This window comes from Gadus chalcogrammus, chromosome 3 (assembly GCF_026213295.1).
Source record: "Gadus chalcogrammus isolate NIFS_2021 chromosome 3, NIFS_Gcha_1.0, whole genome shotgun sequence".
In the NCBI taxonomy this organism is placed as follows: Eukaryota; Metazoa; Chordata; class Actinopteri; order Gadiformes; family Gadidae; genus Gadus; species Gadus chalcogrammus.
Window position 1 is genome coordinate 9,583,992 of NC_079414.1, and position 138,122 is coordinate 9,722,113.

Below are 138,122 nucleotides of genomic sequence, written 5' to 3' on the forward strand. Positions count from 1 at the left end.
TCTGAGTGAGACAGGGAGCCAGTGCAGTGATTTCAGGATGGGGGTGATGTGGTCATGCTTGCGCACCCTCATCAGGACCCTGGCAGCACTGTTTTGAATGTATTGGAGCCTCTGGATGCTCTTGCCAGGGATCCCAATGAGGAGTGCATTGCAGTAGTCCAACCTGGAGGAGACAAAGGCATGGACGAGCTTCTCTGCATCAGCCAGGGTGAGTGATTGGCGGAGTTTGGCGATGTTCCTGAGGTGGTATAAAGCTGTCTTACAGAGGTGTTTGATGTGGGTGTCAAAATTAAGTTGTGGGTCCATTTTAACACCGAGGTTGGTGACGGATGTGGAAAGGGGGATGTTTTTGCCAGAGAAGGTGATATTGGTGATGGTGGGGGAGCGGAGCTGATGTGGCGTGCCAACAAGGATGGCTTCCGTTTTATGGCTGTTAAGTTGTAGGAAGTTGAGCTTCATCCACGCCTCTATCTCCTCCAGGCAGGTGGTCAGTGTGGATGTTGGCAGAGGGGCAGAAGAAGTGGGGGTTGTCCTGATGTAGAGCTGTGTATCATCAGCATAGCAGTGGTAAGACAAGCCATGCCTGCTAATGACACTACCCAGGGGGAGCATGTACAGTGAGAACAGTGTGGGGCCCAACACCGAGCCCTGCGGGACACCGCAGGTGACGTTATTGGTGTGTGATTTTGCTTTGCCCAGGGCGACGTGCTCAGTTCTGTCAGTGAGGTACGAGGTGAACCAGTTCTTTACATTTTAGAAAAGCCTATGGCTAAACTGCTATTTTAAATGATTATTTTTTCTCTGTTATTTTTCTTTTTAATCTAGTCTTTTATGTTGTATTTATCTTTGAATGTGCATTGTAGCACTTTGGGGTCATTGAGTTGATGTAAAGTGCGTTATAAATACAATTTATTATTATCATTATTATTATTATTATAACATTACAGATATAGCTTTATTTTAACATTACATTTTTTATCATTATAAAAATGAACAAATAAAATTGTAAATGCTTTAAACGTTAAATAAATTCAACCCAACTTGTGGGTGCGTCCAAGCAAGGGCAAACACAAACACATTGCGCTCTCAAGAGAGACGGGGGCGGATTTAATTCGATTGACTGCTCATTTGGGCCAATGAAGAGCCGGCTCTGGTTAAATTGCTGCACCAATCAATCTTCGGCAAGGGGCGTGTACCTGGTCCAAAATTTTCCGCGGCGCTCGCCATGGGCCGAGACGGAATATCCTGGCCTGAACCGGTTTCAACCGGTCCTGGTCTTGAGCATGAACGGAGAGGAAGACTCACACACTGGCACACACACACATTAAAACACACACACACCACTGCTTGAATACACTTAATACGAGGAGAAGCACAACAAATAAAACAAGTCGAGAGTATATTTTTGGATGTGGTGTATCCGTAAAAGCTATCGCTGTTAGCTTCACTTAAACTGCTAGCCACGGGAAGCGGAGCAATCAATGACTAGTGCGTTAGCGTGCTAATAGCTAACCGTTAGCAGCTCGGAACGGAGATATCATTGACTTGTGCGATAGCGTGCTAACTCGCTAACAGCTAACTGTTAGCCACGGATAACGGAGGAATCAATGACTGGTGCGTTAGCTTGCTAACTTGCTAGCAGCTAACTGAGCGGATTATCATAGATTTTGGAGGTGAATTGGTTTCAGTTTCTTTTGCTATTTTGAATATATTGAGTGCGACCCAGTGTAGAGCATCGGACGTGTGGAACTCTGAAAACGTTACAAGGTGTACCTGAGTGTGAGCTGATGTTTTGTTAGCCCGAGGAGCTAAGCAACTAGCCGATTTGAAGAGTAGTGTGGGCTTGAAGAAACGTGGACCATGAGATAAGCAAAGATCTCACACTCTCCACTGAAAATTTAACTCGCTGGTTGAATATACACTTTACTTGTGTAAGAGAACGGCTCTCTTGGATCAAACAGGCTTCATACTCAACGTGCAAGACACATTGGGTAAGTTTAAAACATGCTATTCAACTGTGTGTGGGTTCTGACTTAAATGCATGATTGATGTGGACGTAAAAGTATACGAGTAACGATATGGTGTGTGTGCCTCGTTTCACACGTTTTGGTAAATTATATTGAGAATGCTTGCATCGGTCGGATGGGCTGCAGAAGAGACCTGCTACATACAGCCTGTGTATGAGGGAGGGGTGATCTGGTTTCACCACGGAGGGCCGCTGTTTCCTCCATAAGCCACTCGCCAATCCGCTCACCATGTGGTTTCACATTTATAGTGCGCCAACCCTGTACTTACCAGCCAGGCTGCGACCACACGCACTTTTCTGGGCCTATTCCACAGTATTATGTGTGTCGAGGATAATCCCCACGGTCTAGTCGCAACATTTGCTCACCTTTTTGGAAGTATCCTAGCGGTTTAGCTGAACATGGAATCACAGGAAGGACTGTCAGCATCTTGTCGCTGTTACAGGCGGTGAAATATCCCGGGCGTTTTGCAGTAAAGCATCGTCTTCGGGAGGAATAACGAGATTGGCCGTATTTCAAATGACTTTTTGTAAACATCGTTTTAAGATGAAATCCTACGTGTTGCAAAGCCATCAGAATAGCGAAATATTTCCCCAAATACATTCACTCTTAAGGCCTATATGTGCTCTTTTATACAGTTGCGAAAGGAATTGACCAACCTGTTTACTGAACGTTTCTATAGTATTCGTTGTATCTGAATGCATTTTTCCTTTGACCCAAATATATTGATTTGAACCGGTTAGATTAACTCATTAAATTGTCGTAGTAAACGTTATTCCTGCATACTTCAAATAAATGACGGCGTGTTGTAGCATGACAGCATTGGCTCAACTGAGGTCGCATATCGTTTTAGGTTTCGGTTCACTTTGTATGCTGCTGTCTTTACAAAGGCATTCTTTGAACACACTGGCATCTACCAAACAAATTCCTTCTTTTCAAATGTTTATCTGGACCAAGCAGGTGACCAGGCACCTGTGTGTTAAAGTGTACAGGATGGTCTCTCCCTCAGTCATACTAGTTTATTCCACAGTGTTTTTAAACGCAGCTATACCACAGGTAAACAGTTGTTTTATCGAGCTACAAGCAAGCAAGCCATTTCAAATGTATCCGCTTCAGGGGCCAAAAACTATTTTAGTGTAGATGGATGGCCAAAACAGAAAAATAAAACATTGTTTAGTTAATGTGTCCATGGCCTCAGAAGTAAGGTTACATGTGTGGGTTTAAACGTGATATGCCCCCTCTCTCCCTCCGCTGTACCCGCTGCAGCTCCATGCCAGCAGAAATGACCATGTTGGCGGATCATGCAGCCAGACAGCTGCTGGATTTCTCTCAGAAGCTGGATATCAACCTGTTGGACAATGTTGTCAACTCCATGTACTACGACATCGGATCCCAAGTAAGGAGCGCTTCCATAAGGTCTCCCTACATGATCACCACACACAAAGACCAGGATGCAAGATGGAGTGGCATCCTAGAGCTCCCTAACCCCAACCTGCTTCTTTATGACATGTATCTGAATTCATTGCTAGTTACTTGGGATAAAAGTATACGACTCATCAGTAAGACCAACATTCCCCTTATAACAACTTTCCTTACCATGATCCTGTCTCTTGGTTATATTCTAAAAGTGTCCAGCAACTCATACAGGCATGACTGCAGTCTGTGTTTTGTGAAAATAATGTGTATTATTTTTGCAGCAACGGATGGCTCAGGAGGTGTTGACGAATCTTAAGGATCATCCGGACGCTTGGACCAGGGTGGACACCATCTTGGAGTTCTCCCAGAACATGAAGACCAAGGTACACACCCTATTGATCTCAGTAAACGCACCATGTGCCACAATCTTTTATTATGAAATATATTTAATCTTGATGAGCTAAGTATAAACGCATATTTTTTAACTTTGGCGTTAAATTAACTGCTTTTCCTGGCACAATGTTTCAAAAACAACGTTGAATATTCCTTCTAAAAAAACATAGGTTCGAACTATATTAAAATATTAGAGCTGTCAAGCGATTAAAATATTTAATCGTGATTAATCGCATTAATGCCATAGTTAACTCAGGATTAATCGCAAATTATTTTTCTATGCTAAATATCCCTTGATTTTTTTTGTCCCATAATTCTTCTCATTTTAATTCTCTTATCAACATGGTGAAGTGCATCGGCTTGCCTTGTGCAAATGATTTTTTTATTGATAACAACATTGGCATATACTGATCAAAACAGGACGATACAAAAAAAGAGCCTAGAGTGCAATTAAACGACTGCTTTGAACAAATGTCATTTGAACATAGCAGTCAGGCTACTGCTTCTTTGTTTTGAGCCAAAGAAAAAAAAAAAAAAGTTTTTTTTTTTTTTTTAAATACAATAATTGCATTAATCGCGCGATAAATTTTTTAACGCCGTTACATTTGGTTTGCGTTAACGCCGTTAATAACGTGTTTAACCGAAAGCTCTATAAAATATCTATTTTTGCGGATTTGTAGGGATGGGCATGATTAACCGCCGATCGACTAATTGATCATTAAGAATTTCGTCTGACGTAAATTTGTCATCAATAAAAATAAAGCAAATAAATTTACCAAAAAACCACTACAATTACCATCCGTAGTGTTTTTCAGCAGAGAAATAGTCTGCCAAAGACGTTGAATTTGCTTAGCACCCGGACACGCTGGGGTTGATGAATTACCGGACTACTTCCGGAGCGATAGGAAAGACAAAAAAAAGACTGAATCAGGCAAAAGAAATACACTTTCCTTCACAACGGTCCAGTTCGGTGTGCTTAAAAGTACCATCGGACCAATTGAGAACTGCTGCAACTGCTGATACCATCTCTCTTAGTTAAAAAGTAGCAGCACCCACCCCAAACCAATCGGAATAAGTGTATACATGTCGATTATAGTGGATTACACCACCTCTTCTATTCCGCATGGAATTCTATTCCGATTTACATGGACAATTCTGATCCGATTAGATTTATAATCGGAATAGATCGATTCCTATCATGCAATCCGAATGTACTGTATATATGGCATTTACAAAAGTGGTAAGCGTACGTCCGTAGGTCTCGTGCATTCTTGTGTATTCCGATTGAGGCGTATATATCTTAATTTTCTATTCTGATTGAGCTGTTTTTCCACTTCTAATCGGACCAAGTGTCCATGTAAACACAGGAGAATTAACAATCAATTTTCATTGCATTTTGAATATAGCATATAAATAGTTAATTTTAATATAAAAATATTAATGATTAATCAAAAATTGATCGTTAATTCTCCCGACGATCGACTTAGACAATTTAATCGACTGCTCCTCCCTAGCGCATTGTCCATAAGGGGTAAACCAAATCAACGAGAGACATAACTACTTGTATAGGTAGATTTCAACATTAACTTTAAATTATGTACATATATATATTACAAAATAAACAAAATATCCGCTACCTTAAATCTAAAGAGTGAGAACTGAGATCGACTGAGATCCATAAAAAATCTATCAAATATTTATAGGCTATAAATTGTCACATTGTGTAGTGTAATTCTTTTTGATAAAATAATTGATTTCCTGACAGAGAGGTCCAAGATGGGTCCAAACGAGCAATATGTTTGCTTATGAGGTTCTGGTCGTTGAAAAGCTGGCCTGAATGGGATTGTAAGGGTGCACTCACACTAGGCCATCTGCATGGACCATAATAAAGTCTGCCACCAGTCAGAGGTTTAACAACAATGGACAACAACACAGAGAACACACCAACAGCTGAACCGCTTGACACGATGTTTACCGTTTAATGGGAAAGAAGGCTCGTCGCCTTCATTATGTCTGTGACCTTCGCATGGACTATACGTCATCCAGCTCAGGTTGCGTAGCCGTGCGTGTGCGCGTGTCGGCTCATTAGCATCTGTACCGTAGCGGCCCGTACCGTAGCAGCACACCTCTCCCAAGTGGCCAAATTGGCCTGGCCAGACTGGCCACACTCACACTGGCAGATTTGAGCATGGTTAGGTGTGAAAACGGCCACGGCCAGATGGCCTAGTGTGAGTGCACCCTAAGGTCACAAAGGTGCAGAGAAGTCAACTAAGTGAACAGGGGAACTTAAGTAACCTGACCTTCCACTGCTGTAGCTGCACAGACGGACAGGTGGGCGTCCTAGGTCAGCTGCTAGGCCAATATCTCTTGATTAGCAGATTACTTCCTTAAGGCTGTAATTTGCATTATGAATGATACATTTTTGTGTTAGGGCACTCGAAGTTTTCTATTAAAGATTTAAAATATGCTATAAAGGTAAAGGCCCAGCTAGGTTTTCTCTAGCTATGGAGATGATCAACAGGCCTAATGTACTACACAAGCATTCCTCTCCCCTTCCTTCTCTGGAACAGGGATTGCAAGCTTGTATTTTCAGTGAAGGAGAGAGGGATTTGATGCAGAAATATTTTGTTGACGGAAGTTGTGATGGTTATTTGATTTTGTTTGTAGTGACGGCTGGTCAATGTGTATAAATTGTATTTCTCTATGTCCGTCTCATTCCCTAACCTTATTTTAATGTTTTTCTTTAGTACTACGCCCTGCAGATCCTAGAAACGGTAATCAAAACTCGTTGGAAGATTCTCCCAAGAAATCAGTGTGACGGTAAGAATATAACTAAATAAGCTTTTAATTGAATATATATATGTTAAAACTTGCGTTCTCTTATGCACACTTTTCTAAATTTCGCAGGAATCAAGAAGTACGTTGTGGGTTTGATAATCAAGACCTCTTCTGATCCTGTTAACGTAGAGGTACAGTGGCCATCGCTCTCAACCTTATTTTTCTCTGGTTTTATTCTGCATTGCATGTAGTCAAACCTAGTGAAATTTAAACGTTTAAATATTGCTTGTTTTTGTGTTTTCAGAAGGAGGGTGTGTACATCGCAAAACTCAACATGATCCTTGTTCAGGTAAACGCATCCCACAACCTCAAGTTTTATTGATACCGTAGGAAGTTTTCCAATAAGATAGTAATGACAATAATTCATTGAACTTAGATGCAACATTCAGGGTAAGACGCAGACTACCATCACTTGACACGGAAGAGATACAACAAGGATAACGTTATTAATCCTGTGAGGGAAAGAAAACATTAGATAAATAGTTGTAATAACAGGGTCAATCATGTGTAATTAGAAGTACTGTAATAATAGCTAATAAATTGTGTGGAGTGTTGCTCTACTGTAGCTGAAGTATTGGATCAAGGTCCATTAGGCGGTGATGCTCAGCCGTAGCCCTCTGCCCCCCCAGATCCTGAAGCAGGAGTGGCCCAAGCACTGGCCCAACTTCATCAGTGACATTGTGGGGGCAAGCCGAACCAGTGAGAGCCTCTGTCAGAACAACATGACCATCCTCAAGCTGCTCAGTGAGGAGGTGTTCGACTTCTCCAGTGGACAGATGACTCAGGTCAAGGCCAAACACCTCAAGGACAGGTAACAGCCCTAGTAGCCCTACACTGGACTAGCACTACACTGACTCCACACTGAACTAGTACTACACTGACTCCACACTGGACTAGCGCTGCACTGACTCCAATCTGGATTAGTGCTAAACTGACTCCACACTGGACTAGTACTACACTGACTCCACACTGCACTAGTGCTACACTGACTCCACACTGGACTAGTACTACACTGACTCCACACTGCACTAGTGCTACACTGACTCCACACTGGACTAGTGCTACACTGACTCCACACTGCACTAGTGCTACACTGACTCCACACTGGACTAGTGCTACACTGACTCCACACTGGACTAGCGCTACACTGACTCCACACTGAACTAGCGCTGCACTGACTCCACACTGGACTAGCGCTACACTGACTCCACACTGGACTAGCGCTGCACTGACTCCACACTGGACTAGCGCTACACTGACTCCACACTGGACTAGCGCTACACTGACTCCACACTGAACTAGCGCTGCACTGACTCCACACTGGACTAGCGCTGCACTGACTCCAATAGCGCTGCACTGACTCCACATTGGGCTAGCGCTGCACTGACTCCACGTTGGACTAGTGCTACACTGACTCCACACTTAACCAGTGCCGCTCCATTTCTTATGCATCCAATGATTCTTGTCCCTTAAACAAGGTTCAGAAACATACTACTTTGAATTGGAAGCATTATCATAAATGTATCTATATTCTTTGAAATGAACATTCCCCATCCCTACACTCGACAATAGACCAGTAACTACTAGACTTACTAGTACTCTATTTTAACTCAGCTATCTCAGTCCTAACCAGGAATCTCTTGTTCTTCTTCCAGCATGTGCAACGAGTTCTCCCAAATATTCCAGCTGTGCCAGTTCGTCATGGTGAGTAGAATCAGATTAACTGAGCTGGACAGCTCCCAGCGTCTGCACCCGGACCTTAACGTGTACCTCGTGTACTGTTGGGAGTGTTCCCAGAATGCACCTCTTGACCCTTTTGTGTCCCTGTTCTGTTTTAGGAGAATTCCCAGAATGCACCTCTGGTCCACGCCACTCTGGAGACATTGCTGCGCTTCCTGAACTGGATCCCGCTGGGCTACATCTTTGAGACCAAGCTCATCAGTACTCTGGTTTACAAGGTATAGGATCTAGATCGTAAATGCGTCTCCTGTAAATATTGATTGTGGATGTGGCTCTACACACCAACTAACCATGGCCAATATGTCAGGTTGTAGTGACCCATGTTCGATTCTGACCTGCAGTCCACTGCCTCGTCCCCTCTATTCATCAACCCACTCCCCTATTTATCCTCACTCACCTGTCCATCAAAGCACCAGCACCATAATCAAGTAGATGAGGAAAATATTGACTGTTAAAAATCTGTAGGAAAATCTACAAATAAGATGAGACGGTCTCGCAAAAATGTTCTTGAATTGCAGCTGTAAACATCATAGTAGCTGTGTAACATTGTGCGGGGATCTCCATGTCTTCATACCTGGGTTGATGTTGCTTCATCACACCTTTTGATTTAGGCCCCGTCCACACGAAGCCGAAACAGGCGAAACCGTTACGGTTTCGATCTATCCGGTTTCGCAGTATCTCCGTAAAGACGGAGTCAAGCGAAACCGGGTAGATCTGTAGAAACGCTGTAGTACACATTCCAGGCCCATAAGGGGCGCTGCTTCTGCTACAGAAATCCTTTCTGTTGTGAGTACTGAGACTCCGCAGGCTTAACAGTCATTGGCTAGAGGGTCGAGGGGATTAGGGGATTGGGCGATGACGTCATGGTTTACGGTTTCAGTCGGTTTCAGGCGTCCACACGAATCCAAAACGTAACCGGGTAGATTTGAAACCACCTCCGAGGGTGGTTTCAGAAGTTTGCGGTTTCGGTCAGCGGATTCGCCGGCTTCGTGTGGACGGAAGGCCGAACCGTACAAGACCTTTGCGATTTCGCCACGAAATCGGCTTCATGTGGACGGGGCCTCAGTCAAGGCTTCAGAGTCTTCCTCGGGTTGCCACTAAACTCTTTACCTGTTCACCAGTTCCTGGACGTGCCCATGTTCCGCAACGTCACCCTCAAGTGTCTGACGGAGATTGCGGGCGTCAGCGTCAACCAGTATGAGGAACAGTTTGTCAACCTGTTCACCCTCAACATGTGCCAGCTCAAACAGGTAAACGCAAACTCCTGTGGGAGCTCTATAAGTTGATCGATGGGTGGGTGGCCGAGCTCCATCGGCCGGCAGCCAGTAAGACGTCTCTAAACGGTCTCCACGTCACCCATGTTCAGATGCTGCCCCTCAACACCAACATCCGCCTGGCCTACTCCAACGGGAAGGATGACGAGCAGAACTTCATCCAGAACCTCAGCCTGTTCCTCTGTACCTTCCTTAAAGAGCACGGCCAGCTGGTGGAGAGGAAGCCCAACCTGAGGGAGACGCTCATGGAGGTGAGGTCTTTGGCTGTTGGGGGCTGTATGAAGCCCATCCAATCATTTATTAAGCCCAAATGTAATGATTGGATTGCCTAATCAGTCTGTCTAACAGCTAGGGCTGTCAACAAATATGTATATCTACATTTTTTCAAGCTGTTCATTTACTGCATGAGGGACAAAACAAGTAGAAAAAAGCAAAATATTTTTATTCTGATTACAATATAACATTTTTATTAAACTAATAGTTATATCTTTCCATCCCTGGATCCCCAGTGGGTTCTAAATGCATATTTTCCTCTGCAGGGCATAGTAAACAAAGATCATCACTGACAGTCAGTGACTGGGAATGATGCTGAACCAGTTGTCAGTTTTGTCCTTTCTCTTTTTACGCGAGTATAGTAGCACTGCAATCTATCCCCAAGGGTAAAGCGTATCTGTTGTCACATTGCAATGCAAATCCCTAGGTTTGATTATTATTTGATGTTAATGAAAAGAAAATAGTTGTTTCACAGCATAGCTGTGTCCGTTCAACCGAGTATGCGCTGTCTCTCGGAGTGAGACCAAATTAATATATTTATATTATTCTATAACCCAATGTTTATAGCCATGCTGCCTACCCAGCAGGCAACCTGTTCGGGGCAATCATTGCGCTTAAGCTAGAAATGTTTAGGAGTAGTGCTTTTGGAGGGAGGCCTGAAGGCGGGGTGGGATTTTTCTGTTGGATACTTTCAAAACCTAGCTGACTCGGGCTGTTTTTTAATTACTGCCATACCAAAGTAATTTAAAAGTTTGGATTCCCGGTCGGAGACAAAGATGGGGTCACAGGCCAAAAGAGTTTGATCAGTTAGTTAATGGTTTTGGTTCCCGTGTCTCCAAGGCCCTGCACTACATGCTGCTGGTGTCCGAGGTGGAGGAGACGGAGATCTTCAAGATCTGTCTGGAGTACTGGAACCACCTGGCAGCTGAGCTGTACCGCGAGAGCCCCTTCTCCACCTCCACCTCCCCGCTGCTGTCCGATGTCCCGCCGCGGCGACACCTCTACCTACCCGTCCTGTCCAAGGTGTGACCACGGGGTGTGGCCCCACAGGGTTGGGGATTTCATTCCTCACCAGGGCCATCCAATGCTAAGAATCGATGCATACACATTATTGCCATATATTGCTTCGGTATTTTGTCCTTAGAGTAACAACACAAATGAGAATAACACAATACCATACTCTCACTTTAATAGCAAGGAAATACAAATAATGTCTTAAGTATTATGTATACTGTACATGCCTCCACAATGCCTAGATTAAAGAGTGATCTTTGAGTGTACTCTGGTTAATCTTCTACACTGGTATCGTGTACGCAGGTTCGGCTGCTGATGGTGAGCCGCATGGCCAAGCCTGAGGAGGTGCTGGTGGTGGAGAACGACCAGGGGGAGGTGGTGCGGGAGTTCATGAAGGACACGGACTCCATCAACCTCTACAAGAACATGAGGGAGACGCTGGGTGAGCCCACGACAAATTCACTTCCTTACTCCGCCCATGTACCGATAGGTGCGCGGCAGTGTCGATTATGACCAGAAGGATCTGGTTCTCATCAGGACACCCTCGAGACATGTTGAATCATCTGTGCTAACTGTTTTCACTTTTGGGTTTCCAATGATGATAATAAAAAAACAAATATATATATATATATATATATATATATATATATATAGAATACGGCATGGACGAATGTGGGAACATAAATAGTAGTTTAAATGTAAGCCCTGAACCTTAAATGTAAGCCCTGAAGGACCAGGAGAAACTCAAGGGAACCCTCTTTCCAAGTTGGGGGTGCACTGGGGTCCCGATGGGCAGAGACGTAGAGGCAATGCGTCTGTCTCTCATGCCGTCTACCTGTCTCGTCCACCACAGTGTACCTGACTCACCTGGACTACGCAGACACGGAGCGTATCATGACGGAAAAGCTCCACAACCAAGTGAACGGCACAGAGTGGTCCTGGAGGAACCTGAACACGCTCTGCTGGGCCATCGGCTCCATCAGCGGCGCCATGCACGAGGAGGACGAGAAGAGGTTCCTGGTCACCGTCATCAAGGTGAGCACCTCTTGGTTCTACTACTCGCCCCAATCCCGATGTTTTTGGTTTGGGGTCGATTTGCCGTCCTGCCGCCGCGCCAAAGATGCGTTAGCAGTAGGGGTGTGATGAGATCTCGTGCCACGAGATCTCGCGAAATTAAACTCGACGATATTACCCGTCGCGTTAAAAATCTGTCTCGCGAGATTTGTGAGCTTTCCAAACTTCTATTTGTCGCCTGTGGGGGCAGTAATGCGCCTTTGCTACATCTAGTCTGCCAGAACCTAAAGAAGGAAAAGAAGAAGAGGAGGAGAAGGAGGGGAAGCAGGGGAAGCATCGATAGCAGCCATAAGCTGTGTTCGAAATCGTTCCCTATCACGGTTATAGTGTACTATATAGGGTGCTCGCCATTTTGTAGTGGTGTTCGAATTCTCAGTGGTTAATTTCATGCACTAAATAGTGCACTTAAAATCCCCAAAATTTGAGTGTACATACGATGTACCCTACATGTTACTCCCGTATACCACAATGCAATGCGGTCGTGTTTTTCCGGGGGAGAAGAAGAAGCTGAATAACCGCGAAAACAAATGCATTTAATGATGGAGTCTCCGGCTTGCGTTTAGAAATGTCTACAATTTATTTGGGATTTAACATAGAATAATTTAACATTCAAAATTTATTAAAAAAAACTTGAACAAGGAAATGTAACATTCAACATCAATAAAACCTCCAGCCCGGTTTGTTTAGATGATGTGGGCGCATCACGTCACACAAAGACCCGGCGTATTTACTGACGCAAATGACGTTTAGAAATGTTCAGCGTAGTGTCCGAATTCTCGTTTGTTCGTTCCCTATATAGTGCACTATATCATGAACACTATATAGGGAATAGTGAGTGAGTGTATAGGGAACGATTTCGAACACGGCTAAAGACAGCCAGAATGACATCGGAAAATACCCGTATTACCGTCGAAGGTTGGTTTATAATGGTTGAACCGGTGATGAATAACCAAACGATAATAACCGTGTGTCCCATTCTCCAGGACCTGCTGGGGCTGTGTGAGCAGAAGCGGGGGAAGGACAACAAGGCCATCATAGCCTCCAACATCATGTACATCGTGGGCCAGTACCCCCGCTTCCTCCGGGCCCACTGGAAGTTCCTCAAGACCGTTGTCAACAAGCTCTTTGAGTTCATGCACGGTGAGCCCGATGACCCGGGGCGGGGGCCACAAATGACTAGGCGGATAGGTTCTGTCGTACCCCACCGGACCTGAAGGAATCTTTGAGCTGCTCCTTAATGACTTGAAATAATTGCAGTGCAAATGGCTTTAGATGATGAAAGGGAGTAAATGAGTACGTTCTGTGACCACCCTGATCATTAATGAGAAAGGTTGTTCTTCCAAGAGCTGTGCTCTTTGCTTCGTGTTCATCAAGGGAACATTTTAGCTTGTGGAGAGTTGATCTCTTGAAGACACTATTTGAGTAGACTTTGGAAAAATGGCCGGGCAGCCAGATCCAAAGTTTTGCCATGTAAATCAGGCTCAGTTTTGCTTACCTTCATGGAATGTACAAAAACAATGATGATGAGCAGTGAATCAATTGTATATAATGGGACAATTGTTATTGTAGTTTTGCCCAAACAGTAGAGGTGGGGTCTGTACAGTACTTAATGGCTGAATCTATTCCTGAGATGAGGCTTTCTACAAAGTGCATGGCCTTTGGGTACAAAATACTTAAGTGTTTTTGGTTCTTTCGGCCCACAGAGACCCACGACGGTGTGCAGGACATGGCGTGCGACACATTCATCAAGATCGCACAGAAGTGCCGGCGCCACTTTGTGCAGGTGCAGGTGGGCGAGGTGATGCCCTTCATAGACGAAATCCTGAGCAACATCAACACCATCATCTGTGACCTGCAGCCCCAGCAGGTAACAAGGACACAAGAACACTTTTTCGCTCTCACACACACGCTCAGGTTATACCTGTAATAAGGTGGCAACAGGTATATCGGTCACATCTGTAGGCAGGAAGTAACACACCTGTTGCATCTGTCGGAAGGAAGTAACACACCTGTTGCATCTGTAGGCAGGACGTAACACAGCTGATGCATCTGTAGTAAGGAAATAAATACGAACTGTGCCGTCTAACTCCTGTGTCCTCCCTGCACTCAGGTCCATACGTTCTACGAGGCGGTGGGCTATATGATCGGAGCACAGACGGACCAGGCGGTGCAGGAGCATCTGATAGAGAAGTACATGATGCTGCCCAACCAGGTGTGGGACAGCATCATCCAGCAAGCCACCAAGGTAAGCCTCTCCATCTGACAGGAAGGAACTGATGGAGAACCGCACAACCATAATGGGACAGTCAACTCGCATTTAAATCATAGATTGGACTTCATGTTTCCAGGGACTATTGACGGTCAACATTTTAAGCCTGTACATGATTGGCTGGATTTTGCTCTCTGTGTAGAACGTGGACATCCTGAAGGATGCAGAGACGGTCAGACAGCTGGGCAGCATCCTGAAGACCAACGTGAGGGCCTGCAAGGCGGTGGGACACCCCTTCGTAGTGCAGCTGGGCCGCATCTACCTGGACATGCTCAACGTCTACAAGTGTCTGAGTGAAAACATCTCCTCCGCCATTCAGAGCAACGGTCAGTTCTGCTGTCTATCTCTGTAGTACTGTCTCTGCTCTTATTAATAGGAATGGCTGTCTCTCTGCTCTTATTAATAGGAATGGCTGTCTCTCTGCTCTTATTAATAGGAATGGCTGTCTCTGCCATTATTATAAGGACTGTCTCCTTGCTCTTGTAAGTAGGGCTGTCTCTCTGCTCTTATTAGTAGGACTGTCTCTGCTCTTATTAGTAGGACTGTCTCTGCTCTTATTAGTAGGACTGTCTCTGCTCTTATTAGTAGGACTGTCTCTGCTCTTATTAGTAGGACTGTCTCTGCTCTTATTAGTAGGACTGTCTCTGCTCTTATTAGTAGGACTGTCTCTGCTCTTATTAGTAGGACTGTCTCTGCTCTTATTAGTAGGACTCTGTCTCTGCTCTTATTAGTAGGACTCTGTCTGTCTCAGCTTGTTTGTTTGACTGTCTGTCTCTCTGTCTGTAATATAAGCAGTAGAATTGAGCGTTTGGTGTGTGGTCCTACAGGGGAGATGGTCACCAAGCAGCCCCTGATCAGGAGCATGCGGACGGTGAAGAGGGAGACCCTTAAGCTCATCTCGGGCTGGGTCAGCCGCTCCAACGACCCCCAGATGGTGAGGACGGGACACTCCATCAGAAGTCTTGTTCAATACAGTCCCTTGTGTTGTGGAGTCATCGTCCACTCTAACGTTTGATTCTCTTTTACGCACACTCATAAATGTCATTGGCAAACAACACGTACAACGCTTTCAGTGTAAGAGCAAGGAGGGCCCCCAGTATACACCATTACTGCAAGAGGCCTTGGCCAGTGGGAAGCAGTTGAAAGAAAAAGTCTGCAACACTGCTTATGCTCCCTGTGTGGTTATTTATCTAACACAAATGATAATTGAATAATTTATTAAATTTATGTTGCACTTCTCTTGGTGTGTGTGTATGTGTGTGTGTGTGTGTTCTACCTACCGCTGGATTATCGTTCTTTATTTGAATGTGCTTAATTCTTTCTCTCTCTCCTATCCTCCTCTCTCGCCCTCTCTCAGGTGGGAGATAACTTTGTACCCCCCCTACTGGAGGCGGTGCTCATCGACTACCAGCGCAACGTTCCGGCGGCCCGCGACCCCGAGGTTCTGAGCACCATGGCAACCATTGTCAACAAGTTGGGGGCGCACATCACCACGGAGATCCCCAAGATCTTTGATGCCGTCTTTGAGTGCACGCTCAACATGATCAACAAGGTTGGCATGGATACAGCACGCATGCACGTCACACTTCTACACATGACGCAAGTGCACTTCATGTTGTTGTAGCGTGCATGATGGTCCAGTGGTTACAGGGTCTGACTCCCAGCAGAAAGGGGCTGGGGTCGATGACTACAGTAAGTCTGTGGTGCATTGCAGCAGCCTAACAAGTCATCCTTGAGCCAGTTAACCTACTAAGCCCTACACACTCCTTGATGACTTATATCTGAATTCACTGCCGATCTGTTAGTAGAAGTCTCCTAAATGATTCAATCAATGGTAGAATATAAAGGCAATCGGGGTGTGCTGGGGAAATGAAATGAGGTTAATAATGGCTTGTCTAAAACGCTATAGAAATGCACGTTTCATGGTTTATCCCATCTTACCACATTATGGTTTAGCATCTTGTAAATAACCTGATCTCTGTTCCTCCAGGACTTTGAGGAGTACCCAGAACACAGGACCCACTTCTTCTACCTGCTCCAGGCAGTCAACTCCCAGTGTTTCCCTGCCTTCTTGTCCATCCCCCCGGCCCAATTCAAGCTGGTCCTGGACTCCATCATCTGGGCCTTCAAGCACACCATGAGGAATGTAGCGGACACAGGTATGATCCTCTCGCCTCTTCCTCTGATCGTCTCTTGTCCTCTCTCCCAGCTTCTTTACTCCACTTCCCCTCAATCTCCTTGCTCCTCCTCTCTCTTTCCCTCTATTCTCTACCTGGCACAAAATTAATAAAAGCATACATTGTTTCACTTGCGAGGCGGATGTGAAACTACACAAGTGTTTCAAAATAGTAAACCTCAGAATAGTGTTGGATGGTTTGTGGATGGAGTGTCCTCCTCACTGTCTTTTGGTGTGTGGAAGCGTTCTCCATACGTGTGTGTGTGTGTGTGAGAGTCCTCCTCACTGTGTTGTGAGGGATAGACCTCCTCACTGTGTATTCTGTTGGAGACTCCTCCTCACTGTGTATTCTGTTGGAGACTCCTCCTGACTCGGTGTTGTGGGTGTGTGCGTACTCCTCACTGCGTTGTCCGTGGGAGTGTCCTCCTGACTGTGTTGTGGTTTCTCCAGGTCTCCAGATCCTCTACACACTGCTTCAGAACGTGGCCCAGGAGGAGGCGGCGGCGCAGAGCTTCTACCAGACGTACTTCTGTGACATCCTGCAGCACATCTTCTCCGTGGTCACGGACACCTCCCACACCGCAGGTACCCTTCACATCACTCCAGCTCCTTCAAACAGCTTCAATATAAAGCAGGTCGCACACCAGACACGGAGCGCTGCGTACTACCAGGACAATGCATGGAGGAAGATGGGTTTTGTTCTGTCTTTAACTAAAGTGGTGGTAGCGACTGATGCCAACTGCTGAAGTGCTGTAAGTTATAGCGCGGCTGTATTGTGGTGCCAGTGCTAGAATTCTTTTTAAACGCGGCCCACTTGAAGTTTCAATGAAGACACAATGCTTTGGCACTGGCGGGGAAAGGATCCTATCCAATGAAAAAAAATTATAAGTCATTTACAGTATTATTGGGAAATGCAGGAAATCCTTCATGCTTCATTTCCAAAATATCTACAAATATTTATAATATCATAACTTGGGTTACCGTGTAGTGCACCGACATATAATTACCTTCAGGGGGTCCTAAAAGGTAATTGACGGATGTTCAAAAGAAAGGCCTGTGTGTTTCTTCATTAGTTAATCTACAGCATGTTGATTTGCATATATATATATATATATATATATATATATATATATATATATATATATATATATATATATATATATATATATATATATATATATATATATATATATTTTAGGGATGGGCACGAGTAGTAAATTCCAAACTCGAGTGATCGAAGGAATTCCTCGAGGATCAATCGAGTACTCGTTTAATTGAATCTATTTTTAGAATGCAACGCGTCTGCAGCAGGAATAGGCCTGGTGATGAACGGCAATATTACCAACCAAACATGTAATGCTTATTCTCCATCAAAACACATTTTCCTTACAAAAATAAATATGCGTCTCACAATTTAAATCACGTCGAACCAAGGCCTGTAACAGTTTAAAAAAAACAAAAACGAAACAAGTAGCCTAACCATTGCAAATAATTTAAAGCTGCAAATAAAACGGCAGCAAATGGACTATAGAAATACTCAGCGTTGTGATCTTCTCTACACGGCCGGGATTAAAGCTGCGTCTTGTGGCGGTAAAAATAGCCGACACACTAGGTTGCTGCGGGTCTGCTTTCCCGAACTCACCGTTGTGTTTCAGGAGCATATGTTGCCGCTTAGTAATAATAATAATAAATGAAATTTATAGTACTTTCTGGTAGCTCAATTTCGCTAGGCATATTATACATTTCACCTTATAATAATAATAATAATACATTTAATTTAGAGGCGCCTTTCAAGACACCCACGGTCACTTTACAGAGCATATAGTCATCATTCAAAACTATGTAAAACAGACTAGGAATAAAAGGAAAACAGAGGTTAAACATGAAGAATAATAATAATAATAATAATTAATAACACTCAAAGACGCCTAAAGTGAATGGGGGACCCGATTCTGGCGTGCCTGCACACGGCACGGAACGCGCCACACAGAAATGGATACATTTCATTTGCTTTGTGCCCACGGAATGCGTTAGTGGTGCCGACAGAAAATTGATACATTTGCTTCAGAAAACTTAGTTTGTGTATGTATATGCAAAACCGATTTCATTTGTAACGAGGAGTACTCGAGTAATCGATTCCTCACGCCCATCCCTAATAAATATATATATACATATATTAGAGCTGTCAGTTAAACGCGTTATTAACGGCGTTAACGCAAACCAATTTTAACGGCGTTAATTTTTTTAACGCGCGATTAATGCAAATTATTATTTAAAAAAAAAAACTTTTTTTTTTTTTTTTGGGCTCAAAACAAAGAAGCCGTGGCCTGACTGCTATGTTCAAGGCGTATCTTTGTATGTTCATTGTTTAATTGCATTATAGGCTTTTTTTTTGTACCGTCCTGTTTTGATCAGTATATGCCAATGTTGTTATCAATAAAAAAACATTTGCACAAGGCAAGCCGATGCACTTCTCCATGTTGATAAGAGCATTAAAATGAGAAAAATTAATGGGACAAAGAAATCAAGGGATATTTAGCATAGAAAAATAATTTGCGATTAATCGTGAGTTAACTATGACATGAATGCGATTAATAACGATTAAATATTTTAATCGCTTGACGGCTCTAATATATATATAATATATATTATTTAATTTTTTTCTTTAAAAAAATGTTGAAACGCCATATTTTGAGAACGCCTTCCATCATGATTGTGTCTGCATAGCGCTTCTAGCTCTTCTACCCCTCTCTGACGAGTCCTCTCTGCTGCCATCTGCAGGTCTGACCATGCACGCCTCCATCCTGGCCTACATGTTTAACCTTGTGGAGGAGGGGAAGATCAGCGCTCCTCTCAGCCCCGCCAACCCCACCAACCAGGTGTACGTCCAGGAGTACGTAGCAAACCTGCTGAAGACCGCCTTCCCACACCTACAGGAGTAAGTACTTGGCTCAGACTAACTGAACCCTGTTGTTGAGGACCACTGATCTGCTTCTCTAGGCCCCATTTGTCCTGGGGTCAAGTGACATTTTATGGTATAAGGACGTGTAGTTGAATGTCTGTACGTGTTATGTTATCAGGTCCTGTAGTGGAGTGTATGTGTTGCGTGTGACTGTATAGGGTTAAGTGACTGATTTAAGTTTCTTCTGTTTTCTCCGTGTAGTGCCCAGGTGAAGGTGTTTGTCACGGGCTTGTTTAGCCTGAACCAAGACATCCCTGCCTTCAAGGAGCACCTCAGAGACTTCCTGGTGCAGATCAAGGTGAGGGATGATGTGTGGTTGCTCCTCTTCTGGAAGACGTGTATCTGGTGGCTCCTCTTATGGCTGACGTGTGTATGTGTCTGGTTGACCCTCTTGTGGCTGACCTGTGTGTATTTGGACCTGCAGGAGTTTGCGGGCGAGGACACCACTGACCTGTTCCTGGAGGAGCGGGAGACGTCTCTGCGCCAGGCCCAGGAGGAGAAGCACAAGATCCAGATGTCTGTGCCGGGCATTCTCAACCCCCACGAGCTGCCTGAGGAGATGTGTGACTGAGCGCTCCTTCTCTCCAACACATGAAGGAGGAGGAGAGAGGTGGACGAGACATTGGGGTGGAGGGAGATGCAGGACTCTGCTCTCCTCCATAGCTAGTATTTCATTGAGATTTAGTTTGTTTTGTTGTTGGAACAAAGGTGATTGGATACCCGGGTGTGAGCTTGCGTGTGTGATTGAAGACGGGGAGCAGTTGCGCCCCCAAGCACTTGGTTGTTGGTCGACCAAACCCTTGCCATGATGTACCGGACTGTACCGAGAGACGCCAGAAGCCCTACTGCTACGCGCTCAGGTCCCATTTTATATACGAAGACTGCGTGTTTTGGTTTTGGTTTCATTTTTTTGTTCCCAATTCAAGCGATTGGTTTTGTTTATACGATTTGTTGACGTACGTGAAGTGGAACGAATAAAGATTATTTTGATCTCTTGTATTCACATCCCATCCGCCCTTCCCCCTACACAGTGCATAGTTCCTTTTTATTTTGTCAATATGTAATATATATATCTGTGGATCCAGTCCTGAGGCATTGAGGGCAGGCTGCGCTGCCCCCTGGTGGTCCCCTGTGCACTCGCTTGTGGATGTAATGCTGAGCGGTACGGATGACATCTTACTGCCTTTTTTTATTTTATTTTTTGTGCGTGTTGGTTATTCTTTTTTTCATCCTTTTGTGGGGGTTGAGATGGAGCTGGCAACCTGAACGCTCAGTCTGGACAGAAAGTGCGAAGGAAGGTTTTGTGCATACCATTCTGTTTGTAAAACTATCTTAGTACTATGGGAACATAAAGTTGGCTATTTTTACAAAACTTGTCTGCTTGTGTGCTGCTTTTGAATCAAGTTCTTGTTTGAAGTGTGTCACCGATCATGCTGGCAAAATGTTGCTTTACAAATACATTGGGCAATGCATAGAACACATTCCTCTCGAAAGGTCTCTTAAGAAGCTGACCTATGTTTCCATTATCAGCACAATAATTCCCACGTCTGCATTTTAATTGCTTGAGGGGGAAAATGTGTTTATGTTGGTATCTTGATTAGATTTTCTTAGGTTCAGGGGTTTATTCAAAATAAATTCTCGAATAAGTACATAGGGGATCTACTCCAGTCATCTATGAGCAAAGAGGTGTGGCAAATTATGGCATGTATGTCGTAATGTCTGTTCAACAGGTTTTTCTGTTATAAAGATCCATGATTACATAATGTAAACACAAAGGTAGACAAAGGAAATGTAAACCAAAACATTTAATCGAATTTTACAAGTTGGGTATTGATTCGTAGATAAGAATCGCTATTTTTTAAGTGAATCTACTTTTCTTATTGTGTGGCTACAACCCTGGATCAAACATTAAATTCAGTGTCAAACTATGTTCTTAACAATAGATGACAATGCCTCGTATTATTGCGTTCAATTTCAAAAACAAGCCTATTTTTAAACCTTCAGTATACAAGCATTAAGTGTGGTGACTTAACTAGAAATACAGCTAAACAATACGATCTGCAAGTAATAAGTTATAGAACAGGAAGGAATAAAGAGAGACGCTGCCCCGTGACTCCTGTGCAAGAAATTAACAATACATTTTTTGGTGTGTTGATATTCGAACATTATATAATTTCATGTGAAATGCTGATAATGATTTCACAAAAGTTTAGGGTATTTCACGTTTTACAATATTTATATGTTTTCTTTTAAACACTAGATTGTCTGTGCATTTTTTTAAATTAATTTCTATAGTTCTTATTTCCTTGCCTATTTAAATTGAACGTGCAACAACAAAATGCAATTCTTATATTTCATTATTGTATTGCCTTACTCATATTTCCGTGTTCAAAATTTTATTTTAATTTTTTTTGTTCATCTCGATATCGAGCCGAATCAATTTTTCTGTATCAGAATCTGAACCAAAATCAGAATCAGAATTTAACTGAAAAAAAAACCTCATGGACCTACCACCGCGATACTAGCGGAAAAAGCCGAACGCTTCGGAGGAGACGGCGGTAAGTGCCGAGCGAAAGTCCCTTTTCCAACATGGTGGCCGTGTCTACCCTCCACTAAACGCTCAGATTGGAGACAACAAACTCGACTCTATCTTCCAGTGTCGCTCAAATTTGGGATGTAAATCAATCCCGGTTTTTAACGTAACTCATACCCTTTGCCGACAGTTCTCCCTGGGTTTTTGGTTCATGCAACAGAGTTAACCTTAAACAATAATTATTTCCACTGGGCCCCAAAACAACCAGCTGCCAACCAATTGTGACAGTCAACAATTTCCAGAGCCATGGTGTGACCAGGTGATCTGCCCTTCTTCATGAACAATGTGTGAAAACTGCGCCGAGTTGGTGGAGGTGTTAAATGAAAGTAAGTTAAATTTTTTTTGCACCGAAAGGTAATGCTAAGCTAAGTCCAAAACGTTAGCATTGCTGCCTTCTATTTAGTGAAGCTTGTTAGCATGGTAGCGGCTGGCTGTCTAGCAACATCATTTTCTACGTATATGTATACCCATTTTAAGTCTACGGTACCACGGCTGGGCTATAGACAGTCCTTTTCCATGTGGTTGTAGTGCTTATCTTTTCATGTCATTGTACCGGATTTCAAACAGTAAGCTAAATGTATGGCTGGATGTGTGTTGGGCCTGTCATCTTCAATAACCACTTCAAGCAAGCTCCTAGGTGGCTTTAAGCTTTTCTTTTAGCATGTTTATATTCCAGACACATAGAAGCCAGATAGGAGCTTATGCGTGTCAAACAGATCGTGGCTATTGTAAGGTTTAGGGTAAGAAGTTGAATCTTGCACCACAGTCCACGACTCTGTTTGGTGTCTTGGTCAGGACCACTGCCAGCCATTGTGTTGAGGATGCTCGCACATAATATCCCTAAAACCTGAAAGTCTTCCAACACTATCCATGAAAACGTATCGCTGTGCGATGCTCTAGGTGTAGGATCAACCACGGCAGTGTTTCCTTTTCTGTCTTGTGTACCCCTCACATCAATTCGGCTCCAGTACCCCTTCATCGACCCCAAACCACCAATGTTTTCCATTGAACTTCGCAATTATGCTATTACAATTTAGCATCATTGTTAATATTGCAGACGCCTCTAAACTAATATTATACTGTTTTATTTTAGAATAATTCTTTATTATTGTACTGGGCTCTGCTTTGAAATGGAAGACGCTGAGGTTTGCTTTTCTTTTTCTGATTGTAACTTTGTTGATGAGCAATAATTATCAACAAAATCGACTTCTTTGTTAGTACTTCCGGGGGTTCCCCTGTTTGAGTGGTCTACAGCATCCTATTGTTAGTGGTTTGGCAAATGTTTGTTCAAGATGGGGGGGACAGCTTAATGACCTTTGCAACCAGGCTGATATGTTGGTGTTTAGTGTTGGTGCTCTCGGATAGATGGTTGTTAATCGATGAACCAAGTTGGCCCTTAAACTGCTACTTGTCAATGGGCTTCAACTTCAGGGTAAAGCTAGAAGGCTCAATTGGAATGCAATACTAGATCAATATTGGAGGAGCAGAGCTGTCGGTGGTTCATGCTGGTTAACAAGGCTTTGTTTGTTGTCTGTATTTTTTACAAGCTATTGCACATTAGTTCCACATATCACTGTCGCTCAAGGTGTTTTGCTTGAATGACAGTAAGTAAATGCTAAGTAATAAGGTTTTTCTTTGCCTTACTCATAGGGACACACAAAAAGAAAAAGATTGATTGTTCCACATCCCTGTTGATAATACTGTATAACAGCTGATTGTCTCACATAATTGCTAGACATTCTCTTTTTGTACTTTCCCTGCTGAACATAGGCCTAGTACACATGTGTCAAATCTTCTATACTATACAAAACCTTGTGTGTGTTTATTGGGGTGGTTGTGTGTGTGGTTTATTGGGGGGCTGTCAGCTGTGTCTCGCGTTTGAGACTGGCAGGCCCATGTGCTGTGATTTCTCTGCATAACCTCTGACCTTTAAGCATGTTTCTTCGTCTGAGAGTTTCTAAACGAGGGAATGAGACCATAGTGGAAACACCAGTTTTAAATTAATGCAACCTCAGTTGTCAGCTTATATGGCGTTAAATAATACGTGTGATCATTGCTGGGAGCTGACCTAATATAATGTGAGGGTTATGTTATTGTCTACGGTTTAGTAGTTAGGGGGTTTCTTTACCAGTTGAAAGGTTCTGCGTTTGCTTCCCAACGTCGACAGCCTGCCTTTTGAGTTCCTTGTGCCAGATAGCCAAACACTACCTACTTTTAATGACATGTATCTGAAGTCACTGGCGGACACTTTGGCGTAAAACTTCTAGATTGCTAAAAAGTAAATAGAATTGAAGACTTATTGCAGTTGTTTTAAGTGGGGGTTCACTTTTCATCTGCAAACCTCTGCACCTCTCCTACTGTATAAATACTATTCATTTATCAAAGGTTTTTTGTTCTATAGTCAGCCGTCTGTGTTGGCACGGCAAAGAACTGAGACATTTACTATCCAAAACCATATGGATAGATTTGACTACTGTGTCTTAAAAATAGATGCATAATTTCATAATACATTGTGTATAATGTTGCATAGGCCATTGTAATGGAAAGTTTTCTAGAGTAATAAGAATCAATGGCAGAGAATCTATTGCTATGCATATTATAGTTATTGTGCAGGCATCTGTAACAATGACGGTCATTAAGAAGCAGACTGACTAGAGCAATAAAGGATGCCTACAGGCAGACTGCTAACCTTTCAGTAAGGAGTCTTAACACCCTCAACATCGCCCTGATTCGTGATCCCTGCTTCAGAAGAGCTCTGCATTATATCAGTTCCATCAGAGGCCCTTTTCACGTATGAACTCTGAGTCGCCGGCTCCCACAGGTAGCACACAGCAGGAGATTCTCCGTGTCGGGGGCGTCCTCACATACTGAAAGTTCGGTTTAGTGTAGTTGAGGGCGGGCACCTGGGGAAAGTGTGCAGGAGGCAGACCATGAAGAAAAAAGTTCAATGTTGACGCCACATTGAAGATGGCGGACTAGACTATGACATTGTTTCTGATTATATCAATACTACATGTATTTTAGACTCATCCGAAATGGCCTGTTCTTCCGGTGTCACACCCGTCGCATAATAGAAATGTCATAAACACTTGCTTTTCTTCTAAGTATTTAATGTCTCCTACCGTACCGTAATATGTAGAACAGCACCTAGTCGCTGTGAATTCTCTGGACAATGACCTGCTCTCTTTGTGCATGTGCTCAATCAGACATTACCTAGACTTTGTGCTAGGGAGCTGGCAGGAAAAATTCTGTCTACGGTCCGGACCAACGGAATGGGCTATATACGGTCTCACAAGAGTCTATGTGAGTTCAGGTTTGCAGTGCATGTGAGAGAAATGGATTACTGTCTGTCTGCCCTGCATCTTATCGTCTCTTTCTGCCCATCCTTTCTGGCTTTGTTTGATGACACAAAAGGTCAGGATTGAAACTGTCTCTCTTTCTCCCTTGGTCTCTCTTCCTTGGACCTTCTCTATGCCTCTCTCTGTCTCTGTCTCTGTCTCTCTCTGTGTGTCCTTCTCTCATTGTAGGTGAAATGGTATTTAGTCCTTAGGGATTTCATTGGCTCTAATAAGGTGAAAAAACACACAGTAGCGCAAAGCCTGTCAGCCTGTCCTTTGTCCAGGTGGAAACATTTACTTTCGTATTGGTTGGACATTTTGTCGGGCGTAACCAATGAGCTGCAGAGGCAGTTAAGGTTATTCGATTTGGATGTCAAATTCACTCATACCTAGCCCTGCTGTCCTGGCTCCACAAAGGTGGATCAAACTCCCCACATCAGGACAGCTGATACCCTACCCATTTTACACCGCAGACTGAAGGCTCATCTGTTCAGACAGCATCGTGGCTCATAAAAACCCAATAACAATCTTTCGCTATGTCTCGACTCTCTCCTCTATAATGTAGCACTCAACGCTCTTTGCTTATTTGATTCATTGTATGTCCTCTCATTATTCTCTGGTTGAATATTCATGGTTGAATGCACTCATTGTATTACTTTTGTCCCTTTGGACAAATTGCAGCTAAATAAAAGTAACGGAGCGAATATTTCTTTCATGCTTGTGAAGGACATTGGCCAGGGGTGAACAAACGATAAGAGGATAAAAGACGAATGGTCATGGTCAAGGGGAACAGAAGGCCTCACTGCTTGTGCGTGTCCTTCCCCCACAGTATCGGATGCAGACGGCAGCGAGGGAGGCTTCCAGCTGAAGAAGGAACATGCCTTACGAGTCCTGGGATACATCAGCTCCTGGACCCAGAGGTGAGTGTCCCTGCTTCACACCGAGCCCTGCCCTACTGCCCCTTACCCACCATGCTCACACCTAGCCCTGCCCTACTGCCACTTACCCACCCTGCTCACACCTAGCCCTGCCCTACTGCCACTTACCCACCCTGCTCACACCTAGCCCTGCCCTACTGCCCCTTACCCACCCTGCTCACACCTAGCCCTGCCCTCCTGCCCCTTACCCACCCTAATCCCACCTAGCCCTGCCCTACTGCCCCTTACCCACCCTGCTCACACCTAGCCCTGCCCTCCTGCCCCTTACCCACCCTGCTCACACCGAGCCCTGCCCTACTGCCACTTACCCACCCTGCTCACACCTAGCCCTGCCCTCCTGCCACTTACCCACCCTGCTCACACCTAGCCCTGCCCTACTGCCACTTACCCACCCTGCTCACACCTAGCCCTGCCCTACTGCCACTTACCCACCCTGCTCACACCTAGCCCTGCCCTAATGCCACTTACCCACCCTGCTCACACCTAGCCCTGCCCTCCTGCCCCTTACCCACCCTGCTCACACCTAGCCCTGCCCTACTGCCCTTTACCCTACCCTAATCCCACCTAGCCCTGCCCTACTGCCCCTTACCCTACCCTAATCCCACCTAGCCCTGCCCTACTGCCCCTTACCCTACCCTAATCCCACCTAGCCCTGCCCTACTGCCCCTTACCCTACCCTAATCCCACCTAGCCCTGCCCTACTGCCCCTTACCCTACCCGTATCACACCTAGCCCTGCCCTACTAACCCTTGCCTGCTAGCCCTGCCCTACTGCAGCTAACTGCCTGTGATGTAATTACACCTCTGTTGTAGAGACCCTGAGGCCAACGTAGAGGCCAACGCGACTACCCGTCACAGAAGTGCACTTCAACTAGGGCTGCTCGATTATGGGAAAAATCATAATCACGATTATTTTGGTCAATATTGATATCACGATTATTTTTGAGTTTGAAAACATGCATTTATTGACACAATCAATTATGACATAGAAACACGTGTAAGTATCCAAAATAAAACCTTTTTCGTGTGTAAGTGTACTGTCTGCCACAACATTCTGAATCTAACATTTGATTTTTATAAAACATTTCATGAATACAATATATTCAGCCAAATGCACTGACGAATGACTCGACTGAAATAATACATTCCCTATTTAATGTCTAGAGAACAACGGTCCCAGCATTTCTCCATAGCAAAGTTAAAAGTCACAAAGCCATAACAAACACATGGCTAATAAAAATCATATTGTTGTTAAACAGAAATACATATACAAGATGTACTTGGCAGTTCTGCCTTAAAGAACTCTTAGTTAAAGTCTGCTATAGGAGCTTGTTATCGTTCATCAAACAGTAACGTCACTGAAACTTTAATATTCCACACGGTAGGTCTACTCCAACATGTCTGTCAACAGTCGATGCTGCTGATTGGCGGTTCACTGGCATGTCCCGCCTCCTGCCAACGGCATACTTCCTGATGCATAACGCCTGTTAGATTGTACTCCCTCTCGCCGCGTTGAATGCTCTCGCATGCGCGTCTCTTTCATAAACTTTCATAAACTCTCTAGGCCTACTGTAAAACGGAAAATGTCAAATTAATCGTTTCAACTCGATTATACGAGTTTGGAGATCGTTTGACCCCAAAATCGATGTCGCGATCGAAATTCGATTAATTGCACAGCCCTAACTTCAACCCTTTTAAGAAGGGCTGCAACTAACGATTATTGCCATCGTCGTTTACCAAAGTGATGTCTTAAATGTGCTATCTCAAATAAACTGCAGCAAACGTTTAATAGATGAGATGATTTTCCTGCTGGTCGACTCATATTGCAGCCCTTCTTTTTGGAGGAACAGAGATGTCTGTAGCGTGTTTCTCTGTGCTTTGAGGCAGACGATGCTAACGAGGCCCACGTTCCAGAACGTACATGAGGTTTTCTCTCTGTCTGAGTCCGGGCTGTTTCTGATCTGCTGCTTCATCCAGCAGAGGAATGTTCCTGGCCTGGCCCAGGAGCCTTGGGCATTGACCTTCATAGCGATTAACTTCTCATGCTAAACGGCACCCGCTCAGTGATTTAGTAAGCAGTGTGGAGCTGCTTGTAGCTGGGTATACAGAGGGCTGGGAGATGGTAACCCTGTTCCTCCTTCATTTTTGATATCTGATATATTTGTGTAAACTGCAGCCTTGCAGAGTTTCACCATCCCTTGATGGTACCGACGGCACTTGCTAATGTGTTATTTAGTCCTAGTGGTGTCTACTATAGACCAACAAACTGTTTGTCGTTATTTGTAAATCGAGATTCACCGGCCTCGCAGGCTATGGGAAACTTCAAAGGTGGCACAAAACTATTGGAAAATGGCAACAATGGCATGCAGCAAGACGGTGGCCAAGTGCTATTTATTATTTTTACAAGGTACACCCGAACTTTCAGATAAATTCATTCAATGCGTAATTAATTGCGAGGGACATTGTTGGTATTTCTGGATACGGTCACAAATGCATTTACACAGAACATGAACATTATGGTTGTTCTGAACAAAAAGAGCTCCTCATGACTAGCCCACCGTCTACCTCTCCCAACTTCTCCCCCTTCCCCAGGCAATGTCTGTGCTGCTTCAAGGAGTACAAGCACCTGGAGGTGTTCAACCAGCTGGTGTACGCCCTCATCAACCTGGTGGTCTCCCAGATCAGCGGCCTGAGGGAGCTGCTCTGCTCCCTACACGGACGCACGCACACCGGCGTGGGGGCGGGGTCTCCCGGCTGGGGAGGCGGAGCCTCGGCCGGTTGTGGGGGGGGAGGCGGCACGGCCCTGCTCCCACGGCCTTCCTCGCCGGGGGAGGATGAGCCCGTCAACGTGGAGCGGGACTCTGCCGAGGAGGACGCTGCCGACGCCCCCGACCTGAACCAGAACCCGGGGGCGGGGGCGGGCCAGCAGGCGGGCCAGGCTCCAGCTGTAGCGTCTGACCTGGGGGGCCTCGAAGGTGGTGGTGGTGGTGGTGGTCATGGGTCGGGAGCTGGTGGGGAGTCTGGGTCAGTGGCGGGGGAAAGCGCCAGCGGGGCCACAGACGACAATGAACCCCTAACCTCGTGGAGCACCGAGGAGAAGGAGAAGCTTCTGATGTGCACGGCCAAGATCTTCCAGATCCAGTTCCCCCTGTACACGGCCTACAAGCACAACACGCACCCTACTATAGAGGTACAGCCTACACACCCTACTATAGAGGTACAGCCTACAAGCACAACACACACCCTACTATAGAGGTACAGCCTACACACCCTACTATAGAGGTACAGCCTACAAGCACAACACACACCCTACTATAGAGGTACAGCCTACACACCCTACTATAGAGGTACAGCCTACAAGCACAACACACACCCTACTATAGAGGTAAAGCCTACAGGCCCTACTATAGTGGTACAGCATACAAGCACAACACATACCCTACTATAGAGGTACAGCCTACAGGCCCTACTATAGCGGTACAGCCTACAAGCACAACACGCACCCTACTATAAAGGTACAGCCTACAAGCCCTACTATAGAGGTACAGCATACAAGCACAAGACACACCCTACTATAAAGGTACAGCATACAGGCCCTACTATAGCGGTACACGACCTACAATCACAACATGCACCCAACTATAGAGGTACAGCCTGCACACAGCCTACAAATACATCACATGTTATTGTTGAAGTAGCTGTTGGTATACAGTATCATACATTTTAAACATGTTCTTGCCTCACCTGTGTTTGTCTCTCTAGGACATATCTGCACACGAAAGTAACATCCTGGGCTCCTTCTGCGACATGAACGTAAGCACCTGCTCTTTCAGAGACCCTGATCATGTGACTGGTTGTTAGGCTGTCCTAGGGTTTACCCAAGTTGGGACACCTGACCAGTTTTTCTAGATAAGTGTTAAATGGGAAGCCCCATGGATGATGTCTAAACATAAACGTGTGTGATTGTTCTAGCAAGAAAGCTTGTACAAAAAAAAAAAAAATGGTCAGCTGAAAAATGGCCACCACCACCCCCCCAACACAGACTACCACCACCCCCCCAACACAGACTACCACCACCCCCCCAACACAGACTACCACCACCCCCCCCAACACAGACTACCACCACCCCCCCAACACAGACTACCACCACCCCCCCAACACAGACTACCACCACCCCCCCAACACAGACTACCACCACCCCCCCAACACAGACTACCACCACCCCCCCAACACAGACTACCACCACCCCCCCAACACAGACTACCACCACCCCCCCAACACAGACTACCACCACCCCCCCAACACAGACTACCACCACCCCCCCAACACAGACTACCACCACCCCCCCAACACAGGCCACCACCCCCCCAACACAGGCCACCACCCCCCCCAACACAGACTACCACCCCCCCAACACAGACTACCACCCCCCCCAACACAGACCACCACCCCCCCACAGACTACCACCACCCCCCCACAGACCACCACCACCCCCCCCAACACAGACCACCACCCCCCCACAGACTACCACCACCCCCCCACAGACCACCACCACCCCCCCACAGACCACCACCACCCCCCAACACAGACTACCACCCCCCCACAGACCACCACAGGCCACCACCCCCCCACAGACTACCACCACCCCCCCAACACAGAATACCACCCCCCCACAGCAGTGAGCCCTCCTTCAGCCCTCTGCTCTGGTGTTCCAGGACGTGGAGGTGCCGCTCCACCTGCTGCGCTATGTGTGTCTGTTCTGCGGGAAGCACGGGCTGTCCCTGATGAAGGAGTGCTTTGAGCTGGGCGCCCCCGACAGCCTCCCCTTCCCCATTGCCCACGCCTTCATCACCATCGTGTCCAACGTGAGTCCCCTGGGAACACGCGCCGCGTCCCGGCCGTGTTTACTCTTGTGCCCTCCCATACTTTAATTTGGCTTGATGAAGCTGATAAAATATATATAATATGATCATGTGTTATTACAAAATGATACACTGATATTTTTCATGTACTTTTATCTCTGTTCATTTACTTTTAACTGTTTTTTTCTAAATGGTTGTGTTTTAGTTTTTGGTTAAGCGGTAAATGTACTGGACTTGTGCTTTTCAGACCGGTTGCCACTGAAATTGCTTTAGAATAATTATCATAATTACCCTTTCATATACACATCATACACCAACAGTGTTTCAATCCATCAATTCAATGGACAAACCAATTTATTGATTAGACCTTTATGGACTAATCAAATTGGTGTGCCTCATAGGCTTACGATTTAGTCACGCGATGTGTTGGCCAATGACACCGGGAGTCTCCAAACATCTCCTTGTCCTTCTAGTTCCTGCTTGAGCGGTCATACAAACGCTCCTAATCCCTCAGTACTCTTGTTTCAAACTGCTTCATCTTGAAATAAACAGAGAAGCGTGCAATGGTCCTTTTAAAAAAATAAATAAAAATACCCAAAGCTCGGGCTGTTGGCAAACCAGCCATTTTGACTGTGCAAACACACCATTGCGTTTGTGTGAACACACCATTGTATTTGCGTGCACACCATTGTGTTTGTGCGAACACACAGTTGTGTCCATTTTCGAATTTCGTTTTAGATGCATGAATTTTGTACGACACATTTAGCTTTTTAGCCTACTTGTCATTATTCTATTTGACATTTCTTCTTTGAATCGTTTGTCTTCAATTGTCTTTTGTTGATTGTCCTTTTAAGTTTTGGAGTGTGGTTCTTGCCTGTATAAACCTCAACGAATACCCCTTGTGTTTGAAGTGTGCTGTATAAAAATTATAGCACCAGCCTCCTGAACAAAATTCATGAGGGATAATAACAGACCAGACTGCATCCAAAGGTGTCCATTTGTGAAATAGCTGACTGCCGGTGTGTTCTGGATTGTCTGTATTGAGGTGTCGTTTGTTATATTGTTGTTTTCTGCTTCAGATCCGAATATGGCTGCACATCCCTGCAGTCATGCAGCACATCATGCCCTTCCGCGCATACGTCATACGGTGAGGCCCTGGAGCTGATCTGCATTTAAACACTGTCTTTCTGGTGGTCTGTCTACATATCATGTCTGTTTGTCCATAGGTCATATGTCTTGTTGTATGATGTGTCTGTCTGTCTGTATATCTATATCTCCGTCATGCTCTCTGCTTTTTGGCGATGATGATGGATATACATGAGAATCGAGGATGATGCAGTACTCTCATTACTGAGTGAAAAGGGACACAAAAATACACCACTCCTTGATAACAAGTTCTTGTTGACTTCAAATTTGGTTAGAGTTATGGCTTCCATTTTCTTCCGACACTTTTCTCTCCTGTGAGCATGGGCTTCTTTTGCTCACACCCACACACCCCAAGGCTGTAGCGATGTTAAGCACTGCGCTTCCCATTTGAAATCGAAGAAACTGGCGTGTAATGCAATGGATTCAAATTATAATTGTAGTTTCCTTCATTACTTTTGCTCTAGCTTTCTTTATTCAACCCTCCCAAATTGTTTTTCTCAGAATAGCGTCACATTGTCATCCATAAACATTTGTAGTTGAATGAAGTAGGTAAATGGTCGTCATGGTTCCACCAGTCACTGGACTCGCTGGCCTTAACCACAACCAACGCCAGCTGTTTCCCTTCTCATTATTCTGTCTTCAACAAGACATGAGTCTGCAGCCGAACAATCTCACTCTCTCTCTGTCAGACTGAGAGGCAGGGAATGCTCGCTGTCGGCTTCCGCCTTCATAGCCTGTTGCTAGGAAGAGCTGCCCTCGCCATGGCAACAGTCGCCAGGGCCCCAGCCAGCCTCTCCTCACATGACCTTGTAGGAGCCAGACGGATAACAGGCTTCAGTGGAGACAGACACAGATGTGGTGACAGAGAATCAGACTGGAAGGCAGATAGGCAGGTGGATGGACAGACAGACAGACAGACAGACAGACAGACAGACGGTGACAGGCAGACAGTCAAACTGACACACACACACACACACACACACACACACACACACACACACACACACACACACACACACACACACACACACACACACACACACACACACACACACACACACACACACACACACACACACACACACACACATCTCTCTGTTTGATGCCCCTCGCTGCATCTTTCCTGACTTGCTGCTTTCATTACGAAATGGCATGTTGATAACCTGTAGTTGCTTTTTTCGTTTTAAGTTTTTGTTTTTGAAACTGGTTACCATGGTCAGAAACTGTTCTTAACTAAATTCCTCTGTAGCCTTGCTAAAAATGCAACTTCATAATATTTATCCATTATGTTCTGGGCTTCTCATCTGCATGGTTGTTAATATATAGATAGATACATTTACTAGTCAATGAGAGAAACAAAAAAAATTCGCCCATCTCTTTATGTGATTGGGCGAGGCTTTGTCAGAACTCTCAAATAATAGAGCTATGGAAATCCCTCCCTCTGGGCTGTTCAATGCTCTGGGTGGACAACTAGCAGCCCACCATTTTTTTTTTTTGAAATTTAAACTAACCCAAAACTGCTCCCTCAATCTCCGGCATTGAGAAGTCCCAGAATCCATCAGGGAACATATGCCCTGATTGGTCAGAGCAGGGAGCAGTCGAAACTCTAAATGGTCTCCTACAGAGGAAGGTATAGGCCACTAGGAACATATTCTCACAGAGCACTCCACTGACATAGTGAAATGCTTTCTTACCAATTACACTCTTCTACACTTCAATAGTAGCCGATTAGGAAGTATGAAATGTGACCAGGGTGTTAATGTCCTAGGTCTCTACCTGCACTAACCACCAGACCGACCAATCACAGCGGGGCTAACCGTTCGTCTATTCTCTCTCTCCCCAGCTACCTGTGCAAGCTGTCGGACCAGGAGCTGCGCCAGAGCGCGGCCAGAAACATGGCGGACCTGATGTGGAGCACGGTGAAGGAGCCCCTGGACAGCGCCCTGTGCTTCGACAAGGAGAGCCTGGACCTGGCCTTCAAGTACTTCATGTCCCCCACCCTCACCATGCGGCTGGCCGGCCTCAGCCAGGTCACGGTCAGTCCCAGCCTCCTCGCGCCAGCCTCTCTCGGTGTCCCACGAGCCGATCCAAGTTTGATTCTTGAGGTCATGATTGCATTCACAACCGATTCTCGCTTGAAAAATAATCCACTACAGTCTGATTTGTGCCAAAAATGGCGATACGGCAAATTATGACATGGAAGAGTAATGTGTGTATTTGTTATGCAGTTTTTAAATTTGAGGAAAGTTGTGTCAACTTATTGCTATTGGAAAGTTGTGTCAACTTATTAATGTGAACATGCAAAAAAAAAAAGAAAGTGGTTTGAATGTTGTGAGGCATTTCAGAATCATGGAAGATAAGAATCGCTATTCATGCGTGAAATCACCCCTATTTCACCCACAGAGGAGCGAGAATCATTTACATTCAGTGCTGTAGCACAGAGTTCATACCAACCAATAGCAACAGTCGCCAGTATGTGTCTCAACACTAGCTATGAAGGTGTTCCTCGTTTATCACAGACGCGAGTGCACACATGCACATGCACGCTTCTCCTCATTGTGTTTACGTGCAGTGTTTGTCTTTCCTCAGAACCAGCTCCACACCTTCAACGACGTCTGCAACAACGAGTCGTTGGTTTCCGACACGGAAACGTGAGTCCACACTGCACCCGAGACAAAAAGTACTTTAGCAAGAGAATACTTTACTTACAGTACTAAGTACCCACATCAAGGATTAAAGATGTTAAGTATTTTAACAATAGAATACTTAAGTACCCACAGCAAGGATTAAAGATGTAAAGTACTTCAGATATCAAGGGTTTCAGATTGAGCTCCCTCTGCACTTCCTATCCGAGTACTGATGAAACTAGCTGGCGGTTGTGTGTGTTTTCTGATGGTTCTGATGTATTCTTCATTCCAGGTCCATAGCGAAGGAGCTGGCTGACTGGCTCATCAACAACAACGTGGTGGAGCACATATTCGGACCCAACCTGCACATAGAGGTCAGATATTCAACTGTGTCATCCTTTTTTATTTAACATTGACCATTGTTTACATCAATCCCATTCACACGTTTTGTTTGGGTTCCAGATTATCAAGCAGTGCCAGGTCATCCTGAACTTCCTGGCTGCAGAGGGCAGGCTCAGTACGCAGCATGTCGACTGCATCTGGGCCGCAGCGCAGGTTGGTTGGTTATATGTAGTGCTGCATGTAGCACGTTAGCTATATACACACATTCACATGTAGCGCTAGCACGTTAGCTGTGGAAACACATTCACATGTAGCGCTGGCACGTAAGTTATAGACTTGCATTCAAATGTAGCGCTAGCACGTTTGCTCAACACATTCAAATCATTTTCTTGTCCTGTGTTTCTCCAGTTAAAGCACTGCAGCCGCTACATCCACGACCTGTTCCCCTCGCTCATCAAGAACCTGGACCCCGTCCCTCTCAGACACGTCCTCAATCTGGTGTCTGGACTGCACCCCAGCACCCACACCGAGCAGGTACGCACACATACATGCACACAGGTACACACGCACGCACATCCATGCTAATCATAATGATTGTGTGTGTCCAGACCCGGTACCTAGCCTCCATGCTAATCATAATGATTGTGTGTGTGTGTGAATCCAGCCCCTTTAGCTTGTCTCCATGTTCATGATAATAATGAGTGTGTTTGCGTGTGTGTGTCCCCGTCCAGACCTTGTACCTAGCCTCCATGCTAATCAAGGCCCTGTGGAACAACGCCCTAGCAGCTAAGGCCCAGCTCTCCAAGCAGAGCTCCTTTGCCTCCCTCCTCAACACCAACCTACCCATGGGCAACAAGAAAGGTCTGTTCCTCCCGCTCGCTCACTCTGGAGTTAGCACATCTCACTAAGTGAGTTTATTTTGATACAGTCGTTGAAGGGAAGGTGTTGAACCCAAGGTGTCTATTGTTTCTAAAACCTTGACAACTGTCGGGACTGCCCAGATTCCAATGTATAAAACTGGAAGAAATTCTTCTTTCACTTTACTGTCCTGTCCCAATAAGCGAAACCAATGCTTTGGCCTCTAGAAACAATGCACTGATTGCACCACATACCCCCCTCCTCCGCTGTTTTGCTGAGTCACTGGATAAGGATCACAGGTTCCGTTGCCTCAGTACATGATGGAGACTAAATGTGTGTATGTGTGCGTGTTGGTGTAGGGTCCCCGGCAGCCAGTCCTGACAGCAGTGACACACAGCAGAGTGGAGGTAGCGACATGGAAATGGACGACCAGATGATGAGCGGCAGCAAGAGGGGCCAGCAGAGACTCTCCGATACAGAGGTACAGACACACTCTGATGCAGAGGTACACACACTCTGATGCAGGGATACACACCCACTCTGATGCAGAAGTACACACCCACTCTGATGCAGAGGTACACACACACTCTGATGCAGAGGTACACACACACTCTGATGCAGAGGTACACACACACTCTGATGCAGTGGTACACACACACTCTGATGCAGGGATACATGCACATTCTGATGCAGAGGTACACACACACTCTGATGCAGGGATACACAAACACACTCTGATGCAGGGATACACACACACACAACATATTCTGAAACAGAGGTACACACACGCATACAGGTACAATATTATTTCCTTACGCTATGTTGCTCTTTTTAAATTCTTCGACGTGATGGGACTCAAGACTTGAATAAATTATTAATATAATAATATATATCGACCTATCTATAATACAGGAGTCTATGCAGGGCAGCTCGGACGAGACGGCCAACAGTGTGGAGGAGGGCAGCAGCAGTGGCCGCAGCGAGGCATCCACCAATCAGGGCGGAGCATCCAGCAACGCCAGCCAATCGGCGGGCAGCCCCGGCAGCGAGATGCACTCTGAGGACATGGCCGACAGCGAGGCCCTCAAGGAGGAGGAGGAGGAGGAAGAGGACGACGAGGACGATGAAGATGACGAAGACGACGAGGACGAAGAGGAGGGTGGGGGGGAGGGGCGGAGTCGTGCAGGGGCGGGGCCGGTGGCGGGGGAGGGTCCCCGGCCGTCCCGGGAAGCACCGGAGGCGAGGAAGAGGAAGGCCGGCGAGGCGTTGGGGGAAGGGCCGGGCCAGGGGGCAGGGACCAGCGGGGTGGCAGGGGGCGGGCCCAAACCCAAGGTGCTGCCGTTCAGCCCAGAGACGGCGGCGGCCATGGCGGCAGTGGCCTCGACGTCGTTGGAGAGCCGCATGAGGATGCTGGAGGCTTGCTCGGCCTCGTCGTCGGGGCGGCTGGAGGGGCCCGAGAGGGAAGCACTCCCCCACCAGCAGCCCCAGCAGCAGCCGGACCTGGGGCCCTCGCAGGGGGTCCAGGGGCCTCCCGAGGGCCCATGCCTGCCGCGACCCGGGGACTTCCTGGGGGACGCCATGGGAAGCGATCTCTTCAACTGCCGACGCTTCATGGGCCCTCCGCACCACCACCACCACCACCATCACCACCACCCCGATGAAGGGTGAGGAGCCTGTGTACAATAGACTCATGTGATAAATGTGTGACAGACTTTGTTTTGACGTGTTTGACTTGTGATGGAATAGACGTACAATAGACTGCGATAGACAGCGTGAGGGTGAGTTGTGTTCTTTACTAACGGCCCCGCCCTGCAGTCACCTGGTGGAGGACATGCTGAGTGCAGACGACGTGAGCTGCAGCAGCTCCCAGATCAGCGCAAAGTCGGAGAAGAATATGGCCGACTTTGACGGCGAGGAGTCGGGCTGTGAAGAGGAGCTGGTCCAGATCAACTCTCACGCCGAGCTCAGCTCCCACCTGCAGCAGCACCTCCCAAACCTGGCCTCCATCTACCACGAGCACCTTGTGCAAGGTGTGTCGCCGCGGCAACCGCGTCACCCTCTCTCCATTCGTTCATCAGTTGTCCTGTTTAGAGTGCTGTGGTCAAGCGCTAAGGTTCCGTTCGATTCCATTATTTATAAACTATTCATCAACTATTTTACCAGGGGTTGTGCTTTTTCTGAAGATATGATCACGTTTTTCTCAGTTTTAAATGTACACATGGGAAGCGTGTGTGTGTGTGTGTGTGTGTGTTGGTGTGGCTGACCCTGCTCCCCTGCGCCCACCTGCAGGCCCGGCCATACACAAGCACCAGTACTCCTCTGGCCACGCGGTCACAGACATCAACCTGGACAACGTGTGTAAGAAGGGGAACACCTTGCTGTGGGACCTCGTTCAGGATGAGGACGCGGTACGGCAGAATCACTCGGCTATATACTTTCGGATGACTCTAAACCCCCTCCTCTCCTACTACTGACAGAATAACTTTAATTTAATTTTTTTCTTTTTAAACTTTATACTACCCTTAACAGAATGACTTTAAACTCTCCTCTCCCACTCCCCTTAACAGAATGACTTTAAACTTCTCTCCCTTTACCCTTAACAGAATGACTTTAAACTCTCCTCCCTTACTACCCTTAACAGAATGACTTTAAACTCTCCTTCCTGCTCCCTTAACAGGCTAGTCTTGTCTCATTAAGAGTATTCTCGTTAATGGACTTTAGTTTTGTACAGTATCTTCTGGTCAATGCGTTATATTGGCCATTGTGGCCAAATCTTCTGTGAACACATTATCTATATTTAGCCAAAGCGCTTGAATTTGTTTTGATTTGTACAGCTCATTCAACATCTTCTCTTTCCCCCTAATGGTCTCCATGTCTCTCTCAGATCCACCTGTCTGAGGGCCTGATCAGTGAGGCAGAGAAGCTGCTCTGTTCCCTGGTCTGCTGGTTTACCGACCGGCAGATCCGCATGCGCTTCATCGAGGGTTGCCTTGACAACCTGGCACACCACAGGTAAGAGGGATATCACACCTGAATCTCGTTGCCTGACCTCTCTCTTCTCTTTATTATTATGCATTATCCATGTATGGCCATGTATATGAATGGATGGATATATAATGTTAACATATGGTCACGTTTATATTTCATTAAATATGATATTATTTGTTCCCTTCTCCTCAGGTCTGTGGTTGTCTCTTTACGACTGCTACCAAAACTTTTCGGCACTTTTCAACAGTTTGGCTCCAGCTATGACACCCACTGGATCACTATGTAGGTGGCACCCCCTTAGGCTGTCAACGGCCTTGAGTGTGTGTGTGTGTGTGTTTGTGTGCGCTTATGTGTGTTTGTATGGGTGTACCTGTCCAGGTAAAAATGTATAGCGTGTGTCTATCTGTCCAGGTAAAATGTGTATGTGGGTGCCTGTACCTTTCCCGGTAATGATGTCTATGCGGGTGTCTATCGGTCCAGGTAACGATGTGTATGCAGGTGTCGGTACCTGTCCGGTTAACGATGTGTGTGTACCTGGCTAATAAAGACGTAAATGTATGTGTGTACCTGTCAAGTTAAAGATGTGGTGTTTATTGTTTTCGGCTTAGGTGGGCGGAGAAGGAATTGCACATGATGAAGTTGTTCTTCGACAACCTGCTGCACTACATCCAGGAGATCCGCGAGCACAGACACAAGTTTGCACTGTGAGTTGAAGTGTGATGAAAGTAACTCCTACCATTATCTCTGATGTGCGTAGATCTTGATGGCATGTATCTCTTGTTTCTGCAGATACAGTCACAGTGCGGAGGTGCAGGTCCGTTTGCAGTTCCTCACCTGTGTCTTTTCCACCCTGGGATCTCCAGATCACTTCAGTAAGACCACTGCCTCCACCTGCACCTCCTGCACTCAAGTCATGAACCACACGCTTCTTTCCATCCCAATGTGCCTTTCAAAGTAAAAGCCCACCTGGAACAGTTTTGGAGAAGCCACACTTACTATTTTCCTTTCCCATGGCTAGTCATTTAGCAGACAACCTAATCCAAAGCAACTAGGGGAATTCAGATACATGTCATTAAGGAGCAGGTAGGAGTTAAGGGACATCTAGCTCAGACATTCTGGTTCGAACCAAGGACCTTTCAGCTGGGAGTTAAACACCCTTACCATCACACCAAGACCTTTTGAGTTGGTATCCCCTTATTAGATTGTGCATGTTAGCGAACTCTCCTTAAGCCCACCAGTCTGCAGATACCAAGCTGCTGCTCTGAGCTGTTGTCTCTATCCTCTCTCTAAACGTATCAACGTTCTCGAAACCAAAAGCTTAAACAAAAGCCTGTTCATCAAGTCTCTGGCTGTTTGTGATTTTGATTCCCAGAACCTAGTCTCGTCGCCAGGTCAGATTTCAGATTCAGTAGCTGACCCATGTAACATGACCCCTCCCCTCCGAACAAGTGTGTGTGTGTGTGTGTGTGTGTGTGTGTGCGCTCGTTTGTTTATTCTACGGATGACTGCTGGGCTGTATCTAACAACAAAAGGCCATCCCCTGTAACTTTACCCCACCAAAGTGGCTGAGAAGCTGCACCGTTGATGGTCAGCTGAACAGGTTACATCCGGATCGACAGGGAGAGTCCCATGACCAACAGTAGAACAATACTGGAACATTCAAAACAAAAGCTTTTTGTATGGAGTTAGATAACTACCATACAGTGTGCTTAAAGGGTCAGGGTTAGACCCCTTTTGTAGCAGGATAACTTCTGCTTCCACTACGGTGGAACAGTGTTATTAGCGGGAAGCAGAAGACTTCTGGTACTTTTAGAGGATTTCTCCCGTTTAACAACTCGACGCTTTGTCAGCCACTCAAACGATACTTTGAATCTCAACGTGAGAAACAAAGGTCAGATCCGTCAATAAATGCCCCAGTGTAGGTGTGTGTTAATGTTCCCTCCTCGGGAGGTCGGGGGTCACCGGGCGTTAGTGCTGACGGTGCTGTGTGGCGTCCCTCAGGGCTGAGCCTGGAGCAGGTGGACATCCTGTGGCATTGTCTGGTGGAGGACGCCGAGTGCTATGACGACGCGCTGCACTGGTTCCTCAATCAGGTCCGCAGCAAGGACCAGCACGCCATGGGCATGGAGACCTACAAGCACCTCTTCCTGGAGAAGGTGAGGAACACTCACACATACATTGAGTTACCATGGAGACCTACAAGCATCTCTTCCTGGAGAAGGCGAGGAACACACACACACACACACACACACACACACACACACACACACACACACACACACACACACACACACACACACACACACACATTGAGTTACCATGGAGACTTACAAGCACCTGTTCTTGGAGAAGATGAGAAGCGCACACAGGAAGTGATGGCGTTAATGTGCTGTTGGCGTGTTTCCAGATGCCCCAGCTGAAGCCAGAAACCATCAGCATGACAGGACTCAACCTGTTCCAGCACCTTTGCAACCTGGCCCGCCTGGCCACCAGCGCGCTGGACACCAGCGCCAGCTGTGAGGTACGCCCGCACACACTACATGGCAGACACATAGACGTCACATACATGGACAGAAGAACGGACTCATGCAGACTCAAGCTGAAATGCATTCGCAGGAATAAACGCACGCTCACACACCGGCACATGCAATGTCATAAAAGCGCACACAAGAGTACACACGCATGTATATGTGTATCAGAAGTGGTCATCACCCTGGTTCTGTGTCTCCAGCTGTGTGGGATGGACCAGCTGTGGGGCATCGCTCTCAGGGCCCAGTCGGCTGACATCAGCCGAGCCGCCATCCAGTATATCAACTCCTACTACATCAACGGTCAGTCCCCTGCCCTCCATCCTGCTCCAACCCCTCACCTCCATCCTGCTCCAACCCCTCCCCTCCATCCTGCTCAGTCCCCTCACCCTCTGAGACTCGGTCCCCTCACCCTCTGAGACTCGGTCCCCTCACCCTCTGAGACTCAGTCCCCTCTGAGACTCAGTCCCCTCACCCTCTGAGACTCAGTCCCCTCACCCTCTGAGACTCAGTCCCCTCACCCTCTCAGACGCAGTCCCCTCACCTTCTCAGACTCAGTCCCCTCACCCTCTCAGACTCAGTCCCCTCTGAGACTCAGTCCCCTCTGAGACTCAGTCCCCTCACCCTCTCAGACTCAGTCCCCTCTGAGACTCAGTCCCCTCACCCTCTCAGACTCAGTCCCCTCTGAGACTCTGTCCCCTCACCCTCTGAGACTCAGTCCCCTCTGAGACTCAGTCCCGTCACCCTCTGAGACTCAGTCCCCTCTGAGACTCAGTCCCCTCACCCTCTGAGACTCAGTCCCCTCACCCTCTGAGACTCAGTCCCCTCTGAGACTCAGTCCCCTCACCCTCTGAGACTCGGTCCCCTCTGAGACTCAGTCCCCTCACCCTCTGACGCCCCGTGCCCACTACCTCCGTCAGTTGTCCGTTGCCCATTGACTTTGAATGGGGACGGTCGCGCAATGCATTGTGGATCCGTCCGTTGACTTGGAGCGTTTGCCACCGTCAGAAAGTTGAAAAATTTTCAACTTTTTCGGCAGCGACGGTTCCGTCATCCAATCAGATCGCGTATGCAAATTTAAGCACTGTGACGCGACTCGGGCTCTGACGATACTGGAAAGGGGGAAAGCGGGTCTTCTTGCCTCGCAACAAGCAGGAAGAAGCGGGAAGAACCCGGCGAAGCGATTTGATTGGCTGACGGTTGCCTCTGCAAAGACTACTCCCCCATCCGTCAGCCACGCCTTCCCACGTCCGTTGACTGACGGTGCAGTGGGCACGAGGCGTGAGACTCAGTCCCCTCACCCTCTGAGACTCAGTCCGCTCAGCCTGCCTAAGTCTTAGTGCTTACTGCTTGTAAACCTCCTCTCCGTTTTATCATAATGCCTATCATTTTAAACCTCTGACATATTTGGTGTGTGTGCTTGTGCGTGTGTGTCCCACCCAGCTGGTAAGACAGGTCTGGAGAAGGAACAGGAGTTCATTAGGAAGTGCATGGAGAGTCTGCTGAAGGCATCAGCTAACCTGGAGCACCACGCCCACCCCAGCCTAACCAGCATCGAGAGGGGGCTGCTCATGCTCAAAACACACCTGGAGGCCTTCCGACGCAGGTAAACACACTTTTTACCTGCGTCGGTTATAGACACCACGGTGCTGGAGTGTTGTTTTTATAACATGTTTATCATGGTGCTGGAGCGTGGTGTTTATAACGTGTTTATCAAGGGGCTGGAGCCTGTTGTTTATAACATGTTTATCAAGGTGCTGGAGCCTTTTGTTTATAACATGTTTATCATGGCGCTAACATTACTGAGGTCGGCCCTGGGTTGCGTTAGGTTTGCATACCATCTGCGCCAGTGGCAGATCGAGGGGACGGGGATCACCAGCCACCTCAAGGCCCTCAGCGACAAACAGTCTCTGCCTCTCAGGATCGTCTGCCAGCCAGCAGGTCTGCCCGACAAGGTAGGATCACACACAGGTACAGACCAGGTGGGATCACACACAGGTACAGACCAGGTGGGATCACACGCGGGTACAGACCAGGTGGGATCACACACAGGTACACACCAGATGGGATCACACACAGGTACTGACCAGGTGGGATCACACACAGGTACACACCAGATGGGATCACACACAGGTACTGACCAGGTCGGATCACACACAGGTAGAGACAAGGTAGGACACACACACAGGTACAGTCAGACAGGCAGACAGAAGAAAGAACTGGCAGAGAATCGGAAGCTAAATATACATGTACACTATTAAAAACAAGTGGTGTGTGTGTTTGTGTTTGTGTGTGCTCTCCAGATGACCATCGAGATGTACCCTAGTGACCAGGTGGCCGACCTGCGGGCCGAGGTGACCCACTGGTACGAGAACCTGCAGAAGGAGCAGCTGAGCCAGCAGGCCCAGCTGCAGGAGTTTGGCCAGAGCAGCCGCCAGTCTGCAGACTTCCCAGGTCACCTGCCGCCTTAAAAACACAATATACTAACCTTTACCTCTGAGCCTGGCTCAAACTGGGGGCGCTAGTTTGTGGGGGCCTGTGAATGGGTTTCTCCATGGAGGATAGCTGTGGCTTAACCCTGTGCTTTTGTTCTGCAGGTGGCCTGATGGGTCCCGTCCGAATGATCTCCTCTGGACACGAGCTGACCACTGACTATGACGAGAAGACGCTCCACGAGCTGGGCTTCAAAGACATGCAGGTGAGGGTCCACGTCCTTCCATTTCCATTTGGGGAATTTGGCAGGTTTAAGCGACTTCTGATGGGTTCATTTGTCCGAAGAAAGTGAAACAAGAATATTTCGCTGTCAATACAGTATGGATGTTCATAGAACAAGGGCCAAGCACTGGAAGAAGAGCAGCAATATAGTGCTGCCAAGTGACATTCAAAAACGCAATGGCACATGTTTTGCATGTATTTTTTCAGTATATTTGACACTTGGATCAAAATATGATTGGACTTATTTATACCTCATAGGCCTCCCCACCAGGGGTCACAAGGCCAAAAGTGTGTAATGACAATAACTTTCTGTGTGACATGTTTAATGCAGATAGTGATATCTTTTTACCCTGGCCATCCTGCGACAGGTTTGGTCCAACTCGTGCGTCGCGACCCACCGTCTGAGAACCACTTCACCACATTTACGTTGCGACTCATCCCCTCTTCCTCCATGCCTCTGACCCCCCCCCCCCCCCCCCCCCCCTCCAGATGGTGTTTGTGTCCCTGGGGGCCCCGCGGAGGGAGAGGAAAGGCGAGGGGGTGCAGCTGCCTGCCTCCTGCCTGCCCCCTCCCCAGAAGGAGCACATCCCCATGCTGCTGCTCCTGCAGGAGCCCCACCTCACCACCCTGTTCGACCTGCTGGAGATGCTGGCCTGCTTCAAGCCCCCCAGCCCCAATGCAGACGGGGGGCCTGACAGCGCCGACGTGAGTCTGGTTTGGCTGGTGTGTGTGTGAGTGTGTGTGTGTGTGTGTTTGCGTGTCCGTGCGCGCGCCAACCCTCGGTCTGTCGTGTTATTACATATTTTTTACTATTCTGGTGAGGACTTGGATAGTAGATTGTGAGGACTAACTGTGTGTGTGTTTACTTGTGCAGAGCCTGCTGTGTGAAGAGCTCCACCTCCACGCGGAGAACCTGTCCCGCCGGGTGTGGGAGCTGCTGATGCTGCTGCCCACCTGCCCCAACATGCTGCTGGCCTTCCAGAACATCTCAGACGACACGGTTAGCCTCCTGCCGCTCCTCATTCTACCCATACCTCTTCCTCCTTCATGTCTCCCTCCCTCCCCACTCCTCCTCGTTCTCCTCCTCACCACCACACTGGCAATGCGGGCCATGCATGGGAACAGCGGGGAGAGTTGGCAGGATGGTGGCAAGAAGTTAGCACGATGTGCGCACAATGGTAGCATGATTTAAGCACAATGTTTGTAGGTCGGGCTGCTCAAGAAGCGGTCGTTTTATGGGAATAAAATAGTGTCAATCTGTAAGCAATTCCTGAGGAGGTGGATCTTTTTCCAGGGACATTTTCTATTTCTTTAATGCAGTAATAAAGTGTGTGTTTTAAAATACTATTTCAAGCTAACTTTCAGACATTTTCTTTGTGTGTGTTTCAGAGTGGGGAGGCTCTGTCCTGGAAGGACCTACTGAGGATCAGGAGTCCCCACAAGCTGCTGTACGCCTTAGAGATCATCGAGGCGCTGGGCAAGCCCAACCGACGCATCCACCGGGAGTCCACGGTAGGCAACGTTACACACCATTCACCTGGTCCATCCACGGTACTCATTACTCACCATGCACCTAGTCCCCCCACAGAGTCCACGGTACACAACATTACACACCATTCACCTGGTCTATCCACAGAGAGCCCACGGTACACAACATTACACAACATTACACACAATTCACCTGGTCTATCCACAGAGCGCCCACGGTACACAACATGACACACAATTCACCTGTTCTATCCACACAGTCCACGCTACACAACATTATACACCATTCACTCGTTTAATCTGTAACAAAAGCTCCATATAGTATGCATATCAAATACATTGTTTCTCAATAAAAAGTGTCCCTTGCCCAGACACTGACAGACTGTCCTGTATCTGATGGGTCTGTCTGTCCTCTCATCCTACAGGGCAGCTACAGTGACCTGTACCCTGACTCCGACGACTCTAGTGAGGACCTGATAGAGAACAGCAAAAACTCATGGAGCTGCAAGGTACCCAGCCTCGACTCACATCACTATCAATGATCACAATGTTCTGCTGTTGATAGTACTGGACATGATTTCATGGTTTGCCAACTCCTCTCCTGCCCCACCCTCCCTCTCTCTGCACCTTCCTCCTCCCCCTCACCTATCTCACCCCTCACCTCTCTCCTATTCGTCCTCCCACATCTCTCTAACCTCCTCCTCCTCTCCTTACAACACGTATTCTCCTCCTCCAGTTCGTGTCGTCCGGAGGTCTTCAGCTGCTCCTGGAGATCTTCAACTCGGCCATCCTGGAGCCACGGGACAACGAATCCTGGACCGTGGTGAGGCCAGAGGACAGGAGCCATGTTCTCTTTCAACTGATCTGGGTCTAGGTAGCCCGGCAGTCCTGTACAGCACGAGGATGTTGTAGGACATGCTTGGTCATTAAAACTACCATTTCAGTCTCTGCTGCAGTGACAGCTTTGACTGCTGTTAGGAAGCACGACTTTTCTTATTGCTGTGACATAGGAGGCGTCCACACAGGTTCACCAAGGTTTTAGCAGCATACCGATTATTGACTCCCTTCCTCTAATCATACCCATACTCTCTCCTCCTTCTATTCCCCCCCCCCCCTCCTCCGCATATCCTCCTCAACCCCCAGTGGCTGCTGGACTGCCTAGCCTGTCTGCTGAAGCTGATCTGCCAGTTTGCGGTGGAGCCGTCAGACCTGGACCTGGCCTACCACGATGTTTTCTCCTGGTCCGGGCTGACCGACAGCCAGCGCAAGCGGCCCTGGCCCGGCAAGTCCCGAAAAGCCACCGGGGAGCACGGCAAGGGCCTCCACATCCCCCGCCTCACCGAGGTAAATGCCCTGCGCCATGCTAACCACCTCACAATATCAGGCGAACAGCGCTAGGTAATAACAGGCAAACAGAGCTGCTAACGTAGCTAGCTACCAACAGAGCTGATGGTAGGCTAACAAAGCCAGTTTCTAACAGAGCTAGCTGCCCACTGGCTGATTAAAGATTACCAGAGCTCACTCCCTAGATACTAACTAACTAGCTATAAACAGGCTAACAGAGCTGCTACCAAAGCGAGCTACTAAAAGATTAACAGAGCTGATAGTAGGCTAACGGGGCTAATTACAGGAAAACAGCTAGATACTGATTATATAATCCTGTTGGGGGATATTTTAAATTGACATTTCCATTGCGGAGCTCAATATGTTGTGTGGGATATTGATGTGTGATGGAGTTGTGGTTGAACCTGGTCCATAGGTGTTCTTGAGCCTGGTCCAAGGCACCAACCTCATCCAGAGACTCATCAATGTGGCCTACACCTACGACAACCTGGCGCACAGGTAACCATGCCTAGCCATGAGCATCACGTATCGTTACGGTAACGATACGTTACGGTAACGAGACGCCACATGTACACATCACTTATCATCGTGGCACCCACACGTCACCATGTTCATCGCCTATCGCCACGGTAACCGAAGGCCGCAGTACACGTAGTGCCTCACTGAACGGGGGCCCCGACATCACCAATGTTGACCCATGTTGACGCCTTGTTTATTTGTTGTTGTGTCCCCCAGGGTCCTAAAGGCTCAGTCTGACCATCGTTCCCGTCATGAAGGTAAGAGCTTCCCTCTCAGGTTCTCCTTTCAGCTCAACCTCCCCCCCCCCCCCCCCAGAGAACTAACGGTCTCCCACTCTCCCTGGCTCCCGGCAGTGACCCACTACTCCATGTGGCTGATGGTGAGCTGGGCCCACTGCTGCTCCCTGGTCAAGTCCAGCCTGGCGGACAGCGAGCACCTCCACGACTGGCTGCGCAAACTCACCCTGCTGGTCCCTGAGGTGGGGAAAACACACACACACACACACACACACACACACACACACACACACACACACACACACACACACACACACACACACACACACACACACTCTGTCTCTGTCTCACTGTTTGTATGTTTGTGTGTGTGTGTGTAGCCGGCTGTGAGACATGAGGCATGTAACGGGCTGTACAAGCTGTCTCTATCGGGCCTGGAGGGAGGAGAGTCCATCAACAGGTCCTTCCTGCTGCTGGCCGCCTCCACCCTGCTCAAGTTCCTCCCCGACGCCCAGGCCCTCAAACCACTCAGGGTAGGACGCTTTGTCTCTCTGTCTTTGTCTCTCTGTCTTTTTCTGTCTCTTTCAATGTGTCTGTTTGTCTCTCTAACGGTTTAACTCTCTGTGTGGCTTTATCTCTGTGTCTCTCTCTGTCTGGCTCTTCCCTGTCTCTAGTTGCACATTTGTCTTTATTTCAGTTTATGTCTCTCTCTGTCTCCCATTCTGCCTTTGTCTCACTACGTCTCTTTCCCCTGATTCTCTCATATGACTTTCGCTATCTCCCCTGCCTGTTTTTCTTTTCTCCTCCAGTCTCTTTATAACGCTCCCTCTTTCTGTCGCTCTCTCTCCCTCGCGGTCAGCTATGAATCATGGTCACTATCCTGTCACCTTAGTCTCCTGTGTCGCAGGGCTCCAGGGAATAGTCCCAGTGACCTGAGGCTCACTCTAGCTGTTGTGTCTTCAGATGGAGGACTTTGAGGAGGAGCCCATTCTGAGGACGGGCTGTAAGGAGTACTTCTGGCTCCTCTGTAAACTCATCGATAACATCCACGTGAAGGACGCCAGCCAGGTAGGATGCCTCATCCACCCCCCCGCCGCCACCTCCTGTTTAATAAAGCCCCCTGTTCATGTCCCCTGTTGTCCCATTTGATCCCCATGGTTACTGTTTACTTGCTTACTGCACTGGCCTGTCAATTCCTGTAGTTTATATCACCTGTTCACTACCTGTTGATTACTGATCTCCATGGTTACCCTCTACCTGTTTAACCACAGACTACTCTGCTGGACCTGGATGCGTTGGCCCGGCACCTGGCCGACTGCATCAGGACGTAAGAATATTCACCTCTCCTCCTTCTCACCCCCTCCTCTTCCTCACCAACATGCTTCCCCCCCCTCTTCCTCACCAAATCCTCCTCTTCCCCCCACCCCTACAGATGGTGAACGGATATTTAGTTTAGTAAGATTTAGGTGAGTTAGATTTAGGTGAGTTAGATTTAGGTGAGTTAGATTTCGGTGAGTTAGATTTAGTTGAGTTAGATTTAGTTTAGCTAGATTTAGTTTCATGTCTTAATGAACCCGTCCTCCCTCCCCAGGCGGGAGATCCTGGACCAGCAGGACGGCGCCATCGAGGACGACGGGCTCACGGGCCTCCTGCGCCTCGCCACCAGCGTGCTGAAGCACAAGCCCCCCTTCAAGTTCTCGCGGGAGGGCCAGGAGTTCCTGCGGGACGTACACAACCTGCTGTTCCTGCTGCCCAGCCTGGCCGACCGCGCCCAGCCCAAGTGCAAGTCCCACTCCGCGCGCGCCGCCGCCTACGACCTGCTGGTGGAGACGGTGAAGGGCTCTGTGGAGAACTACCGGCTGCTCCACAACTGGGTCATGTCCCAGCACATGCAAGGTGAGCCCCCCCCCCCCCACACACACACACACCCTCAGAAAATGATCCCAGATGGATTTGGGTGTCACAGTGGAAGTAGAGGATGGTGCTAGAACTGTAAGAAAGCCTGTTTGTCACATGAGTTATAACAGCTTTCATACAGTGGTTAGACATTATTGATATGAACAACTCCCGGTTGCACCCAAGCCACTAGAAGCTATACTCTGAGCTGTTTGATGTAAGAATATCCGATTAGAGATTAGCTGGCTGGATACTAGCAGGGACATTGCCTAGCATGCTGTCTGGTCAGAATGCAGGCTGGTGGTCATTGAGTGTACCGTGTGTCTGCAGCCTCCCACGCGCCCTACAAGTGGGACTACTGGCCCCACGAGGACGTGCGCGCCGAGTGCCGCTTCGTGGGCCTCACCAACCTGGGAGCCACCTGCTACCTGGCCTCTACCATCCAGCAGCTCTACATGATCCCAGAGGCCCGCCAGGCCATCTTCACCGCCAAGGTACCCCCACTGCTACCATCACCATACTGTGACACTGGAACCACAACCTTACTGTTGCATTACTGTAACCATGACCTTACTGTTGCATTACTGTAACCATGACCTTACTGTTGCATAGGGCTGGGCGATATGGACAAAATCACGATATGAGTAATTTTATATCACGATATGGATATATATATCACGATATGGTATTTTTGAAGTAAATTAAAATAATAAATGGCTTAAAATAACCATACTTCACATTTGATCAGTTTTTTATTTTATTTTGAACTTGAATTTCCATGCTTACAAAGGAGTAAGTAGCAACAAACTGTCATTAACTGCAGTGTCATATAGTGCAAACATCTTGTAAACATTGAACTGTTTTTTCAATACAAATAACATTTTATTTTAAAGGTGTGCTTCACACCTGCCTGGCTGTCAGTCAGTGCAGTGTAATATAAAATAAAAATCACAGCATCACACAAATATTATAAATACTAATTATACACTTATAAAATAAAGTTATGTGCTGTGCAAATAGCTGGTGGTAAAAATAGAACTGTTTCTTCAATACAAATGAGATTTTCTTTCAAGTTAACAGGTGAGTCTCACACCTGCCTTGCCTCAGTCAGTGCAGTGCAATATAACATTTTTTTTTTTTTTTTTTTTTTTTCTCTCGGTATAAAGGATATGGCCAAATCTCTCCCGGTAGACACTTTCATATCGTCCACGGTATGATATCGCCATATCGCCCAGCCCTACTGTTGCATTACTGTAACCATGACCTTACTGTTGCATTACTGGAACCATGACCTTACTGTTGCATTACTGTAACCATGACCTTACCGTGACATTACTGGAAGCATGACCTTATTGTTACATTACTGTAACCATGACCTTACTGATACCGTTACTATGGTACTGTTGTTACTTTTATTACTGTAACTGTTTCCATGAGCATACTATTACATTACTATGACCATACTGTTAGATTACTGTTACCATGAACATGTAACATTACTGTTATCATGACAAAACGGTTGCATTACTTTAACCATACTGTGGTACTTGACAATACTGTTACAATCAGGTTACTGTCACCATGCGCATTCTCTTGCATGATAATACTGCTACATTACTGTTAACAAGACCATCCTCCTGTCACACTACTGTTACGGTAACCATTACCATACTGCTATATGACTTACCATGACGATGGACTGCGTTCATATGTTACATTGCTGTTACGTTACATTTGGTGAAACAGCGGTGCAGCGATTTACGCTATATTCTCACGTGTCGTCTTATCTCTTGGCCTTCAGTACGCCGAGGACATCAAACACAAGACCACCCTGCTGGAGCTACAGAAGATGTTCACCTATCTCATGGTCAGTAACACACACACACACTGGCTCACACGCAAACACTGACTCCCTCAATCTCTCTCTCGTTCACCCACTCTCTGCTGGATGCGTCTCTGTGCGTGTGTGCAGGAGAGCGAGAGGAAGGCCTACAACCCACGCCCGTTCTGTAAGACCTACACCATGGACAAGCAGCCTCTGAACACCGGGGAGCAGAAGGACATGACAGAGTTCTTCACCGACCTCATCACCAAGATAGAGGAGATGTCCCACGACCTGGTACGCCCACACCCTGTCCCTTTTAATGTAGGAGATGCTCATTGGACCACTATATGAGTAAATGTATACATATGGGTTGGTTACCCTTTAAAGTCCTCATACCGCATCATCGATGCAAGTCCATTGGACATGTAAACCTTGCTCCCATCTGTTGTGACTCATGGATTAAGGTGTAATTCAAAGATACATAGAGGGAAAATATTCCTTATTCGTCATTGCGTAAGTACGATACACAAAATCAGATATAGCTGGATATAAAACAATATATTGGTGACGAAAGGACGAGGCTGTCACTATGACACCTGTTTAACCCTAACGAATGAATGAATTTGTGATGAACCAATGATCCCGTGTTTAGACCGACCTAACGAGGTGTGCTGCTTCCTCCTTCAGAAAAACACGGTGAAGACTCTGTTTGGAGGCGTCATCACCAACAACGTGGTCTCCCTGGTGAGCACAACATTCACCTAGAGGTCTCATTGGATCTGTGACTCCATTGAACCCTTTTCAGCTGCACTCTGTTAGAATAATATAAACCACAATCGTTGTAAGAGGTGATTTTTTTTAGAGCTTTTTGAGAGCTTTACATAGTGAGTCTTGGGGGATATAACGCCTCATCCACGAGCAGTATGTAGCAACCCCCTCGGTGACGCACGTTCATCCCAGCGAGCGGTGGGGACATCCTTGAACAAGGTGCCTCACCCTCCACCTGCTGACTCTGTATCCAGTGCTCAGCGCCCAAGTTGCTTTGGATGAAAATCTCTGTCAGCCGACAAAAGTAAAGTTATAGACTAGAACTTAATTTAGTGTTCAGCTCTAAATCAGTGCCACTGACTCGGTGCTCGTTGATGTTCTCAACCCATCAGAAAGGTTGTACGGTTGTCCTGGAGGCTAAGGTTGTAACTGTTCCTCTGGCCTCCTCCAGGACTGCGACCACGTCAGCCAAACGGCGGAGGAGTTTTACACGGTGCGGTGCCAGGTGGCGGACATGAAGAACATCTACGTGAGTCTTCTGCTTCCTTTGCTACAGATAATCGGTGTTGGAATAATCCTGGACTCCCTAACCCCTACCTGCCTATCCTTAATGACATGATTCTGAATTCACTGCAAGTCGCCTTGGATAAGTGTGACTGAGTAAATAGAAACATACCCGGTATGGTCCCCTTCTCACAACTTGGTGCACAGTGAGTTGACCTTACAACACAACCACCTTGATTATCGCGAGGCCGTCAGCCGTAGAGAGGGGAACTCTAGTCTTCAGACCTCTGACACTAACCACGCAGGGATGGGGGCTTTTGGGGGTCTGCAGGAGTCTCTGGACGAGGTGACCATCAAAGACACCCTGGAAGGAGACAACATGTACACCTGCTCCCAGTGTGGCAAGAAGGTCCGCGCAGAGAAGAGGTCAGTGTTGTTAGGAAATAAAGAAATGCACATTATGATACAATTGAAAGTGGATTCACAGTTTGATTGGGGACTCTAAAGAGTGATAGTATGTTGTATAATGGGTTATAATTAGGGCTGTCAAACGATTACATTTTTTATTCGCGATTAATTGCATAGTATTGGTGAGATAACTCACTATTAATCAAACTTTTCAAATACTATTTTAAATCCAATCCAACTAAAGTTAAATGAGATAATCAAATGGAATGACACATTATCATTTATACCAAATGTACTTGATAAGCAAAAACTAGACCAAGTGATTTTGAGGGAGTGTTATTGACTCCCGTAGTGTGGGTTGAATATGAAACTTGCATCTTGGGATTTGTAAACAGGCAATTACTTAGTACAATTGTAAACCAACAGTTACTACAAGTGTAGTTAGAATAAAATAAGTGGCACCACAGATTTGGAAATTGTCACTTACTGCAAGTGTATTTGAATGTAAAGTAAGTGGAACTAAAAATAAAAATGAATTCTGATTTGACTGTTGACATTCTGTGAGAAAAAATCGTCCAAAATCACAGTAAAAAAAAAAGTGACAATCGTTAGTATGTTGTGAGTATTTGGTGTTATGTGTTTAGAATGTGAAACCCTGTAATACAATTATCGCAGGTTCGTTATCAATCTCTATTCCCTCTCTCTCCTGGTCTTGTCTATTGACTCTGATGGTCTCTCTACCACCAGGCCTAGTCCGTTATCTCTCTCTATTCCCTCTTTCTCCTGATCTTGTGTATTTACTCTGATGGTCTCTCTACCACCAGGCCTAGTCTGTTATCTCTCTCTATTCCCTCTCTCTCCTGGTCTTGTCTATTGACTCTGGTCTCTCCACAACACCCAGGGCGTGTTTCAAGAAGCTCCCTCGCATCCTGAGCTTCAACACGATGCGCTACACCTTCAACATGGTGACCATGATGAAGGAGAAGGTCAACACCCACTTCTCCTTCCCGCTGCGCCTCAACATGACCACCTACACCGAGGACTTCCTCATGGGCAAGGGGGACCGCAAGGAGGGTGGGTCTCGCTGCATGAGGTCATGAACTGAATGAGGTCATGAACAGAATGAGGTCATGAACTGAATTTGGTCATGAACTGAATGAGGTCATGAACTAGGTCATGAACTAAATGTCGTCATGAACCGAATGGCGTCGTGAACCGAATGGCGTCATGAACCGAATGGCGTCATGAACCGAATGGCGTCATGAACCGAATGGCGTCGTGAACCGAATGGCGTCGTGAACCGAATGACGCCATGAACCGGATGACATCATGAACTGATAGACGTCATGTGCTGCATGACCAAATGCCAAATGCAGTTGATAAGTAATAGTCAGAATGATTTAATGAACTGATTGAGGTCAATTGCTTTATGATGTCATGAACCTAAGGACAAAGTGAACTGAATGACTTCATCAGCTGCATGACATCATGTTCTCCATGACATCATGAGACGCATGGCTGAATGAAGTGAATGATTTAAGGATCTGCATGATTTAATGCAGATCCTAATGAGGATAACTGAGGATAACTAATGAGGTAATCACCTGCGTGATTCAATTAGCTGCATGACGTATTGAACTGATGGACATAATGAACTGAATGGCGTTATGTGCTGTGTAATGTAATGAGCTGAATGACCTCATGAACTAACGCAAATGAACTGCCTGACGTAATGAATGAGGTCCTGTACGGCAGGCTCCCGGGAGGAGGGCGAGGCCAAGGGGGCGGAGAGCTACGAGTACGACCTGATCGGCGTCACAGTGCACACAGGCACGGCAGACGGTGGCCATTACTACAGCTTCATCAGGGACATTGTGAACCCCCACGCCTACAAAAACAACAAGTGGTGAGTGGAACCCAGAACAGAACCTGATCTGAGAGCTTTTATAGCCTGTTCCCCGACCCGGAGGTCCGGACCTAGGTGGAGGCAACCTGATCTGCAGATGGCGTTCTGGGAGAGGGCTGACCTTAGAGTTATAGATAATTGATAATATTTTCTTATTAAGGTCCTGTATTGACCAATAAATTAGGAATAAAGGTGGCCTTTTGCCATCTAACCACAGCAAAAGGACTTGTGGTAGCGTTGTGACCACATTTGAATGAATCAGTACTCCATTAAAGATGAACTGAACTGAAATTTGAAGTTTAGTTTATATAACCGATGTATTGTCTGCCTTCTCATTGGTACAATAACTAAAAATGGCTGAACTTGCTAAAAGGAATAAAAATGTACGGTGAAAGTGTTAATGTTACGGGGCGCCGCCGGGTTGGATTTCAACATCAGCTACGTCACTGGCATGCTAACCTACTGCTACTCTGTGGCTCTAGCAGCCACGGGAGGTAATGAGTCAGACTCTGAGGCTCGCTGAAATGGCTATGGAAAAGCAAACAACCAGGTCTACAGGAGGATCATACTGCATTGCCCCTGGCTGCAGTAATGAATTATATAGGGCCAAGGCAGCTGGGGGGATCATACATTTCCACAGGCTACCTTTGAATGGGAAACCAGCCCTTAATAGATGGCTTGCAGCCTTAAAACTGGCTAACCCTCCGATAGCCCCTGTCATGTCAATCTCCACAAGCTAGCACTCCAACCATAAAGTGTATAAACTATAACTCAGACGATATAACAGCTTCCAACATGTTTCCAAGCTGCTAATTAAACCACGGCGGGTCTGCAAACAGAAGTTCCACAAATGTCCCTTTCTACTCACCCTGATGTTCGCCGACTAGTCGGCCAGAAAATAATCCTCCAACATCCACCTAAAGTAAACGTGACACTCGTGAATCCGGCTCGCATCTATTGCCCTCCGTGGGTGTATCTCCCAAAGTACGTCTAACATGTCTTTCAGGCCCCGTCCACACGGAGCCGATTTTTTTGTTGAAACCATGTCCAAGGGTGGTTTCAAATAAAACCGGACCTATGCGGTTTCGTGTTAGGATTCGTGTGGACGCCTGAAGAGACGTTAGAGTTGCGTTGAAAGTTACTTTTTTTTTGTATTATTTTTGTAGCTTTAATTACAATTGGTCAATTTAATTACTAACTGTACATTAAAAAGTATTTCTACTCAATCTGAAAGGTATAATTTGCTATCTCCTCCTCAACTTGAATGTTAGTATACAGCGCGCAGTCTTGATGCGCTCCACTTTTTTTTGTTGAGAACCAGCGACTTGAACATGTAGGTAATACAGCGTTTGTACAGTTCGATGCGTTTTTGCAATGAGTCCGTCTTTTCTGAGATATTACTGAAACGCATCAAAGGAAAACGGAGGGGGAAAGATCGTTTTCGAAGGTAGAGCTGGAGCCTGAAATTGATCCCTCTCCACCGGGTGTTAGTCGGACACTACAGGCATGTCCCTCACAGGCTCAAACACGTAACCAGACATATTAAAATCACTATTTTCCACCGTGGACTTAAGAAGTCGTTCACGTGTCTGCAGCAACAATCGAGTCCTACCATGCCAGTGACGTCATCGAAAATGTCGGCGCTCTAATACCAACAGACCCATTTTCTTTTGTTGCTAAAAAAAAGCTCTATATAGACATAACTAACTTTTCAGTTCAGTTCATCTTTAATGAACGACAGTATCTAATAAAATGATTGACAACTATGTTGTTCCAGGTACTTGTTCAACGACGCAGAGGTGAAGCCCTTCGACTCTGCCCAGCTGGCGTCTGAATGTTTTGGTGGAGAGATGACTGTGAGTGTTCCTGCATGAAACTGTTGGGATTGGTCATGTTAAGTCTAACTTGTAAAGCTAAAGCTAACCTGTCCGGTTGGTTTTTTTTCAGACAAAAACGTATGACTCTGTCACCGACAAATTCATGGACTTCTCCTTCGAGAAGGTGAGGAGGAGCTTCTTTGGGCGTGTGGGTTTCTGGGGGACGTTTGGATGGAGTCATTTAGCAGGCCACACTTTAATCCAGAGACTTAAAGTGAGGTGGAGAACAATCAAAGCATTCAGTCACAATGGAGTAGCTGGAAAAACGACCTCATTTGAAAAGACAAACTGGCCAAATTCTTGAGTAGCAAGAGGATGGTTGATTTTCCACAATTTAGCTCAATAGAGTGAGTAAGAGGTGAGCAGATGTTTAGAGTAAGGAATTGGGAGTAGGAGCACACTATAAGATTAAGTGGATATTGTAAGACTAGGGAGGAGAGGAGATGGTGAGATAAAGTGGAGTAGACTGTAAGAAGGAGCAGGGAGAAGGAGGAGAGGAGAATGTGAGAAGAAGTGGCAGAGGAGGATGGGAATAAGGTTTGTGTGTGTGTGTGTGTGTGTGTGTGTGTGTGGTTCCAGACCCACAGTGCCTACATGCTCTTCTACAAGAGAGTGGAGTTAGAGGAGGAGAATGGAAAAGACTTCAGCTTTGACGTCTCTCCAGATCTCCTGGAGGTGAGCTGAGGCTTTTATGTTAAACGTCCTTAATATTCAAACAAAATGTCATGTTTCCTCTTGAGAAACAGTCCAATTACCATGCAGTACTGCAGTAGGATTTTGGTCCACAGAATACTTTCTGATGAAATGTTCTTAATAATATTTGTATTTTATAAACTTTTCCTGCAGTGGATTTGGCAAGACAACATGCAGTTTCTCCAGGATAAGAACATATTTGAGCACACATATTTTGGGTAGGTGACAAAATTTGGATTGTAGAATGATTTCAATTCAAATTGGGCTGTGTGGTTACATTGTATGTTGTCTCCGCAGCTTTATGTGGCAGCTCTGCAGTAGCATTCCCAGCACTTTACCAGACCCTAAAGCCATCTCCCTGATGACCTCCAAGGTGAGACGGACCCCAAACACACACACGATACTCTGCTGAGGGTAGCGTTGTGTCTTCACAAAACACAAGCACAAACAGCTAAGGTTAGCTCACAGTCCGGTCAAAACATGCATGGCTAAAGTTAGCTGTGTAGCTCCCTCACAAAACACAAACACTAAAGAGCTAAGGTAAGCCCATAGTCATCACAAAACCCCTACACCGCTATGTTTGCGGATAGTCAAAACAAAAACACTAATCATCAATACGGTAGGGCAAAATCTGGCCTTACCCCCTCTACTGAACACACCTAATCTCCGAAGTCTCCAAATTGAATAGATATGTCTTGACGGTGTTCACCATGACATCAGTGTAACGTTGTTGTCCTTCCTGTTGGTTCCCAGCTCAGCACGTCGTTTGTACTGGAGACGTTTATCCACTCCAAAGAGAAGGTAGGCGGAGAGGCTGTCACGAAAGCTGCTGTTGTGTTGGTAGTTGTTGTTCTAGTAGCAGTTGTTGTGCACGCCTGTTTGTAGTGCAGGTGCGTTTCAATGGTAACGTATTGATTGTGATCCCCAGCCCACTATGCTACAATGGATCGAACTCCTCACCAAACAGTTCAACAACAGCCAGGCAGCCTGCGAGGTGACAGACCCATAAACACACACACTACATTACACTACACACATGTGCACTGAATTATTTATTATTAATATTATTACTCATCAACTTCTCTCTCTTCAACTATGGTTCTTGTTCTGTGCTCCAGTGGTTTTTGGACCGCATGGCTGATGACAACTGGTGGCCCATGCAGATCCTCATCAAGTGTCCCAACCAGATCGTCAGACAGGCAAGTCACACACACTCACACACGTCTTTATCCCGCTCATCTTGTATCTCTCTTTCATGACACCACTCTTGCACTCGCGCTCAATCACTCACACACTCACAAACTCACACACTCATTCTCACACACACACACACACCGCTAACGTCCTGTTGGGGGGGTGTTGCAGATGTTCCAGAGGCTGTGTATCCATGTGATCCAGCGGTTGCGGCCGGTCCACGCCCACCTGTACCTGCAGCCTGGCATGGAGGACGGGTAGGTCCTCCGCCTTCACCCTGGTCCCGCCCACCTCTCACACCATCAGCTTTACTCTGCTTCTTTATTAGACGACACTGGTGGCAAAATTATAAAAATATTTCTATATACGCAATGAAAAATGTCCATGTAAAACGAAATGTGAACAAAGGCATTTATAAATATATATAAACATGTGTATCAACTTTTTCTTCTTGCCGTTTGTATTCGATTCTGGAACAGATGAATCATAATTGAACCTCCCCTCGCTCTCGCACTCTCTCTCTTTTCCTTTCTTTTCTCTCTCCTCTCCTCTCTCCTATTTCTCTCATCTCTCTTTTCTCTTTTCCCTCTCTCTCTTGTCTCTCTCTCTCCCTCTCCCTCCCTCCCTCCCTCTCCCAGGTCTGATGACATGGACGGGCCTGTGGAGGACATGGGCAGCCGCTCGTGTGTGACGCGCTTCGTCAAGACGCTGCTGTCCATCATGGAGCACGGCGTGAAGCCGCACAGCAAGCACCTCACCGAGTACTTTGCTTTCCTGTACGAGTTCGCCAAGATGGGGGAGGAGGAGGTACAGTACTGTCAGCACCGTAGACACGAGTACAGACTACTGCTGGCACTTAGGATGTTGATCTAGCATGCAGCCTTTCCGTTGTACGTCATATTCCAGAGTCTTCGACTTGCCTGTTAATAAATATGAGTAAATGTAGAGCTGTGTTTTTCCTGGATGCACTTTAAAGTTTACATTTCTCATCAGATTTCAATAAGTCGTTTTTATGTTCATGTTAAATAATACTATATATATGTATATGATAATGATCACCTTATTTGTATTCTAGGCTAAATATGGCTAATATGTTAAATAAGCGCCTACCTTCTTCATAATGCCCAAAATGTATTGGTCATTTAGCAGTCACGTGTCATTAAGGAGCTGGTAGGGGGTAGGCGGCGTCATGCTGTAGGATGTTTGTAGGTAGACTGCGGGAATCAAACTCTGAGCAATGACTTTAACACCCTGACCCCACTAGACACCCCATCTTCACCATGCCATTTAAAGTGTCATGTGACTGTACGGTTGAACTCATTTAAACACCGTTCACACAAGTAGAGGGAGAGTATTGAGTGTGTTGAGTTTGTTTGTGTCTACAGAGCCAGTTTCTGCTGTCTCTCCAAGCCATCTCCATCATGGTCCACTTCTACATGGGCACCAAGGGACCAGAGAATGTAAGGAAGATCTGCAACCCTAGCTCTTCGTCGTCAGAAACGCTGAAAACATTGTCACTATGCACAGTGTATCACGTAATAATGCAGCCATACTTTGTCATAAACAGTGTTAATGTTCTTTAACCCTCAGCCGCAGGTGGAGGTGCTGTCCGAGGAGGAGGGGGACGACGAGGACGAGGAGGAGGACATCTTGTCCCTGGCTGAGGAGAAGTATCGCCCTGCTGCACTGGAGAAGATGATCGCCCTCATCGCCCTACTGGTGGAGCAGTCCCGCTCTGAGAGGTAGGAGCTGTGTTCTGATTGGTCGGTCTCATTGCAAGAGGAAGGCTGGCCAGTGCTGGTAACTAAATTGTTAGTTGTTTTGAATCCCTTGAGGCTAGCTTTGTTAGTTTCTCGCTAATAGTTGCAATCGTCTATACTGATACGGCTGCTTTCCATAGTGTTTACTCTGTTGCTTCTTTTAAAATTATATATAGCTTGAAAGGCCAATTAAGTTATTTGGGAAAATATTATGTTTCATACCAAAGAAAAATGACCTCTTACTAGCATCAATGGTTTCCAAAGATGCACTGACATCTGTTAAACAAATCGTTTGACCGCTGTGGCAGGCTTACTTAAAATAAATAAGTTAGTTCTCCTTTGGGGTAAAACATTTCCCATCATTCCTGTGTGTGTCCCACAGACACCTGACCCTGTCCCAGAGCGACATGGCGGCACTGACCGGTGGGAAGGGCTTCCCCTTCCTCTTCCAGCACATCCGGGACGGCATCAACATCCGGCAGACCTGCAACCTCATCTTCAGCCTCTGCCGCTTCAATAACCGCCTGGCCGAGCACGTAGGTTCAGCCCCGCCCCCGCTGCTAGGCCCCGCCTTTGCTGTCCTGTAACCACTTCTCTCCTGGATTGGCAACGCACCATCGTAACATTTAGCCCCCTGCTGCCTCTAGCCCTCCCCCCACTCTGTTCAGCCAAAGGACCTAAAGTGCCAAAATTTACATTTTAATTAATGAATCAAATAAAGTCAACCTTTTTAATTGAAATGTAATGAAAAACAATGGGTGAAACTCCTCTGCTAGCATGGCATATAGAGCTATCTGTACCCCTCTGCATTCCTGGGGCCATTTCTGAGTGTCTTCGTCCTCTTGTGCTTCAGATCGTGTCCATGCTGTTCACGTCCATCGCCAAGCTCACTCCAGAGGTAGGTGGACCCAGAGATCTCTGAACACTCGCTCTCGCTCCCCTGATGTTCCTGAGCCCTGCTGGGCTTGGCCTCCGGTCGAACCTTGGAAGACCTTTTATATCAATTCTACTCGCCTCAATAACTACCTGTTTATGTCGATCAAGTAAGCGGACAGGCAGGGTGTACCCTGTTTCCTCACGGTGTGCCCTGTGTCCCCCAGGCGGCGAACCCCTTCTTCAAGCTGCTCACCATGCTGATGGAGTTTGCTGGAGGTCCTCCAGGGATGCCCTCCTTCGCCTCTTTCATCCTGCAGAGGATCTGGGAGGTAAACCCCCCCCCCCCGTCCTCTCAATGTTATGAGTCTATTGCTTCATCGAGGCGTCAAAAGTCTCCAAAGGCCCTAAACAACCGCACCCCTCCAATCTCACCCGCGGTTTAAGGACAAGGGGAAATGCCCAGAGGGTGGTGACCTTGAGGAGGAACTCAGAATGAGCTGTGTGTCTGAATCTGTGTGCAGGTGGTGGAGTACAACCCCTCCCAGTGTCTGGACTGGCTTGCGGTGCAGACTCCCAGGAACAAGCTGGCTCACAGCTGGGTGCTTCAGAACATGGAGAACTGGGTCGAGCGCTTCCTGCTGGCACACAACTACCCCCGCGTGCGCACATGTAAGACCCCCACACCCTTATCCCCTGCCCACCCACCCGATGACCCCTGGAGCCAATGACCTTCCCCCTTTACCCCTCACCCTTAGGTCTTCACCCTGAGCCCTTATCCCCTCGTCCCCTGAATCAAACCCTTAACCCCTCACCCTTTGACCCTTACCCTCACCCCATGACCTAACCCTTAACCCCTCACCCCATGATTCTAGCCCCTAACCCTCCACCCCTCACCCCTTGACCCTGGCCCTTAACCCCTCGACCCCAGAATCTAACCCTTTACTCCTCCCCCTTAACCCCTCCCCCCTTGACAGTGGCCCTTAACCCCTCACCCCCTGAATCTCACCGTTTACCATCCCCCCCTGTCTGAACATGACCGTACCAAGGTTGTTCTTAACCTTGACCGTCTCTCTCCCCCCAGCGGCTGCCTACCTCCTGGTGTCTCTCATCCCCAGCAACTCGTTCCGCCAGATGTTCCGCTCCACGCGCTCGCTGCACATCCCCACCCGGGAGCTGCCCCTGTCCCCGGACACCACGGCGGTACTGCACCAGGTGTACAACCTGCTGCTGGGCCTGCTGGCCCGGGCCAAGCTGTACGTGGACGCGGGCGTGCACGGCACCACCAAGCTGGTCCAGTACTTCAGCTTCATGACCTACTGCCTCATTTCCAAGACGGAGAAGCTCATGTTCTCCGGCTACTTCATGGACCTGTGGAACCTCTTCCAGGTCAGCTGCACAGCACTGCACTTACGCTAGAATAATCAAGTCAAGAATGTTACAGAACACAAATGTTACGGGAATTTCAGAATACTGAAGTGACAAAGGTTACAAAATACGATGGCTTACATAAGTTACAGAATACTAAAGTTACACAAGTTACGGAACGCTAAAGTTATCCAAGTTACAGAATACTAAAGTAACTTAATGTAAGAGTACTTCAGCTTACTTAAGTAATTAATTAAAGTTAGAGTAATAGATTAACGGACTACTCAAGTTACAAAATTGATAGAATACCACAGTTACAGAATAATCATGAAATATGCCAGAAAGCGTGTGATTTGCTGCACGTTCTGATAACCATCCCCCACCCCACCCCAGCCCAAGCTGTCGGAGCCGGCCATCGCCACCAACCACAACAAGCAGGCGCTGCTGTCCTTCTGGTACAACGTGTGCGTGGAGTGTCCGGAGAACGTGCGGCTGGTGGCCCAGAACGCCGTGGTCACCAAGAACATCGCCTTCAACTACATCCTGGCCGACCACGATGACCAGGAGGTGGTGCTGTTCAACCGCGGCATGCTGCCCGCCTACTACGGCATCCTGCGCATGTGCTGCGAGCAGTCGCCCTGCTTCACGCGCCAGCTGGCCTCGCACCAGAACATCCAGTGGGCCTTCAAGAACCTGACGCCCCACGCCAGCCAGTACCCCGGGGTGGGTGATGTCACCGCGAGGGTGCGGTGTCACGGTTGGCGAGATGTCACGTCGTGGTGGTGAAACGATGACGTGCTGTCACGTTGAGACGATGTCATGTCATCTTGTGATTTCATGCATGATGTATCATACATTTATCATGTATGATCAAACTTTAATGATTGCAAAACTGCAATGCCAAGTGTTTGTTAAGTAATCAGTTATCAGTAATAGTTACCAGTGTATTAGTATTGATGTGTGATTAGCTGTTATCAGTAATAGTTACCAGTGTATTAGTATTGATGTGTGATTAGCTGTTATCAGTAATAGTTACTGGTGTGTTAGTATTGATGTGCGAGTGGTGGAGGAGCTGTTATCAGTATTAGTTACCAGTGTATTAGTATTGATGTGTGATTAGGTGTTATCAGTAATAGTTACTGGTGTGTTAGTATTGATGTGCGAGTGGTGGAGGAGCTGTTATCAGTAATAGTTACCAGTGTATTAGTATTGATGTGTGATTAGCTGTTATCGGTAATAGTTACCAGTGTATTAGTATTGATGTGTGATTAGCTGTTATCAGTAATAGTTACCAGTGTATTAGTATTGATGTGTGATTAGGTGTTATCAGTAATAGTTACTGGTGTATTAGTATTGATGTGAAGGGGCTGCCCCCTGCAGGCGGTGGAGGAGCTGTTCAACCTGATGCAGCTGTTTGTGGGCCAGCGGGCCGACATGAGGGAGGAGGAGCTGGAGGACGTAAAGCAGTTCAAGAAGACGACCATCAGCTGCTACCTTCGCTGCCTGGACGGACGCTCCTGCTGGACAACCCTCATCAGGTAAACTATCACTAGGTCTCGATATCCATCACCAGCTCTCATTATCTATCACCAGGTCTCATTATCTATCACCTGCTCTCATTATCTATCACCAGCTCTCATTATCTATCACCAGCTCTCATTATCTATCACCAGCTCTCATTAACCATCTATCACCAGCTCTCATTATCTATCACCAGCTCTCATTATCTATCACCAGCTCTCATTATCTATCACCAGCTCTCATTATCTATCACCAGCTCTCATTAACCATCTATCACCAGCTCTCATTATCTATCACCAGCTCTCATTATCTATCACCAGCTCTCACCAAGTGCGCTGATTTTCAGATGTCTGTGTTATAAATCGAATACTCCCTGGTGCACTAACTGGAAATTGCGCTTGCCGCCGCGGCTCCTCTCCCGCAATAAACATCCTGCTTTGAACGGTGAACTATTTACGCCTAGCAGCTTTAAAAAGCTATAAAAGCTATAAAAACTACAAAATTACTGTATTAATGCAGGCTATGGGGAAAATGAGCAGGCGTTGGCTCAGCCTGGCTCCGCCTTCTTCCGCTACGTAGCTAAGATGGCGGACATTGAGTACGAAAAGTGTACATCGATCCACACTGCGCAATTTGAACGTTTTGAGTACACCATCCGGGTCCTTTCAGTACACTTATTTTCGCCCCGATCTTAATTGGAACGCCCTACCTACTCAAACTAAGTATGGATATTGGAACACAGCACAGGTCTCATTAAACATCTATCATCAGGTCTGATGAACCATCTATCACCAGGTCTCCTAGACCAATGGCTTTTAAACCGTACAGATTTAGAATTTGCTTTGCATAGTCTATGTATTCATAATAACCTTTTAAACGTTTTAATAATCTGTACTTGTATCATAACCTATTAAAAAATGTATGTGTGTTTATGTTTGTAGCGCGTTCCGTGTTTTGTTGGAGAACGATGAGGACAGACTGCTGGTGGTCTTCAACAGAGGACTCATCCTCATGACAGAGGTACTAAACTGCTAATATCACCCGATACTATACACTGATAACATTGTTAATATACTAAACTACTACTGTACTAGCTCCACTACTCCTAATGGACTCATCCCCTAGAGAGAGGACTCTACTGTATTCTATTATTGTTCACTTTTCAATCTATTGGACTCTACTGTTTGGACAACTCACTGCAATCAGCTACACTACTGGACTCTTCTCTACTGTAATCAAATAGAATCATATCTACTGTAATCTACTGGCATTAACTGTACTGCAGTCCTTTATCCTACAATCGACTCGCCTCTACTCTATGTAGCTTTACTTTACTCTATTGAACTCTACTGTGATCTACTGGACTCTACTGTACTGTATCTACTTACTCTTTACTGCATTCTACTGCACTATTGCCACCTTCAATCTACTAGACTTTACTGTATTTCTACTAACTGAACTCTACGGAACTCAACTGTAGCTGCAATCACTCCAACATCCTTTACTGTTAGTGCTGTGGTCTCCTACTTCTCACTATAATCCCATGCCGTGTTCCAACCAGTCGTTCAACACGCTGCACATGATGTACCACGAGGCCACGGCCTGCCACGTGACCGGGGACCTGGTGGAGCTGCTGTCCATCTTCCTGTCCGTCCTCAAGGCCACGCGGCCCTACCTGCAGCGCAAAGGTCAGGGGGCTCCTGGTACTGTCATACCCTGGTGCACGACACTGCCCTGACGCCACAGACCACTGCCCTGACGCCACAGACCACTGCCCTGACGCCACAGACCACTGCCCTGACGCCACAGACCACTGCCCTGACGCCACAGACCACTGCCCTGACGCCACAGACCACTGCCCTGACACCACAGACCACTACCCTGACCCCACTGCCCTGACGCCACAGACCACTGCCCTGACGCCACAGACCACTGCCCTGACGCCACAGACCACTGCCCTGACACCACAGACCACTGCCCTGACGCCAAAGACCACTGCCCTGACACCACAGACCACTGCCCTGACGCCACAGACCACTGCCCTGACGCCACAGACCACTGCCCTGACACCACAGATCACTACCCTGACCTCATTACCCTGACACCACAGACCACTGCCCTGACCTCATTGACGCATGACGCTCGGTACCCTAAACCCAATTGAAACACATCAATGTACATGTATATATTTGTGTGTGTAGATGTGAAGCAGGCTCTGATCCAGTGGCAGGAGAGAATCGACTTCGCCCACAAGCTGCTCACCCTGCTCAACTCCTACAGCCCCCCCGAGCTACGCAACGCCTGCCTGGGTAACATGCACACTGCAAACGAACAAGCGCACTGACCTGGCGTGTTGTGTTTCTATTGGCTACAGCGTGATCCCTGACCTTGTTGTGTGTTTCTGTTGGCTAGATGTGCTGAAGGAGCTGGTCCTCCTCAGCCCTCATGACTTCCTCCACACTCTGGTCCCCTTCCTGCAGCATAACCACTGTACCTACCACCACAGCAGCATCCCTAGTGAGTACTACTACACTACTACTACACTACTACTATAGTCCTACTGTACCTACCACCACAGCAGCATCCCTAGTGAGTACTACTACTACTATAGTCCTACTGTACCTACCACCACAGCAGCATCCCTAGTGAGCACTACTACACTACTACTATAGTCCTACTGTACCTACCACCACAGCAGCATCCCTAGAGAGTACTACTACACTACTACTACTATAGTCCTACTGTACCTACCACCACAGCAGCATCCCTAGAGAGTACTACTACACTACTACTACTATAGTCCTACTGTACCTACCACCACAGCAGCATCCCTAGAGAGTACTACTACACTACTACTACTATAGTCCTACTGTACCTACCACCACAGCAGCATCCCTACTGAGTACTACTACACTACTACTACTATAGTCCTACTGTACCTACCACCACAGCAGCATCCCTACTGAGTACTACTACACTACTATAGTCCTACTGTACCTACCACCACAGCAGCATCCCTAGAGAGTACTACTACACTACTACTATATATACTATTCACTACCACATCCAAGTTCCTACCTAATGCGTGTGTGTGTGTGTGTGTGTGTGTGTGTGTGTGTGTGTGTGTGTGTGTGTGTGTGTGTGTGTGTGTGTGTGTGTGTGTGTGTGTGTGTGTGTGTGTGTGTGTGTGTGTGTGTGTGCTCGCGTTCTTGCTCCAGTGTCCTTCGGGCCCTACCTGCCGTGCAGGGAGAACATTAAGCTGATGGGTGGGAAGAACAACATCCGGCCCCCGAGGCCGGAGCTCAACATGTGTCTTCTGCCCTCCATGGTGGAGACCAGCAAGGTCAGAGACCAACACACACTCACGGTGGACCCATACGGGTCAGTTTGTATGACGCCACATGTTACCCAATGAGCGACTGTCGCTCAAAGGCATTGGGGTAAAACCGTAAGAGCAAGCTGCGACACCTGGAGAGGCCGCTCCAGGCTGCGACGTCATTGAGGTGTTCGTCGGGTCATAGTGTGTGTGTTTGTGTGTGTGTGTGTGTGTGTGTGTGTTGCAGGGGAAGGATGAGGTGTACGACCGCATGCTGCTGGAGTACTTCCTGTCCTACCACCAGTTCATCCACCTGCTGTGCCGCGTGGCTGTCACCTGTGAGAAGTTCACCGACACGCTGGTCAAACTCAGTACGTACAGCAGCACCGGCGTCCTGGTGACCGCCTCGGTTCCTTCTGGAATGCATCCTGTAGTGCTTCCTGTTATACTCTTATGGTGCCTCCTAAAATACTTCCTATTTCAATCCTGGAATACTTACCGCCGGACTCCCTTAAACACACCTGCAAACTTGTTGCTTTTCGGCGACAATCGCCGTTTTTTTTGTCAATTGGTCATTCACGTGAATCGCATAGAACCAGAGAGTGGGGAAGGCTGTCCTTAATGTCAAACATTATTGGATAATTGTTATAATTGACATTTCTCTGGGCCAATCGGAATCTCAGCACTTGCTTCAGAATCTTGAAGCACACAGCGCCAACTGAGCTCGCCTTTGGATAAGACACCTGGCTACAGCGCGAGTCTGATGGAAACTCTTGGCGTCAATTTGAAGTAGGGGTGTAGGACTACGGTACAGAAAGTACACCAGTGTGAATCTGCGCTAAGGTATGGATTTTGATGTTACCGTGTGACCGGTAGACAGTGTTGTGTGTAACGCGTAACAAAGTAAGTAACGCGTTAATACAGTAACCTAACTACTTTTTCATGTAAAAGTAAAGTTACGTGCAACTACTGAAAATATGGTAACGAAACATAGTTCCTTTTTCAATTCGGCACCACGTTACTTTTCCCAGGGACAGATTGACAGCGATACTGCCTTCTCAGGCAGTATGCTATTGCGCCAGCACGCAGGCGCGCAGCAAGCGCTCCTGCGTGCTTGCGCAATAGTCCCTTCACGAGCTCTCATTCCACACCGTACGAGACAGACGCTGGTAGCGTGAAGCTGTCTCTGCAATCAGACATTGCTTCCGCAGGCATTTTGAAAGCCAGTCCTTACGACAAAATGCCAGCGGTGGAACGAGATAACAAACGCCGTCACTGTTTACCTGTCTTAAGGACATGTTACCCTTTCAAAATGTTGATGGAAAGGGCTTTAAAGAGATGGTCAAAGTACTCGATCCCAGGTATGCGCTACATGCCCGCACACACTTAAGCCAAATTGGGATGCAAAAACTATAACGCAAGGTCCGCAAGCAAGTGGAGAAACAAAGACATACTATTAAACATTAGTGTTTTTCAGAGATGGAATTAAGTTGAGGAAAGATTTTAAGTTTTTTTATGCAGTTTTGCTGCCTTTCCTTTCCAGTATTTTACCCCTTCAGAGGCATTTATATCGAAATTAGAAGATATAATTACCGCCTATGCCTCAAATCATACCGTGATATACATTTTAGTCCATACCGTATAGCCCTAATTGGAAGGAACTATCTTGTGTTAGATTCGAGGTAAGTCAAGCTTTTTGGCGCAAGAACAACCGCTATTTGTTTGATTGATTCAACTATCGTTAGCTACCGCTTTTTTGATGTGATATAATTTACAATAATCAACGCCGAGTACTGCACGAACGTAGACCTTGCATAGAGTTAGTAAATTCTAACATAGGACTATTTAGATAAATAATCTTGTAGGGGTGTTGTCCTAGGCTAATACGCCAACAGCAAATTTCTGTATAATAAAGGGCTACATTTTGCATCGAAGTCTGTCATTAGAAATCTTTCCATTATGTTCTACAACCTCCGTAATGAATATTCACGCTAAATCCCGCCCAAGGTAGCTCAGTATTTGAGTAGCCGTATATCTCGAAACACTGATCATTCCTTGGACCGATGACCCCCCCCCGACACTGTCACCTTTTTTACTCTGAGGAGTTTGCAGGTCTGCTTAATACACTGATAACCCTTCTTATTGTACTCAATTATTCCATTATACTCAACCACTACATGGGGGGTCTGTCAGCTAAAATTCAGAGGTGGATTTAGGTGTGTAATCGAGAGGTTGAGGTCTATAACTCTGAGGTAATTCAAAGCGTTCTTCCTCAGGTGTGCTGATTGCGTATGAGGGTCTTCCTCTTCACCTTGGCCTTCTGCCCAAACTGTGGACCGAGCTGTATCAGTCACAGGTACATGCACACTCACACACTCCTACCACAGACCTGAGTGTGTCCTTATGAGGTCCTGTGTTAATCAACCAGTGTGTTAATGAAGCCCTGTGTTCCCCTGAGTGTCTTTATGGGGCTCTGTGTTCACTTGATGTCCTGGTGTGCAGTCTGCCTTGGCCAAGACCTGTGTGAAGCAGCTGTGTGAGGACCCAGCCTTCGGGGAATACATCAAGTGCATACTCATGGACGAGAGGACCTTCCTCAACAACCCTGCTGCCTACTCCTTCCTCTCCTGCTTCCTCCACAAGGTAGCACCACACATACCTCCCCACAGCACTGTGTGTGTGTGTGTGTGTGTGTCTGTGTGCGCGTGCGCACAGTGTTTGCTATATATGTATCTACCGTGTGTGTGTCCAGGTGCAGGGCCAGGTGCTGTCGGGCCCCAGCTGCAGCAGCCTGGTGGGCATCCTGGTCACCAACCTGCTGAGTGAGCAGGACCGCATGCAGCCCGAGCTGGCGGCCCACCGCAGCGAGCTGGACAAGACCAGCAGCCTGCTGAACGCTGTATGTATAGTTACAGTGTGTCTTTACGCGAGTACATGTACACACACACACACACGCATATGGATATATATTTAATAAATTAATTAAATTAATTAATAAAACCATTGCCTTTCCCACTAAGGACAGAGCCAGGGGTTGATTGGTTAATGTCCATATCCAATTTACCCCTTCCCTAAAACCACCAGAAATAGAAAGAGTTTGCATGGCAAAGGGTTCCCTAGGTAAGGGTACCGGGACCATCTTCTGTTACGTTCGGATGTTTACATGGCAGATCATCAGCTCCTGAGGATTCCTGACCCACTTCATTAGCCCTGATCCTCTGTTCCGCCCCTCCCCCTCAGGACCTGCGGGCGCTGCTGCTCCTCCTCCCCCTGCAGGCTCCGCCCTCGCTGGATGCATCGCTAGGCTCCGCCCTCCAGGAGCTGCTGGCGCGCTGCCAGGCCTGCCTGCAGCGACGTAGCGCCTTGGAGCAGGAGGAGCTAGACCGCAAGGCTAGAGGTAACACACACACACACACACACACACACACACACACACACACACACACACACACACACACACACACACACACACACACACACACACACACACACACACAGCTAAAACAGAGTGTTTGTGTGTGTGTTTAGCTGAAGAGGAGGGTGCCACTCCAGTGAAGCGTCGCCGTGTGAGCGGCGGGGACGACGACCACCGGTCACCGGAGGGCGTCACCACCGAATCAACCCCAGGGACGCAGTTTGTACCCTCGTCTTCCTCCTCTACCGTCACCACCACCACCTCCTCTTCCTCCTACACCTCCTCTTCGTCATCCTCCTCCTCTTCCTCTGCCATGCCGTCCACCACCACCACCACCACCACCAACACCACCACGACGGCGGCGGCGGCGACTACCCAGGGGGACACCGACGCTAACGCTGCTAACGACGACACTAACGCTAACAACGCTAGCACGGCTGCACCGGCCGCTAAGGGCGACCAGCAGGAGGCGCTCACCCCCACAAGCGCCTCCGACACGGAGACGCGGGACTCCTCGTCCCTCATCGACCCTGGGACGGAGCAGGACCCCCCCTCTCCCCCGCCCCCCACCGCCGCCCACCCCCCCTCCCCCTTGAAGGAGGAGGAGGAGGAAAAGATGATGGACGCCTCCTCCGCCTCCTCTTCGTCCTCCTCCTCGTCCTCCTCCTCGTCCTCGTCTTCCTCAATACTGCAGGACGGGGGGGGGGAGCTGTATGTGCGGGGGGAGGACCCCGGCCCCTCCCACCGCCGGATGACCTCCGCTGAGCAGCAGGAGGAGGAGCACAGAGGAAGGAGGGGGGCCGTGGGCAAGGCCACGCCCACGCCAGACCAGACCAGGGAGGCGTGTCCCAGCGCAGCTCCTGTCACGCCTTCCTCCTCCGAGGGGGCGGGGCCACAGGGGGCGGGGCCAGAGGGCAGTAGGCACAGCCCCTCCCAGGTACAGTCTAATGGGGGCCCGCCACAGGACATGCTGGACACCCTGTACAGGACTGTGGAGGCCACCATTGCCGTGGTTACCAAACTGTCCGGAACAATGACGCCACCCTCGTCCTCATGACATCACTCGCTCGCCGCCACCAAGAGATAATAACCCTTTGATGTTTTATTTGTAGTTGTATTTTTATGGGCGGAGCTTAGCTTTGTTTTGTTTTAATTGGAGCTGGATATACCAGCCCGGACGTTCCCCTCCCTGGCCAATCTGGGCCTTGCAGACACGTCAGCTGACCAGGAGGAGATGTTGGCTGGAGCATGTGGCCTCTGATTGGCCGCTGTTTGTAGTAGGGGGCGAGGCTGGCTGTTTGGCTTTCCGCTTTGGTTGGTTTGTTATTTTGTGTTTTTTACCTTTTTCACATTTCGCTTCGGAAGGACATTTTTATTTTTTTGTTTTGGTTTTGCTGTAAGAAGGGGAGATCCCGTAGTGTGTACATTTAATTTTATTGCATTTTTACGTGTATAAAAATGGCTTCCTCTGAGCCAGTTTTATACTTTAAAAAGAAGGCAAAAGAAAGTTGCCTTTGTTTAATTTTTTTTCTCCTGTGGTTTAATTATCCAAAAAGCTAAGTTTACTTGTACATTAAAAAAAACAGAACTACAAGTAACTTGATTCTGTTAAGAATCCAATCTAGTCATTTCCTGAAGGTGTATATGAAAATGATATATAAAGAACTTTATATATACATATATATATAAACACACATATATATATGAATAAATATAAAAAGCGGTGCTTCTAGGATTGTGTGTAGAATAAAGCCCACCCCACCCCCACCTGAATGGAGCTGCCTGGGATATTGTTCTTCACTGAGAAACATTCCACCATCTACTGTCATTTCCCCTCCTATTGTTTTCTTCTGACTATTTTAATAGAGGATAAATTAATAAAAAGCATTTTTTGATAAGAACGAGCTGAAATCTATTGTGGAACAAGTTTCCCTCGTTACTTTGGGGCCGGTCTACTCCGGGTCCTAAAGTCCCCCTGCTGGCTTCTCAGATGGAGTCGGTGTTTATGAATGAACACTGACAATGGTGTAAACATGAAGAATGTTCAACATTGAGTAACGAGCGGAGTTCAGGAAATACTGATCCATCAAGGAAGGAACCTGTTAATAAATTGTGATCAGTACTGATGTCTCTATTCCCTACTGTCTTCACATTATTTATTATACCATTTCAGTTTGGACAGTTGACAAGCTAAAAGCCAGACATATTATTCCCAGAAGACTCACCGTGACCCAACTTCATCAGAATTCGTATTGTTTGTGAAGGTGCACTCCCTCCAAGCCAAATGTGTTCTCGGGCCAGTGGGAATCATATTTTTGAATGGGCAGAAACTACGGTAGGTATCTGAATTTAAACTGAATAAGCACTTGGAATCAACCAAGACCTATACAAGCTATGGGATCTTCTGCATGATGTTATAGACATATATACACGTATACACATGTGATGTGGGGCCGTGGGTCTCAGAAGTAGATTATTTAGTTTCTGGTTGATATACTTCTATCTAAACAATGGTGACAATGAATCATGTGGCATCTAACCAACTAATGCCCTGTAGCCTATAATACAGTGGCATCTAAACATACCACCTTTGTATGGCCAATAGGTTATAAAAAGGCCCCTAATTCTGCTAGTTTGATAGCAAGGGGGAATCTCACCAGGCGTGAGGGACCCTTCTATGGATGGAGTGACTATATACAAGAAGAGACTTTTACAACTTTACCATTCATATTTCAATTTCAAACTCAATTCAAATTGATTAAAAAAAAGTTCTTACCTTTTATCATACCTGCGAATTTGACCCATAGGCTTACAAGTGGGATTTATTTGAAATAAAATAGATTTTATGTACGAATAAATAATAAATAAACATAGCTCTCCCTGTATATTGGTTCTTTATTTAAGTACATTTTTTTCCTCTTTTACAATTAAATTAACATCCGGAGTCCGGATATAATTCACACGCATTGATGCGGAAGGGAAAGGGGGGTTGGTTGTAGTCTTTTCGCCTAGTTCTCAAAAAAATCGATTTACAAAATGCCAATAAAAAGCAGTGCTCCAGACTAACTTTTTTCATAGGGGCACTGTGGCACCTAACGGAAGATTTTAGGGGCACAACCAGAAATTTTAGGGGCACACACCCTAAATCAACATGCCAATGTGATTTTCAATTTTTTTTCAATGTATTACTTATACATATTTTGATAATAGATGCGGAAATTACAATGTTAGGACAACGGATGAAAATTAGCAATTAAGCTAACTCCGGCATATTTATATTGATGCTCTGGCTGACATATTGATTAATGTGCACTGTCCTAATCAAATAAATAAATAATAATAATAATGTGCAGTTTCAAATTCAGTGTCAAATTTTATTGTGATTCTCATCTGTACCAACTGTTTCCACGTGTGCGCGCATGCGTTCGGCGAGCACGGAAGCGACAGTTTCACGTGAGTGCGCCCGGTTGTCGTGCCGCTTGACAGGACGCTTTGCCTCCTCTCTGCCCGCTCGCCTCTCCATTGAGAATGCAGCAGGCGCAAGAAACGCCACCCGTGTGAAAAGCCCTTCATGGCACATGAATTCCTGACCGGGAATTTGGATGAAACGGATGAAAAATGATGTATTGTGTCGGACACGGGTGCGGGTCGATTCGGACGCCTGAACAGCTTGGGTCGGACGCGGGTTTTGAGATTGAGAGCGAGACTTCTCCGGTGCTGGATATGTTATTCAGGAGCGGAGGAGTCCACTGAAACAGTGGATGATGTGCTTTTTTTGCACAACAATCTCAAGCACCTGGCCAAATACCACATAATGTAAATCCCCGGTATTTCAACTAATGTGTCTAATTTTCCTTCAGGTGCTGGTCGGGCGTCGATATGAATTTATAGCGGTTCTGGTCGGGTGCGGAATGTAATACGCACTACTGTGGGAACAACTATCGACGATCGCTAGGGGTTGCAATCGGACGATACAATCTTGTAGACGATCGCCCAACCCTAGAACGCACGGTAAGACCTACCCTCATAGGTGCAGTACACCCAGGCATCCAGCAGGTGTTACCTTTAAGACCTCCCTTCGCTGGTGCAGCCCATCATGGAACTGGCACCTATTTTTAAGAATGAATTCAAGAGTCATCTGATCATGTATGAGCAGTGGTGGAAAGTATTCAGCACAGGAAATGAAGCGCCATAGGAGATGCAGCAAATCAGCGAGCGCATCGCCCTCTTGAGAATGAATCAATGATTGAGACACCGTACTTTGTCCCACTATTGTGCAGCTACCGGTTAAGATTGGGGTCTTTTGTTGACAGTGCTGTACAACTCTGGGGTTTGTCCTGTCTTTGTCGTTGCACGGTCCCTGAAAACAATACAAAGCAATATGATCTTCTGTCAACCTGTAGAGCAGATCATCTGGGTTGATGATGTCCTGAAACGTGGAGTTTATTTTCTAATAGATGCTGACTCAGGAACATTGTTGGGACTTGGAAAGTTGACCAATGAGTAAAGGACCTCTTCTGTCTGGTCTGATTGGACACAGGAGCCAGCCAAACAGGGAGGCAATTCCTGGTACTCTGAGCGAGAGATGTGGATGTTGGCATACTGAAGGTCATCCTGCTGTTCTATTGGTTCTCGCTGTGCCCAGCGATTGGTCAATACTGAGATGCTACCATACTCAGGAAGTGGCTGAAGGGGAGTAAAGACAGAAGAGTACTGACCTTCCGGACAGGTCATGAAGGTCATGTGTTTGTGGTTGATTCACAGACCCTTGGTGGTGACTACTAGTGCTCCCACCATTTCAAGGCCTGCTCCCGCCACATGCAATACCGTAGGCTTACGGCCTGATTCCACCGGACGCGTTACGGCAACGTTACGGCAGCGGCACGTCTTGGCCGCGGTCACTCTATGAGACCATTTCCACCGGGCGCGGCTGTGGAACGTCTCAGCAGTGTCCCAGGAGCGGCGTGCCGCGCCGCAGCGCTATCATTCCGTAGCATTCCTATTTTTGCCGCGAGCCGCTGCTGAACCGCGTCAATTTCAACAGAGCAGATCGATCAGGGCAGGAAGTTAAAAAGTAAAAGCCATAGAGCATTCCGCTCAATTTTCAAAATAAAACACAATAAATAAAACACCAACATTATTACGTCATGACCGGTGGCACCAGGTCAGCAGTCAATCAATCAAAGGGTCTCAAATCATCCTTTTTATAAGAACAATGTCAGAAAGGACAAAGCCTGGCATTTAATTGCAGTAGTTTTGGGAGTGGAAGGTGAGTACATTAGGTTTAGGATTATCGCGGGATCTCGTGATCTCGCGTGAATACGGCTGGCTCGCAAGGCAGCGTTGCGCTGCCGTAACGCGCCCGGTGGAAATGCAAGCAGGGCAAAGTCGCGGCCAAGACGTGCCGCAGCCGTAACGTTGCCGTAACGCGTCCGGTGGAATCCCCGGGTTAGCCAACCCGCCAACCGCACATATGGCCAAATAGTTCCACAACTCAACCTGACCGGTGGGCATAAGGCCCGCGGCCTGCCACGAAACCACATATCCTATAAAAATCCTGCACAGTGGAATCATCCCATAGTGATCACTTTACAGTGATCATGGATCATTTAAAGGGCAGTTAAAAGAATTAGGTTTGACCTAAAGAAGAGCTGGAACCGTCACCTTATCGTGGTGGAGAGGTTTGCATGTCCCTGTTAACCTGAGGGCTGTGTTGTCTGGAGCCTTGTGCTCCTGGTAGGGTCTCTCATGGCAGAGTGGTCTCAGGTGAGGGGCCAGACTAAGAATGGTTCAAAAACTCCAATGAACAACTAAAGAAGAGGAGATGTGACCCGGCCCGGAGGAAGCCCGGGGCCCCCGTCTGGAGCCAGGCCCAGACGGAAGGCTCGATGGCGAGCGCCTGGTGGCTGGGTTTGCCACGGAGCCCGGTCGGGCACAGCCCGAACAAACTACGTGGCACCCCCCCTCTCTTCATCCCATGGGCCCACCACCTGTGGGAAGACCCGTTGGGGTCGGGTGCGCAGCCACATGGGTGGCAGCGAAGGTCAGGGGTCTCGACGGACCAGACCCGGGCGGCAGAAGCTCTGGACGTGGAACGTCACCTCGCTGTGGGGAAAGGAACCGGAGCTTGTGAGGGAGGTGGAGCGCTATCAGTTAGATCTGGTCGGGCTTACCTCCATGCACAGTCTCAGCTCTGGTACAGTACTCCTGGATAGGGGTTGGACTATATTCTTCTCCGGAGTTGCCGAGGGCGTGTAGGCGCCGGGCGGGTGTGGGGATACTCATAAATCCCCGGCTGAGCGCCGCGGTGTTGGAGTTTACCCTGGTAGACAAGAGGGTCGCCTCCCTGCGCCTAAGGGTTGTAGGGGAGAAAACTCTGACTGTTTGTGCGTATGCACCAAACAGCAGTTCAGAGTACTCGGCCTTCTTGGAGACCCTGAATGGAGTCCTGTATGGGGCTCCAGTAGGGGACTCCGTAGTTCTGCTGGGAGACTTCAACGCCCACGTGGGCAACGATGGAGACACCTGGAGAGGCGTGGTGGGGAGGAACGGCCTCCCTGATCTAAACCCGAGCGGTCGTTTGTTATTGGACTTCTGTGCTAGTCATGGATTATCCATAACGAACACCATGTTCGAACATAAGGCTGCTCATAAGTGTACCTGGTACCGAAGATCGATGATCGATTTCGTGATCGTGTCATCTGATCTGAGGCCGCATGTTTTGGACACTCGGGTTAAGAGAGGGGTGGAACTGTCAACCGACGGCGAGTTGGATCAGGGAATGGGGGAAATTTCCGGATAGACCTGGTAAGCCCAAACGAGTAGTGCGGGTGAATTGGGAACGTCCGGAGGAGGCCCCCGTCCTAGGTATCTTCAACTCACACCTCCGGAGTTTTTCTGGCATTCCTGTGGAGGTTGGGGGCATTGAGCCGGATTGGGCGGTGTTCAAGGCCTCCATTGCTGAAGCTGCGGCGGCTAGCTGTGTCCTCAGGGTCTTAGGCTCCTCAAGGGGCGGTAACCCTCGGACACCGTGGTGGACACCGGTGGTCAGGGAAGCCGTACGATTGAAGAAGGAGGCCTTCCGGGATATGATATCCTGGAGGACTCCTGACTCGGCTGCAGGGTACCGACAGTCTCGAAGGGCTGCAGCTGCTGCCGTGTCGGAGGCTAAGCAGCGGGTGTGGGAGAAGTTCGGAGAGGCCGTGGAGAAGGACTTTCGGTCGGCACCAAAGTGTTTCTGGAAGACACTGGAATTTTGACGAATTTTGTTTTCTCTGTTTAACAGAGAAAACAGAGATTCTATACACGTGCAGCTGTGAACTCATTTATTGTAATTTATTGTATGATGTGTAATTTGAGGATTATGGTAAGACCTATCTTTTAGCGTTCAACACAAATTACTCTTAAAAGCAGTGCCAACATTAAAATATTTTTTAACCATACAGCAATAATCAGCAACAGGCTGATTATCATTCAGGGGCCACTCAATGACATGCAGAAGCGTCATCACCACGCCCACTTAAGTGGTGTGAGAAATACAGACTTTCTACTCCTCATTCACATCTAAGGTCATTTACATTTCCTACAGAGAAAATACTACCTCAGGGGTAGTTTTATTCAGGAGATTTTCAGGGAGAAAATGTCAGGATATGTTGTTCACACATACGGCCCATCGGGAGAATATCAGGACTTGCATGTGTGTCTGAAAGCAGCTAGTGTGTGAGCATTTTATTACGTTATAAAGTCATAAATTAGTACATTTATGGTAACAGGGGTAATTGTTCAATGGAAAGTGTAGTATACTATCATGCAAATTAATTATTAAATTGCTTTTACTGTTATTCAGGGCTGAAAAGTGCATTGACATTTAAAATGCATGGCAACTACTTTTGGTTAATTGAAAATAATAATCATCATTGAGATTAAACATCTCTTCCAGTGTCCTGGCCAAGACAGGCAGCATTCAGCGCGCGCGCGTGTGTTTGTGTGTGTGTGTGTGTGTGTCTGAGCTGCAGGCTGCTTGCACATAGGCACTGACCAACTTGAGTAACTGGTGCGACAGGCCTGCTTTTATATTGTAGTAAGATATACTTTAAAACAAAGGTAATTCATAAAATACTATTTTTTGCATATTCTCATTATATTGACTAGCATATCTCCACAGTTAACGTGCTTATTATGACGCACCTGATTGAAACGGCTCTCATATTCCATGTGGCGCAGACAGAGCCGACAAACATAGCAGAGGTAATGTTTGTAGTTATTGACTGAGATTAGAACATTTTATGAATACGTTTGTTCTAGAACATTTCATAAATAGCCTAAGTTTGTTTGAAACTCTGCTAGTTCGGCATTGCGGAAGCTAGGCTGTAATATAATGCAGTAAAAGAGAAGCCGTAATAAATGTACGCATATGAAGTTCAAACAAACTTGATTATTTCTTAAAAAACAGAACATGCATTGTTATGTGGCCAGTAAATAATGGATTGTCATGCATTGTTATGTGGCCAGTAAATAATCAGTGGTGGGTAGTAACTAGAGCTGTCAAGCGATTCAAATATTTAATCGTGATTAATCGCATTAATGTCATAGTTAACTCACGATTAATCGCAAATTATTTTTCTATGCTAAATATCCCTTGATTCTTTTGTCCCATAATTCTTCTCATTTTAATTCTCTTATCAACATGGTGAAGTGCATCGGCTTGCCTTGTGCAAATGATTTTTTATTGATGACAACATTGGCATACACTGATCAAAACAGGACGATACAAAAAAAGAGCCTATAGTGCAATTAAACGACTACAAATGTAATTTGAACATAGCAGTCAGGTTACTGCTTCTTTGTTTTGAGCCAAAGAAAAAAAAATTGGTTTGCGTTAACGCCGTTAATAACGCGTTTAACTGACAGCTCTAGTAGTAACGCATTACAAGTAACGCAAATGAGTAAAAAAGTACATTTTTCGGGTGACGAGTACTTTTCACGTTCCTTTTTTAAGTCTGTAATTTTACTCTTACTCGAGTAAATATTTGATTTAGAATTCTACTCTTTACTCAATTACATTTTCCATTGTGCTTTCATTAAAATTAGTATTTTGATAAAAACATTATCTTCGTTGACTGTAATACAAGCGTACACGTTAGCTACGCGCTTTCCCTAGGTTGCAACGTGAGTCGACCGTTACGTTGGGACTGAGGACTAGAAACGCATGGATGCAGACGCGCAGGAAGATATTTTAGCCAGGGGGTGCGGAGTTACGGTCCACGTAGGCTATAGTTTATATAATTCTAAAGAAACTATGTTACACTGTATTCTGCAGACCACTCACAAACTTGTTTGTCATTGTCGTGTCTGGCTCTGTGAGTGTGCGTGCATGCTATGTGCGTAGGCTGGATAGATCTGATTGCCCAATCAGCCAACCAAGTCAGTCTCGTTTGTGTTTAATTGGTTGTGTTCCTACAAAGCTCTTGCCTTTTGTCACATGCACAGAGCTTAATGCAAATTTGTTTGATATTAAATTACATTTTTTGTTGTACATATTGCTTTTGTTGCACAACTTGGAGAGAAATGTTTTAGGAGTGCATCTCTTTCTCTCCCTCACTCACTCACGCATTTTAACCAGCCGTGTGCCGTCCATATGGGCAGGTGGGGCGGCGAACTCCCTGAGAAAGCATTCTCCCAAAAAAAATAGTTCCTCAGTAAATCATTGCTCCAAGTTTATTTTTAATAATGTGATTGTCACATTAACTATCTATAGTTTCTGTAGGCTTTCCGACTATTTTTGGTCTGTTGATATCAAATTGATGGTGGCGATTCTAGTTGAGTTTAACGTGTCATGCAATGTGGGGCGGCGGAGCTCAACTACCGCGTCCCTCCGTATGTTTCTCGCATAACCCTGCAGGCTGCAATAAGAATTGCAATCAGCTCTATAAGACGATATGGTCGTAAAGTAGTCTGCCCCATGGTCATATTCTAGGACTGTTGTTGTTTAAAATCGAATTACTCCGCCTGTATCTTTCGGCATTGAAGACTATTTATTTATTTATTTATTTATTTCAGCAGGTATTCAAATTGCATACCTGATTTCATACCTGATTTAAACGGCTGTTATTTAGAAATATCTGATTTCAAAAGTGTTGTTATTAAGAGATTTGCACACATCGTCGGGCCAAGTTCCAAATCGAAGGTCTGCTTGATTGATGACTTGTATTTCTACTTTTCATGTATTTGCAATGCACTCGCTAAGCCTGTTCAAATAAAATATGGAAGAAATAACTACCCTATAAGGGACATCATATGACGAGTGTTGCGGGTGGCACTTCAAAAGCATGCAGTAACATTAGGCTATTAGTTTATTTCTTACTCACAATTAGTTTAGTTAACATGTTTTAATATAGCTCAAAATATATATGTAAAAAATATACATAAATTGTGGGTGTGGCCATACGCCAGTAGTTTCTGCCACACCGAGATTTGGGTATTAAGTTGAAAAAAGTTAATTAAAAAAAATAATAATAATTAAAAAAAAAATGCTTAAATGGCTTTGCCCACATCAGTGTAGGAAACAAGACCAAGACCTCAGATGTTAAAAGTAGTGCTGTCAAGCGAATAAAATATTTAATCGCGATTAATGTCATTGTTAACTGACGATAATTTTTTTTCTATGCTTTTTTCTATGAGGGTACCAGAAAGATAGCTCCTGTCCATCAAGAGCCTCTCTCTCCAACTAAACCACATCCATTTAAACTGCTAGACAGACCAACCCCAAATTGGTACATTGGTACCATTACACCAAGCACAGACGGGGGTGTTTACATATCAATCAACAAATATGCATCAAACAGAGTTGAAAAGGTACCTATAACAAATATCACTACATCAGGCCCAACAGTTCAAATGCATGCATGGACACATGCAACTAACAAAGTACATGTTCAAATAAAGATAATTGATTTAGCGGAGAGGCAACTGCGTCATTCGTGCACGCACAAACACCTTATAGTTGTCCCCGGATAGGAGCGCTGTGTTTGGCTCTGTAGCACGTAGACTAGACTTATTTAGCAATGTTACTATAGGGATTATAATTACTTAGGTATGGAGAGAAGGAAAGAAGAGGGGAGGAGACAAGGAAAGGATTGAGACAACAAGTTGAGGAGATCAAACAAATAAAGAGAAGTCGAGGAGATTACTATGTTAAGCTCAATATTTAATGTGACAATCTTGGGAAATTTTGAAATTAACTGGCACAGGTGGAAACATACTATGTAGCGCTGACCTGCCGTATTCACTCACTGCTATGAGATAGGATAAAATAATAAAGTAACGTTTATGAACCTTTCCTTTGAATACCCCAGGGGAATACATGAACGGCTCGACGTTTTTCGATTGTTAGAGATTTTCACCTCTTGAAATTGATTTATTTTCATTGTGAAAGAAACAACACATGGAAGCAATAGAGTGGCGAAGTCACACCACTTCCGGTAGAGCCCATGGGACCTATGAGATCGAAAAATATGATTGGGTTCCAATGGAGAGAAAGTCATTATCTTCTGGTCTCAGTCTTTATATGCCCCGGATTAAACATATGTTGTTTGTGGATTTAAATGATAATTTAAATTGGAACCCCTGTCAAGGGCGCAATTTAATGTTGAGTCTGTAGTGCCGAAGGAAAAGGAGGACGGAGGCAACGTAATAATAACTGTTTTAATCAAAAACCACAGTAGACCAATCACTCCCAGTGCATGGCTAGAACCACTCGTGCAACAGCATAAACAGTCCCCCTAGACCCCGTGTCTCATAGCCAGTTCCCACCCACTCGATCACTCGGAGTAAGAGGGGAACACAAACCCATAATGTGGTCACCAAATTTGCCTTATTTCACCTCAAAAACATTTCCAGACTCCGCCCTTCACTCTCTGAAACCCTCATCCTTCATCACCAACCGCCTGGACTATTGCAATGGAGTCCTGTCCGAGGTTCCAAGCAAAACCCTCAAAAGGCTCTAGTAATCCTCTGCTGCTGAGTACTCACCCGCACCAGGCCCTGACAGCACATCACCCTCATCCACTTTCTCTGGCTCCCCATCAAATCCTGCCTCAACTATAAAACCCCTCTCCTCACCTACAAATCCCTCCATGCCCTCAACCAGCACTACCTCACGACCTCCTTCACCCCTACCTACGCCCCGTCCAGGAAGTAGCGGTGCTCGGATGCAGGCCTGCTCTGCCCCCCACACCAGGCTCTGAACCTATGGCAACCTAGCCTTCAGTGTGGCAGCCCCCACCCTCTGGAACGCTCTCCCCTCCCCGACATCCGAAATGCCTCATCCCTGGCCACCTCTAAAACTCTTCTCAAACTCACCTCTTCAACAATGCCTACTGCCTGTGACCCCCCTCTTGTTTGTTTGCTCGTCTCTCTCATATTTTTGATGACCTCAGCCCACATTGTAAAGCGTCCTCGAGTTTTAGTGTTATAAAACAGCAATGAGAACGTACAACAGTGTGTATGGCAAGCATTATTATAAGCGTGACTTATTATTTATATATATATATATATATTAGAGCTGTCAGTTAAACGCTTTATCAACGGCGTTAACGCAAACCAAATTTAACGGCGTTAACAAATTTATCGCGCGATTAACGCAATTATTTTATTAAAAAAAAAAAAAAAAGATTTATTTTTTTTTCTTTGGCTCAAAACAAAGAAGCAGTAGCCTGACTGCTATTTTCAAATGACATTTGTTCAAAGCAGTCGTTTAATTGCACTATAGGCTCTTTTTTTGTATCGTCCTGTTTTGATCAGTATATGGCAATGTTGTTATCAATAAATCATTTGCACAAGGCAAGCCAATGCAATTCACCATGTTGATAAGAGAATTAAAATGAGAAGAATAATGGGACAAAATATATATATATATATATACACTCGGCTCACGAGAGGAGACGAGACACGATATTGGGTTCACGAGAACGAGACGAGACGAGATTTTAAGAAAACTACAATGACAATGACTGGACCAACAGACTTTTATTTAACCAAGTGGCACATGTATTTTGAATTTTTTTATTATAACTCTTTACATGCATGAAATTGAAACTAAAACAAAAATTTATAAAAGTTAAATTAAAATAAATTAAATAATTCTCTTTTTTTCAATTCTAAACAATATTATGTGCAAAACCAAATCAAAGTACCCAAAATGTACTTTGATTAAAGGTATTCGTTTTCGCGGTTATTCAGCCTCTTCTTCTCCTCCGGTATTTTAAGTGCACTATATAGTGCATGAAATTAACCACTGAGAATTCGAACACCACTACAAAATGGCGAGCACCCTAAATAGTACACTATATCCGTGATAGGGAACGATTTCGAACACAGCTTATGGCTGCTTTCGATGCTTCCCCTGCTTCCCCTCCTTCTCCTCATCTTCTTTTCCTTCTCCTTCTTTAGGTTCTGGCAGGCTAGATGTAGAAAAGGGGCATTACTGCCCCCACAGGCGACAAATAGAAGTTTGGATAAATCACAAATCTCGCGAGACCGATTTTTAACGCGACGGGTAATATCGTCTAGTTTAATCTCGCGAGATCTCGGGGCACGAGATCTCGTCACACCCCTAATATATATATATATTATTCACACAGAGTAATGCAACATCTGTGGCTTCAGATGTTTGTGGCTTGGAAAACGCATACCAGAAGGTTGAGCTAAGACATTGGAGCTCGAGAAGATAGGGAAGGTTTGAGGACTGGGTGACTGGCCAGTTGGGGTTAGGAGATGAGGCTCTGATCTTTGGGGATGGGGAAGATAGGGGGATGTTGATTTTGAAACCTGGAGGTCCCAGGATTCTCTTATTTTTGAGGACTGCACCTTTTGGGGCATTTAGCATCAAGGGTTGAACGTGTTGATGTCAGTTTCTGTTTGAATACACCGTCTGTTTTGTCTTTTGTGAGCGTAATGGCAGGCAAGTCTTTATTTCTCAGCATGGAAATATTAGCAAGATGACGGACTCCACCCTCAACTCTCCACAAACACCAGTGAAACCTAAACCCCTGGCAGTCCATTTCAACGTTATAGTTTTGGTGTTCATCAGTAAGGGTCAGATAGTGTTCTAATCATAGCAAAAAAGGAGCTACATTAATATATTAACTTAATATATCAAAGGAAACAGAAGTAGAGGTAAAAAGAGATAACGATTCTGTATTTATTGGGATGCCGCAAATTGCTGGATGCTGCATTAATATCTTCCTTGAAACTTTGGAATAAGGATTATTAACCAGAACACATTCAATGAGGCTTCACAGCAATGAATACTAGGCCTTGAATTTTAGGGGTAATGCCACTTGGCCTGCCATGGGACAATTCTTTTGAGGGCACAAAGGCACAAAGGCACAGGGCATCACGGTCATAAGTTAAAAACGTGATTTTGGTTGCACTTAATACATAATACATACATTTCTATAAGCCTTTTTAGTAAACAGTGTAACTCACAATTGTTATCAAAATAATAGTTCATAATAAGGATTAGAAAAGGTTTAGGGTCAAATACCATCATTACAATCATTAAAGCCTCTGGTCACAAAAATGGACAAGTAATATTGAAAATCGTGACGTCCAATACCTACAATATCCTGTACACATTCATAAATCAGGGAACAGCCTCAAACCTGATATTTTTGGCAATTGGGTAAAAGAACATTTTATTGTCTTCATTGAAGCTTCTGAATATGAAGCTGAACGCAAAAGAGATTTACCTGATAAGTAGATTTTATTTATAATCTATCTATATATATATCTGACAAAACTGATAGAGAGATTAAGTAAAATGTAGAAAATAACGTGTTTTGAGTCAGCTTTATAGCTCCAAAGTGTATCCCAGGTCATCAGTGTGTAACTATGCCTTCTGACAGCAGACTGAGGGCTCATTGGATGGGTGTTCTGCAAGGCCCGGTCTTTTACTTTTTCAATGCTCAGACCATAGTACATTATATTACTTCAGAATCGCCTTCCATTTTTTACACTCAAGCACGTTGAACAAGCACAAGCTTTATTTTATGCCACTCTTAATTGATCTATTTAAATATATCTATTACTTTTCACACAGATAAAATAAATGTCCATGCAGCGCACGTATCAAGTTTACAATGAAATGATGAACAAATATTTGGATTATATGTATTATACCCTCTAGGCTCAGAGTGATAAATGCTGATTGTATCTAAACATTTAAAATAGTGTTACTTTATACCCCCTGCTCAATATGTCTCTAAACTGCCTGGGGATGTATGTTTCGTCCTCTCAATGGCCCAAGGTTTGGCACTCAAATATCGTCACTAGAATCCTGCTGGTTTCTTCATAGCAATGACTGCTGGTACGCCTTGCGACTACGGTACACTTGCTGTTACACAGTATCGTACTACATGTTATTTCATCAAAGTGCCAAAATATTTGGTAGCATCAAATTCCATCCGTTTAGTTTGTTAGCATTAATCTCTGAAGGTCAAAGTGAAAAGAAGGGAGTTTTGCAGCTCTTTGAAGGTAGAAAAAAGGGTTAACTAAACCATTAACAATAGAAAAAGCTAAGAAAATGTTAAATACAAATTGAAACTCTTTCAGATTTATGTAACCATACAGAAATAATAGCAAACTATATGGAATGTTATAAATTGCAGCCATCACAGTTGCGATTATAATGATATTGAATGCTCTCATCTTGGCATCATTGCCCTCTGCTCTTGGGCTGTTTTAGTCATGTGGGCTGTTTTAGAGCCCACATGACTGACACACAGCAAAAAAACATCAGGGAAAAGGAAACTATGTAAATTCCTAGGAACACTTTGAATAACTTTTCTGTATAGAATAAATAGGTAATACAAAAGCCCAGTGTGGTTAACCAGACAAAAGAGCAGCACATCATTTTATACCTCAGTAGTTTGTACCTGAGAAAGGTCACATGGTGAACCACAGCCAAATAGCGTTCCACACAGATGCATCCCTGAAACAAGGGTCGAGAGAGGTTTTGGAAATCTAGGAAAAAGCTGCTTACGATCGATAACACTTGAAGATACTTCTCAGTTAAATAAAAAAGACTGAAGAAGCACATCAAAATGTCAGAGATGGCCAGGTTAAGGCAGTAGAACTCTGAAGTTATGGTCTCCAGGCCTCCTCTGACAATCAGCAACAGGACATAGAAGTTGATTGGGGGAACTAGTAGCAGCGTGACAACAGAGGTAACATACAGGACAGGGTGCTCAAATGTTGAGGTATTGACACTGTGGTTCATGGTTCAGGAACGAAGTTGGGGATGTTTCGAATCACGGCTTCAGAGAACTTCAACTTCATCTTTAAAGAGAAAAGTAATGAGGGTCAGAGTTAAAACGTGACTGGACTGGAGCAACTGAATCTGTGTTAGACATACCCAATGCTATCATGGAGGTCCCTCAACAGTGACAGAGCGCCATCCCTCTTTTGATTCTCCTTTGGCTGCCTCTGCAGATGTTATCACATTTTCCTACACCAGGTAATACAGATAGATTCTCTATTCGACCATCTTTATCTGGTGTCCTGCTGGGCTCCTTCCTAAGTCCCCTGCTGTTCTCCCCATACATCGAATCCCATGTCTCTGCCCCCTCTGGGCATTATTTTTTGTTTCAGCTAAAGCTGGGAACCACTACTTTTTCCATTTCGTACCTCCTAAAAACATGAGTGAAATTCCATTTCTCTTAAAACATTTTTTTTTATATATTATGCACACCTCTCTTCCGATTTAGACAAATAACTTATCATACTTGTCATTTATTAGAGCAGCAATCAATTGTTTTTGCTTTCAAGAATCAATGTATACATTCTGTGTAACAGAATATCAAATGTAGAATAAACTTTTCACCTCAACTGGGCTTTGACTTTAGTTCTAACAGTAAATTGCCATAAAGACTTTTCATGGACTACTAAGCAAGAAAAAATAAAAAGTTAATTACACATGCAGTGGATGACCAAAGAGAGCCAGCACACTTGTATACACAATTATGACAGCAAGCATTGGGATTATTCTTATTCTCTGAGGATTAAATATAATACCTTTTTCAACATATGTATCCTTACATTCCCTGAAACTGGCTTTGGATAAAACATCTGCTTAATGACTAAACGTAATGTACATTTCCAAGAATGAAATCCAATACCTGCATATATTTTTTTTAAATGTTTCATGATACAAAGAAAGTATTATCCTGATAACCTCATTCTTTATAGTTTACAGACAACCAATACCTACAACATCCTGTAATCATTCATAAATCAGCCTCAAACCTGATGAAGTGTTGGTTTTTCACGCTGCTGGTTGGCTCTAGGTAGGCACAGGCTAAAGTCTTGAATATGCTTGTGTCCTCCTGGACGCTCAGAACAAGTTATGACCTCCACCCTGCTCTACCACTGAGGAGGCCAATCCCTTGCCTTATTTCTTTACAGACAGTTTGATCAGCACTACAGGCACTACGCTCGGTCTCCTCCCTTCTCCTGGACCGGGCTGCTTCAGAGCCCACAGTACTGACACACAGCAGAACAACATCAAGGAAAATACAACACTTTAAACAAAACACTCACATTATGATCATAGAATATAATACAACACAAAGGTCCAGCGGAATTAACCATTCCACAGGCAATACAGTATTTTATTCCTGAGTAGTTTGTACCTGAGAAAGATAACAGGGTGAACCACAGCCAAAAAGCGTTCCACACAGATACATCCCTAAAACAAATAGCGAGAGAGGTCTAGGAACTCTCTGGAATATAGCATTATAAAACAGTTGAAGATGCTTCCCAATTACATCAAAAATACAGAAGAAGCACACAAGTGTCAGATACGGCCAGGTGAAGGCAATAGACCTCTGAAGTTATGGTCTCCAGGTCTCCTCAGACTATCAACAACAAGGTGTAGATGTTGATGGGGGGGAACCAGTAGCAGCGCAGTGCCAGAGGCAGCATACAGGACATCATGACCCTCCACCATTGAGGAATTTACACTGTGGTTCATGGTTCAGGAAGGAAGTTGGTGATTTTGAACGCGGTTTTACTGCAAGAGATATAATATTAATATTATTAATCATATGACAAACTGGAGTTGCAGAATGTTGTTTGATGAAATTATGTCTGTTGTAGACTTATCCCCTTGCTTTCATGGAAGTCCTCCATACTGACAGTGCTTCATCAATCTTTTGATTCTTCTGATGTTGTCTTCTACACATTTGACCTGGAAACAGAATTTCTATCCTGGGAATTTTTACCTAGGCTGGTGTTCCCCTCGGGTCCATCCTAGGTCTCCTGTAGTTCTCCCAAACACCAAATTTACACATTGTATAAATTATATAATCATACAGTGTATATATAAACACCTTCTTTTGACAACAAAATAATCTTTGATCCAACTTTCCACCTTTTCTTTTTGTGGAATAGACCAATGTTTTTCGATCTTTGGGAAGTGTACCACTGGTAGTATCCTTTGTGCATTCTATACATTTTCCATTGTAATGTTTTCCATTTTTTTTTTGTGTTAATTTGTGTTTGCTAAATAAACACACTGGGTGCCTTGATGACTTTTTCTTTCCACTGCTTCCCACTGGCCTTCTTGCAGTAATAGTTGTGTATAAAAGGGGACGTTGGTAGACTAGGTTCCCCCAGCCCGTTCTGCCGGCGATTAAGTTCCCCCAGCCCGTTCTGCCTCAGGGTCTGGAGAGGAGCAAAACATTTCGTCCTCATTCCGATTCGCTTTTGCGGGAACCAATCACCAAGCTGGCTGTTCGCTCTGGCGCTCGTTTGGCTGGTTTAAAGGTCCCATGACATGCTTTTTTATGTATTCTTTAATAAAGGTATTAGTGGTATTAGTATTAGTGGGCAACTAACACAGTATTCAAAGACGTTCCCGAAATTCAGCCGTGGTGCAGAGTTACAGCCACTCCGAGCCAGTCGCACATTGAGCTTCCCCCAAATGCGCTGTCTTGGTGTCTGTAGCTATAATGCAAATGAGGAGGAGCGAGGCGGGTCAAGGAGGAGGGTGGGGGTGTGGCCCTGAGCAGCTTGCAGCCACGGTACCATGCGCTATGTTTACAGTGGATGTATCACAATGGCGAGGCGCACACAGCCTTTAGCCGTGTTCTGTAAATATTCTAGAACACACAGGAGTCCTGGAGCTCTATATCTAAATATATCATATAATACATATTATCACAGCCAAAAGCTGTGTGCGCCTCCAGACGATATTATGAATCACAAACAACTTTGTCGGGTTCTGCGACGTCTCTGGTTCTTCCACTTTCACATCAATCTGAAGTAGACTGAACCGCGCGCTGCCCGCTGCCGGGCGGTGGTGCTTCGCGGCGTTGGTGCCTCACGGCAACTGGCGGCATGTTGCAGTTCATGTACTTCAGCGAGTCAAAGCCAAAGTTCCTTTCCCCCAATTCCTTCTCAACCATGGCTCAGATGTGTATATTCACACACAAACATGTGGCGCTCACACGGTCGTGTCTCATTGGCGGGCCAACGTCTCTAGGCGGGCCAGGCAGAGTAAGGGGAGGAGCTTAGATGCTTTGTGACGACATACCTAAAGACATTCCAAATCAGCGCGCTTGAGCCTCCGTTTTTTCAAAGGCGAGCAGAACAGCTAGTGCTCGTTTTACACCAAACGTAAGTTTTAGCCACTGGGGGACCATAGGCAGGCTAGGGGAACTCATATTTATATATCTAAAGTGAGATTTTCACTTTAGGAGGAAAGTGTGCTCTGATCTGCTCTGATTATTTCCATCAGTCGGACATTCAAGTTGCCCTAGCAGTTCTGATCTATCCAGGAGTCATTTCAGCAGTTAAGCCGAATAATCACAGATAATATAACAGAACAGTTGCATTAATTATCAAAGCATGCGCACACTCTTGGTGGTGTGTGGCCGTTCTTCACAGTACCACCTAGCCACCTGGGATGCATACTACGTCAAATTCCACACACATTTGCGTCACCATATGCACACAGATTTCCCACCAAAGATGCTTGTCTAAATGCAGAATAAAAAGTGAGTGCGCAACGGCACTTTTGCGTTTTCTGTCCAGATCATCTCCGTCTAAATTGAGCCTAAGATGCAATGTTGAACTGTAACATGCAGAGTTTGACAGTGACATCTATTTTTTTGACATAGATATCCTTAGGCAGAGGATTTTGCATGAAGCCTAAAACTTGAAATTCAAAGTTGGATTTGGGACCTTTACTAGATTTTCCATGGCCTTACCTTCTTTTAGTATATCATCAAAGCCTGTCTGAAATTCCTTTTCCTCCACCATGGTATGCTGTGACCTGTTTTGTTAATTTATTGTCAGTGTGATCCTATCCTATTCCCATATAGAGTGTCTTGCTTTACTTCTTTTTATCTTGGACGTTCGTGGCTCCACCTCCCCATTGTGTTTATCTTTAAGGTTTAGTTTCTCCCTCATTCTCTGAAAAACACCCTGTTTTCACTTTGGAGCGAAACAGAGGAATCCTGTGTCCATATGAGGGAAGGTGTGTGGCTTATTGTATCTTCCATGAACAGGATGACCTCTCTGTCAATATCTAAAAAAGGAGGAGAAAGGGATGTAACATGTGTGTAAGGGAATCATAGAAAGATGTAACCACTTCATTAATGTATATAAGTGATTTGACTAAAGAGGTTGTTATCCTTGTTAGGTCCATGTTCAATTCTGATCACTGTCGAGCACTCAGTATGACAGTTACATCCAAAACCACTTGACAGCATGTATCAACTTTATTAAACGGAACTATATATATTATAATCTCTGGTTGCTCTGGGAATACTAATGCTGTGGCATCAGAGATGTTTGGCTAGGAAAACAAATATCCTTCCGGACGGTGGAGCTAGAGGAGATAGGGGAGGTTTAGTCCAGTTTAAGCTCGACAGTGAGGGCGATGCAATGATTCTCTGATCGGTGGGGATGGGGAAGGTGGGGGGATGTTGGTTTGGACCTGGTGGCCCCCGGGATTATCTTCTTTTTGAGGACTGGAGCATTCAAGGTGTTCAGCATAGGGTTGAACATTTTGATGTCAGTATCTGTTTGAATACGCCAACGTCTGTTATGCCTGTTTTGTTTTATGATCGTCATGCAAATCGTATGCAAATCTTTATTTCTCAAATGTTTTACATCAGCATGGAAATATTTTCCAGGTGTCTGACTCAACTCTCGCCTTTCCACAAACACCTGTGAAACCTAAACTCAACGTTTTTACTTTTGGTGTTCATCAGTAAGGGTTGGATATTGTTCAATTCGTAACAGCCAGCCGCTAATTTAATAATGTATTAATCTATCAAAGAAACCTCTAGAGGTATAGGTAGATTATGATTCTGTATTTATTGGGATTCCGCAAATTGCTGTCTGATGGACCAGTACATCAACGCTGATGTTTCCATGCTATAGTACTGCATTGACCAGTACTTTAAGGCTGGTTTTTCCATGTTATAGTACTACATGGACAAGCGCTACAAGACCGATGTCTTCAAGTCCTCGGCCCCATTACGAAACGTAACCGGGTGGCGATGGAGAGCAGTATAGAGGCACAGTGCAACCTTTAGCCTACATTGTTTGGGAAGAACCCTGATATAAATATTGCAAGGTTGATCTTGCCTAAATTAATAGAAAATATGTTTCCTCCATTTCTCCATGTGAGAGAAAGACAGGCTCGGACATGGAGAGAGTTTTCTCTTTTAAATGTTGTTGACATTTCGGTAATGACTGGTATAGTGTAACTAAATCTTAAAGGTTGGGTATGGGATTTGCGAAATGCCAGCAGATTTTGAAAATACACAACTCAAATGGTCCTACCCCCTCTCCTTCAACGCTGACTCTGACTCCACCCATTCCAAGTACCTGGACGCGCAATCATGCACGAGCGAACACAGATGCGCGAGAGCGAGTCATTTGCTAGTCAGCTAGCTCCAGTAGCTACCGCAGGATAACAACAAACAGAAGCTTGCTCTGGGTCACGAGGTTTGAATACGTGCATGAAGGGGTCGCGGGGGAGGGGGAGTGCAGTACCACCGTTTGATTGACGTACTTACTGTCCAATGCAACTCGGTGGCTCTGGAAATCATTGGCTGGAGTTTTTCGAGCCCTGCCCGTTCCACAGATGATTGACTTGTTTAATGTTCATGTCAGTACTTCTAACTCAGTGGCTGTAAGTGGGTTATGATAAGGATTTCAAGTAATTTTGCAAAAATGGCCAAAAAAGCGAATTCCATACCCAACCTTTAATGCAAGTTATATTACTATAGCAAAATGCATCCAACCTTAATTGAATTAAAATATATTTCCTTAACTTCCCAAATACCGATAGGAGCACTGGGTACATCGGAGCTTATCGATACTAGGGTGTGTAATAATTCAGCCCCGGGGGCCCGTTTAATGCACCCAGGCCAAGACCAAATAATATGTTTACATATTGTTTTATTAAATATACAAATATTTCATCTATTCAAATGAACGTACAAAAACAAAATGTAACATGAAATATTTATTTTAATCTACAGCATTACAATAGTGATTCGATTTTTAACATCACAGACCACAAAACATCAATAAAGTTACAACAACTGCCAGTGAATCAGGGTTTGGATTAATGTCACCATGCAGAGCTAAAAACACAACATACAGTAGTTTATTAACCTTGCCAAAATGGTGATGATAATGATATTCTCCTTTTGGCTTCATTGCCCTCTGCTCTCTTTCTCCTCCCTTCTCCTGGACCGGGCTGTTTCAGAGCCCACCGGACTGACACACAGCAGAACAACATCAAGGAAAACAGAGCTGTGTAAAATCCTTGATACACTTTATAAATGAGACTGTATTTTTCACATTATTTTATATCTGAGTATTTTGTACCTGAGAAAGGTAGGAGGTTGAACCACAGCCAAACAGCGTTCCACACAGATACATCCCTGAAACAATGGGTGAAGGATGTCTAGGAAACCCATGAAAAATAGGGCCACTAGGAGGAGATCGGAAGGGGTGCATACATGGCATGAACCATACTTTGGAAGCACATCAATATGTCAGAGACGGCCAGGTTAAGGCAGTAGAACCCTGAAGTTATGGTCTCCAGGCCTCCTCTGACAATCAGCAACATGACGTAGAAGTTGATGGGGGGGGGGGAACCAGTATCAGTGAGACAACATAGGTTGTAGACACACACCCCCTGCTATAATGGATTTCCCTTTAGCTGCCTCTAGAGATGTAACCACCTTTTCTTGTACCAGGTTTTTGCACCTTCCTTGGTCCCCTGCTGTTTCCCCAGATCATCAAATCCGATGTTTCTAATCCCTTTGTGCAGGGCCGTTGGAAGTGAGTTTTGGTTGAGGGTAGTGGTGCTGTAGTTGGAGCGTTTGGTTCGGCTTGCTCGCCGGGAACCCATAAAAATAGGCTTTATTGAAAAGGTACAACATTTATTGTATTTTATTGAAACTCCTTTCTCTGTTACAGGACAGCATAATGGCATAGCATACAGCATAGGCATAAATTATCACTTTCAATAAAAAGGCGACACAATGCCTTTACAGCACAAAGATCGATACAACGCAAACAAAGAAACCGTCTGATAGTGTAACAGGTAACAAATGTAACACATAGTTGTGAGTCGCTTCTTTGCCATTGTGGACTTCATCCATGTTTTTAATCTTCTCAGATTTGCGAAAATCACTCGGAGTCTTTCTCAATATCAATGCCCCACCTTTCACCGTGGTGCACCGAGACTCCCCGGTGACACTGCAGCATTTTAAGCTGGAGCTTGAGGCAGCCCGTGTCCAGCTCCTTGGGAAGCTGAAGGGTGTTCGAGTCGCTGGTGATCCACCTGCTGCCACTATGACCGTCCTCTCTCGATTCGCTGATCGCATGATGGTGTCTTGGTTAAACCGTCTTTCCAGTCCTGCTGAAGCTATATCGACAGCCTGATAGAACTCAGATCTCCAAGCCAGAATGGATGCGCTAGAGGCAAATGCCTATGGCTCCGTGGTTTGGGAAAAGCGTGCCGGGGCTCTGCTTCTCTCTCGCTGTGGTGTTAGGCATCCTCAGGGCCATTCTCGCAGAATAAACGTTTACTTTACAAGCATCAATTTCATGCTGAAAGATGACCTTGTGATCTGAAAAGATGACCGTGTCATGTTTCATCAGTCAATGTGTGACCAAAGGGCGCAGTACAAGGTCAATATTTGGCTTATAGCTATGGGACGGACACACCAACTAGTCGGGCATAGGCCTAGGATATTCACAGCAACCTCATCACAAGCGAAAAGCGACTCAAACAGCTGTTTGTACATTTACGACTCTCCAATAACAGTCGCAACGTTACGCACAAAGTTCAAAGTGTCCGCAAAAAGGCTTACTTCACCAGCAACTTCCTGGAGAAACAAATCAAGTGCATGATTGTTACAGTGCACGTACATTGACTGAGGGCAAAACTCTCTCAGTCGGGCCTGGACTCCGAGAGAAGCATCCTGAAATGTTACTATCCCCATCATGGCAGTACGCAACAAGGCGTTCCGTTGGTATGAAATGCAGTCCCCTTTTGAAAAAATAAAGTTACATGATACAAAGAAAGTTAATAGGACTCTAATAACCTAATTTATTATAGTGTACACAGACGACCAATACCTACAATATCCTGTAAACATTCATAAATCAGGGAACAGCCTCAAACCTGATGAAGTGTTGGTTTTTCACGCTGCTGGTTGGCAGGAAGAAACAGGCTAAAGGCTTGAATATGCTTGTGTCCTCCTGGACTCTCAGACCAAGTTATGACCTCCACCCTGCTCTACCACTGAGGAGGCCAAAGCCTTTCCTCATTTCTTTACAGACTGTTAATAGACCAGCACTACAAGGTTGTTGTTTAGGCCATTAGATAAGAAACACATTTGATAGTCTTCATTGAAGCTTCTGAATATAAATCAGAACCAAGAAGAGATTTACTTCATGCATTTATTTTATATTATTATACAGAAACAGCAATTAAAATGTAACAAATTAAGAAAGTTAATCTATTACAATATATGATTTGACCAAGAAAAAATAAAGAGATTAATATAGAACATAATTCGTTTTTAATTCAGCCTTATAGCTCCACAGTGTACCCCAGGCCATCAGTGTGTATTGTGCAACTATGCTGAATGGCAGCAGACTGAGGGCTCATTGGATGGGTGTTCTGCAAGGCCCATACTTTTACCCTTTCAATGCTCAGACCACAGTAAATTATATTACTTCAGAGTCTCCTTCCATTTACACTCAAGGACAATTAATTAGCACAAGCTTTCTTTTAGGTCACTCTTAATTGAATCATTTAAATATATATATATTACTTTTCACACAGATAAGATAAATATAGATACAACACACACATCAAGTTTACAATGAAGTTAAGAACAATTGTTTGGATTGCATATATTATACCATCTGATAACAGAGAGATACATACCTATTGCATCAATACATTTAAAAAAATGTTACTTTATACTTCTTGCTTAATATGTCATTAAACTCCCTGGGGACGTCTGTTTAATCTTCCTCTCACTGGCCAAAGGTGTGGCACTCAAATATCTCTGCCTCACTAGAAACCTGCCTGTTTCTTAATAGAAAATACTGCTGGTATGACAATTGTTGTTGCACAGTATAGTAATACATGTTATTTCATCAAAGTTAGCATCAGATTAATCTTTTATCCAGGTTATTTGTTGTGTTTATTTTCTTAGCATGAATCTCTGAATGTCCAAGTTTAAAGAAGGGAGTTTTGCAGCTCTTTGAAGGAAGAAAAGAGGGTTAATAACACCAGTAAAAATGGAGAGAGATAAGATAATGCTGAATAAAAAAGAATGCTCTTTGATTTTTATGTAACCATACAGAAATAACAACACACCATATGGAAGTTTCTCTATAACAAAAATCCCAGTGGTGATCATAATGATGTTGAATGCTCTCCTCTTGGCATCATTGCCCTCTGCTCTCTGTCTCCTTCCTTGTGCTGGACCGGGCTGTTTCAGAGCCCACAGGACTGACACACAGCAGAACATCATCAAGGTAAGAAGAACTGTGTAAAATCCTTGATACACTTTAAACATAACACTCTGAATAAGAAAATAGTATATGAATGAAATACAAAAGCCCAGCGTGATAAACCAGACCACACAGCAACAAATTATTTTATACCTGAGTAGTTTGTACCTGAGAAAGATCAAAGGGTGAACCACAGCCAAATAGCGTTCCACACAAATACATCCCTGAAACAATGGGCGAGCTATGTTTTGGAAAACTAGGAAAAAGCTGCTTACGGTCAAAAACACTTGAAGATGCTTCCCAATTACATAAAAAAGACAAAAGAAGCAAATCAAAATGTCAGAGACGGCCAGGTTAAGGCAGTAGAACTCTGAAGTTATGGTCTCCAGGCCTCCTCTGACAATCAGCAACAGGGTGTAGATGTTGATGGGGGTAACCAGTAGCAGCGCTGTGACAGAGGCAGCATACAGGACATCAGGACCTCCTGATGTTGAGGAATTTAGACTGTGGTTCATAGTTCAGGAAGGAAGCTGGGGAAAGCTCCAAGGTGTTCTGTAAAGAGAAGGGTAATGCGGGTCAACGTTTTGACAGTGACGGGAACAGAGGTGCTCAACCTGTTATAGACACACCCCATTAGACTGGCGATTAGAGTTCGCCCTTCAGAAGGGTCTGGAGAATACATTTCTTTCTAGTTTCGGTACGTTTTTGCGGGAGCCAATGCCAAGCTGACTTTTCCTCCTGGCGGCATATTGGCCGGTTTAACACAATGAGGACAGGGAAGCGACGGCAAGCAGCCAATTGCGTACAGAGTCATTTGAACTTGGCCAATTTATCACACCTGTTGTGCTATAGAAAATGACAGCGGCTGCCCCAGACCAACGTGCAACCTACGATTGAGCTTGGTCTGGCAATAGCCAGGCTAAAACCCCATGCTATCATGGAGGACCTTAATAGTGACCGAGCTCCATCGATCTTTTGATTCTTCTTGAGTTGGCTCTACAGATCTAGCCACATTTTCTCGTTCCAGGTATTGGAGATAGATTATCTATTTTACCTATCTATCTGGTGTCCTCCTGGAATCCTTGTGATTTGTTAAAGCACTCCCTTCCCCATCAGATGACACATCAAATTTGAAATAGATTGTTTTTGCGCTCAACATTCACTGTTAACAGAATATCAAATGTGGAGTTCACTTTACCTCTGTCACCTCAACTGTGCTCTCTTAATCTATAGTAATGGTTCCTAACCTTTGACTTTAGGTCTACCAAGACATTGACATCAAGACCTTTCACTGACCCCCTCATATGCAAAATAAGAAAGATGCAGATGCAGTAGTTGACCCTTTATACACAATTAATACTACAAGCAGTGGGGAGCAGTTAAAAGATAAAGTCAGCAACACTGCTCATTATCCCAGTGTGTTCACTATGGAGGACCACAAGTGTCACGGAAATAGTAATAAAGAAATATAAAAGTAATTTATTATTTGATATTTTAATGGGCAATAAAAAGAGGAATAATAAAAATTATCTCATCTCATCTCATTTTCTTCCGCTTATCCGGGGTCGGGTCGCGGGGGGAGCAGCTCAAGCTGGGGGCCCCAGACTTCCCTTTCCCGGGCCACATTGACCAACTCTGACGGGGGGATCCCGAGGCGTTCCCAGGCCAGTGTTGAGATATAATCTCTCCACCTAGTCCTGGGTCTTCCCCGAGGTCTCCTCCCCACTGGACGTGCCTGAAACACCTCCCAAGGAAGGCGCCCAGTGGGCATCCTTACCAGATGCCCGAACCACCTCAGCTGACTCCTTTCTAAGTAAAGGAGCAGCGGCTCTAATCCGAGTTCCTCACGGATGGCTGAGCTTCTCACCCTATCCCTAAGGGAGACGCCAACCACCCTTCTGAGAAAACTCATCTCGGCCGCTTGTACCCGCGATCTCGTCCTTTCGGTCATCACCCAGCCCTCATGACCATAGGTGAGGATAGGAACGAAAATCGACCGGTAGATCGAGAGCTTTGCCTTGCGGCTCAGCTCTCTTTTCGTCACAACGGTGCGGTAAAGCGAACGCAATACCGCCCCCGCTGCTCCGATTCTCCGGCCAATCTCACGTTCCATAGTACCCTCACTCGCGAACAAGACCCCGAGGTACTTGAACTCCTTCACTTGGGCTAAGGACTCATTTCCTACCCGGAGTAAGCAATCCATCGGTTTCCTGCTAAGAGTCATGGCCTCAGATTTAGCGGTGCTGATCCTCATCCCAGCCGCTTCACACTCGGCCGCCAGCCGATCCAGTGAGTGCTGAAGGTCACAGGCCGATGATCCCATGAGGACCACATCATCCGCAAAAAGCAGTGACGAGATCCTCAGACCACCGAACTGCAACCCCTCCCCACCACGACTACGCCTCGATATCCTGTCCATGTATATCACAAACAGGATTGGTGACAAGGCGCAGCCCTGGCGGAGCCCAGCACCCACCGAGAACGAAACTGACTGGCTGCCGAGGACGCGAATAAAAATTATTTACAAATGAAATATGAATCCATCAATAAGTAGCTCAAATTAAAATGGGATTTACAAAAACAACTTAAAACAGTCAATAAGTACATTATTTAAAAATTCATTAATGAATTCATAAATAAATGATGCAATTGAAAAATATATTTGAATTAAGAATACAGATTTTAATCAGACATTTAAAAGGGCGATTTCCTTGACATTTACATTTACAATTCCCTGCTGCTTTTCGTTTTCCTATTAGCTATTCGATTTGCTTAGTCATTTAGCTTCTCCTTTTAGCCTCTCCATTTAGCCTTTCCGTGACACTTTGGGCCTTGCACTGGTAAAACAATGCAAATTAGCCATGGGATGTAACAAGCTCTCTGATTGGCTAGAGAGCCGCACCCGCCTAAACACTGTTTAAATGCGGCTGGCATATAATTTATCTTCTTAAAAGGGTCTTCTTGGCGCATCCAATGTCTAATTTGCATTGTTCTTTTTGCAAGGCCCAACGTGTCACGGAAAGGCTAAATGGAGAGACTAAAAGGAGAAGCTAAATGACTAAGTAAATCGAATAGCTAATAGGAAAAGGAAAAGCAGCGGGGAAATGTGTCTTATTCAAGAATTAAATCAAACCTACCACCTGCAGGTTACCCCTACAAGGATTTGCCCAATATAACAGAACACTAATTAAAGTTCTCTGGTAAAAAGTGTTTTTTTGGAGACAAATGCTGAATAATGCATCATGTTGATTAATCACCAAAATAATCGTGATGATGATTTTCTCCACCGAGAAGCCCTACTATTTGTTATAGGAAAGCATATGCTAAATATCTAAATGTAACATTCATCTCAGAGGATTAAATATAATTCATTTTTTAACATAAGTATCCTTCAATTCCCTGAAAGTTGCTTTGGATAACATCTGCTTCAGGATTTAACAGTATGCACATTACCAAGAATGAATCACAATACCTTTTTAACAGCATTTCTAGTTTCATTATACAAAGAAAATTAATAGGATCCTCATAACCTAATTTATTATATTGTACATTCATAAATTAGGGAATAGCCTCAAACCTGACGAAGTGCTGCTTCTTTACGCTGCTGCTTGGCTCTAGGCAGGAACAGGCTACAGGCTTGTATATGCTTGTGTCGTCCTGGACTGTCGGACCAAGTTATGACCCCCCCCCCCCCTCTCTACAACTGGGGAGGGTAATCCCTCCTCTCTTTACAGACTCAAAATAGACCAGCACTAAGAGGTTGGCCATGAGATGAAAGAGTTATATTATTGTCTTGAAGCTTCTGAATCAGAACCCAAAAATAGGTTTAAGTTCTAAATATATTTCAATCACGGAAACTAACAAATGAATAAATGCAACCTATTACAATATTTGAAGTTACAGAAAAACAGATTCCAAGATTTAATATAACACTTAGAAGATAGAAAGTTTTTAATTAGCTCTTTAACTCCACATTGTCCAAATCAATTTCACACAGATAAATATTAGGGGTCTGCATCCCTCCTTTATAAGATGATGCTCACCCTTAATACATGCATTACGATACGATTTAATAGGGAACGATTCGATGCGATTTGAATTTTTTAACAATCCGGTGCAATTTCAATGAGATACGAATCAATCGGATAGATACAGTTAATATTTGTTTAACGTTAACACATTAATTTTCTATTTATTAAAATAAGCCTTCTATAAAAGAGACATTACCTACTTTAAAATAGATATATAATATATAGGCCTATGGTGTGCGGAACATGGAATCTTAGGTTTTTATATTTGTTTCTTTATGTCATGGGGAAAAATGGAAGACACAGACATGTATCAATATAGATATGCGCAATACAAATTAGAACTACATGTCTATTTATTTGGTCATTTATAGACAAATTGCGAATCTTTTTTCTATATTCCCCTCCTTCTTATAAAACCCAAAGGACTTCCACACGGCAGAGTTCAGATTCGCTGGTGCATTAAAAATCGTTTCACAGTTTTTGGACATATGACTGTTTTTTGAACGCTCACAACTCCGGTCGTTCCCTGCTCGCGAGACGCAGGACACGCACAGAAACGTGCCCGCAAACATAAAACGTTTTACACTGTTAAATATGTCCGTCTTAGGCCTGCCTTTTTCCTGGCATGTGCCGCGAGTTTTCACTGACCGAGGTAATATACGGCCTGATTTCGCACCCCAATTTACCCTCTTGGACCCTAAACATATTGGCAGTTTGATATAAATACGATTAGACAGTGTCGTGGCAATTCCCTTACCAGATATTGGGCCCTATTTAAACGGTCTGAAACGCAAGTGAGAAGCGCGAAGTGGAGGTAGCTTTGTTGGGGTATCTCTGGCGCTGTTGGTATTATATCGGAGGATAATTTACTCTTGCGCCAATTTTTTTTAATCTAAAATGGGTTAGTCTGAAGGTGTGTGTTTTGCAATAACCCAATGAGAGTGCCATTTCCCATCCCCTTTAAGAGCCATGAGCGCATTTGAACACAACAAATTGATATTTTGACGGCGCGTTTGCAGTCTCCGATGAGACAGACACATGACCACATGAATTTGAAACTTCAAATGGCTCAGTTTATGGCCAAATAATATGGCCTAATTCACACATCGAATGGTGTTTTCTTCGACAAATCCCGGCAAAGAAAACTTAACGAACATATAGACTTTAGACTTTAGACTTTATTGTCCCCAAGGGGAAATCTTTCTTCACATCACAGTACATTACATATTTGGGCCGCACGCCGACAGACAATAGACAGAAACAAATACAGATCTACACAGATCTACATAAACATCTACACAGAGTAGGACTGGGGGTGATTTATCCTGGCCTTTTATTGAGTGCTGTTATGGCTGCAGGCACCAGGCTTTTGCCGTAGCGAGCCCTCCTGCACAACAGGGACCTATACCTGCGTCCAGAGGGCATGACAGTGAAGTGGCAGTTGAGAGGGTGAGTGTTGTCCAGTGCTATTGTGGATATAATTCGTGAGATGGCCTTTATATTGAGCTCTGACAGTGTGGGTGTGGGGAGACCAATTAATTTGGCAGCTATATTTGTGACACGTGTAAGTTTGACCCGGTTTTTGACAGTGAGCATGTTAAAGAAGCAGGTGGAACAGTAGAGCAGAATGGGTTGGACAATACTTTGATATAACAGAAGGAGGAGATGGGGGGCAACATAGAGTTCTTTGAGTTTGCGGATGGCATACAGTCTTTGGTGGCTCCTTTTTTGAATGTCCGTTGTGTGCTGGTCGAAAGTGAGTTTATAGTCCAGAGTGAGTCCAAGGTATTTAAAGCTGTCAACTGTTTCTACTGTGTCATTGTTGATGATAGTGGGGGGCTGGGGAAATGGGTTACCTATTGTTATTTCTTTTGTTTTGGCTACATTGAGATGGAGGAAGTTATGTGTGCACCATTGGGAGAAGTGGGTGACAGTGTTGTGGTAATCTGATACAGAGTTATTGTCTGATAGGAGGGCGAGGATGGCAGTGTCATCAGAGTATTTGAGGAAGGTGGTGGTGTGGGAGGGGCTGGTGCAGTCATTGCTGTACAGGGTGTAGAGGAAAGGGCTAAGCACACAGCCCTGAGGGGCACCGGTGTTGGAGGTGAGTGTGGGTGATGTGGTTGTGCCTACCCGCTTGCCGTCTGTCACTGAGGAAGTTGTGCAGGAGATGGATCAGGATGGGTGGGGTGTTGAGGTGGTGAAGCTTCTGGATGAGCAGGTGTCTCTGGATGGTGTTGAAGGCGGAGCTGAAGTCCACGAATAGAATTTTGGCGAAATTGCCTGAGGAGTCCAGGTGCTGGAGGACAAGATGCAGCAGGCAGGCGACAGCGTCCTCTGTGACCCTTTTTTCCCTGTATGCAAATTGAAGGGGATCCAGATGAGGTTTGACGGATGGAAGGATGGTCCTGAGCAGCAGTTTTTCGAAACATTTCATGATTATGGGTGTGAGGGCGATGGGGCGGTAGTGACTTGGTTCGGTGGGTCGTGGTTTTTTGGGTACCGGGATTATGGTTGCACTTTTCCAGAGGAGGGGTATTGTGGCTGTTAGGTATGCTTGGCAGAAGAGGGAGTGGGCGATTGGAGCCAGTTCTGTGGCACAGGTCTTCAGCACCCTTGCTGGGATGCCGTCGGGTCCTGGGGCCTTGGATGGGTTGCACCGGCTGAGCTGGTGGCGAACTTCCTCCACTGTGAAGGGAGCAGGCTCATTGGGGTCTATTGGGGGGAGAGCCTGCAGTGCTTGCATGCAGTCATTTGTAAAATCCTGTGAGTCAAACCGGTTGAAAAATGTGTTCAGTTCAGTGGGGAGAGCTGTGGTGTGTAATTTTGTTTTGCTGTGGGTGGGTTTGTAACCGGTGAGTGTGTTGACCATCTGAAAGGCTTATTTAGTGTTCATGCTGCTAAACTTGTGCTCCAGGTTGTTTTTGAACTGAATTTTGGCCATGAGGATTTTATTTTTAATATTACGGTTTGCAGATTTGAGACCAGCTGAGTCCTTGAGCCTGAAGGCTGTGTGCTTGCTTTCAGGCATTTTTTTTATTTCAGAGGTAATCCAGGGTTTTGAGTTGGTATTTTTTTATTGCTTTCACTGGTATGGTGGTGTGTATGCAGAAGTTGATGTAATCGGATATGGCAGTGACTTTGGAATTCAAATCTCCGTCAAAGATAGTCCAGTCGGTGCATGCCAGGGAACCTTGGAGCTGTGCAGTGGAGTCCTCCGACCATTGTAGGGCGCTGTAGGACTGTGGGTGGAGGCGTTTTAGTACTTGTTTGTACAGCGGAAGTAAGCAGATGACGTTGATGATATATGGGGTCCTGTGGCCGCAACTTTGGGTCTATTTAATGATATGCGGCAATACATAAACAAACATTGTTTCTTACCAGTATTGTATACATTATCGTTTTCGACTTGTGCTCATAATATTCATGTGTCCCCCCGTCAATATACATTGCCATGGACTGTATTATGCGTTTCTAGTTTGCGTGTGTTTAAACAGATGGTTGGACACACGCGTGCTCGCATTCATTCATTATTTTTATAATTTTAAACTCAATTGCGGTAAAACATTGTTTTCTCACGATCACATACTCATCAATCCCAATAGTTAACGATGTCTTTGTCAAGAAAATAGGTGATTGCTGTACAGATGCATTGATTTAAAAGTACAACTTGTTACCGCTGTATTAGCTGTTCCCAAATAATTTAACCAACTTTATCATTTACCCTAAAACAAGATTTTGTTTTGGAAGGCTGGGATATAGCCTACTTTGCTCGAGTTTATTATTGTTATTATTATTATTTTAACGCATGGCATAGCCTACTACAGGGTTCATTCATGCAGCTGTCACACCAAATTTGTACCGGGTGCCCAATTTCTATAGCCTGGTTCTACCAGACTCTCGTACTTCACTTCATTTCATTTCATTTGTACAGAGAGTCTGGACCTAATCAATTGACAAACGTTAACTCACTTGAAGGCGGGTGTCTGTTGAAGTTTAAAATGATTGGATCTGCCCAGTGCCACTCTGGATCTGCCATAACCAATCGCTAACGTTTGGTTGTGACGTGTGTCATGCGCCGGGAATCACGCGCAGGTTGTACACAAACCAAACACCTTGCGCGTGTGCACGAAAATGTCCGTCAACGACAGCTGCAGGTTTTGTTCGTCGAATTTAATTTATCAGGGAAAAAATGCACATTGTAAATCAACTACCGACCTACAACAACAACTCAAACTGGCGTACGACTTTATCGTCATTGTTCTCAGACATGCCCTCTGGTCGCTGATTGGTGGCCGCTGTGGCGGTGTCACGTTAAAATTGTACCGGGGGTGAAAATTGTACCGGCCTACGTCATCAGTTGTTTACATCTTGACAACCTGCCTGCCAACAGACGACGCGATCGTCTGTTGCCGGGCAGGTTGCAAAAAACATTCGGCGCATGTTTCCAAAAGACGAAGTAACATAATACAGATAACGGATCGCTAGATAAAACTTGTTTTTACTTTATATTTGTATTGTATTTAATTGTTTAATCGAATAGCAACAGACGACGCGATCGTCTGTTGCCGGGAAACGGGCGATCGCGTCAAATGACGTAGGAAGGTTCTTGTACATTCCTACGTGATTTGACGCGATCGCCTCGATTAAACAATTAAATACAATACAAATATAAAGTAAAAACAAGTGTTATCTAGCGATCCGTTATCTGTATTATGTTATTTCGTCTTTTGGAAACATGAGCCGAATGTGGTTGGCAGGTTGTCAAGATGTAAACAACTGATGACGTAGGCCGGTACAATTTTCGCCCCCGGTACAATTTTAACGTGACAGCGGCACCAGAAAACCAAATTACATACAGCAGGTCCAGACCTAGTACTGAAGGGAAATTCAAATTGAGCGGAAGTACTTAGGCGGGCGGAGCCAGGCTACAATTTGTACCGGGTATGTCATCCTTACGTAATCCATTCCAAACCTGCCTGGCAACAGACGATCGCGTCAACGGACAATCGCGTCGAATGATGTGGGAAGGTTCAAGAACATTCGCGAACTCGTTCATTGAGCGCGACAAGACAGATAACACTTATTTTACAAATTACATTTATTAGAGTTCCTAACTTTATATCTGTATTGTATTGTATTTATCTATTTCCCTACACAGTAATAGCTACATGTTATGGGGATAATGTGAATTTAAAGTGTATCATAGTCTAGCTAGCTTGTGGTAATTGAATTTCCTTAATTTAATTTAGAGAATAGATTATAGGTAATAAATAGATAGATAGATAATAGATAATAATAATACATTTAATTTAGAGGCGCCTTTCAAGACACCCAAGGTCACCTTACAGAGCATATAGTCATCATAAATCGTTTAATAAAAAGAAAAAAAAAAAATTGTGGAAAATATAAGTAAATAAATAAACATAATAAATAAAAAATAAATTAAACAAAAACAAGACAAAACAAAACAAACAAACAATCACATTAGAGGTTGTGTGCGAGTTTGAACAGGTGAGTTTTGAGTTGTGACTTGAAGGTTGTAAGGGTGTCTGACTGTTTTATGTGTGGGGGGAGGGAGTTCCAGAGCCTGGGTGCTGAACAGCTGAATGACCGGGCACCCATTGTAGTGAGTCGTGATGTGGAGATACATAGTAGTCCAGCAGAGGTTGAGCGGAGGGAGCGGGAGGGAGTGTATTCTTGGAGGAGGTTGCAGAGGTAACTGGGGGCTAGGTTGTGGAGAGCTTTGTAGGTGAGGAGTAGGGTTTTGTATTGGATAGATAGATAGATGGGTAGATAGGTGAGCAGGCATTTACTAACTGGTAAATGTTTTTTATTATTATTATACTCAGTTTACTAGCTAAATTCGATTAAACAATTAAATGCAATACAAATATAAAGTAAAAACAAGTGTTATCTAGCGATCCGTTATCTGTATTATGTTATTTCGTCTTTGGCAACATGAGCGGGAATGTTTTTTTAAACCTGCCTGGCAACGGACAACCCCTTACGTAATCTGTTGTTCGTTGCCTGGCAACGGACAACTGATTACGTACCCGGTACAAATTTGGGACCCGGTACAAATTTGGTGTGACACAGCCCCTATAGATTTTATTTTTTTCAACAATCCACATCATCATAATATTTCAATTAGGCAAATCGTTTGCATTTTTCTGCTGTGTTTAGCCTACTGGGGCCGGTTGCACCAACTGGGCGTAAGCCTGGTCGTAACTACGCCTGGTCGTAACTTGGCGTTCTAAGTCCAACCTAACCGTTACGCCAGTTGCACCAACTGGGCTTAGCGTTCTTTTCACTAAGACCAGGCGTAAATCCTACGCCTGGTCAGGGGCAGGCGTAGAGTTGAAATTCCAGGCTGTTTCTATAGCAATTACATCCAATCCAATGCAGCTTTACCACCATCCTTGCAACGCTTCGCTAAACTGCATTTCAAAGCACAGCCGGCGATATGATCAGTGTTCACAGATCGACTGCCTGTCGGGAAGATATCGCTGGCCGATTAGTCCGTTCTCAACTTATAATCAGTTGTGAATGTTGTTTTAACTATGTTTATATGTTTTATATAGGCCGACACATTAAACAAATCTCTCCTACAGAACCATTCCCATCTAAATGCCTGCTCGTCGTAAACCAGACATTACAAATACATATTTTAATTATATTCGTTTGCAGAGTTTTATTGTTAGGCATTAACACAATTGATGAATGACAATGAGTGAACGAATGAATTATTTATTTCGGTGTCCAACAGCATGTCAAGTAAAATAGTAAACAGCTGTTGTCACGAGGTATCCTAGCAACGCGGTGATATGCGCATACCATGGAACATTCACATGGCCGCGCATGGCTAAGACCGGGCGTAGTTAAGACCAGGCGTAAGTCCCGTTGGTGCAACCGGCGTTAGTTCCATTCTAACGCCAGGTCGTAACTAAGACCTACTTAGCAGTTACGACCAGGCTTAGTTACGCCCAGTTGGTGCAACCGGCCCCTGGGGCCGGTTGCACCAACTGGGCGTAACTAAGCCCTGGGGGCCCCCCTGGGGCCGGTTGCACCAACTGGGCGTAACTAAGCCTGGTCGTAACTGCTAAGTAGGTCTTAAGGCTGATTTATGCTCAGTTACGTAAGCGTAAGCGCAAGCGCAAGAGGCCCTTGCGCGCCCTTGCGCACCCCTTGCGCGACTTCTCACGTCTTGCGTGCGTCGGGCGATTTTTCTAGACTTGCGTCATTTTTTACGTAAGCTTTTACGCGAGCCGCCCAGCCTGCAAGGCTGTGATTGGTCTGCTGGTCTGGTTACTACTTCCTGTCTGGAGTATCACCCGGCAGGCTCATATACAAAATCATTAACGTGAAGTGAAGTTAACTTTGCTGCCAACACATTATTTCGTTTTAAAATGTAGAGAGATATGCACATTTATACAACCCCAATGATCAACAACTTCATCACCCCTGTTCCTCTGTCTGTTGCCATCATTCACTGTGTATGGGGAGAACACGATCTGGCACATAAACAAACCAACGACTCCCACAGACAAAGACGTCATTCTTGAGGTCGTCTTCAACGAAAAACTTTCCTCCACATATTACTCCACCTACTGTTCTGGCGGTAAATTGCTTGGCAACACGCGCAACCTAAAAGGGAGCATGAATTGCTTTGAGTAAATTTTGCGCAACAACGTAACACCAACGCTGAAGCATGCAGCCGCCTTTAGTTACGACCTGGCGTTAGAATGGAACTAACGCCGGTTGCACCAACGGGACTTACGACTGGTCTCAACTACGCCCGGTCTTAGCCATGCGCGGCCATGTGAATGTTCCATGTAATGCGCATATCACCGCGTTGCTAGGATACCTCGTGACAACAGCTGTTTACTATTTTACTTGACATGCTGTTGGACACCGAAATAAATAATTCATTCGTTCACTCATTGTCATTCATCAATTGTGTTAATGCCTAACAATAAAACACTGCAAATGAATATAATTAAAATATGTATTTGTAATGTCTGGTTTACGACGAGCAGGCATTTAGACGGGAATGGTTCTTTTTGACAGAAGCAATGCATTGAACATTATCAAATGACACGGAGCTAAATTGAGTTGTTTTGAGACTGTAGGAGAGTTTTGCTTAATTTGTCGGCCTATATAAAACATATAAACATAGTTAAAACAACATTCGCAACTGATTATAAGTTGAGAACGGACTAATCGGCCAGCGATATCTTCCCGACAGGCAGTCGATCTGTGAACACTGATCATATCGCCGGCTGTGCTTTGAAATGCAGTTTAGTGAAGCATACTGAGCAGTTGCATTGGATTGGATGTAATTGCTATAGAAACAGCCTGGAATTTCAACTCTACGCCTGCCCCTGACCAGGCGTAGGATTTACGCCTGGTCTTAGTGAAAAGAACGCTAAGCCCAGTTGGTGCAACCGGCGTAACGGTTAGGTTGGACTTAGAACGCCAAGTTACGACCAGGCGTAGTTACGACCAGGCTTACGCCCAGTTGGTGCAACCGGCCCCTGGTGTGTAAGCTTATGTTGCAGTGCCGACCTACCATAGTAGGCCTACGTCAAAATAGCATCACCAACTGCGCTATCCGCTAGTGCACTTAGACCAGTCAGTCAGTTGCACGACTGCTTTATCTATCTGTAAGATAGCACCGTGTATCATTTGCGCGGGATCATGCCTCTGCTTTTCACCGACACGCTTCTCAGGGCGCTGTCACACCAAATTTGTACCGGGTGCCAAATTTGTACCGGGTACGTAATCAGTTGTCCGTTGCCAGGCAACGAACAACAGATTACGTAAGGGGTTGTCCGTTGCCAGGCAGGTTTCTAAAAACATTCCCGCTCATGTTGCCAAAGACGAAATAACATAATACAGATAACGGATCGCTAGAAAACACTTGTTTTTACTTTATATTTGTATTGCATTTAATTGTTCAATCGAATTTAGCTAGTAAACTGAGTGTTTAAAGTGTATCATAGTCTAGCTAGCTTGTGTTAACTTAATTTCCTTCATTTAAATTAGAGAATAGATTATAGGTAATAGATAGATAGATAGATAGATAGATAGATAGATAGATAGATAGATAATAGATAGATGGGTAGATAGGTGAGCAGGCATTTACTAATTTACTAACTAATTACTTGTTTATTATTATTATTCACGTTATCCCCATAACATTTAGCTATAACTGTGTAGGGAAATAGATAAATAGAATACAATACAAATATAAAGTTAGGAACGCTAATAAATGTAATTTGTAAAATCTGTCTTGTCGCACTCAATGAACGAATGTTCTTGAAACTTCCCACATCATTCGACGCGATCGTCCGTTGCCAGGCAACGGACGACGCGATCGTCTGTTGCCAGGCAGATTTGGAATGGATTACGTAAGGATGACGTACCCGGTACAAATTTGGCACCCGATACAAATATGGTGTGACAGCGCCAGTTTAGTGGCGCGAGTTTTCTGCGGGGGAAAATCTGCGTTGCACCGGGTGCAAACTAGCAACGATACGTGTGTCGTGTAAAAGGGAATTGCGCTGGGTGCATTGCCCATTGCGTCTAAAACAGATGAGATTTTCAAATGCAAAAAGCACACATAGTTGTCCACGATACTTGTGGTTGTGGACAATTATTATTGTCCACAATACTTGTGGACAATATGTTTTGTTCAAATATATTTGTAATAACAGTACAAACAACCTACATCACAACATGCATTTACAAACAATAGAATAGGCCTACAATGCAATAATCCGAAGCCTCAGATGGGAGTTCGCCCTGCATCTCTCTAAAGGTTCTCAAGGAGAAGTACACTGCATGGCTAAAGGCAGGAGTTCTAAGGCCCCGTCCACACGAAGCCGAAACAGGCGAAACCGTTACGGTTTCGATCTATCCGGTTTCGCAGTATCTCCGTAAAGACGGAGTCAAGCGAAACCGGGTAGATCTGTAGAAACACTGTAGTACACATTCCAGTCCCATAAGGGGCGCTGCTTCTGCTACAGAAATCCTTATTGTTGTGAGTTCTGAGACTTCGCGGGCTTAACAGTCATTGGCTAGAGGGTCGAGGGGTGGGGCGATGACGTCATGGTTTACGGTTTCAGTCGGTTTCAGGCGTCCACACTAATCCAAAACGAAACCGGGTAGATTTGGTTTCAGAAGTTTGCGGTTTCGGTCGGCGGATTCGCCGGCTTCGTGTGGACGGAAGGCCGAACCGTACAAGACCTTTGCGGTTTCGCCATGAAATCGGCTTTGTGTGGACGGGGCCTAATACACCTCTGTTGTGTTCCTGAGGGCAACTGTCCCCCAATAAACCAAAAGCCTTTGTTAGCCAGATGGTAATCTATTGATTGAAGCACCTCAAGAAGTCATGGATTTGGGTTTGCGGCAGGGGTTTTCGGCCTACAACAGAGACAACGCAGCGATATCAACATGAGTAGTTCTAACTGGAGAGATATTGAAATCCGCGAGCTGCTGACCATCATGGGAGAGAAGATAATGCAGTCTTATTTAACAAAGACGGGGAAAGATGGTGCGATCTACAAGGAAGTACCAGAGGAACTTTCCTTAGGAGCCTTTTTTCTGGATAAAAAAACAACTGGTCAGCAAAATAAATAATATGTTGGCTTTTTTGCACTTGTAAATAGTTAATCACGTTTGTAGCCTACACTCAGAAGTATACTCATTCTTTCATGCAAGTGTCTTGAATCATGAAAAAATCAAAACATTCAGAGTATTGTGGCAACCCGGCCCTCGCACAACGGCCCTGTAAGTAGACCCCGAAGCCGCCGCCAGCCGCCGCCATTTGCGCCATTTCGAATTTCAGCCGCCGCCAGCCAATAATTGTATAAGCCAAAATAAGCCGCCATCTAATGAACTTTGGCTGAGCCAGCTAGAATTATTAGTATCAAGTAATAATTCCATAACTTAGTAGGGCTTTGACTCCGAATGAAGTATTGATTAGACAGCGATTTATTAGAAACCTAATAAACCGTTGGATCACGCAAGACCGGTAACCATAGCAACGCCGGTAAACAAACCTCGCAAAAATCCAATTCAGGTCTTACTGAAGGCATTTAATGGTCAAAATATTATTAATAAATATTGGAATATATTTGAATATTAATATTAATAAACAAACAAACTTCAAATATGATTTTTGGGCAAAAGTCAAAGCCCTATCACATAGAGACATACACACGAAAAATGTCAGCCATTTGTAGCCATGAAAAATTTGGCGGCTGCAGCAGCCATTTAGGTTTTGGCTGAGCCGGCTAGCCAGCCAATAACTTCATCAGCCAGCCATTATTCTCAAAACAAATGGCTTCGGGGTCTACCTGGAAGCCCAGGGGGCAGATGGTGAAGGTAGCCTGGCACCGCCCATCTACCTACTTCCGCTCAATTTTCATTTCACTTCAGTACTAGGTCTGGGTCTGCTTAATGTAAATGTTCCATGTTCCATGTTCCATGTAAACCAGATTTCTGGCGGTCCAATCAGCGAACAGAGGGAGTGGCTGAGGTCGCGCGCCAGCTTCAGTTGTAGTCAGAGGAAGACAATGGAGAAGGATACGAGAGAAGCTATTCGGTCTGTTGTGGGATCGCTGCCGAAAATCGATCAATTAAAGCCGGAGCAAGAACAAGCTTTGCAGAGTTTTGTTGGTGGCAGTGATGTTATGGCGCTTCTCCCCACCGGGTTCGGGAAAAGTTTGATATTCCAGCTGGCTCCGTTAGTGGTGAAGGAGCCTGTCCCGTCGCATGACATACGTCAAGACTAAACGTTATGCGATTGGGTTATGGCAGATCCAGAGTGGCACTGGGCAGATCCAATCATTTTAAAACTTCTACAGACACCCGCCTCCAAGTGAGTGAACGTTTGTCAATTGAGCAGTTCCAGACCTTCTGTACAAATGAAACGAAGTACGATGGTCTGGTAGAAACAGGCTATGGTGAAGGGGGCCTATCCACCAATTTCCCTCTGAGAGCGCTGGGGACCACAGTAGCACAGGCACCACTCAGAGGGTCTGAAAAAACCTGGGAAGGAGGAATGCGAACAGAGGAACCGTTCCCACAATTGAGGAGTATAAAATGAGAGCTAATACTCTGCCTGACAGGAGGACGTATGGTCAGTGCAGGAGATCGGAGAAGGCCGAGGTTTCCTCCCCGGACGATCCAGCACTTGAGAAGGACGTGCCACCCGAGAAAGCCGTACCACATGGGATGTCCGCTGCGCCGAGAGACCAGGACAGCGAATGAGAAAGGATTGGAGAATCTGCAGTGGCTCGAGGAGCCCAGACTTTGATTTCCGTCTTTCCGTGTTGGGAGATAGCCACCCTTCTATGATTTGTAGTTAATAAACGCGCCTTTTTTCGGCTTTACGCATCATAGACGTGTGCTGATTGGGAGGAGGCGGGGCACTACGGAGCCGGGTTTAAAAACCGAGAAAGCCGTCTGCATGACGAAGGGGGATTTTACCTCCTCGGTTTTACACAGGCAAGACGGTGAAATTGCAGTGCATGCCAAGCCGCGACTGTTCCTGCTGGGCAGTGTGAAAATGGCTTTACACAAGCACACAAACGGATCCGCCCACTTCCATTTTTCGGATCCGTATGGAAACGGAATGAATGCTATCTTGATATAAGGCTAAAGCTTCACTCAACCGATGCACAAGCGATTTATCGATTGTTGGTTATTTTAAATCGATTCGGGGGCCCACGTATCGATGTAGTCACATCTGGGTTAATACAACTGGATACCGATTTGTATCGTTGAATCGATATACCCCTAATAAATATACATACAGCCCCACCCATCAAGTTTAAAATTATTGGATGAAGAATTATTGTTACGGCCGTGGCCGTATTCAGCAGATGCTCTGTTCTGTCTCCCCCTCTTGGGCAAGGTGGTCCCACCTTTTTCCCCGGCTCTAGACCTGTTCGACTTGCACACCTGCCATCCATCTCCAGTCATCATCTTAGCCCTACTTGAACCCTTGTTCTTCAGCCACTCATCGCCAGATCGTTGTTTCAACCATAGTAATAGACATCAAATTTTGGGATTTCTAAACACTTTTGTGTTCCATGTATTATCCTGTTTATAATCTCCGTGTTCTGCTTGACCCAGAATCAAATTCCCGTACCTGCATTCAATCCACCCTGTGTGCTCCTCTCTGGCCGTTTCGGTGCCCTACGCGAGCAGGGGGGGGGGGGAGCCCCTTTTTATATATCAGGTAAAAACATCTAATTTGCCAAAATTGAGTGATAGGTTATACAATTAAGAACAAACAACGGTGGGCCTCGTCATAACTAATTTACATATTTTTTTAATTCAATAATGTTTATTTTTTAATTTTTTTTACAAACCTTAATTTTTGATGCCCCCTCAGGTACTTGGTACCCTACGCACGTACTCTGCGTATAGGGAGCAGCGGGCCTGGCTCTTCTACCCGCCCGCCATCCACCCTGTGTGCTCCTCTACCTGCCCGCCATCCACCCTGTGTGCTCCTCTACCCGCCATCCACCCTGTGTGCTCCTCCACCTGCCTGCAGCCCTGCCTGCCTGTAGTCCATCCCCGAACGTCCCCCTCCTGTTTGTTCCCTACTGATGTCATCCTCCCTACAATAAACCTCTGCTTTAATTCAACCTTTGTTGTCTGCACCTGGGTTCCTTCCATTCAATCATAACAATTATTTGGGTTTCAAATGTTATACCATCTGAGAAAATAGATTGTTGTATTCATTCCTTTAGAACAATGATCCTTTATTCTTCCTGCTTATAATGTCATTAAACTACCCTGTGATGTACGTTTCATTTTCCGCTCACTAGCCCTGACACAAGGTTGTCAAGTCTCAGGGCAGCCGGACCTTCAGTTAGTTCTCACAGGCCACACTTCTGAGAGGCCCTGCAAAAAAACATCCTGTTTGGGTAAAATGTTCCATTTCATATTGGCTACGCCGTCTAGGCTACACCTTATGAGCTTGTACCGTGCTCTGAAAACCAACATTATGTGCTGTTTGTGAGGTGTTGTGGATTGGCATGCAAATAATATATTTATTCCAACAGCATGGAAATATTTGCCAGGTGTCTGACTCTACGTTCAACTCTCCACAAACACCATCGAAACCAAAACCCCTGTGTTTTTAGGGGTTTAACCAACTGGCAGTCCATTTCAACGTTTTTAGTTTTGGTGTTGTGTAAGGATTGGATAGAGTTCAACTTTTTTGCCATTTGATAATGTATAAATCTATCAAAGGAACCAAGAGTAGAGGTATAAAGAGATTATGATTCTGTATTTATTGGGATGCCGTTAATTGCTGTCTGATGGACCAGTACATTTGTCTTCATTGAAGTTTTGGAACATGGATTATTAAACAGAACAGATTCAATGAGGCTCCACAGCAGTTACAAACTTGCAAAATTAAGACCACTTACCTCAAGGAATAAAACATGCATATCGTTTAATTAAATGTTACAAATTTTAGTCTATTGAAATTAATGGCCAAAAAAAAAATCTAAAATAAATATTCAATTAAGTTTACATCATTACTGCTGTGCTTTGAATGTTTATTTCCATGTTTTTCCAAGTATTGTTCGTACATTATTAATTCCCAGGTCCATGCATCTATTTCAATATTTTAAGGACATTTAAAGTAGGTTGTTCACAGCTCTCAGAAGGTCGAACATTAGTGATAACATGCAAAGTTGCAGAGTTAGAATCACAACATTGGTTAGGTCCAAAATGGTAATGGTAATGATGTTGAATGCTCTCCTCTTGGAATCATAACCCTATGCTCCGTCTCCTCCCTTCTCCTGGACTGGACTGTTTCAGAGCCCACAGGACTGACAAACAGAACATCAAGGAAAATATAACCTTGTAAAATCCTTGATACACTTTATATATTTTTGTGTTTGTTTAAATAATGTATAGCAAACCTGGCCATAAGAGACAGCCAGTTTGAGGCAGAAGAGCTCTGAAGTTATTGTCTCCAGGCCTCCTGTGACAATCAGCAACATGGCCTGGATGTTAATTGGGGGAACCAGTAGCAGTGAGATAGAGCCAGCATACAGGACATCAAGGTGCTACAATGTTGAGGACTCAACACTGTGGTTCATGGCCTAAGCCTCCACGCTCCTGCTTTCAGCCTCTGCCCCTGGTCCCCAGCTACCAGCCTCTGCCCCCGGTCCCCAGCTATCAGCCTCTGCCCCCGATCCCCCGCTATCAGCCTCTGCCCCCGGTCCCCAGCTACCAGCCTCCTCCCTTACGGACTATCAGAGTGGGGGTGCTGAGTTTGGGGTGCCACCCTGTTCCTCCTTGCAATCCAGCTCCCGAACTGACTCCGGTCCCCGAGCCCTGTCTGGTTCCTCGCCTTCTACAGGGGGACCGGCCCCTTCGCCTGCCTGAGGAGGTCCGCCCTGCGCTCCTGCCTGAGGAGGTCCGCCCTGCGCTCCTGCCTGAGGAGGTCCGCCCTGCGCTCCTGCCTGAGGAGGTCCGCCCTGCGCTCCTGCCTGAGGAGGTCCGCCCTGCGCTCCTGCCTGAGGAGATCCTGACAAATCAAGGCTCCTGCTTTATGTCCCGGGTGTTAAAAGACCTACTCAGTCTGTTACAGATCCGCCACCTCCGGACCTCCGTCTACCACCCCCAGACCAACGGACTGGTAGAGAGGTTTAATCAGACCTTAAAACGCACGCTGAAAAAAGTAATGGTCGATGGAAAGAACTGGGACCAGCTACTCCCTCACGTCCTATTCGTCATCAGGGAGGTACCCCAGGCCTCCACCGGCTTCTCCCCGTTCGAGCTACTCTACGGGAGACGACCGAGAGGGCTCCTCGACATCGCCCGGGACGCCTGGGAGAGCCAACCCTCCCCCCACCGCACCATCATCGAGCACGATCATTAAACCCGAGCACGTGGAGCAGGTGCGGGGCCGGATCGTGCAGGTGTGGCCCGAGGGTCCGGGAGCACCTCGGACGAGCCCAGCTGCGCAACTTCGACCCGGGCGACCAGGTCCTCATCCTGACAAGAGTACAAATTCCTGGCCAAATGGCAGGGACCTTATGAAATCATCGGCCGGGTGGGCGAGGTCAATTACCGGGTACGGCAACTGGGGAGACGCAAGACCACCCAGCTGTACCACATCAACCTGCTGAAGCGGTGGCAACCACTGACCACTCCGCGGGATCCAACTCTCCTGACGCTGGCCGCTCGACTACCCCCTCCCGAGTTCCCAGTGGGGGAGCTGCTGAGCCCGAGCCAGACCCAGGAGTGAGCCAGAGGCGTCGGGAGCTGTTTCCCCGCTGACCCCGAGGAAGGGCTGGACCCGGAGGTTCCGCATCCTTATTCCCGATTACGGAAGAACCTTAGTTAACGTATGATTTCCCTTTTTGTGAGCTGCCGGTAATAAAACCTGTTGCACCGCAACCCTGCTTCCTTGTTTAATTCCCGAATCCCCGCCGCCGACGAAAGGGGTTGCCACAATTTGCAAACCACACTGAGTGTGTGTGTGAATCGTTGTGCGTGAGTAAAACACGTTTTGTGTGTGTGAATCGTTGTGTGTGAGTAAAACATGTTTTGTCTGTGTGGGGTTTTGGCATGATTCTAACTCCATAGAAAATGTAAACACCGCGGCAACCCTATGTTGCGCCGAATTGAAAAAGGAAACCGCTATAATGAAGTAGCGGTAATGTTTCCACATTAATTGATAAAATAACAGGGGATGGGAAGGGGGGATGGCTGTTTCAGAAGGGGGATGATTTTGATAATTAAAATTCCAAAGGGGATGCCATCCCCCCTCATCCCCCCTCAACTCGAGTGCTGGTCACCACCCCAAACCAGTCTGAAAAAAGAAAATAGACAATCAAAAAAAAGGCACAAGCACTGAAAACATGGATAAGAGGAAGAGGTCCGAACTGAATGATGATTCTTCTGGTAAGTATAAGAATATAATTATATAGTAACGTTAGCTGGTACTTGCTAGCTAGTTGTTTGCTAGCAAACTCTTTTGTGTCACGCCTGCTGCTAAGGTTGAGGACCCAAATGCACGACACCGATTATTTTCCAAGCGGTTTTACTCACTCAAAGGGCTGCTCGGGAGGACGGCCTGGATGCCGGCTGGACTCCTCAGGTGGACGGATAGGATGCTGGCTGGACTGCTTGGGAGGGCGGCCTGGACGACGGCGGAACCAGCAGGGCAAGTCAGAAGGGCGGCCGCGCAGCTGACCAATAGGTAAAGAAACCACCTGAGGTCTGCACGATGGTTTGGCAAACCTGGGTGTGCGCAAGGGATCGCTGGACTCAGCAGGTGAACCGGACTTGGCAACGGGGAATGCGGCGGTGGGCTTGAGACTGCTGGGCTTGAGAGCGGGCTCGGTACCCGGAAGCGTTAATTGGCGGACTCGGGACTGGACTCCAGGGCTGGGACCCGGTCTGCTTCAGGGGACACTGGGAACTAGGGGAACTCCGGGGCTGGGACTCGGACTGCTTCAGTGGAAACGGGGGACTTGGGGAATTCTTGGGGGCTGAGACTGGCCTTGATCTAGCAGCCTGAACTGGGCTGGACCTTGGAGCGAATTCAGAATGTCTGCTGTGTCCATCTTGGCTCGATCATTCTGTCATGCCTGCTGCTAAGGTTGAGGACTCAAAATGCACGACACAAAGATTGTTTTCCAAACGACAGGTTTTTCTCACTCAAAGCTCTGGAAACATGAAACAAGAGGCACAAGGTGCACGCAACAACAGAAACAATGATCGAGCAAGGAACTGAACCAAGGCGACAAAATACATAATTACAATTTAATAAAGGACTCATTATCCTTTGTAAAAAACCTGCAAAATGCATAATTAGCAGTTTAATAATGGGTTTATTAACCTTAATAAGCATTGTTCCATAGAGCATATTTTAATAAAGCTGTTTTAACCTTCATAAGAGAGAAGAAATGCTTGGTAAAGGATTAACAATGAGATAATAGCTATGTTAGTAAGACTCAATAAATGGGTTTGCAATTTGTTTGTTAAAAACGATAAGAAACTCATAAGACTATTATTAATGCTTTAAAGCAATCAAGTTCTTATAAAAGTCATAGAATATCACAATAAACATGTTTATTATCTTATTAACACTGATAGATAGTGTAAGAGCCATTTCCATGTTTTGTAAGTACAATGCAATTCATCAACTAGGTGGCCCTCTTGCGTTACAATTAAAGTCCATTTAGATAGAAACCATTCGCCAGGTAGATAGGTGTTGCTGCCCGGAGGAGCACATACAGTTTTTTGACGGTTTCTACTATTCTACTGAACTCAGTCTGCTAATGAACATATTCCACTCATAAAATAACTGATTATTAGTACTACAGCCGATGTCAGGGAAACCAGGCATAAGGATCAAGACACCTTTTCCTCACAAATGCATTTGATCTTGTGTGAATTGTAGTAGGCCTGGCCTACATTTAAATAATTACATGGAAAGTTTTAAATACATTAAATTATTATTCATTTACATCACCTAATTTGTTATTGAAAACTCAATCTATTTGTTATGGGTAAAAACATATGCTGGACATTATGTGTCCTTGAGAATTTATTGGCGGCGGTGTCAGTTTGACCACAATTTTAGCGCCCCCTGTAGTCAAGCGGGACAAAACTTTTTGGAGACCTTGGTGGTCCCAGGATTCTCTTTTTGAGGACTGGAGCTTTGGACATTTAGCATAAAGGGTTGAAAGTGTTGATGTCAGTTTCTGTTTGAACACACCAATGTGCACACCTGTTTTGTCTTTTGCAACTGTAATGGATTGCTTTGCAAATTCATTCAAAAATGTGGTTTTACAATAGCATGGCAATATTAGCAACTTTAGCAAGATGTCTGACCCAACCCTCAACTTTCCACAAACACCTGTGAAACCTAAACCCCTGTGTTTTTAGGGGTGTAATCAACTGGCAGTCTATTTCAACGTTTTTAGTTTTGGTGTTGTATAAGGATTGGATAGGGTTCAAAGGTTTGTTTAATAATGTATTGATCTATCAAAGGAACCCTTGAGTAGAGAGATTATGATTCTGTATTCATTTGGAGGCCGTAAATTGCTCTCTGATGGACCAGTACATCAAGGCTGATGTTTCCATGCTATAGTACTGCATCAACCAGTTTTTCATGGCTGGTGTTTCCATGCTATAGTACGACATGAATCCGTTCTTCACGGCTGGTGTTTCCATATAATTGTACGACATGAACCAGTACGACAAGACTGATTTATTCAAAGATTAGCCGAGGTGGTGCTCCCTCGGCAGCGGGCAGCGAGGCCCCGGCGGGAGACAATCGCGGGAAATAATCCCTTTCTCCTCCATGTCGTGGTTCAGTCTACTTCAGATTGATGAGGACGTGGAAGAACCAGAGACGTCGGAGAACCCGACGCAGTCGTCTGAGATTCATAATATCGTGTGGAGGCGCACACAGCATTTGGCTGTGATAATATATATTATATGATATAGATATCTATGTATGATATGATATTATTTAGATATAGCAGTGTTTCCCCTAGGATGGAGTTGCAGCAGCGGAGATGAAATTTATGTTTTTCGCGCGCACATTCTTTTATGTGCTCGCAAAGCGCACTCTGCCAGGAGGTTTCTATGTGTCTGCTGGCAACATACATACAGGACATTTGTGCACAGTAATGAGCAGGGGAAATAAGGACAGATTGAACATATTACAAGTATAATCTTTCAAAACATTATTTAACAAAAAAAATGTATATCAACAACCACCCTATACATTAAAATCCCATAACCCAAATACTACAACAATCTGGTCTCTGCCTCAAAAAGGTCTCTGCCTCAAACCGATGCATCTTCCCACTCCCTCCCCTCTCCCCATCACAAAGGTTGTAGTAGGAGCATAAGTAGGCCATGCCTCTATTGAACAAGTTTTGGGGCTCTAGAGTCAATAATGGCGACGCTACTGAAAATGTTGCTAAAAAAATGTATATTGACATTTCTACTAAAAAGAAAGTTTCTTAAAAATAAGTAGAGATATATTTTTCAAAACATAAGGTTGCAGTAAGACCATAAAGAGCCCATGCATATGGAAAACGTTTTAGGGATCTAGAGTCAATAATGTCAGCGCTATTGAAATTGTTCCTAAATAAAAAATCTTAAAAAATAAGATATATATTTTTAAAAACTGAAGGTTGTAGTAGGACGATGAAGAGGCCATGCCTCTATGGAACAAGTTTTGGGGCTCTAGAGTCAATAATGGCGACGCTATTGAAATTTAACCATTGTGGTCGTTTTCAGTTTTGCACTTTGCAGGCGGTCCCTAAGCTCGCGGCTGAAAGCCGACTGCTCGTAGAAGCCAAGCCGTTCGCTAAAGACGGCTCGTTTGGATGAAAACAATGTTGTAGCTGGTTCTCTGGGTTACTACACTCAATTGTGTCGCAACAATGTTTCACTGATGATCTATTGAATCGCAAACTCCGAATCTGCGGAAGTTCCTCCGTAAATATGAAGCTCTCCTCTCCTCTTGTTAAAATAAAAAAAATTCAGCAGCGGCGGTCATATTTCAGCAGGGGCGTACCGCCGCTGCTAGGTGCATATAGGGGAAACACTGATATAGAGCTCCAGGACTCCCACCGGAGCACCCGGAGTACCCGGAGTGTTCTAGAATATTAACAGAATTTACAGGGCCACTCCCCGACCCTCCTCCTTGACCCGCCTCTCTCCTCCTCATTGGCATGAAGCTACAGACACCGAAACGGCACGTTTGGGGAAAGCTCAATGTGCGACAGGCTCGTAGTGGCTGTAATTCTGCACCACGGCAGAATTTCGGAAGTCTTCAAATACTGTGTTAGGGGCCCACTAATATCTATATTAAAGTATCCATAAAGAAGCATGCCATGGGACCTTTAAGTAAGAGTATAGAGCCTAGACTAGTATTAAGGATATTCAGCATAGAGTGTTGAAAGTTGTTTCTGCTTGTATGTTCCAGTTATTTGTTTCTCGTGAATGTATTATGGATTGGTATGCAAACTTCTTAAAAAAATAATAAAATAGTCTGGTATGGAAATAGCTTCCAGGGTTCTGGCAGATACCAGTTTAGACGAACCCCTGGGAAATCTGAAACCTTGCTGATTTTAGCTTTAGCCAGGGACCTACTTTACATTTCATAACACATTAAATGATTTTCACAGACTGCAGTCGTGGAAACATGCAACAACTGTTGTTTTAGAGGTGCACATTTTGACAGAGGAGCCAGGTTTGGGCGTCACACATTTAGCAATGGAAATATAACAATCTAGACAATTTGAAGCCGTTTGTGCTTTTAAGCCATAAATTGCACTATAATGTGAGATCGTGGCTCAAACCCCCAAAACAAAAACATAGCAGTTGGCAGCACTCATTGTTTGTGTTTTTACTACTACTACAAACACAACTTAACATTACATACATTGAAGCCACTCCTGCCACAACTGCAACAATTTCTCCTCCATTTCGCTAGTAAAGCGGAACCGTTTACTACAACTAGCAGTTTTTAACAGCCTGTCTTCCAACCTAAACAACAGAATAAATAGATGTATAGGTCATGTAAAGGTTTTGTCTTGCCAAAAACAATTGGATTGCTTAGTTTTATTCTCAATTGAAAATTAGACCTTCAAAGATAGTTTCACAATTAAAATGTATTTTGACACTGTTTCTAGTGATAAATGTGCCATCCCTGAAAACACTCAGCCTGCATGGTGTTTATATCAATGTCTTTGTGCTGTGTAGTTATCTTAGTTGTTGTCTTCAGTACTGTGTTATAGCAGAAAATTCGACTGCAAAAGTTATGAAAATGCACATACAATTATGTGAATATCTGAAACATACAATTTCAGATATTTTTGGGACGGGATGAGGACAATCCCAACCACTTTGTGTCCCTTTGGTTAACGAGGCTAGGGAAACTGCTGAATTCAAGCAGCATTTATAAAAAATAAGCACAAGGAGTACAGATGGCAACCCACTGCATTTTTGCAGAGAAAACCTGAAGAAGTAAATAAACACAGGAGCTGAATGGAGACACAGTTGCAGCCTTCAAGGAACATCTGCAAGGCCTTCACTCGCAGTTGGGAAGATATTTTCCAGAATTAAACAAGGCTTTGAGTGGATCAGAAATCCATTTGGAGACCAAACACAAGCAAAATTTGTCTGCTCCAATCTTCTACCGAGAGAGGTTGATAGCATTGTGGACATCGTATCAAATGGGACACTTAAGATGACTTAAGAGAGAAATGTTCGACCAAGCATTGGGACAACATCCAGGCTGAATATCCTGTGGACTCCAGTTTGAAGCCTGACATTGCTCTGCTGAAATCTCAGAATAAGCCACCATTCTTCCCATTAAGATAGCATTAGAGACAGCCATGAGAGGGTAAATAGACACTTTGTATAACGTTTGTAAAACCTAATTTAATTAGGCAGATTCGTCAGGATGTAAAATTAATTGAGATGGATATATATACATATTTCTTTTTTTTAGAACAGGTGAATGAATGTGTGGGTTATGCAAATCAAAATTAATAAATCTTGGGAGGTTATTCCAAATTAGCTACCAAATGATATGTCTGTTGATTAACTACTTTGCATTACAGTCATTACTACTCATCGTGAGAGGACACAAAAAGGCCCGTGACCTCAAACCTTAGAGTAAATAGGCATAAAAGGGCGTCGGTTTCAAGTTTGACATTTCCGGTGCGTTGGAGATAGAAACTTTTGCCTAACGGCGTATAAAGACAGCTGTCACCTGTGGAGAATCATTTCATATATTAGGTCCAAAGTGGCCTGCCCCCCACTCCTTATGAAATATACAAAAATTCCTGGGCATTTGGATAGTAACTTATTTTCTTTATGAGCTAACGGTGTGATTCTCAGATATGCGTGTTGAATTGGTAGGATGTGGGTCTGGGAAGAATTTGAGCTCAACTCTCAGAAGTGAGCCACAGGGTGAGGGGTCACGAGATTGAGCATTATCTGATTACTTGCTGCAGGGCAGATTTATAGTCTTACCTTTCCTTGAGGTTTCTTGCTCACTCCCATGTGCCTTTGACCCCAAGGTCACCAACTAATTACATAACTTCCTGTAGGACTGGATATATAGCAGTGGAGGCTTCTCCAGTGAGGAGAGGGAGGAAGATCCTCCTTAACATTGTTGAGAATGAAAAATGTAGATTGCCCAGACTAATAATGAATCAATGCCCTTAAATATGACTACTTCAATGTCTTTGTATATGATATGTTTGTTTCCCCTCGGTAAAGGGACATTAGCACCCCCTATCGCCTATTGACATTTACTTCAGGGAGGAGGTTCCTCCCTCAGCCTCCATTGACTCCCATTCATTTCCCCGAAAGTGTGGGCGGCCGGTGAATAACAAGGGGTTCAATGGGAGAGAGGAGGAAAGTCCTCCTCTGAGTGTGTGTGACTAGCTAAGGGATCTGGATCCCGCCTACGTCTGTTCATAGCGCATGGCTACGCTATGAACCAATAAGGAGGAGCCCTGGCTATGGAGCAGCCTGGAGGGAGGGGTTATCCCCTCAAGTCTATGCTACCAAAAACAACGAACCCACTCGTATGCCTCGACTGCGGTGCGCTACTGTATGTTTTGGTACAGTGCGGCTCTGTTCAGTTATATTGGCGTTTCCGTAGCTCGCGGCCGGGCAGGGCTGCCCGTTGCCGGGCAGGGCTGCCCGCGGTTGGGCAGGGCTGCCCGCGAGGAGGATTGACTTGATCTATAAATAAAGTCCCTCAATCTTAATTGGCTTATCAACATGACCAACATTCTGAAACATCCATCAACATCCACATTTGACTCAAACAATGTTAGGCTTACAGCCCACGCAAATAGTTGTGAAGTAATGTTCTTGTTGTTCTTTTAATTGTTTGTTACTCTGACCATTCTGTTTGATATTGTGGAAAGGATGTTAGTGAATCATTCAGAGCAGTATGCATTTTAAATGGCATCACTTTTGGTCTTGTGTCTTCGTTTTTTCTTGTGTCTTTTGGTCTTGGTCTTGTGTCTTCGTCATAGCCAAATTACAACCAATGGCTTTAGTCTTTGAGGGCAAAAATAGGCCCAATGATAGGCCCAGATTTTTTTATTTAGTTTTACAAATCAAGAGTAGGCCTGAGTTGACTAATTGGCTTTGCATCCTTTCCTTCTGCCCTTGTAGTCCAAGACATGCTGCCCACCAGCTTTCAAAGTACAAAGCTGCCACTGGTGGATTTGTATCAATTCACATAATTTTTTTCTGCTACTTTGTAGTTCCCCAAAACACCCTGAAACAACTTGCGTCTCACATACTTATGCCACCATACGATATGCCACTAACAGTGCAAGTAGGCTAATGGCAACCAAGCACAAAGTCCTTCCTCCCTCACTTACAAAAATGCCCTGAAACATATAAAAGAGACCAGACATCTCTTTCACACTCCCAAGTCATTCTTGGTCCTTGAGAATGGTGTGTTTGCATTACTTCCTGTAGGTCCATGTTGATTGATTTAAGCAGTCTTTTGAAGATCTTTTTTGTCTACCTTTTACTTTATAGATGCATGAACATTTAAAAATATATATAATTTCCCAGATTAAACTAAATGTATTTATGAAATTAAACTTTCGCTGGATGTTTCGTCTGAAGCAAAGTGAAAATAAACTTCTGTTGTGCATTACAAAAACGGTCAACCTAGTCCGTACTGAATCGTTCGCGTGAGATTTTTTGGACGACCTATACAAACCACCTATTCTGTCCTTTAGGTAGTACTCTACAGGATCACGTTCAGATTGGCCAGATTCAAGTCCCTAATATCAGTCTAAAAAACATCTAGAAGAATGCCAAACTGATGAGTTCACCACGTTGCCCCATGGCCAGCCAGAGGTTGTAGTACAGACTATGTTTTGTGAGAAAATCGAATGATTGTATTCAAACATCAGTGATTTTGGTGATACAATGTCAAACCCTTCCCCTTTGGCTGAACACTTGAGTGGTGTGTAGAGTGGGTACTCTGTATGTATAGCTGAGCATCCTGCTGTTATATCTGGAACTAAATTGTATCAATAAATAAATAAGGGTTTTCCATTACACAAGCTCTTTCACAGAGATTATCATTCATGTATTGTGACGCCACACATTGCTGCCTGATGGAAAGTTAATGTTAAAAGAAAATCTGATACAGAGCTGCAGATTATATATGAAATGCCCTTGGCCAAAAATGGCAATATATGAAAATTATTCAATACAGTGGTGTTTAAACAGCACATTACTGGATGGTGCAAAGGTGAGTTGACGTCTCTTAATGTAGAATAGTCTAATCATGTCATATGTGATTAGTAGTTGGCCTTTTGTTTGATGCACCATTAAACTAACATTTTGTGGATGCCTATCTGTTTGAGTCGTATTGATCACTGAGATAGCATTGACTTGAAAATAAGTTGAGTCCAGGTAGAAAAATAAATGAAAAAATTATTAAATTTGCAATCGACTTTTGCCATGTTGCTGTAGCTTCGCTTGCCGCGTTTATCCGGGGGGGAGCTTCATATAATGAAGAGTAACTGGTAGCTTAGCTCCCTTCACTTGCCAACTGGCCCAGCACGGACTAGTTTTAAAAAAAACGATTACATCATTAATCTAAAATTGAATACATGCGATCTGCCAGACAAAATAACATGACATATAAACAGGATTTTAGGGTGTACTACTTTAACATCTTATATTTTTCCTACACTTATTTCCTTTTGGTAGATCCTACCTTATTTTATCTAAAACTCAATTTATTTATTTGTGGTACATTTCATTGTTACCAGGAAATTTGACGGCAAAGGTTTCCCGACTCTGAAGGTAGTGGAGTGCAGGAAGCAAACCACAACAATGAACTATAGCTAGAGCAACGTCCTCTACCTGTGGACTTATGTAATTACTCAGCAAAAAAAGCGGAACCATTGGAAGGTAGTTCATTACAGTGATCACAGTGGTGGTCATAATGATTTGGATTGCTCTCCTCTTGGCACCAAAGCCCTCTACTCTCCTCCCGTCTCCTGGACCGGGCTGTTTCAGAGCCCACAGGACTGACACACAGCAGAACAACATCAAGGAAAAATAGAACCTTGTAAAGCCTAGCAAAGCATTATCCGTAACAGATAATGCACATTTACCGTAGCATGTATAGAATACACAAAAGGCCAGCCTCACAGATACATTTACTTGTTGTTTTATTAAATGGTAAAATATTTCATCTATGGAAATGAATGGACGAAAACAAAATAAACATGTATTAAATGGAATTTACAATATGATTGCTTTGAATGTTTTTCTCATTTCTACATTTTTCCAACTACTATTCCTGGAAGATAAATTCCCAGGTCCATTTTTAAATCTATTTTATTATTTTAAGGTCAGTTAAAGAAGGTAGTTTCTTTGCTCTCAGAAGGTAGAATATCGGTGATAACAGACCACAAAACATCAATACAATTAGCGCAACATTATCTGCCGGTGTATCAAGGTTTATATTATTGTCACCTTGCAGATATATAAGCACAACATATGTAAGGTAGTTAATTAAAGCAACCAAAATGGTCATAAAAATGATGTTGAATGCTCTCCTCTTGACTTCATAGCCCTCTGCTCTCTGTCTCCTCCCTTCTCCTGGACCGGGCTGTTTCAGAGCCCACAGGACTGACACACAGCAGAACAACATCAAGGAAAATACAACTGTGTAAAATCCTTGATACACTTTATATATGAGACGTATTATTTGTGGAAATAAGGTACAGGAAACACAAAAGGCCAGCGTGAGTAACCAGATGACAGAGCAACACATTATTTTATACCTGAGTAGTTTGTACCTGAGAAAGGTAACAGGGTGGACCACAGCCAAATAGCGTTCCACACAAATACATCCCTGAAACAATGGGCGACAGATGTCTAGGAAACCCATGAAAAATGTGACTACTAGGTGGAGTTTGGGAGCTCCTAGGTGTGCATGCATGACATGAAATATACTCTGGAAGCAAATCAATATGTCAGAGAGGGCCAGGTTGAGGCAGTAGAAGTCTGAAGTTATGGTCTCCAGGCCTCCTCTGGCTATCAGCAACAGGACGTAGAAGTTGATGGGGGGAACCAGTAGTAGTGTAAAAACAGAGGCCGCATACAGGACCTCAGGATGCTCCAATGTTGAGGAATTGACACTGTGATTCATGGTTCAGGAAGGAAGTGATGTTTTGAATGACAGCTTCAGAGAATTTCACCGTGTTCTATAAAGAGAAAATACATTTTGTCATTCTGATCGTTGTAGTAGTTGCCAATGGTGGGCTGCTAGTACTTACTACAGGTAACATTTTGCTGATATATTGCATTATAGTTCAACAGGATGCAATTAATAGTTTAAAATATAGTTTACTATATTTTTGTCGAATATTAAACTATTAACTGCATTTTGATTAACTATAATGCAATATATTTGTGGCTTCCTTTTACAGTACATTTCAGCTTACTTACTGGGTAAATTGTCATGTTTTACTTAGTAACGTTGCAGAACATATATGGTACAAGTTTGTGTTGATTGCAGGGAAAAGGAAATAACCAGTTACAACTTATATGGAAAGAGCCTGGTAATACCATGGAAACAAACAAGGCTTCCTTTTACAGTACTGTTTCAGCTTATTTACTGGATAAATTGTCATGTTATACTTAGTATCATGGCAGAACATATATGGTACATGTTTGGGTTGGTTGCATGAAAAAGGGAATAACCAGTTACAACTTATATGGTAAGAGCCTGGTAATACCACGGAAACAAACAAGGCTTCCCTTTACAGTACATTTTCAGCTTACTTACTGGGTAAATTGTGATTTTTTTTTACTTAGTAACGTTGCAAAACAAATATGGTACAAGTTCCAGTTAACTGTATGGACAATGGAATTTTCTATTACAAAGGCTATGGTAAGAACATGGTAATACCATGGAAACAAACAAGGCTTCGTACCCAGTCTTCAAGAAGATGTACCATGACACTAGAGGAAAACTGTTCCTGCAGAGTTACCAGGTAAGTATTGTTGTAATTTTTCAACTTAAATAAAAACAATTCAGTCGTTTCTGAGGTAAATCGAAAAAACCTTTTATAAATTGCTGTAGCTATGAACAATAACTAAACAAGAAATAGTAATTTATTGGAAAGTACTATTTCATTTTCTAGTTAGCACATAATTAAACCTGGGCTGTTACCAACATAAACCTTGGATATCTCCAATTGTTAATTCAATTGATGGGTAATAGAAGAGTTGTTTCTAAGAATTGGTTGCTTACTTTCCTAGGAAGTAGCCTACACAATTATATCTGAGTTATTACCATCTTAAAACAGGTACAACTACACGGTACTTAGTTGAGTTGATAGGGTAATAGTGGAGGTTTTTCTTAGTACTTCAGCTGTAGTTCCTCTGTATTTACCTTCTTATTACCAGTGGTAATTACCCAATAATATACTATATTTACCATATATTTACCAGGTAAATACCTAGTAATTAGGGGACTGTAAAAGGAAGGGTTACCGCAATAACTGCTAAATAACTAAATGTCACATTCATCTCAGAGGATTAAATATAATTCCTTTTTAACATATGAACCCTTAAATTCCCTGAAAATTGCTTTAGATAAAACTTCTGCTTGATGACTAAACGTAATGTACATTTCGATGAGTGAAATGCAATACCTTTTTAAAAATAAAAAAAATATTTTTTCACAATACAAAGAGTTAATAGAATCCTGATAACCTAATTTATTATAGTGTACAGACGACCAATACCTACAACATCCCATTAACATTCATAAATCAGGGAACAGCTTCAAACCTTAAGGCAGTAGACCTCTGAAGTTATGGTCTCCAGGCCTCCTCTGACAATCAGCAACAGGGTGTAGATGTTGATGGGGGGAACCAGTAGCAGCGCTGTGACAGAGGCAGCATACAGGACATCAGGACCTTCCAATGTTGAGGAATTTAGACTGTGGTTCACGGTTCAGGAAGGAAGTTGGTGATTTTGAACAAGGTTTTACTGCAAGAGATGTAATGAGGGACAACATCATTGTTAAAATCATATGACAAACTGGAGTGAACAAAAAATCTTTTGTAGACCTATTCCCTTACTTTCATGGAAGTTCTCCATACTGAAAGTGCTTAATCACTCTCTTGATTATCCTGCTGCTGTCTTCTACACATTTGACCATATGACAGAATGTCTATCCTAGGCATTTTTACCAAGGCTGGTGTCCCCCTAGGCTCCGTCTTAGGTCTCCTGCTGTTCTCCCTATAAACCAAATCCCATGTCTCTTGTGCCATCTTCTATATATATATAGATATATATATATCTATATATATATGTAAGGGATACGTGGGCTTTTATGCTTGAAACAAAAATGTATAAATATAGTTGCAAGTAACCATGATGGGATCCTACTGTATGACCGACCGTATGCTTATATGACTGTAAGATGGTGTTTGCCTAGTGAATACATTGTGGTAAACATTATTTGATATAAGCCATGTCTCGCTGAATAGTTGATTGAGGTTATATTTGAACCAATTACCCCATGCAATACCTACACTACATAGACATTTTGACTGCCAAGGGCAGATAAGAGTATATTTTGAGAAATAGAAGTCTTCCCTACATGGGGGTATGGTGAGCCTGGTCGGTATGGTAATATTGCATTGGTATCCATTCAAAAGTGGTTTATCGGAAATGAACATGTTAAAACAATAACCAAGCATAATTCAAAAGCACAGTGTGTCAAAACCCCCTGTCAAAACTTTGCGAAATGACGTGTGCACTGTGTTGGAGAGAGGCAGCGGTTCAGAAAGGCAAATTCAAAGGAATTCATCCAATTTCTTTTTCAGATATAGACTGTGTCATGGATATACTATGAAAGCTACTCTTAATAGAAAACGGGACAGCCGAGCCTACGTGTTTTTCATGCAATGTTAGAGCTGTTTAAACAGTGGAGATGTTAAATTATTTCACTTTAAAATGTATAGGCTAAGAAAGGGTTAGGGTTAGTTTCCCACTGGCTACGGCCTTACTATAATATTTGTGGCCGTTGGCACTCTTTACTCAACCACTGCATGTGTAGCTACTCGGTTTACTGATTGCACATGAGGTGGTCTGAGAAAGGTCTGGAGGACAATTTAATGGCATCCCTTAAATCTGAGTCAAGAGCATAGACTCTCATAGTTCTCAGGATATTCAGTATAAAGGGTTGAAAGTTGTTGATGATACTTGTTTCTGCTAGTATGTTCCATACAAGCTGAATTTATTGGTATTGGTATGCAAACTTCTTAAAAAAAAATCTGGTATGGAAATAGCTTCCATGGACAAACACCAGCAAATCTAAAACCTTGCTGTTTTTAGCTTTGGACCTGGAAACTTCTCTATATTTCATAAAACATTTTTAAATGTTCACAGATTGCAGTCATGGAAACTTTGTTTTAGAGGCGCACATGTTTACAGAGGTTCCAGGTATGGCCAACACACATGTAGCAATGGAAATATAACAATATAGACAATTTGAAGCAATTTGTGCTTTGAAGCCATCAATTGCGCAGTAATGTGAGATCTTGGCTCAAATTCCCTTGAACCAAAACAATGTTATTGTTCACATTGTTTGCCTCATTTTCGTTATACTGTTGAGATTCATTATTTTATGATTATTTAAAATATATATATTTTTAAGGGGACATTTAGATAGATATTATTACATCCTTGTGTTGAGAAGATATTTGTTCCTACCCATCTTTTGTTTTAGGGGGAACAGTAAGGTGGGGGGATCAACTGAAGAATGACCGAGCACATGCAAGTTTACTGTGTTGCCGTGTTGGCTGTAATTAAAGAAGAGGGATAAACACAGTTGTATGTAGTTTTTTGTAACCCAAATTTTCCCACGATCCAGAATTGACCGGAGGATGCTACCAATCCAAAAATAAGGTTTACAACAACAACAGTTGGCTGCGCTCATTGTTTGTGTTTTCCTACTTCCAACAAAGAAGAAGAAACACAACTTGCCACTCGATTCTTGCAAAAACTGCACCAATTTCTCTTCCATTTTTCTGGTTAAGCGGACCCGTTTATTACATCCAGCGTTGCGTTGCCATCCCTTCAACTGTCAAGACTATTGTAGATCTCTGTCAAGAATTACGTTTTTAACAGCCTGACATCCAACCTAAACTACAGAATAGATAGATGTATATTCGGTCTTCCAAAACGGCAAAGTCAAGGTTCTATCTAGTCAAAACAAAATGGATGACATTAGTTTTATTCCCAATTGAAAATGCAACATTATTCCTTTTTTAATCACAGGTGTTAAAGTGAAATGCATGCATGAGTTTTGCAAATCAAACTTAATAAATCTTTGGAGGTTATTCAAATGTAGTGATTTTTTTTTATATAGGCTACAATGGAATATAAGTATAAAAAGGGCACAAAAAGGTTCTCCAAGGCCTCAAACCTTAGAGTAAATAGCCGTTTCAAGTTCCACATTTCCGGTGTGTTTGGAGATAGAAACTTTAGCTTAAAGGCGTATAAAGAGGTCCAAAGTGAGATCTCTTACTCACTCCAACGTCATTCTTCTTCTGAATGGTGTGTTTGCATTTCTTCCTCTAGGTCCATATTGATGTCTTTTGAAAATCTTTTTCGTCTTTATTTTACTTGATGCATGATCACTACAAAATATTATAGTTTCCCTGATTCAACCACATTTATTTATGAAATTAACCTTTCGCTGGATGTTTCGTCAGATGCAATGCGAACATCAACTTCCGTTATGCATTACAAAAACCTGTCGTCCTAGTCCGTCTGGTCCGTACTAAATCGTTCATGTGGGTCGTTTTGGACGAATGATACAAACCACCTATTCTGTCCTTTAGGTAGGAGATCACTTTTGTTTTTAACCAGTGCAAACTACAATTATCTCCTTCAGATTGGCCAGATTCCAGTCTCAAATATCAATCTATCAATTTGTTGGGATGATTAGAAATGATATTGCATAATGAACTGGTGTTCTGTCTATTCCGGAATGAAGGCAGCTATTCCAATAGGATTCATCACAGTAGTAATGTCTGCAAAGGTGAGTCTGTTAATGTAGAATAGTTTAATCATGTCATCTGTGATTATTAGTACTGCAGTAATACTATTAGTTCTGCAGCAGAACTTGTAGTACTTCATTGGACACCACAATTAAAAAAAATCAAGCCAGGAATAATTATTCACAAATTGATTTGAATAAATTAAAATGTTATTTCATTTTGTTGAGTCTAATTTAATCCATAGTCTAGATTAAAGATCATTAATATTACAGCCCAGTAGTCTTCAATTGAATAGTGTTACCATTTATTCAAAAGGAATATCAAAATATGGTGTAATATTCGGTGTGTTAACTGAAAAATCAAAGTAAAGATTTAAACAAATAATTTGTTATCTTGATTTCCTAAATTCCCAATGATGGAAAAGTGTCTGCTAAATTATATAATAATGATAATAATAAAATCTTAATAAGAAATTGTCATTTTAATCTGGATAACCACGAGTATTAATTAATACTGAAAACCATTAACTACAACATTCTGTGAATTAATCAGCTTCAAACCTGATGAAGTGTTGGTTTTTTCCCGCTGCTGGTTGGCTCTGGTCAGGAAAAGGCTCAAGGCTTCTATGCTAGTGTCCACCTGGACACAGACCAAGTTATGTCCTTAACCCTGCTCTGCTGGCTTTACTCTGGGGAGGAGACCAATGGGCAGATTTGGCCAGTAGTCTTGCTACAAGAATCTTTGTTGCTAGTATAACTACATTTCCCAGTAGCCTGCTGTTGTCTGAATAAATAGCTTTTCAGTAGCAAGTTGTGCAGTAATGTCCACACAAGATTCATTTGGGGATTATGTTCATACGGTGAATTGTGTCTAACACAGTGCTTGAGCTGACCCTCCACCAGCCAGTGAGAGCAGAGAGCGCAGCCTATTGTTTGATAGACCATAAAACTGAACATTTTGTGGATACATATCTGTTTGAGTTGTATTGATCACTGAGATAAGATTGATTGTTGGGTCAAGGTAAAAAAAAAATATATAATTGGTCAATGACTTTTGCCATGTTGCTGTAGCTAAGCTTGCCAGATTTATCTGGGGGGGAACTTCACTGTAATGAAACTTCATATTATAAAGAGTAGCTGGTAACTTAGCTCGCTTCACTTTACAACTTGCACAGCACGGCCTCAAGTTCATTAATTTGTTTTGTTAAAATTATTACAAAATTAATCTAAAAGTCTTTATATTCCATCTGTTACAGCACATGATTTAAGGCAACAAATAAAAAAGACAAAATTACATATTACATATGGAATAAACAGGATATAAGGGTGTACTACTTAAACATCTCATATTTTTCCTACACTCCTTTTATTTTGGTAGATCCTACCTTATTTTATTTACAAGACAATTGATTAATTAGTGGTACATTTCATAGTTATCAGGAAATTTGACGGAAAAAGTTTCCTGACTCTCTGAAGGTAGTGGAGTGGAGGAAACAAACCACAACAATGAACTATAGCTAGAGCAACGTCCTCTACCTGTGGATTTAAGTAATTACTCAGCAAAAAAAGCGGAACCAGTGGAAGGTAGTTCATTACAGTGATCACAGTGGAGGTCATAATGATGTTGAATGCTCTCCTCTTGGCATCATAGCACTCTACTCTCCTCCCGTCTCCTGGACCGGGCTGTTTCAGAGCCCACAGGACTGACACACAGCAGAACAACATTAGGGAAAATACAACCGTATAAAAGCCTAGCAAAGCATTATGCGTAATAATGAATGCATAACTACCGTAGGATGTATAGAATACACAAAAGGCCAGCGTGATGAACCAGACCACAGAGCAACACATTATTTTATACCTGAGTAGTTTGTACCTGAGAAAGATCACAGGGTGAACCACAGCCAAATAGCATTCAACACAGATACATCCCTGAAACAAGTGGCGAGAGACGTGGAGGAAATTTACAAAAAACATGACCCCCAGAATAAGTACTGAAATATCTTGCAGTACATAAAGTATGTAAAAAAGACAGTAGAAACACATTAAAATCTCAGAGACCGCCAGGTTAAGGCGGTAAAAGTCTGACTTGATGGTCTCCACGCCACTTCTGACAATCAGCAACAGGGTGTAGATGTTTAGGGGGGGAACCAGTAGCAGTGTGACAACAGAGATAGCAAATGCAATATCAGACTTTGGGAGGCCATAAGTGGAAGAGCAATTGACCGTGAAGTTCATGGTTCAGGAAAGTTGGTTGTTGTCTGGATGATGCTTTTGGAGTGCTTGACAGGATCTCTGTGGGGGGAATAAAGTTTTGATGGTAAATATGAAATCCCAAGATGATTTGACCAACAGATAACTTCCCTTAATTTAAAGAGCAGGAGCTCTGCAGATCTTAATTCAGCACGTCTTTTGCGACCTTCAAAACATTGCAGTCTAATTGCTGATCTCTGAATATAAATTAAGTACTTAAAAATTTACTTAAAAAATATCTATTTTCTAGTAAAACAAAAGTACCATTTCATGCCCGATACCTTAGGGTTAGGGGTTATTGCTTTCTAATCATTCAGAAAATAAAGGGGAATAAACATACCTCCCGGCTTTAATAGTGGCGATTGTGAGGAAGTTGTTTGTCTTCTTGCTGTTGAGATATGTCAATGGATTTCAATGGACTGGGCAACAGCATTTATTAATGGCATTTGAACGAAGATCCTCTCTTTCACTCACCTAAATCAATATCACGTGCCTCTTTCAACGAATTAAGTTGAGTTGCCTTTGTTTAAATGATGCCCGTATTTTGCATATGATCAAAACTGTTTCTATATTACATGAACAAAATTATTCTGCATGTCATGGGACACTGAGCAGTCATCTATATAGAAATATATACAACATTGTAAACAATAACTTGTTTATAATGGTATAACAGCAGTAATACAATCAAGGCCAGAGGAGTCAAGGAGTCTCAGGTTGACCAACACTAGCCTACAGTATTAACCAGCACTAACCTGTGAAAACCTTCACAAACCAGTACTAACCAACACTAAACAAAACTAAATTCAGTCACCAAAACGAACCTTTACTAACCAACTTGGGCAACACTAGCCAGTGCTTACCTACACTGATAAACACTAACCAGAACAAACCTACCTGAGCAATACTAACCAGTGCAAACCTACACCGATCAACGGGAACCAGCACTTTCCTACCCTGACCAACACTTACCAGCGCTAACCAACACTAACCAGCACTAACCTACCTTTAACAACAGTAACCAGCAGTTATCTACCCTAACAAAATCTCCCCCGTACTAACCAGCACTAACCAATAAAAAGAGACTGAGAATAACCAACAGCATCATGCATGTGCAGCAGGCAGCTTATGTTTCATGTCACTCTGCATCCGTTCTCAGACCAGTAAACTGAACAATGAAGCTTTAAGCACTTTGAAAACTGAGACAGAGCAGAATCCGTTGTCTCAAGAGAGAAAGACAGTGTTCATGTTTCTCCTTTTATTTCTAGTCAATTCCTATCCAACAGCCAAAAATAACACTGTCTCTTTAGTCAGATTTTGTGTGTGTGTATATTCAGTCTGCTCTGAGGAGCTTTGCATGGCGGCTGGTTTCTACGTCCACACAATTTGTTTATCGACCCTTCACTAATTGACTGAAGGATGAAAGATTACCTGGCAGGCCTCAAGTTAATTTGCCTCTCATGCTTATAGAGTAATTCCACTTTCATACAATTGTTGTGAATTGCTAGTCATCTTTTTTGGTGGCTTACATATTGCTGCGCGGGGCTATACTTTAACACATGCAAGTATGAATTTAAATGATGACCCCTGTGTAATGTCAGAGTGTTGCATTAGTCGACTGAATGCTGGCCGGGTTGAATATTCATAATTTATTCCAAAAATTCATGTCCTTATTTAACGTTGAGAATATTTATTCTTTACCATGTATTTTTACTATGTACATACGCCTTTCTGCATGGCGTTGACGTCATGTAGGTCAAGTAGGTGAAGAGGAGATGGGGGGAAACCAGTGGAGAGGGGGTGGGGGGGAAACCAGTGGAGAGGGGGTGGAGGGTAAACCAGTGGAGAGGGGGTGGAGGGTAAACCAGTGGAGAGGGGGTGGGGGGGAAACCAGTGGAGAGGGGGTGGAGGGTAAACCAGTGGAGAGGGGGTGGAGGGTAAACCAGTGGAGAGGGGGTGGGGGGTAAACCAGTGGAGAGAGGGTGGAGGGTAAACCAGTGGAGAGGGGGTGGGGGGGAAACCAGTGGAGAGGGGGTGGGGGGGAAACCAGTGGAGAGGGGGTGGGGGGCGACCAGGTAGAGGAGACACTTCCCGGGGGTTCCTGATCATCCTGATCACCTCGGTGGTGGACAACGTGCCCACCAGTTTGTTGTACTGGCATAGCACTAGGCTGACACATGGGAGGATGTGTGTGTTGCAGCAGGTAACCCACTCCCATCTTGTGAGTGTGGGATTCTTCCACCCTATCCAGGCCTTCCCCATGGCCATAATGGGGAGAGCCCTGAACACACAATTCTGATAGGAAGCTGGATTCTGTCTCTCTCTGTGTCCGTCCGTCCGTCCGTCTCTCTCTCTCTCTCTCTCTC

The 138,122-nt window shown here is 44.8% G+C and overlaps 2 protein-coding genes across 2 annotated transcripts; both read left to right on the forward strand.

The window, feature by feature from the left end:
- The first annotated feature begins 1,205 nt into the window (after positions 1-1,205).
- On the forward strand, positions 1,206-21,344 carry xpo1a (exportin 1 (CRM1 homolog, yeast) a). The gene is made up of 25 exons (XM_056585836.1): positions 1,206-1,991; positions 3,291-3,420; positions 3,722-3,823; positions 6,581-6,653; positions 6,741-6,802; positions 6,916-6,960; positions 7,301-7,482; positions 8,327-8,375; positions 8,510-8,629; positions 9,533-9,661; positions 9,778-9,936; positions 10,799-10,981; positions 11,276-11,414; positions 11,826-12,007; positions 13,030-13,186; positions 13,750-13,913; positions 14,157-14,291; positions 14,458-14,641; positions 15,143-15,249; positions 15,673-15,867; positions 16,306-16,474; positions 16,942-17,076; positions 19,273-19,429; positions 19,655-19,751; positions 19,878-21,344. Exons 2-25 carry the CDS (start codon positions 3,295-3,297, stop codon positions 20,022-20,024), a joined length of 3,198 nt encoding a protein of 1,065 aa, XP_056441811.1. The 5' UTR covers positions 1,206-1,991; positions 3,291-3,294; the 3' UTR covers positions 20,025-21,344.
- A 656-nt stretch (positions 21,345-22,000) lies between these two features.
- LOC130379156 (ubiquitin carboxyl-terminal hydrolase 34-like) lies at positions 22,001-74,115 on the forward strand. Its single transcript, XM_056585811.1, has 78 exons — positions 22,001-22,372; positions 26,214-26,304; positions 28,914-29,511; positions 30,084-30,134; positions 31,037-31,186; positions 32,263-32,330; positions 34,173-34,365; positions 34,919-34,980; positions 35,249-35,330; positions 35,419-35,511; positions 35,707-35,832; positions 36,030-36,159; positions 36,516-36,637; positions 37,069-37,820; positions 37,972-38,186; positions 38,446-38,564; positions 39,041-39,168; positions 39,337-39,426; positions 39,753-39,848; positions 39,934-40,016; positions 41,146-41,300; positions 41,552-41,665; positions 41,876-41,975; positions 43,116-43,278; positions 43,501-43,627; positions 43,976-44,126; positions 44,270-44,370; positions 44,877-45,092; positions 45,262-45,387; positions 45,777-45,899; positions 46,301-46,384; positions 46,612-46,698; positions 47,019-47,219; positions 47,635-47,717; positions 47,955-47,995; positions 48,092-48,216; positions 48,355-48,507; positions 48,938-49,042; positions 49,246-49,301; positions 49,566-49,870; positions 50,201-50,364; positions 51,672-51,737; positions 51,843-51,989; positions 52,383-52,439; positions 52,915-52,992; positions 53,299-53,393; positions 54,277-54,449; positions 55,131-55,281; positions 57,059-57,137; positions 57,229-57,282; positions 57,738-57,833; positions 58,005-58,069; positions 58,149-58,224; positions 58,605-58,652; positions 58,780-58,845; positions 58,970-59,050; positions 59,217-59,302; positions 59,684-59,852; positions 60,431-60,505; positions 60,636-60,787; positions 61,188-61,341; positions 61,659-61,703; positions 61,906-62,010; positions 62,203-62,350; positions 62,763-63,067; positions 63,440-63,769; positions 64,427-64,584; positions 65,509-65,587; positions 66,129-66,255; positions 66,769-66,876; positions 66,980-67,084; positions 67,786-67,910; positions 68,131-68,254; positions 70,160-70,239; positions 70,386-70,526; positions 70,636-70,782; positions 71,124-71,280; positions 71,412-74,115. The coding sequence occupies exons 1-78, from the start codon at positions 22,330-22,332 to the stop codon at positions 72,353-72,355; spliced, it is 11,268 nt and encodes a 3,755-aa protein (XP_056441786.1). The 5' UTR covers positions 22,001-22,329; the 3' UTR covers positions 72,356-74,115.
- The last annotated feature ends 64,007 nt before the right edge of the window (positions 74,116-138,122 follow it).

Coding starts and splice junctions, on each gene's coding strand:
- xpo1a (XM_056585836.1), top strand. CDS start 3,295: ATGCCAGCAGAAATGACCATGTTGGCGGATCATGCAGCCAGACAGCTG. Junction 6,654..6,740: donor CCCAAGAAATCAGTGTGACG/GTAAGAATATAA, acceptor TAAATTTCGCAG/GAATCAAGAAGTACGTTGTG. Junction 7,483..8,326: donor GCCAAACACCTCAAGGACAG/GTAACAGCCCTA, acceptor TTCTTCTTCCAG/CATGTGCAACGAGTTCTCCC.
- LOC130379156 (XM_056585811.1), top strand. CDS start 22,330: ATGTGTGAAAACTGCGCCGAGTTGGTGGAGGTGTTAAATGAAA. Junction 51,990..52,382: donor AGGAGATGTCCCACGACCTG/GTACGCCCACAC, acceptor TTCCTCCTTCAG/AAAAACACGGTGAAGACTCT. Junction 66,877..66,979: donor GCTACGCAACGCCTGCCTGG/GTAACATGCACA, acceptor TCTGTTGGCTAG/ATGTGCTGAAGGAGCTGGTC.